Source organism: Seriola aureovittata, chromosome 5 (genome assembly GCF_021018895.1).
Source record: "Seriola aureovittata isolate HTS-2021-v1 ecotype China chromosome 5, ASM2101889v1, whole genome shotgun sequence".
In the NCBI taxonomy this organism is placed as follows: Eukaryota; Metazoa; Chordata; class Actinopteri; order Carangiformes; family Carangidae; genus Seriola; species Seriola aureovittata.
Window position 1 is genome coordinate 5,381,336 of NC_079368.1, and position 121,896 is coordinate 5,503,231.

General features: G+C 41.8%; 7 protein-coding genes across 7 annotated transcripts; 3 read left to right on the plus strand and 4 right to left on the minus strand.

The window, feature by feature from the left end:
• The first annotated feature begins 12,918 nt into the window (after positions 1-12,918).
• znf703 (zinc finger protein 703) lies at positions 12,919-16,502 on the plus strand. Its single transcript, XM_056375283.1, has 2 exons — positions 12,919-13,568; positions 14,181-16,502. The coding sequence occupies exons 1-2, from the start codon at positions 13,302-13,304 to the stop codon at positions 15,687-15,689; spliced, it is 1,776 nt and encodes a 591-aa protein (XP_056231258.1). The 5' UTR covers positions 12,919-13,301; the 3' UTR covers positions 15,690-16,502.
• An 18,339-nt stretch (positions 16,503-34,841) lies between these two features.
• Positions 34,842-50,464, plus strand: erlin2 (ER lipid raft associated 2). Its single transcript, XM_056376933.1, has 12 exons — positions 34,842-34,951; positions 36,236-36,343; positions 36,923-37,004; positions 38,416-38,462; positions 38,687-38,748; positions 38,940-39,065; positions 41,952-42,025; positions 43,058-43,116; positions 47,068-47,159; positions 47,250-47,339; positions 49,515-49,594; positions 49,691-50,464. The coding sequence occupies exons 2-12, from the start codon at positions 36,237-36,239 to the stop codon at positions 49,868-49,870; spliced, it is 999 nt and encodes a 332-aa protein (XP_056232908.1). The 5' UTR covers positions 34,842-34,951; position 36,236; the 3' UTR covers positions 49,871-50,464.
• A 3,439-nt stretch (positions 50,465-53,903) lies between these two features.
• On the plus strand, positions 53,904-58,332 carry ch25hl3 (cholesterol 25-hydroxylase like 3). The gene is made up of 2 exons (XM_056377379.1): positions 53,904-54,662; positions 56,424-58,332. The coding sequence occupies exons 1-2, from the start codon at positions 54,220-54,222 to the stop codon at positions 56,773-56,775; spliced, it is 795 nt and encodes a 264-aa protein (XP_056233354.1). The 5' UTR covers positions 53,904-54,219; the 3' UTR covers positions 56,776-58,332.
• Positions 58,333-61,003: 2,671 nt separating this feature from the next.
• bmp10 (bone morphogenetic protein 10) lies at positions 61,004-67,203 on the minus strand. The gene is made up of 2 exons (XM_056377377.1): positions 64,211-67,203; positions 61,004-63,797 (listed from the first exon to the last, which is right to left on the minus strand). Exons 1-2 carry the CDS (start codon positions 64,608-64,610, stop codon positions 62,728-62,730), a joined length of 1,470 nt encoding a protein of 489 aa, XP_056233352.1. The 5' UTR covers positions 64,611-67,203; the 3' UTR covers positions 61,004-62,727.
• Positions 67,204-67,339: 136 nt separating this feature from the next.
• On the minus strand, positions 67,340-79,759 carry arhgap25 (Rho GTPase activating protein 25). Its single transcript, XM_056377376.1, has 11 exons — positions 79,130-79,759; positions 76,356-76,558; positions 74,811-74,898; positions 74,368-74,481; positions 72,808-73,012; positions 71,522-71,654; positions 71,272-71,345; positions 70,924-71,045; positions 70,271-70,425; positions 68,652-69,193; positions 67,340-68,084 (listed from the first exon to the last, which is right to left on the minus strand). The coding sequence occupies exons 1-11, from the start codon at positions 79,191-79,193 to the stop codon at positions 67,883-67,885; spliced, it is 1,902 nt and encodes a 633-aa protein (XP_056233351.1). The 5' UTR covers positions 79,194-79,759; the 3' UTR covers positions 67,340-67,882.
• An 87-nt stretch (positions 79,760-79,846) lies between these two features.
• cds2 (CDP-diacylglycerol synthase (phosphatidate cytidylyltransferase) 2) lies at positions 79,847-100,025 on the minus strand. Its single transcript, XM_056377378.1, has 13 exons — positions 99,812-100,025; positions 93,901-94,043; positions 92,666-92,762; positions 92,069-92,166; positions 90,989-91,128; positions 89,169-89,227; positions 88,414-88,496; positions 88,044-88,131; positions 87,752-87,820; positions 86,805-86,957; positions 85,263-85,382; positions 84,851-84,954; positions 79,847-83,798 (listed from the first exon to the last, which is right to left on the minus strand). Exons 1-13 carry the CDS (start codon positions 99,881-99,883, stop codon positions 83,663-83,665), a joined length of 1,362 nt encoding a protein of 453 aa, XP_056233353.1. The 5' UTR covers positions 99,884-100,025; the 3' UTR covers positions 79,847-83,662.
• An 8,782-nt stretch (positions 100,026-108,807) lies between these two features.
• On the minus strand, positions 108,808-115,916 carry zgc:65851 (uncharacterized protein LOC321113 homolog). The gene is made up of 4 exons (XM_056377506.1): positions 114,808-115,916; positions 112,449-112,766; positions 111,836-111,960; positions 108,808-110,941 (listed from the first exon to the last, which is right to left on the minus strand). Exons 1-4 carry the CDS (start codon positions 115,714-115,716, stop codon positions 110,572-110,574), a joined length of 1,722 nt encoding a protein of 573 aa, XP_056233481.1. The 5' UTR covers positions 115,717-115,916; the 3' UTR covers positions 108,808-110,571.
• Between the last annotated feature and the right edge of the window lie 5,980 nt (positions 115,917-121,896).

Here is a 121,896-nt window from a genome sequence, read left to right on the forward strand (position 1 = left end):
CACTCCTTCTCTTCCTCTTCTCCATCCTTTTCCATCATCTTTCCATTCCTGTCATTCCTTTTTTCCTCAAAATCCGTTTTGATAGCAAATCACCACGGGCCCGCCAAATGACAGATAATCCTTCACAGTTTTATCACTAAACCCTCTTCTTCTTATTTTGTCTCACAGCATGTACAGTACGTACAGCTGCCGTGTTTGCTGATACAATCTGCCAGCCATCGCCAGCCGTGGCAGATCACACAGAAGAGTGGAGGAAGCTCGCCTCCACAGCCACAGATAAATCATACTAATATTCCTTATTTTTATTCAAAAGAGAAGAGGCATTTACATGAGTTTAAGACCCGGTGTTCGCTTCAGGCTTCCAGTTTTCTTCATTTATCCCTCCTCCCACCTCATCTATCCTCACTCCCACTTAAATAGGTACATAAATAGATTGATACATATAAGAGAGGGCATGGTACGTTTACATGAATAAAGGTTATATAATGTATGTGATGGCGTAATTCACTCCTGCACTACACAAAATAGTTTCAATTTCCCTCATATTCTGTCAGAAAATCTCACATATAGGCCTGTTAAATAAAAGCCAATGTAGATGTGTTGTTACAAGTTCAAACTGAACTGAATTTTGAATCCTGCTCACTTTTTGTTTTAACTTTTCTGGGCTAACTTTAGCTAATTTAAGCGTTCTCTCTTTTCTGGGTCCAGTTGAGGACAAATGACAACAGTCACAGCTACAGGGAGTCGCATAACCTCAGCATTTGTTAACGCTTCCATGTGACCATGATTCGAATCACAACACAGAGTCATGTCAGGGTAAGATGCTCAACTCACAGATGGGAGTAAGTATACTTACATTATAATGGCCACAGGCCAACTGTGCCTGCTCACGTGTACACCTGATTTCCAGTATATATAGAAACGTGTGCATGTCCACAAACTAGTCCGCAAGAAAAGTAAGATTAATACATGTTTAAATAAAACAATTTGTGACTCGTTAAAAGAGGATGTCAAAATGACTAACTAATAACAAAAACACAACAAGCTGCTGTGAAACAACCTCAAACAGGCAACAACAGCTATGACAGCACGTTTAACTGCCCCTGTAATTTACCTGTGAGGAGTCAATTATCTGTATTAAAAATGTGGAACATGTTTTGCACCATATCTACATAATAACTGATCATAAGCAAACTGTAATTTATTGTTGTCAGTCTCACGACAAGTCGGCCTGGCTGCCTCATCAAAGGGAGCAACGCCTCAAAGCGACGTTGATGACAAATACGGGCGGTGAGAAAAGTAAGGCGAGGAATTAAGCAGATGATTTACACCGGAAAGCTCTGCCTCCAATAATGGGTCGGCCTGAGGGATGACTCAGATCCAGCGGAGAGAAGGAAAGAATGAGAATAAAGACAGTAGAGAGCCTCGATTCCTCTTCATTGTTTCGAACATTTACCCTCCAATGTTAAATTCCTCATCTGATGAAGAGGTAAATCCTGCCAGTCTTTTATTCAGAGCTCCATACAAAGGAGGGTGAGCCTGAGAAGTCATTCATACACCTGCACAGGGCGTAATGCCTCCATCCTTCTCCCTCAGGGTCAAACAGGCAGTAAATCTCTTTGCAGAATAACTTCCTTTCAGCGGCCTCATAGCAGATGCGCTTCTATAATTCTTATACGGATACAGATGATGTCCTCGGAGACGGGGGGAATGTCAAAGAGCACAAAACAATAGAGGAGGAGGAAGAGAGGCGAAGAGGAAGCGCAGAGAGGATCAGTGTGGAGAAACGTAAAGGCAGAGGAGGTTGGAAGCAAAGTTGAGAACAGGATTTTAGATGTGGTTTGATGTTGATATTACTGGGAGCAAAGTGAAAGGTTGTGTAATATGTAACGTGATGAAAAGGAAGAAAAATGAGTTAAACAATTATAACACACTGAATTCTCACCACATCATAGAGGTATTAAATAATGAGCTTAAGGTGTGTGTGTGTGTGTGTGTGTGTGTGTGTGTGTCACAAACACACATAGAGGGATATTTGTTTGATCTATGTGGCTGTGAGAGTGTAAGTACAGTATGCTCCCCAGTGTGTGTGCTCATGCCGGTGTGTATAAGAGAGAGAGAGAGAGAAAGTGAGTGTTGTATTGGATTTGCAGGGAAACATGATTTATGTTGTGGAACTTTGATCTTCTAAAAGGCTTTGGGATTTTACACAACAATAATTCTCCTTGGCCTGAGCTTAAATAAACGATGTGCCTGTGGCAAGTGTCCAGAATAGGTTTTAATAGACTTATCGGTGTTGGACACAGACACAGAGGTGGGGGAGAGAAGGGCTGTGGCTACACTTGACATTTCTGCAGGTTTTTTTGGAGACCTCATTTCAAAGGTGGGATGTTATGAGATCACGTTACTTTATGTCAAAACAGGGCCTATGAATGGAAGGTGTTGGTCTTCTGAGGCTCCATTTATTTGGAGGTCATGATGCATTTTTAGATAAACACGTCTGTCTTGCTCCTGTCTATAAGGACAAACTGATACAGTGCTCATGATGGCTGTTAAGTTTAGATTTAACATTCATGGCAGCAGCGACACAGATGATCACGCAGCACCAAACATGGACACAAGAGGATCTCTGTCTGCACAACCTTATCCGACCTGCCCGACTTCTTTACGCTGAAGCCTGTATGCACTGAAGCAATCAATGCAGAAAATCAAAGTTAAACTAAAAGAACAATTGGGTGTTCACTAAGTCCCACCCCTTAGTTACTGTTGCTATGCCACTCGAACTTTCTGTTCTTACATACGAAACCATTTTAGAAACAATGTGTCTGTGATTTCACACAGAGGCCGACAAAAGCGGCTTGTACCTTATATCCCACAACCATCAACTTGGCTGTTAGCATATATCATATCATATCAATCATATCGATGCTGCACATTATGTCACACACATGTATTTTTTCGTCAGTGGCTCTATGAGTTGGTTGAAAACTCCATGTCGAGCTGAAGCTCTAAAAAGTTCTTACATTTCATGGCTACATGCTACATTTGAGGCTAAAGTTACATCCACACTAATACTTTTTAGTTTTAAAATATATCACTTCTGCTACATTTATGCCAAGCGGCAACCTCTGAGGCTGAAAAATGAAGTCAACACTGAAGTACCAAAAACTGCGGTTCTGCGATTGGCCACTAGAGTCTGGCTCCAAAAGCGAGTCAATCCCCATAGACTCTCATGTTAAAATGTCCAACTTTACAACAGAAATAAAACTGTTTACAGCCTGGTGCTAAAACCAGTTTTGGTCTCTAAGGCTAATTTCCCCCTTCATGACAAAGTCCTGCATAATTGAGGGCATGCCATTTTGAGTGACAGGCCGGTGAGTGTATGCCTGCTTCGAGCCAGCATGCATCGAAGTACTGGCTCCACACATGCCCCACCTCTTTGCCTGTTTTTGGAGCTGCCCAGAGTTCAGCGGAGTCAGGTACTTCCAAGATGGCGACGACGGAACAACCCACTTTGAGCTTCAAAACCTGTGGGTGACGTCATGTAACGCTATCTCCATCTTTATTTACAGTCTATGGTTTATGCTAACCTTTACTGCTAACCTTGTTTTAGTTTGAAACTCGATGACACAGACACACATTCACTCCCTGATTGGGTTTTATTGGTCATGACTACCAGTGGTGAATACAACATGGATAACAACATACAAGCATTACTGACCTTGTTGTCTTTCCTAGCAGCTGTTGTTCAGTTAAATTCTGAGTAGAAAATCTGCTTCCTGTGTACACTGGCACATGCTCAGTGTACATGAATGGTCATTTAATATCCGTTTTCAGGTGTGATGGACGGAGATCATTTCTGATACGGAGCTAAAACACTCGTCTGGATGGCTCGTTTCCATTTTAACAAGCCGTTTCAACACCAGCTGATCCATGTAGAAGAAATGGAAACAAAGACGCAGAATTGTTTTTGTACTTTTGTAGTCAGTCAGCTAGCATTGGATGATACAGTACAGTATGATAGGGGAGAATTCAAGATCGGAGGTAATTTTTTCTCTCTGACTTAACCTTGTTTGGATATTTATAGAAAACAACAGAGGTTTCCATGGTTACATTTTGTTTCCTCAGTTTTGTTCTTGTGGTTTTGGTTTTGTAAAGGCTGTAGAGACGGACGACCTCTGTATACTTTGATATTTCTACAGCACCGCACATCTTCAATGTGTAGTATAGAGAAATCATAACAAAAAGGTCAGAAAATCAGAGACAAACACACACACACATGCAGCTGGTCATGGAAGGGAAATGTGTTTTCTTTTCTATTCACTTGCCCCCAGTTCTGAGAAGGTCAGAGGTCATTTTCAGCCACAGAGCCGCAGCCCTGAAGCTGGGAGGGACTCTGTGCCTTTGCTCTAGGGCACTTCAGCAAGAGCGTATGTTTGCTGACTCCTGGGCCCTGGTCGTCCTGTTGAAGGGCAGATTCTCCGCACTCACTACAGATAAACATATACAGTACACCAGCTCACCACCACAAAACAGGAAACACAATGTGAAGCCTTGTCTCTGCTGGAAACGAATGAGTTTACAAAAAAAAGGCCTTAAATGATTTCCAGAGAAGTGGGATTTGTGTTTGTGTGTGTGAGAGAACGAGGTCTGTGTTTCTCATTATGTTTTGTGTTATAAGGAGTGATGAAATTGCTGCTGCCTGCTGACTGCTCTCCAGGTGTGTCCATGCACCACACACTCACTTTTACAGCTGTGTTATACGATGAGGTCACCTACACATGAGCACACACTCTCATAATGTACCATATAAGGTCAAGACTGCTGACAGAAATTAAAGTCACTTAAAGTCAGATTTCTTCAATGGAGACATTACATATGAGTAAAACACTGAAACGAGCACGGACACAAAAACATTGACACTGTATATTATATATAAGTAGACACACACACACACGTGAACACATCTGAGGTCTGACGTAAAATATTCTCCTCAGTAGGAGGTAGACATGTAGCTACAGGTAAGGACAGGTCTACTTAGCAAACACAATAACAACGACTTCCTCACTTTCTGTCAAACTACTGTTTGACTTCCACCTCCTGTTTCACTCAATTCGTAGGTTATCATGTAAAATTACACCACATTAGTTTCAGGAAGCATAACTATAAATCTGATGCAAGGACAGGTTGATGCATATACATGTGCACGCTTTAATTTTCTCCTGTCTATCATTTTCCCCTCTTACTGAAAGAACAGGCGGTCTGTCAGTAGAAGAATTCCTCCCTGCAGGACTTCTGAAACGAACGACCTTGGCCAGGCCATGGATTTGGTTTTAATAGTGGCTCACACAAACACTGTAAATTTACAGCTGGGAACCGCTCACTGAAAAGAACTTCAAATTTGCCAAAGCCGTAAGTCCAGTCAGCAGTCTCTTTCTCTAACCGTGTCTCCGTCCTGTTCTTTCTCATTCCTTCAATCACCCTCTCTCTCTTTTTCTCTCTGGCTTACATAAAGCATTCAATCTGCATATGGCCATCCATACAAGGCAGCGATGGCCACTTTAGCTCAGATGATCTCATTTGTTACCATGAAATCTTATACACACTCGTGGTCCCCAGAGGATGAATCATTCTGACTTTTTCATGATCCTCTCAGGATGAATTCTAACCTGATCTCTTTAGCACCTTCATCTGGTCACAGTTTGTCCAAATACCTGCAAAACTATTCCCATCAGCCTCAGCTGTACTTTCTGAGTAGTGCTAATTAGCAAATGTTGACAGACTAAACTAAGATGATGGACATGGTAGCAACAATATTACACCTGCTAAAGATCACGTTAGCTGTCAGTTAGCATTGTCCTTTTGAGCAAGTTAGCATGCTAATGTTAGCATTTAGCTCAAACTACAGCCTGACAGAGCTGCTAGCATGGCTACAGCCTTGTTACACTAAAAATGGCAGATGGTGTTTATGATCTTGTGTAACGTACAGGAATGTTTATCTTTATTGTGTCTCCTAATGAAAGTTTAAAGCAGAGCAGTTCGAGACAAACGAAAGTGATGTAAGTGGCTGCTAGTCTCTATGACAGTAGGGTTATTGCTTTTAAAGTAGCAAGAGTAACCCTTCTGTTACATCCCCATTGTAGTGGTAGCCCATGTCCATGTATTTGCAGTGTGGTCAGCCCCCACCAATCAATGCAATGACAGGACAGTGTGTTCTGTCACTAACCTTACTGACAGGTGGGATCAAAGTAATGCAGCTGTAAAATAAATCTGAGCAGCCTCAGTGAGAGTTCACAATGTTCTAATTCTGTCGACTTCTTGTTTCTTTTGTTGTGACCACCCATGGTGAATATCATATTTTGTGATGAATGACTCAAAGCCAGAATTTTTTCCATATAGAAAACACCACAAAACCCATCAACAGAACAGGCCGAATTTTGGGCTCCATGTGTTAAAGGAGTTTCTCTGTGTTTCCTCGTCGCTGGCAGCTGGAGGTACTCAGCACTGACTCTAACATAGAGCTTTGAAATAGCAATCAATGCCTTTATACTGCAGGGAGGGCTCGTAAAAGTGTCGTTGGGAGGAATATATGATGTCGTATTTCACCCTCCCCTCCCTATTTTTAAACACTGAGTTATGGCTGCAGAAATGTGTACCCATTAAAGGTGATATGATGTATTTTCTGCCTTGTTCAGAAACTCATTCATCACCATGGACCAAAGAAAACTGCACTTACTCTTTCACCCCCTCTCCTTCCTCTCCCATCTTTCCTACGCTCCTCACCCCGACATCCCCCCACTCCCCCCACCCCGTTCTTGTACGCTGTCTTGAGTAATTTACGATACACCAGTAGTGCAACCTTCTGGCAGTAGCTGCAAGAGCAGCTTGCTCTCTCTCCTGGCAACTAAATAACCTTTTATAAAAGACCAAACTTGGCCAAGTCATCTGCTGCTGCACATTAAGACAGACCAGAGCTGGACAGAGACTGCAGCAACATACAGGGAGAAGAAGAAGGGTGAAGAGGTGGCGTCCTGATGGCTAATGTGGATCCTTAATACTCTTCTTCCTCAGCATTAGGGCACAGTGGAATGGCTGAAAAATAAAGGTCATAATAACTTGACTTTTATGAAAAACTGATTAAATTTCAGCTTAAATTTCCAATTGTTTACTGCCTTTGAAATTTACAGAAAGACTGGACTTCTTTTTCTTGGATCACATGACTGTAAGACGATTGTATTCAGGCTTGTTTGATTGTCCTTGGTAGTCCAAAGGTTCAAGTTTGAATTTTCATCTTGAATTGAGTGTCTGAATTTCACACTGGCTAGTCCTTCAGCTTGATGGAAGCAAATGCAAAACTGCTTCAGTAATGTATTTTATGGAAAGTAAGCGCCAAGAAATCACTTACACTGTAAATTCAACGTGTAAGATAATGAATAAATAAATGAAACTGTACAGAAATAGTTACAGTTTTTTGTGTAGATTGAGGACAGCTGTATGTTAACATACTGATTGTGAGTCATGATATGTATGAGCATATGTCTGCAATGAGTTTAACTACCTAATATTTTGTTTCCTGAACTACATTTACAAAGGTCAACTGAAAGAGACTGTAACATGCATTAAAACTAATGTATCAATTTGACTTTTTACAGGTTGTCAACTTAAAAACATTGTTTTGATACAGTGTAAAACATCATGCAAGAGTTTATTGAAATCAACTTATCTTTCTAAGTAAATGTAAAGTTTTGTTAATTTCAAGTTAATTCAACTTAAAATGTCTTGTTTTCGTTTTCAGACCATTTCAGAACTTGAGTTCTTCTGACTGACCGGTGTCTTTTGACCAGAAATGATGAGATGAATGAATGAACTGCATTAAGTTTCAAGAGAAACATCATCAGCATATTAGTAGATTCTCCAGCCTGCAGCCAGCCTCTCCATACACCACTCTGTTGTGTAGTTTGAATAAGATTTTCCAGGTGGAAGTCGAAACAGATTGTGTAATCATTTTTAACTCTTGTGTTTATGCTTCCAGTTATTTAGTACATGATAGTCAATAACTCTTTCAAATGTAGTGGAAAAGCTTGTTCACCCTAGTTAATGTCCTTAGTTGGTTCAACATAATTTCACCAGAACTCCAGAAGCCTAATGCAAACTGTTGCGTTAACATTTGTTTTCAGTGTGTGTGTGTGTGTGTGTGTGTGTGTGTGTGTGCGCGCGCGCTGATGCAGTCTGCTCCCAGAGCCTGCCGACAGAGGATTAATCTCCCCAGCTGAGGCAGTAGCTAAGGTCAGCAAGGGAAATATTTCATAAGTGTCAGCTTGGCCCGCAGCCCTCAGCAGAGAGTTCGAAATGAGAATGCACAGTCGCATAACAAACAGCCGAGTGTGACTTTGTGAGGCTCACATGGAGCACATGGGGGGGGGGGGGGGTTGATATATCGCAGTGCTTCTCTTTCATGTATTCATCTGAGCTGGTGAATTACTGCCAGGAACAAGAACAGTGCTTTGTCACCACAAGGACCCAGTTGAGACAAATATTTTGGCCACACCAGGTCTGTGTCTGGAATGCCTTTTCCATTACTGCCTGTTCTCAAACTCCTGTTTTTTTTTTCTATTATGAGTAGAATTCATAAACGTAAATACCAACTTCTTTTACACCACGTTTAGTTCAACTCATTAAAACAGAACAGTTTTGCAAAAAATAAAAAAAATGCAGTTGGTGTGTTGTTTTCCATCGGGTCTCAAAATGGTTTTATAAATGGACTTTGTCAGATTGGCTGTATTTAATACTCTCACTGTTGCAGGTTTTTCTGCTCCTGCGGTGACCCAGGGTTGTCAAGCGTATGCAGAGAGATTAATGGCTTGGGCGGGTAGCCTCAATAACCGTTTGTTTGATGTGTCAAGCATGAAAGGCGCTGATTTACTTACACATTGATAGGCTTTTAATTGAGCGATGCCATCCCTTGTCACATCAAAGGCATGGCAGCTGACATGACTCGGCCTCACTGCGGGTTGCGGTGATTGACATGTACTGCTGAGCCCCGCCCGCCCCGCCCCTCATCATCATCCCCAGTTATGTTATGCTTGGCAGGAACTTTGCGGCTACCGCAGCCTCCAACTACTTCTGTTGTTTATCAGATCATGAACGCAGGAGTCTTTCTCTTGGATAGGCTAATGGGGCTAAGTCTGAGAAGAATTGTCCTGATGAGAAAATGTGTTGTGGTTTTGATTTAATTGGAAAACAGCATTGGTTTCAGACAGAGAAAGACAGAATCTATGTTCTCAGCCGCCACCCCCTGACAAAGGTTGGATGATGAAGACACAGACGCACTGACTCTGACCGTGAGTGGAGGAAGCAGAACTGACTTTAACAAGCGTGAGGAATGTGCCGGGGAGATTTTCTTTGCACGGCTTGTTGTTGTTCCTTCAACCAGACCTGTCATGGGTCCAGCTCGTGAATACCTTGATTGTGCTTCTATCAAAATGACCCCCCTCCGTTTTCAGACCAGTGGAAAATAAAACATCTTTTGATGTCATCTGAAATTTCACACAACAATGCAGGATGATCTGATTTGAGTCAGACGCTGTCTGGCAGTGCGGGCCAGTTCTTCCCTCCTCTCCTCCTCCTCTCCCCGTGCTCTCGATAACTTCTCCGTGTGGAGGACAATGGCAGCTTTTGTTTCCCCGTGAGGAGAGGACTTCGGGTTGCACGGGTGTGGGCGGTGTGCATCCTACGTGCCTGTCTGTGAATGCGTTTCAGGTGTAGCGAGTACGACAAGGCGGAACCCTACATGCTGTAGGATTCGGAAATAAAAGTGCCAATCTGCGAACACAGAGGGAAGCCTATTATCCCGGTGTGATTATAATGCAGACAGATAGACGACAGGTAGGCAGAGTGGATAAGAGCGCTAGCTTGCGAGACGCGATGAGCTGACAAGAGAGACAATCTCCCTCCTAAACTGGAGAGATAAGGTTGTCAGCCGCAGCTCTGACTCTGACAAACACACACACACACGCACACACGCACGCACACACACACACACACACAGATATAGTATGTAGGCAGTCAGATAGATGATACTGCATGAGAACTACAAGAACACACACTTTCTAAGAGAGTAGATAGTATCATGCACAGGATGGCCTGGCTGTTTGTGTTTGTGTGCACAGGCTACATTTTCATGTGTTAGTGCGCGCACATTCAGCTGTGAAAGGATTAGTATGTGTATGTCAAAGACAGAGGGAGAAGCAACCACAGAAAGATAAACGAGGAAGTGTGAATACATTAAGTACACTGTGTAGATATTGTTTGTGGACCTTTCAGCTCAAGGAAATCCTTGTTTCAACATTATGTCCTGGCTGGAATGTTGCCTGCGAGGCTCTTTTTAAGTGTTTGGTCTAAATGCCATGTCTGCTACACCCCATGAAACTGTCTTAATCCACTTTTTTCCCTTGGTTTTATTACTGCTGGAGAACACACTAGGGGTAGAGCAGAGCCCCAGCCTCAGGCCTCTATTGCCATTCCACACACCCCATAAGTCAGTCACAGATAATTAAATAGGAGTTATTTACACTCGTTTTCCCTCCTCTGCCTCTCTGGCGCTTTTATCATTTCTCTCTCCTTCTCTTTGTACAGTACTGCACACAGCCAGACCTTGTCAAAGACTGGCTGACACCAGTGAAGGCCTGTAAAAGTATAATAACTTGAAAAGAAAAAGAAAAGAAGAAAAAAAAACGAGACTCTTATGAGCTCACATGAATGTCAGCCCCTCATTAAACAATCACACGGAGCATCTACACAACACTAATCCCAGTGTGCACCGCAAAATGCCTCAGCACTTCCAAACATGGAGCAAAAGACAAACGAGCAGATGAGGATTTGCTTGAGCCAGGTTTGAAAAAGTCAGCTGCCTAATGTCAGCGTTATATATTTACTCTGGAGTCAGGCAAACAGCAGCTTTTCAACACGGGGATGAATTAGGCCCCGCCACAGAGCTATGGCGTCTATTACAGGCCTCAGCGGCTCTATAAATCACAGGATCACAGGGGCATGTGGGGTCTGCTCCTCCTCACTCCTCCTCAGCCCCTATCAGCCCCATCCTGGGGGTTTTGTTTGGCTGCTGTTCCAGCCAAACCCACTGCTTTGATACAGCCATGGAAAGGCATGGAAATGCCCCGAGGGCCAGCGGGACCTGGACATGCTGAGAAGCCTCTTTAACGGGAAAGCTGTCCCCTTAAAATATCCACAACAGGAAACAGCCATCAGTCATCGACACGCCAAAACAGCTGTTACCAGCCTACATCAAGGGGACACATGAAAGGAGCTGCTCCCTGTTGTTTGAGCCCTCCCTTGTTTCATTCTCTCGCTGCCTTTGTCTGGCTTTTCCCAGTGCCCTCCTCTTTGGTCTTCTTTTAAACGCCCCCCTTCCTTATGCAACCCCACCCACACTGCAGCGACTTACCCACTCACCCTTTTAACAAGTGGATGACTGTGTGATAAACAAGAGCACAATCGGAAACCTCAAATCTTAACTGGCAGTCTGCGCTGTAAAAAAAAAAAAAAAATGTTTGAGATTCCCTTTAAGCTCTCAGCGCTACCTTTAAATCTCACGGCGAGAAAGCAGTTGTTATGCGTCACCTGTTTATGTGTCTCGGCCCGAGGTGGCGACAGACAGTTTTAAACAAACAGACAAGGATTCAAAAGAAGATTGTGCTGCACTTAGCACAGCGGCGTGCACATTTGCGTTCACATATTCTTGGATCTCTGCAGGTCACTGGAGCGTGAGTGGCAGTGCGTGGGTGATGAGTGACGGCTAAGCCTAATGATGACAGGTCAAACAGTGACTCTGTTGAGTGAGGCTGAAGTGACTTCATCCTCATCACGCCGCCTTTCCTCTCAGCTGCAGATAAACGCTGGCAGCCATTACAATCAAGGAACAGGCTGATGGCGGTACAGTCTGATAAGAGCCGCCTGTGTTGTGAAATGTCAAACAAGTTTACCTATTAAACCTCAGAAGGAAAAAAAAAAAAGCCTTGTCTGGTTTTCTTAAGCTCCTGATCAATGATCTGTGACACCAATTTAAACAGGCTTCTTAGAAAAGTGTTGAATTATGGATCAGGTAGTTCAAGGCAAGCGATCAGATTACATGGAGAGGCGGAAATCCCCATGAAACACAGCCTGTTGTTGTTTTGGAGAATGAAATAAAGTTATGAATGTGGCAACCAAGGAGGAAGTACTGTACACTCTGAGAGAAAACTTTTAAAGTCGTATGGATGCAAATGTAAAGATAAAACATAATGTTGATGTTGTTTTTGGAGTGTGTGACTTTAAATGCAAAAACTAAAGATGTCATTTACTGTTACAGCACAAATACATAAAAACTGAATCATGTGAATTTGCTTTATGCTGGAAAAATTGAATTAAGTCCAGTAGCAGTGGCAGTTTGCTGCTGATATAATACAATAAAGCCATTAACATACCAGAAATGTCCAAAGACAGCAGGTTATTATTTAGAATTAAATGCAGCTGTTTACAAGAAACATTTCTTAGAAAACTGTACACTCATTTAGCTCCCAGGTTGATCCTCACCAGGAATATTGTGTTTTATCTCTCAGTGAATAAAATGATGTCCCTGTTTAAACCGCTGTCAAACCTGTTACAAAATTGAAATCTTTTACGTGTAGTTTGTGTGTGACTTATGGGGGTCACTGACACAGATTTCCTCACATACATTATAACCTGGGTATGAGTATGAGGGGTGAGGCCAGGAGACAAGCCGCGCCTCCTACCATTGTCCCGCCCCTGCTTATGAATGCGGGCACTTGTGATTGGACGGCGGCTCATCGCTTTGAAATCCCTCCCCTCACGTCGCTAGTAGCCTATGTGGAAGAAGTGAGGTACTGTGAGGCTGCTGCAGAGGGAGAGATACGCACACCAGAGGACTGACTCACACACACACCATCCTCTGCGGGGATATTCCTTCACTTGCCCCGTATTTCGATGAGCAGTGACTACTTCTGGTGCTTTGTTTTTTTGCTCTTTTTCAACACTGGATGAAGGAATATTTAGGAATAATTAGAGGGTGATATTGAAGGGCCCGATAAAGGATGACATTTCGGCGATTTGTTCGTCTTTAGAGACAGTTTGGGTCGGACACGGAGGACGCGCACTGCGCACATGCCCCTTTTGGATTACCGCACTCTCTTCGATTGAATCTATCATCATGAAACGTGCTGGTGAATGAATTTCAGACCCGCGTCCACTCGTTACATGCCGTCGTCCCTCCTCTACCCCCGATCCAGATGAGAGATCCCCCCGGTGGACCTGAACCGCTTTTACGCAGCCAGTCCCCGGAGCGCAGCGCCGCCGACGCCAGCGGCTTCCCATACCGGACAGGAGCGGAGAGACCGTCCGTTTCCACACCCACGTCGTCTTCTTCTCCCTCGGATCCCTCGCGTCAGGCCAAAAGGCTTCCCATCCGGATCGTAAAGATGTTGACGGCGCACAGCGGCCACTTGCTGCACCCGGAGTATCTCCAGCCTCTAACATCCGCGCCAGTCAGTATTGAAGTAAGTGGAAAAAAACAAAAATGACATTTTCTCCAAGTCCAGTCCGTATCGTGTGATGTAACATTTTACCTTCCTCTGTTAATCAGATAATATTAAACACATGGCGTCGGTTGCTATGGGAGTTATTCTGACCAAAATGTCAGGATATGCGCCATTTTACGCACAGCGATTTATTGGCAACTTTGCAAGATACCAGACTTTAGATATGAAAAATTACTGTGGTTATTGTACTGTTTTTAATTCTACTTATATAATAGGATTTTATAGATGTGACATAATTAAATGTTCCCTTCATAAAATTTTATGTGGGTTTTTTTATTTCTTCCGTCTTTCTTTCTTTCTTTCTTTCTTCCTTAAACTTGGCTTCAGCTTTGCATCTTCTCACGTCCTTTATTCATGTCAGATATAAATACACAAAGAAGGTCTGATGTGGACTTCACTGATGTTTCTACTATAGATTTGGACATTGTTTGAACAGGAAAAAATACTGTCAGAAAATCACTTTCATTATTGAGTGTTATAGTGATATCTGCAATAGTGTCAATAAAAATTGAATGAACTTTAAAAAACAAACAGTTTGTTCACCTTCTTGCTCTCGTTTTTCCTCCTCAGCTGGATGCCAAGAAGAGTCCTTTGGCTCTGCTGGCCCAGACCTGCTCTCAAATTGGCAAACCAGACCCCCCCTCTTCTTCCAAGTTGGCCTCTCTCTCCTCCGGCAGCCTGGGAGACAAGGAGTCCTCCAGCCGGTCATCCAAGCCTGGAGAGCAGCACCAGTCCCTGGAGGACAAATCCAGCTTCAAGCCTTACTCCAAGTCATCAGGCGACTGTCGTAAAGACGTTCTAGTGACAAAGGGGCCTTCAGATAAAGCTGCTTTCAGGGTGCCAAATGGGAGCTCCGGTGGTGGCAGTGCTTCGTGTCCGTCCTTTCCTCCCCATTCCCAGTCACCCAGGTCCAGCTCTCCTCCACTGCACACTCAGAGCCAGCCCCACAGACAAAGCCATTCCCCCTCCATACAGCCCCCGCCACACTCCCAGGCCCCGCACATGGACAACAAACCTGGGAGCTCAGAGCAGGCCAGCTCGGACGCTAACAACAACAGTGCTGGCAAAAAGGACTCCGATGGAGCTAAATCAGGGATGGATGGGGCTCAGTTAGCCAACTCCAGTCACGTACGGGCCAGCGCCAACTCCAGCAATGCCAGCTCTGCCAGTAGCCCGCGGCCGGAGAGCAAGGCTGACCCACAGGCCCCTTCACAGCCTGGCCTGGGCTCCGGGCACATTGCCCCTGTCTCCCCTTTCAAGCCAGGACATTCTGTCTTCCCCTTGCCTCCTGCTACCATGGGCTACCACGGCTCTATTGTGGGGGCCTATGCTGGCTACCCCTCCCAGTTTGTTCATGGTTTGGATCCTACCAAGTCTAGTTTGGGGATAGGACTTCCGGGGAAGCACCCCAGCTCCAGCCCACTCACTGGGGCCTCACCTCCGTCTCTGATGCAGGGCTTATGTCGGGACCCGTACTGTCTGACTTACCCCAATGCCCCCCACCTGGGTGGCAGTAACTGCTCCACCTGTGTCCATGACCCCTCAGCCCTCAAGTCTGGTTTCCCCCTGGTTTACCCTTCACATCATCTCCACTCCTTGCACTCCAGCTCCTTGTCCTCCAGCACCACCCCCTCCCTCTCCCACCCCCTCTACACCTACGGCTTCATGCTCCCCAATGAACCGCTGCCCCACGCCTGTAACTGGGTATCTGTCGGAGGTCCCTGTGACAAGCGTTTTGCCACATCAGAGGAGCTTCTAGCCCACTTGCGCACCCACACAGCCCTGCCTGGGATGGTGGACAGTAAGCTGTTGTCAGCCTACCCTTCATCGGTTTCATCGACAGCCTCCTGCCACCTCCACCTGCCCCCACACAGCAGCCCAGGTACTCTGCCCAGCTCCTTCTCCCTCCGAGGCTCCCCTGGTTTGGGCCTGGCCCGGTATCACCCCTACAGCAAATCCCACCTGTCCGGAGCCCCAGGACTTCCCATGCCATCCCTCCCCTCCTCCTCAGCCTATTACTCCCCCTATGCCCTTTACAGTCAGAGACTGGGCTCAGCCTCAGCCCTTGGATACCAGTGATATCTGAAATAGTGTTGACGCCCACAGATCGCAGGCACCAGCTTGGACACTCCAGAGCAGCCCTGAAGATGGATTCTTGAGATTGGGGTCATCATCAGTGCAGGGCATCACGCCTGCCAGGACTAGCACCTGTTAGCCTCAGTATTGTGACTGGCGCTCCAAAGGCAAAACAGCCTGTGATGGATTGCCTCCATCACAGAACAGACTTTAGTGATTAAAGATGGCGGGAAGCAGAGCTTGAAATGATGAAAATTGTGGGATTATTTCAACAGTTTTGATTTTGTTTTGTTTTGTTGTTTTTCTTCATATCTGTCTCCTGGAACTGAAAGTCTGTATTTATTTTTTACTCAAGCGCTTGGTATTCAACTCTGGGGGGAAAATTTTGCTGTCCAAATAAATTGTTCTTAAGTATTCTAACTGAAAAAGAATGATTTAAGTATAGTACCATTATGCCTATCATACACTCTAAAAATAAAAATCTTGCACCACGATGAAGATGGACTGGGGACCTCTTTTTATCTCTTTTCCTCTCTGCTTTTGTTTTTTTTTCCTTCATATTCCACTGTGCGTTTAGATTCTGGAGAATTGCATGTCCATGAGAATTATCTTGAACAATGCCATTATTTTTATTTGTAAATATGGAAAGATGTAATATTTTTTCAAGCTTACTTGGGGTCAGCAGGTTGGGGTCACTGATACAAATGGTACAACGATAAGATAAGATGACATAAATAAAAACAACTGATGATGGCTGTGCTATCCAACCAACAGGAAAAGGTCTTATTTTGTTAAATAAATGATACATGATTTTGACTTGTTTTTTCCTCGTTACTATATATAGAAACATCCTGTGTCACAAACGATGGAGTAAATCCTGCCAGACCGCTGCACTGCACTTATCTAGGCCTATCTATCATTATGGCTGTTACAGCCACGCTATATGTGGCTATGTGTAATATTTCATGGCTCATATCAGTTGACAGGGCTGTCCCTAGGAGGGCAGGCTGGGTCACATTAGCCCTGTTAGCTAGTCTCTGAGGACTTTCATTCCTCCTCCTCTCTCCATCACCCTCATTGCTTTTGTTGTTGCGAGTGTAGCTTTTAATTGCTGATCCTTGTTTGTGAGACCTGAAAACAGCCTCCTCAGCAGAGTGGATGGCTGTGTGGAGTGGCCGCTGGGTCACTGGGACTTCAATAATGACCTGAGGGAGATGTCGACCCAGGATCTCCTCACGGTCTGATGGATTGGGCTGCAACACAAAGGCCAGAGCTGACAATGGGAGGCGGTTAATAGAGAAATATTCATCAAAGTCCTGACACCTCCCCTGAGGAGAGCGGGCTCTCTTACAGGAACCACAAACATGGAGGCCTCCGTCCTGATGTGAAGAGCCATTTTCTCTCTGCTGCCCTGTGGTTTACTGAAGTCAGCGTTCTCGACTGTTAGATACTAATTCGAAAGGAAGGAGTCGGTCTATCTTAAAGCAGCACCAGTGCCATTAGAGTGTTTCGGCCCTGATAATGTGTCTGTGTCTCCACTCTATTTGGCTGACAGGGTGTAGGTGGCACAGAGCAAAGAGGCTGTAGTCTCCGAGGCGGCTATTGACCCCGACTCCCAGACTCCTCTACTCTTGCGGTTCATTAGCACTCCAGACAGGGGAAAGGCGAGCACAGGTGTCACTTGACAGGACCATTAACAAAATGGATGACCCTCCCAAACCACATCCAGCCCCTGCCACACCAGCAAGGTCACGGTGCCCTGATCACCGCTCTGGGTAGCTCTTTGGGACACAGCACTTATTTTTCTTCTTTAGAAACTGGAGCTATGCGCGCACTTCTCTGAGCGAGGACAGAATTACTTTCTTGTTGCTGCTTTTTTGATGATGGAGTTTAAAAAGTAGTTGAGACAAATTGGGTCAAGGATATTCCGGTTTTAACGCTGCATTGCACATATGTATTTCTTGCAATATATTTCTTTGCAACTTGCAGAGTTGTGCCACAAGGGATACACTGGATTGTGTTGCCCCCTAAAGTTGTGTTGGTGAAGTACAAGTGAAATCTGTAGCAGGTCAGGTACGTCTCTCTCACTAGAACGGCACAGCTTCAGTGTTATCTTGCTTTTGATATGCAGAAATGTGGATGTTGGGATGCTGTTTGACAAACTGTAGGTAGAGATTTGGGTACGTTGGCTTGAATCTAGAGGTCACGCAGAGGGGAGAACTTTCAATCTTGTCGGGGAGGTGGAATTAATTCCACTGCTGCCAGTTTACACTCGTTCATCAAATGCCTCACTATTCTCCCCATCCCCGGGCTCATCAATCTCCTCCATCTATCTTCTCACCCCCCCCACCCCCACACACACACACACTCTCGCAGCTGAGTCAACACCCACACACTCCATTTATGTCGCCTGCGTGAGGCTGTGTGTGTGTGTGTGTGTGTGTGTGCGTGTGTGTGTGTGTGTAAGCATGTGTATTCAGGCCCAATCCTTTGTCCATGGTGGGTGACACATGAGGCTGAAATCTGCAGGTCTGTGGGGACACAAATGTTATTTTGCCTAAAAAATGCTGATGTTATTGTAGAATGGGGTGCAAAAGCTTCCAGTTTTAACATTTAACTTTAGTCACACAAAAAAAAAAAAAATTCAAAATCAGAATAAAAAACACTAAAGTTATCATCAGTTTATGAAGAAGGATTTAACTTTAGCATTTCTTCACATTTTAAGCCACATTTTGACTCTAGTTTGGATAGTGATGCTCCACTGCAAAAATACCAAGTATCCCCAAGTAACTTATCATTATAGTATATTATTATTATATTATATAATTTATAAATAATTAGAAAGATATTTCAGTATTGTTTTCCAGTGTTGTTTTGCCTTTTTCAAGGGTTTTATTGAAATAAATAATATCTAGAAAAAAAGCAGAAAGCGGCATTTTCCTTTAAACTATTAAACTATTTATTTTTTCCTTCCTTAAGGGAGCAAAGTACAAAAACTTAATTTGCCACATTATTGATTTAAAGGAATAGTTTGACATTTTGGCAAATATATATAATATATATTATAATTTCTTGTCAAAAGTTAGATGAGATGATAGATACCTCCTCTCATATCTTTCTGTTAAATATGAAGCTACAGCCTGTTAGCTTAGCATAGCATAAAGGCTAAACAGCTAACCTGCCTTAACAAAATCCACCTAGCAGCACCACTTGAAATTACAAATTTACACGTTATATCTCATTTAGTTTAACTCGTGCAAAAAAACAAAATGTACAAAAGAAAGCGATCAAACTATTTGCCATAAAGTTTTAAGGAAGCAGTAACTGCATAAACACAGATAGCGGCGGTCTTGAGGAAGTCTGTCGCAGTAATGCTCGCAGCAGTAATAGAACGATAGCAGAAATCAGAGTAGTAGTATCAGTGGAGGTGGAGATGGAGGGGACTAATATTTTCCCCTCTGTGCGTCAGTGCAGAGACGGTGCAAAGTGCCACTGTGAGGTCCTGAGCAGCGGCTGACAGGCCTGGTGATTAATGACGACAGGGTGTGGAGCTGCTCTTCAATTAGACGCCAGCTCTACCCCGGCTCACCATCGCTGCTGACAGCTAGGACAGGGGGGGAGAGAGAAAGAGAGAGAGAGAGAGGGAGAGAGATCATCAGTCTCTCTCTCTCTCTCTGTCTCTAGAACAAAACATTAACCTCAACTCCATGACTACCACCTCTGTGTTTAACATCAGGACACAATACAGAGCCTTCGGCATCCAACAGTGACCGCAGTGTTAAAGCAACCCAGATGGCGTGAACACATCCCTCATCAGGGCCTGTCATACAATCTCTGCTTTATTTCTCCACATAAACCCTGTGACTAACTCTTTTACATGCCTGTTTCAACTCCCCTCTCATTCACGTCTGCAGTCAGGCACGCTGTAACGCTCGCTGTGAAAACAATAACAGCTACATTAAAGTCTTCCAGGTTGTTGAGCAGGTTGCGTGCTGGTTGGAGCAACTTCCTCCCACAATTCCAAGTACATTAATGTTTGCTTGGTCATGAAAACCTTACTCCCTTGTTAAGGTCCCTGTCAAACTTGTTCTATTTGTTTTTTTGACACTTGCAAATGTCACAACAAACGGTTGCTTCCTGCTGACTGTGGATAACAATACCCTTGGCCAGAAGGATGAAATCATTAATGGATCAGTGTCTGAATAAAGCAAAGATTCAGGGGGATACAGATATTTATATATGTCCAGGTTCATATAGATAACAGGTTGTGCTTTTCTTGTAAAGATTATGTTAACACCTTATTAAAAAAAAACAAAGACACTAGAGTGGATTTCTAAATGGGTAACTCTGCATCATAATGGTTTATTATTTAGTTGGTTTCTGGATTTTTTTTTTACCTAGACAATAGCATAAATAGCAGTTAGATGCTAACAATTATTTTCATTTATTCATCATAGTTAGCATGTTCTTCAAAACTAATTACTGTGGTTATTTTAGTGCTTGTTCAAACCAACGACAAAACACTGACTGATTTCTTCTCTGTGGTTGAAGCTGAGCTGTGGCACAGATCTTAAATACCTGTGGTGAGCAGCAGCACTGACCAGCAAGTGCTCCAACCTGAACAACCATACAGGTCATTTGTCCTTACCCTGTGATACGACCCATAAGAGCGCCTCTGGAAATAGTACCGGACTTCCATCATCATGGTTACAATAATAAACAAGTGCATTGTACTGGTGGTGGCATACCAGACCTTTATCGTCATGGTAAAAATAATAATTAAGCTTATGGAAAGGTAATGGTTTGGTTAAGTTTAGGCACAAAAGCAGGAAATGAACAGAGGTCTCCCGTGTCAAATCTGTGTCCCAATTCAGGGGCCGCATCCTACGGACACTGCATTTGAAAACTGATTGGCTGTTGCATTTGGAAGGCTTCTTCAAATGCGGGTAGAAAATGCGGCCTTCTTTTCCTGGGCAAAGAAGTCTGCAACGGATGGATCCTTATGGCTGAACCTATCCCAAGATTCATTGCGCACCAGTAATGAAATTAACATGGCGGCAAACACTGAGAGAGCCTGAAGATTACACTTTAATATGTAAGTGCTGGGTTTAGGCTCAATTCAACAGCTAATGGTACAACTCTTAAAAAAACAAAAAGTTGTCAAGGTTGCTAGGTGACAGGAGTGGCACTTTGTGACACAACGGCAAGGCCAGGCACAGCTGGCGAAACAAAGCGGAAACACTACGTCCGCCGAATAGGTGGTTTATCGTTGATTTAGGTTTGACCTTCACAGTCAACGAAGACGTAGTCCATAAACCTACCTTCCACATTTCAGTCTGACATGCGCATCGAAATATTCAGAACACTTGTTTGAGTTGTCGGTTGGAAAATATGCACACTGTAATGCAACTAAAAATGTACCTAAAATCTGGTCGTATATAATTCCTGTTTTGGGTTGATTAATTTATAGATCAGTAACAGAGGGGCTGTCAGCTCAGCTGAGTTCACAGAGAGAAATAGTGCTTTTAATTTAATTTTCAGCCAGCCCTGACCTTGGCAAACCTCACTTGGCCTCCACATGGAAAGCTGCCCAGAGCTGCTGCGGTCTCTCCAAAGTTCCAGTGGTGTGAGTGAGCACCGTTAATAGACATACCCTCCCTAACCACCAGTGGAGAAATGAACATTTCAATTACAGTACGGTGCGCTGCTAATAGCACTTGGACCACGTGTCCAGCTGGATTCCATTTGTTGCTGTGCTGGGAGATCGTGGCGAAGATGTCACGAGCGCTCTGAAATGAACGTGCCTTGGCGAGGAACAAGCGACGGTGCTGACGAACGTGATTCATGCTCTGATTGACAACTTGTTTTTCCTCCACTTTTGGACAGCCTGTGGTCATAATGTACTCACTTTAAGTATCATAGGCCTCACGTCTGTTTTATGTCTCCTCTGGATGTTCCTCCAGACTCAGAGGCTGCCATTATGATGATTGCGCTCATCTCATCCGCTGCACTACAGGCCAGGATACACAGTTCAAACCCAATTTATATTAGCTGCTTAACTTTTCTTGCAAGATTATTGCAGCCACATTAATGGCAGATTGCCCCTCTCTTAGAATAAATGTATAGGCATATACATGATAATAAACAATGAAGAGAAATAGGAATGATGATTGACAGGGAGGATGAAATGCAACAAAGGCCCTAATTAGGAATGTGCATGCAGAAACAAGGGTGAACATGCTGATTAGATGAACTGGAATAAATTACCCTTAAACTGCTGTAAATGTGAACGTGATGTAATGTAAATTTAAGTCCTTCAGCCAAGCATTCAAAAAAAATTCACATTATCTCTCCTCAGTCTCTTAACACACACAAGATGTTTGGCAGCTAACAGACAGTTGAGTGTGACTTCAGCTGCCAGGAGCAAACAGTGTTCAGTGTGTGTGTGTGTGTGTGTGTGTGTGTGTGTGTGTGTGTGTGTGTGTGTGTGTGTGTGTGTGTGTGTGTGTGTGTGTGTGTGTGTGTGTTCAGACATAAGTGTTCAAACAGATACGTTATTGTCATTGCATTGTAAGAGAGTGGCCCATACACACACTTGATATATACATTAAACATCTGTATACATTACACATTGACTCAGTTCTGCATGTGTGGTGTGTTCTCAGTGTAATGGAGCATTAAAGCTGAATAAATGGGTGTATTGGATGCAAGTTTACAACAGTGGTTATTTTCACTTGGGCTGAACAATGATTTGTCATTTTAAGAAAACAAAACAATGTTTTGTACCAATGATCAGCTTGTTATCTTTCATTTCCAGTTTGAAAAACAAAAACAAAAACAGCACTCAGATCATTATTATCATTAAAATTCTCAAATAAAACCCACAGAAGTAATAAACAATAAATCCAGTGAAAATGTAGCTCATAGACATTTTGACCTGTCAGGAAAAGCACAGATGCAACCAGTAAAATAAATACCAGGACCATGAAACTGGCTGACATCTGGAACATTAATGTTATTAATCATTAACGGCTTCCTTTAATGATTACATGTGTTTTTCCTGCTATTGCATGTCATCATGTCTTCCATGATGAGAGTGTATGTCCTTGCAAATGAGTTTGAAATCTCTTCAGAAAGGCGCATTAGTGTAAATTCTGTGATTTAGTGCTGTAGTTGCATGAAGTTGGAGAAACTGACAAGAGACAGATTAAAAATGATCGTCCAAAATCATCTCGACTTTAGTCCCTAGTATGGATCAAGCGCAACAAAACGCTGGGTCCTACACCCCCCCCCCATAACGATAACACCTTCATGTTAGACTTGTTAGACAAATGCCCATACAAGCCTAAGTAGAGATCACCCTGATGACATCATCAGTTATTTTCTCAGACTTGACTGAGCTCCTCCACAGAAAACTTTATGCAACTGCTTTAACAGGCTGAGTCGTACTCCACAGGGAGAGTAGTGCCTATATAATAACCTAGGTGTGTAAAATCAGTGCAGTGTCACTTTAACCATTTCCAATTCATAACCAGTTTAATATTGATCAGTTCAACAGTGAATAGACTGTGATTACTCATAAATAATTAACCATATTGATACACATGCACGAACTTGACAATATCTTATTCTAACACGGCTGTAATCAGGTTAACGTTCACAGTGATGAGCCTGCAGAGGATTATCAGCTGCCTCTGCAGTTCAGTTCCCTTCCCCTCCACTCAGCTTTTTTTTTTTTAGCATGTTTCAGCTCATTGTTTTGGTTTAACAGCCCACAACTTTACTGTTTTGGTTCAGTCTTACCACTCACATAACATTGTTTTCATTGCAGCAGGCAGCACCGATATGTCCTGCGCCAACTGGCTGACAAGCAAAGTTAGCAACTAGCTGGTGAACATAGTGCAGCATTTAGCAGCTAAAGAGGCAGATACTTCCCTCAGGACTGGTTGGAGACCAGAAACAGAACTGAGCTTTCATTTGCCAGGTGACCAGACACACAACTCCAAATAGATGCTAATGCTGCTTCTTATCTGTGGGAAGTGTCAACAACTGGCAAATGTTTGCTAACAAGTTCACATCTTGTTTCCGCGGCCTCCCAAAAAAAATCTGTGACTGCAGGTTTAAATAGAGGACAAATACATCAATTGTTTTCTAATCCTTCCCATTTTCTCTTCTGTAAATTAAAGAAGAGGCTGTTTCAACTGAGGAGATTTTCTATACCTCTCTCCCTCTCTCTTTCAGCTCTACTTCCCTTGTCTCCCTGAGGTGCTGCACTGACAGCTCCAGAGTCGTTGGACAGTTGGTCCGGAGCGACACAGTGGCCTGATTCCTTCACAGTGAACATAAAAGCTGTTCTGTCCTGCAGATGGAAAGAGACAGATAGGAAATTAGACAGGAGTCATTTTACCCACCATGTTAAAAGCACGTTATGATTTTGACTGCCTCCTTCAACAAGCATTTCATTCGACCTTAAATTGGATTTCAGCTCTCAGTTGTTAAAACCTATCAGTAAGGTACAGGTTTTGTAACGTCTTTGCATATAAAGTGGGGTCTGCTGATTGCAAATAGTCAAATCCACTATTATTCTCACATCACAAGCTCAGTTTATGTTTCAGGTTCCTGACAACCTTTACACATTAAGGCATTTATGGTTCATATTAGTGGGTCGCCACCATCCATGAGTCCTCTGTGTTTGATTTAGCAGGACCGTGTCAGTGTGAGTGTGTGCTCACATATACAAGTTTATATTAGCGGAGGCCTTGCGGTTTCTGGAGTGAGGGTGAAAAAAAAAGTTTTTTTCCACAGGCAGCATGATTATTTTTACTTTTTTCAGGGAACCGTTTTAGATGTTGAGAAACCCCTCCCTCACCTCTACCTCTCCTCCCCTACTAGTGAGTTACCCGCATGCCTATGATGGTGCTTGGGGCAAAAAAAAGGAAAAAAAAGGGGTAGGGGAGAGGAGGGAGAGCCACGGAGAGCCAGGGAGAGGGCGGGAAGGGAAACAGAGCTGATTATCCAAATACAGTCATTAAAGGGGAAATGTGTTTTTCAAGCTGTCAAGATGATTAATGGGCGAGAGCAAATCCTCACAAATGCTCTTGTTTAGTCTAACTGGCAGACACGATCCTGCCCATTGATTTATGGCAGGCCTGCTGTGTGAGACCATAGTGAGGTTAGAGGGTGTGTGTGTGTGTGTGTGTGTGTGTGTGTGTGTGTAAAGTTAGGTTGTGTGTGTTCATGTTAAACTGTGGGTTTTTGCGCACACGTATGCATGCATGTGAAAGCAGTGTGTCGGTCCACATGAGGGTTGAGGAGGGATCAGAGCACAGGGGAGAGCAGTGAATAAAATCTCCTCATCAGCCTTCACCCTCTGCGCCGACAAACCAGCTACACAAACCAGAGGTTAGCTGAGCCCTTTTTGATTTCACGGCTCCATGATTGAACACCAACAACAGGATCGATGTGACATCCAGAATGGATCAAACAGCTGTCCAGACGTACTTAGGTTTTCATCTGTCACTTGCCAATATCCCTCCTCACAGATGAGATTGGAACAAAATGAACAATATTTCTCTCATTGCTCAACTGTAACTGATGTTTATCTGGCCTGTGTTGTAGATAACATCACCTAACAATGCTGCTTTGTAGGGCAAGGCATTACGCAGTTAGAAGTTAATAAACAGCACAGCGTCATGACATGTTTTTAATACAATATTCTTAAGTAATAGTTTAGTACACTTTTAGTAAATACGTGGGTTCGCTTTCTTGTCAAAAGGTAGATGAAAAGATTGATACCACTCTCATATTATATCTTTGAGGCAAATATGAAGCTAGAGCCAGCAACCAAGCTTAGCTAAGCATAAAGATTCACATGAAAAAAGGCAGCTAACAGGTTTGCGCAAATGAAGGAGCTTTTGTTAAAATTAGACTGAATGTTGTAGTTGTCATTAAAGGGGTTATTGGTGCGTTTTCCCTGCCACCAAATGTGGTTTTCCGGGAACAGGTTCAGCTATCTTTGGTTATAAGCGCTACTTCTTCAGGGCAGATTGGAGCTGATGCTGAACTCACAGCGGTTCTTGGTTAAGTAAACAGCTCTTAATGCTAACGTTAGCTAAGTAGCAATGGCAAAACCTGTTTCTTTCAAGGTTGGTAAGTTATCTGCAATTCAAATGAATAGCTCAACATTTTCAGAAATTAGCTTATTTTCTTTCTTTGCTGAATTATAATAAGGATCTCTCATGTTTGTGCTGTAAATATGGAGCTACTGCCAGAAGACGATTAGCTTAGCTTAAAGCGAAGACTGGAAACAGTGGGGTTACTCCCTGGCTCAATCCTCAGTAAAATCAACCTATCAGCACCTCTAAAGCATCATATTTAGTATATAGAAATTAGATTTTCTCATCTAACTCTCAGAAGGAGAGCAAATAAGTGTATTTACAAAAATGTCAAAGAATTCCTTAAAATTGCAAATAACTTTCTCCATGTACAGCTTTGAGGACCTTATTTCTGTTGTGCCTAGTCGTTTCTGTTGTTACTAAATCAGACAGGAGGTACATAATATAAAATATAACATATACTCTGTGTTTCGGGGTAAATACATAGTATTCCTGGACAGTTTCTACTCAATTTAGACGAAGCTACTTTCTGTAAAAGGCTCAAAGTACTAAACCAAAACATTTTGACATATAGTATGTGTTTTCACGCTCATATTACATATAAAAATCTATGACTGATTTGTTTTTAACAGCAAAATGTGTTTTGTACAACAATTATCTGACAAAGAGAACTACAGACAAAGAAACAAAGCACCAACAGCCACCTGCACTTGTTTGTCTGACAGAGAATGTCTGAAAATTAAATGAGTAACAATGAGCAACAGAGAATGCATCACTTAAAAAAAAAAGCACTGTGGATCCTGGATGCTGAGAGGAGCTGTTATTACTTTTTACTAAATAATAATCATTTGTGCAGAAATTGTGTGGCATGCATTATAAAGAAATTGTGAAAAAACATTACATCAAACATGATACTTAGATAAAGATGATAGTTGCAGTCTGTATCCTCTCACTAGTTGCTACTGCAGAAATCCAGATTTTCCAGTCATAACTGAAGTTTAATTTTATTGTATCTGAATAAACTGAGCCTTCCAGGGATTTTAAAACAAACTCCATGAATTTATTGCAAATACTTACTGACCCTGCTCTGACGGAAAGTCCCAGTGCAGTCGTCCCCTGAAGGTGAATACGTCACTGCGGGGCGGTCCACTCCAACTTCTCCAGGCTGGTCCAGATGGATGGCTAGCAGCTGTTGGCCCTACAACCTCTTCCCTCAGCACAACCATTAGGCCTATCTGTCTGCAATTTCCTCATTCTTCCTCAGCTCCCTCTGAAGTCCGCTATGATCGCTTTCCCACACCCCCACAGCTCAGCGTAGCACCACACTGTATGTACACTGCAGTCTCGTTTGGCCTGAGCAGACCTGAGCACATTCACAGGACCAATTAGCCTGTCCACCCACATATCCATACACACACAGGCATACATGCACATAGTCACACGGACACATGTCCTCTGATAAATTTCACCAAAGCAAAAGCAGACACCCATGAGGAAGATGTTAAAGGGAGATTTCTGCAACCGGGGGAAGATTAATGTAGCACCACAGAGAAAGGCCAGTTGTGTAACTGTGTGCTTGGACCTCCTCTGGGACTCCGCAGCACTGTGAAGAGCAGGACGTCCTAAACCTTCAAATATTAATGGTAACAGATGATAGTGAGAAAAAAAGAAAAGAGGAGAGGAAGATGAGAGTGGACGTCCAAACTTTTAAAGGTAAATTGTGACTTATTGGTGTCATGACATTCATGTTAGGCTCCGGATAGAACCACCATGTTGGATAAAACAGACTGGATGTATTCCTCACTTTAAGGCTGCCATAATCAGTACTTCTTTAATAACAATAAATCAAAATATATTATGTGTAATATAAAGGGGATGCTTGTTGTGAAAACCTACAGAGAATTATAGTCTGTATAGTTCCCCTCTGTTCTGAGGAGTTTTAAAGTCTTTTTAAACTCATTGTTTTTGTTTTCTGGACCACAACTGAACAGTTTTGGTTCAGTTTCACTGCTCTCATTAGTCTAATTTAGGCTGAAGTAGGCAGCTGTTCTAAAAACCCCCTACCTGCCCAGAACCAAACAGCAGACAAATAGCCTCAGGAGTTGCTGGAGACAAAAACAGAAGAGTGAGTATTGAACTTACATTTGTCAGGTGGCCAAAAACACGACTCCAAATTAATGCTAATGTTGGTCTGTGTCTGCTGGATGTGTAAATAGCCAGCTATTTGTTAACACACTCACTGTTTTAGCTTAAAAGGTGATGCCATGTCAATGTTTCCTCTCTCTGCTGCCTTCAAGTGCCCAAAATTAAACATATTGGTTTATCCATGCTTTTGGGAAGGACTCACAAGATCATTTACCCTCCAGCTCTTTTTGGGGCATATATACAGTATATATATACATATATATAGTTTTTAAGACATTTTGAAGACCTACCAATCGGTGGCTACATCCACAGTAATACATTTCTTTATATGTTTTACAATGCATCACTTTGCTATGTCTGGCGTCCACGCTGCTTCAGAACTTTCAGGCCCTTAATATGGAGACTTTCAGCTGCTGGCTCCATTTTGGTTTGAAAACTCCAGGGGTTGCGTTGCAATCTCCCTTTGCCTCCTGACTGGGCCTTATCAGCCACGACAGAGGTGAATGTAACATGGATAGCGAATTACACGCTTTACTGGTCTTGTTGTCTTTGATAGCAGCTGTTGCGGAGGTAAACGCTGCATTTTATAATGCTACAACTGCCTTTAGTGTTCAATGTTCATAGTATTTTCTGCAACTAACCAACCGCAAAGTAGACAAACTGCTCCTTGTTTAAAGAGGCACACAAATGCCAGGTGTTTGTGAATGGTCATGTGATGTGTGTTTTCAGGTGTGTTAATATGGACGGTGATCATTTCCGATACAAAGCTCCTCATTTTTGTTTTAGAAGGCTGCTTGTGGTGTATTAGTGTAGCTGTAGAGAGGGCTGTCAGAGTCACTAGAGTCACTATTTACCCAGTCCTGCTTTCAATAAATGTTAGCTAAAATTTTGAGCCAAGCTTTACATAGCACTTAGCCAGCTCAAAACCAAGTGAAACCAAAAATTGCTTACACTAATTAAAGTCCTAATAACTGTCACCGACATTTCTGCAGTAAAGCCTGTGTAGAGCAATTAAGCGCAAAATCCAACCTGAGCTGACCCTGAGTCTGTTACATCAGCTGACTCCTGTTGGGTTTGCGTACAAATATGAAGCTCTGAAATGTAAGAGTGTGGGAGCTTGGAGGGGGAGTCAAACAAAATGTGAGGCATGTAGCCCAGCTGTAAGGTCATTCTCTGTGTATACATACATATATATATACATATATGCGCTCAGATTCACTTACCATCTGTATGCATGTTTAGTTCATTCCAGCTGCAAACTCTGCACCAGTATCCCTCTCCAAGCCGCACAGCTACATCTGTGTGTGGTGAAATATATGGGCATGTGTGTCCATGTGTCAGCGTCTAATGATTAATGACCCACGGCCCTGCTTTCTTCTACTTCCTTCCCCTCCAGTCGTGTCACACACATCATCATGCGTCACCGTAATGGACGCCGGCAGACGGCTGTAGCAGCTCCTGCTTGGCTTCATGGAGACAAACAGACCATAACTTCCTCCACATGCAAATACACTCATACATTTAAAGCTGCACAGGGAGACATGCCAGTAGCTCCATAATGTGACATCAGTAAACTATGTCCTCCTCTCACCTCAAGTGGAGGTCAGCTTTATGCAGGTTTTTCCTGAGTGACTGGCTGCTCTTTTAACCTTGTTAATGTAAGTGCTCAGGTGTTAAGTGAAAGTGAAGCTAGACCAGCGTCTTAAAGGGGTTATTTGTAAGTTTTCTCTGCCGCCGAACGTGCTTTCTTGCCGGGAGCAGGTGGTGGTGATTGTCGCTTGACAAGATTACATCATTGCATTTACAAGACAAGAGGTTATAATACGCCCTCTGACCAGCGCTACATCTACAGGGCAGATTGGAGGCTACAATGAGTCGCTATTGGAAACTGACGTGACAGGCCGGGGCGAGCCGGTTAGCACAAATAATGAAAATGTTCCTCAGGTCTTAGGTCCTGTCTCATCTGTCAGACAACAGCAACAACACCATGGGAGCTGAAGATGGGCTTTTATGGAGCTTTAGTAGGTCAATGTTAGAGAGAACATGTCGCTCATTAATATTTCCCATTTGCTATCTTACACTTGTTTTGCTGAGAACATCAGTACTACTCTGAGGTTCATCTCATAGTTTAGTTTAACAACCTGGGACTTTACTGTGGTGGTTCACCGATAACGTAATTCCTGACCACAGCAGGCAGCTGTTTTCTGAGATACAGGTCTAAAAACCCACTGTACCTGTACCTGTACATTGCCTGCCCAGCAACAAACAACAGACTGATACAGGTAGCTGGTGAACATAGCAAAGCAATTATCAACAAAAGAGTTTGTAGACACCAAAAATAGACCTAAAGAGAGAGAATATTGGACTTACATTCACCAGAAACACAACTCCAAATGATAATGTTGCTCTGTAACTGCTGGTAGGAAACAGTTAGCCTGGCTCTGTCTAAAGCTCTGAAGCTCTAATGAACGTTATATCATTTTTTTTTCTAGTCTGTACAAAAACCAAAGTTTAAAAATGGAAAGTTATGGTTAACAATTGTTTTGTGTTGATATTTGTGGGGGGAGGGGCTAGGGGCAAGCTTCTAGTATTTATGCTAAGCTAAGCTAAGCTAATTGCCTGCTGACTTGCTACATATTTGCCAATATGAGAGTGGTACTGATTTCCTCATCTTACTCTTGGCAAGAGAGCCAATAATCTTATTTCCTAAAATGTGAAATATTTTTTTAAACAAAAGAACAAGAGTAATTTCTGTCAATTTTAAATTTGAACTGATTGTAAAATCAGCCCAGCTTTAACAATAATAAGTATTTCATCAGGCTCTTACCCACTGATAATTAAACAATAGCGTACAATTAAATTCCTAAATTACAACCAAGTGATATCACACAGCTATGATGAGACCTCCTAGACCGACTAGACATATATCATATGATACATTACACTATGAGAAAAGAGCACACATGCACACACAGAGCCAGTGAACACATCTCATCCATCAAAAAATCACAGACTTTTCCAAACTCGTCCTGTCAAAAACACTTATGTATGGGACGCAAAAAAAAGAAGTGCCGCAAGTGTGTTCATGTGAGCACATGTGTCCTGAGCTGTCTGCTGATATGCTGCAATGTGCTGTAAGTGTGTGTGAAAGACAGATAAAAGAGAGGGAAAGAGAAAGAAAGGGAGTGGTGCTGACGAAGAAAGAGAAAGAAATAGAGAGAGAGAGAGAGAGAGAGTGGAAGATAATGAAGGAAAAAGAATGAGCAGTGGAAAAAAGAGGCAGAGACGAGAAAGAAAAGGGAACAGCAGAGAGACAGAAAGCAAGCAAGTCTTGCATGTGTGTTGGTTCCCAGCCCTGTCAGGGCCCTGTCAGACTGTGATTTATGGCACCGAGACTGGGAGCAGTCTTTGCTGCCAGCTCAGTATTGTTACAACTGACAGCTAATGAGGCCGGACGGGCTTTCAAGCACAGCACTTAACAGAGGCCTCCATCTTCACAAGTCACGAGCTCTCCTCTTTCTTTTCTCCCCTCTCTTTCTCGCTCCCATTTATTTCTTCTTCCAGGGTGGCAGCAGTGTGGCGAGCTACCACAAGATTTCTGAGGCTGCAGAGAGAAAATAAGGCAGGCAGACAGAGATATATGGGCGACACTCTGTTACTGCCGCACTTCCACTCTCCTCCTCCTGCATGTTATTAAGCCAGAGGCTCAGCTCATATAAATGAGGGAGAGAGGATGAAATACACAAAGGGAGAGATCTAATGTCTGCACGGCACTGTACTTCTCTTCTTAATACAAAAATATACTACTCTTACTACAATTACCCCGTCATGTCTTCAAAGCCTGGAGTTACATGTCTGTCCTCTCCGTCTGTGATTGTGTGAGTGTGATCTGTGTGAAGGTACCTGAACTTTATAGCCTTGGCTGTGGTGTGTTTTACCTTCAGCACCCCTGGCCCGGTCTGCCTGGACCCCGCTCTATAATCACTACCAGAGTCTCTGGCAGAGCTGCCCTCCCTCCCCTCCACCCCCTCCCTCGGCCCCTGGTCTCTTGTCAGTCGTGATTAATGGCACTAGGGCCCCGGCGCGGCTTACGCTGCCAGTTCCAGCGATGTTCCCTTGATACTTAATGAACTCTGACAAACTTCTTTTCCCTTGCTCTGTTGTTCCCTTTCCCCTCCACCACCCCGCCCATCCCTGTTTAAAATGCACGGCACAGAGCTGCCACTGCAGCACCTAGGGGTTAGCTGTGGTCCTTTGTAAATTTCTCAAGAGGCCAGTGTCTAAAAATAAAGCACACAGCCATTTTAGTGTCAAGACCCTTAGTTGTGTATCAGCCGGAGGCTTGTTGCTGATTGAGGATGATATGAATCGACTTTTTGAGTTTTGCAGTGATTGCACTTTTTAATTGGTGACTAATTTTCTGTAATGAATGTAAAACTTTCTGTTTCTTCCTTGTGCAACAGCTAAAAATATCCGCTGCAAACAACTGAATGATTAAAATAAATACCTGCTGCAAAATAACAGTGAAAGACTGTTAAATTTTAAAATGCTGAAATCATAGCAGGCTGAAGTAGTGAAGTCCTTTCAGCCTCTCAGGGAAATTCAGCAGCATGTGTAAACTGGTCTCTGGTGCCATCTGCTGTTCACGTTATGGAAGTGGGTGAAATAGCTTTGAATGCGCAATAAAATTATAATACAACAGAAGATGTCGAATAAAGAAGTGAAAATTACATAATGTATTGAAGACAAACAAACAAACAAACAAACAAACAAACAAACAAACAAACAAACAAACAAACACTGACACACACTTCAGACACACTGAACTCTAGTTCTGCATTTATAATACCTGAAGTACATTAGAGGCTGTTGATAAAATATATTTTTTGGCAGTACCTACAATGGAAATGACTATTTTAAATATATTTTACTTGTAAGGGAACATGTTTAATATTAAACATAAATGTTACTATTTGATTCTTTGTACCTGAGTTAGACTATGGGCTAATTTTCACCTGGCAGGTTACTGGTAAAACTTCCACACGGTGACAGAACAGCACTAAGGAAACTGAACACACGAGACAAAACATATAATACAAATTACTCACAGCCATTCATCACAGACACTCACCTTGTCAGCACCATGAGACAAATTAAAAGCAAGGATATTTGATATCACATTAATGCAGCTACAATGAGCAGAAGCTGAAGTGGAGGGAGCACTGAGATCCTTCACTTAAGTAAAAGTCCCAGTACATTAACCTGAAGTACTCCATTACAATTAAAAGACCTGCATTAAAATCAGAGTAAAACAATAGAAGCACTGTTAGATAAATGTACCTGAAGTATGAAAAGTAGAAGTACTTGTTTCACAGAAAATAGTATATATATATATGTATATATGATATTATTAGATTGTTTCCTCTCTTTGCTCTCAAACAGCTTCAATTCTTCGTGGCATGGATTTGAGATTCTGCTCCATGTTGACATGATTGCATCACATCATTTCTGCAGATTCACATTCATGCTGCCGATCTCCTGCTCTACCACATCCCAAAGTTATTCCACTGGCTTCAGGTCTGGAGACAGGGGAGGCCACTGAAGTTCATTGATCTGACTGTCATGACCATGAAACCTTTTGCTTTGGTGCATTAAGCTGCTGGAAGGAGCCATTAGAAGATGGTGAACTGTGGCCATAAAGTGAAGCACATGGTCAGCAAAAATACTCAGACAGGCTGTGGCATTCAAACGATTATTGATTGGTATTAATGGGCCCAAAGTGTGCCAAGAAAACATTCTCCACACCATTACACCAGCACCAGCAGCCTGGACTGTTGACACAAGACAGGTTGGGTCCATGGGTTCATGCTGTTGATGCCAAATTCTGACCCTACCATCTGCTGCCTCAGCAACTGTCCAGTGTTGGTGGGTCTGTGTCCATAACAACCTCAGGTTTCTGCTCTTAGCTGACAGGAGAGGAACCTGACGTGGTCTTCTGCTGTTGTAGCTCATCCACCTCAAGGATTGACATGTTGCCCATTCTGAGGTGCCTGTCTGCTCATAACTAAGAGTGGTTATCTGAGTTACTGTAGACTTTGTGTCTGCTCCAACAGTCTGGCCGTTCTCTTGTGTCCTCTCTCGTCAACAAGGTGTTTCCATCCACTGGATGTTTTTTGTTCTTTGCACCATTCTGATTAAAAACTCTAGAGACTGTTGTGTGCAAAAATCCCAGGAGATCAGAAGTTTCATAAATTCTCAAAGTAACTGAGATCACATTTTTTCCTCATTCAGATGTTTGAAGTGAACATTAACTGAACCTGTAATCTGCAGGATTTCATAGGCCTACATTAAACTACTGCCACATGATTGGCTGATTGGATAACTGCATGAATAAACAGGAGTGCAGGTGTTGCTAATAAAGTGCTCATTGACTGTATATAGTAAGTTGTTCTGATTCAGTTTCAGCAATAAAAAGTGTAGAATTATCTCCATTGTAATCAAGCATTTGTAAGTATTGTTTCAAATAGTGAATCATATCTCCCCCTGCCTGTTTTTTTTTTATATGAATATAGTTAAATTATACTGGAACCCATGGATGTTTTAATACTGTCCCTCATCATGCTGATAGAGGAAGACATACAGCAATCCAGCTCCAGCTGTTGCTCCGGCCCCTGGGGCCACCAGGGGCCCCAAACAAGCACATTTTGAGAAGTCTATCTTACACACTGGAGCTCCTTACATGTGAAAGACAGAAGCTGATTGTCGGTGTTATGTCGAAGTCTGTTCCCCAGTTAGAATGTGTTTCCCTCCTGTTACAACTGGATAAGGTTACAGGCATAACACACAGACGAGGGAGCAGCCTTCGACATTACACCGTCCGTCCACGTGAGGGCGCTACTGCAGCAACCTGGATGCTGACGACTCAAACGAAGAAGAGGGAGGTACCGGTTGCCGTAGGTACCTGCTTCCTATCTGTTGTTGGAGTCATCTCGCTTCAAATTACAGGTAAGAGCTGCCGAGCAACAAGAACACGAGTTACTATTTATTTAAATAAAGTATTAGCACCTCTGGTCTAGCTTAGTATGACAGCAGCACGTCAAAAGAAGATACAACGTGCTATGATTATTTTGCTAACTTGTATCTAAGGTTACTCAATATTTGGCCTTGTGCAGTGCTTCAACGCTGACACTGGAGTGAAGGTTGTGACACACAAGTAACTGATATTATATGTAAACATGTCTGCCATCGGAAGAGGCTGCTCTCTTTGAGGCAACTATAATATAGTAACTTACCTCCTGCTAATGCTGTTAGCCCGGAAGCCCTCGAAACCAAACTCCGTTCAAATGTTTGGATATTTTTACTTGACTTGCCAATAAGTCTTAAATACCTGTCATAATTGTATTACTTTAACAGTGTTAACAAATCTTTACATTCATTCCTTCCATTCGGCATACACGTGTTACCTAAGATGTGGTCTATTTTGATAGTGTTAACTTTGAACTGCTGTAAGGCTGTGGAGGAAGCGGTGTCCGCCACTTTCGAAAGCTCAAGTTGTTACTGTTTTCACTTTCTCATCTCTGTTCATTCCCACTGAGAGTTAAAAACGCTGCCAAGAAAAATGTCCAACTCATATGTAGACATAAAGCTGCAGACCAGTGACATAACACAGTCAATTAAATATTGAAGAAAGATGTATATTTAACATATTTATATTCAATGTGATTTAACATATGAAGAGAAAATGAAAAATCTTCAGTATAAACACTGTGAGTTGGAGGCAAGTCCTGTGTTGAGCCAGCAGGGTCACCAGATTGTATGTCTGCAAATCCTCTCTAACCAGAGTGGAGGCAGCTCCTCATCCTGCTCCTTCAGCTCAAACTGGCTACATTCAATATATCATAGATTCAATATATTTCTATAAAGAAATTAAAATAATGTTCAAGATTGTAGTGGCACATTTGTTATATGTATGACAAGGGAAGTTACAATGATTTCGCACTTGATCGTAAATCCTCTTTAAGTGTGACAAGGTCACTGAGTCTCAGCTGATGCCTGACTAAGCCTGAGCTGAGAGGAGATAAACGGTGAGCAAGACGGCAACTCCAAAGTGTTACTACAGCACTACGCAAGCTGCTGAGGGAGTGCAGGTCATGTTGACTGTCCTTCCCTTGAATTTGGGGGAGTATCTGAACATTTGGTTGTAATTAAGACAGGATATTGTGAAAACCCCCAAAAGGGAAACTCTGTTCCCATCTGTTGTTCTTCACATGCTGTTTCTTGTCTTTCCAGAATGGCACAGTGGGGTGCCATATTCTCAATAATTGCTGCTCTCGGAGGAGCAGCACTTTTAGCCTCTGTACACAAGATAGACGAGGGACACACTGGAGTTTACTACAGGTGAGACCGCATCACACATGTTGTTTTTATTTTGTGCATGAGACATAGTGGTAAACTGCTCTGCTGTAAAAGTGGGACAATAAAGAAATGAGCACCTGCGTCAGACATGTTTACCTCACACAACTTAACTGTTAAACAGTGGGTTAAATACCTGGGTGTTAAGATTGTCAAAACTGCCAGCTTTGATTCTGTGCCTTTTTACCCTCTTGGATGCAGGGTAATTTAAGTCTTATCACTTGAGCCGACACGCAGTAAATATGACTAAGTTTATGGTCTCTTATGACTCATGCTAGTGTGGTCTGAGAGCAAAGTTTAATCCTTCATCACAAAGGATTTTCCTAGATGAATTTCTTATCAGCAGCAGAATAAAGGACAATGCAACTGTCTGACTTCTTGTCTTGAATGAGGACTACGTCAAGTCTCGTCATTTGGACTTTGACTCACATCTTTAGTTGCTCTTACCACAAGTAATCAGAATGGTTTTTTTCCCATTGCAAGCTAAAATCCCATCAAGACGTAGTTTTACCGTTCTGACCCTAACATTTAATGATCAACACTGTCTGTGTGTGTGTAACACAGGGGAGGGGCTCTCCTGACCACCACCAGCGGCCCTGGTTTCCACCTTATGCTTCCATTCATCACCACCTACAAGTCTGTTCAGGTGAGTCAAGTCAGTTTTATTTACACAAAGTCACAAATCTCTCATATTTTGTACATTATACAAATACACATACATTACACTCTCTGGCCATAGGTCCTCAGCTCATATATAGGCACAATCCCAGTAATAGAGATTAGATAATAACATAAAGTAATGGGCCGCATATTAAGGTCACAGTAAAAAGAGAGGAGAACAAAACATAGATACAATATCTTCCTCAAACCCTTTCTGATTGGTCTGATGCAATGATTTAATACAGGGTATGTGAGCCTGAATGTGTTCTAGCAGGTGCTAATTCAAAATTGGAAATATCCAAAAATGCATGTGTCCACATTTGTTTCAAAATCGAACGAGGGATTGTCTTCCATTGGACAAGACAATCACATAATCAGACAGTCGTGCTCTTAGCTGCTGTTGTAAACATAAATAGTATCATCTTTTCATTAATTGACATGTCGACTAATTGTGAGCATGTGATCATTTTGCAAAAAGCTGTTGTTAAAAAAGTTGCGCCTTCTTTGCATAAGAGGAGGATACCATATCATATGTATATGAGGGTCCTAGGTGGACTCCAGCCAAGGTGTAGAAACATCTCAAATATGATCAAGAGAAATGGGATGAACCTGAGCTAAATTTCAAATGTCACAGCAAAGGGTCTGAATACTTGTGTCAATGTGATATTTCAGTTTCTCCTGTTTCATAAAATGGCATACAAATTCTAAAATTCAGGGGTATTGAGTGTACGTTGATGAGGGAAAGATGTTTTTTTATTTTAGTATGAAGCTGCAATGTAAAATGTGAACAAAGTAAAGGGGTCTGAATATTTACTGAATGCACCGTTGTACTGACAACACTGATTTCACTGTGTGAAAGTTGTCAGTGGTCTCTGGTGAACAAACTATATAATGGTGACATGTAATGACAACAAACCTAATTAGCCTTTTCTGTGCTACATTTCCTTGTCACTTTTCAGCCGACAGGTTCACTCATACCAATATATATCTCTACTTGAAATGTGGAAAGCTTGTTTGTCAGTGAACGTGTGCACTCCTCTGCTGCTCCAAGAAGGAAAATGAAACCTCTTTGGTCTGGTGCACACACCCTTTGTTTAAAGGGTAGAAAACCCAAGAGGAATCAAACACAGTAACCCAGGCTTGTAATATGAACCACCTTTGTGAAATTTGTAATGTTCAGGGTGTGTTGGCACATTCTGTCATAGAGACGTTTGCCCTGTATGCACGACTGAAATGCAGCTTTCCTCAATTTAATATGTTGAATAATCTGATTTCATACTGTGCCGATGGATTTACTTCCACTGAGCATTTGGTATCTTTGCAGTGATGTCAGACAAGCACATCTGGAGTGTCAGTTAGAGATACATTAAATGTGAATCTGTATTTTTGCCTCACAGACGACGCTGCAGACCGATGAGGTGAAGAATGTACCATGCGGCACAAGGTGGGTTTGATGTTTTGACTGGTTTAAGTTGGATCAGATGTGGTCTTGATACTTATAACACTCCCACAGTACATTAAACAAACACTGTCGGAGTCAGAGGTTCACTAGTCCATGTCTAAACCACCGGCATCTCAAAATACAGTCCCTTTTATCACATACTGGTGTTTTGAATAAGAGTGTCTGCCAGATAGTAAATTGACCATTTTCTTTTTTTTTTGTTTCAGTGGAGGAGTGATGATTTACTTTGATCGCATAGAGGTGGTGAACTATCTCGTTCCATCAGCAGGTAAACTCACACTTGTTCAACAGGCCAAAAACATCAAATACTCCTGTGGTATTTCTTTTGGATCGTGCAGCTGGGTGTCACTCAGACACATCTGAAAATTACCTCTTGGCACTGACGGACACAGTAGACTTTGATCTGTTTAAGCTGGCTTCATCTTTACCAGATAGGTACATCTCTGTTCTTCTCTGCAGTGTATGACATCGTGAGGAACTTCACCGCGGACTACGATAAAGCTTTGATATTCAACAAGGTTCACCACGAGCTCAACCAGTTCTGCAGTGTCCACTCACTGCAGGAGGTCTACATCGGCTTGTTTGGTGAGTGTGGTGGGCTACAGACTGGGTGTAAACTCGCTGCTAATTTGAAACATCTTCTCTTTGTTTTGGTTAATTGCACATAAAAGGATCTACATGAACAGCTTTTAGTCAGCTGACAGCTTTGAGATCAAAATGCCTTGAATTTATGGTTTACACACAACAGCTGTGATGCATATAGATTTGGTTTTTGCTGTACCTTCATCCTTTACTGAAGTGAGCCCACTCTTTTGACTGTAACAACCTATACACCTAAACTCAGTACACAGTATGTAGACACAACCATAGTGTAACTACAAGACACAATTACACACAATTACACAATTATCCGCAGAGGTCTCCTCCTCTCCAAATCAAACGGACCCGGTGATTATAACTGGTAAAAACCCTGAATAAAGCAGTGTCACATTAAAAGTCAGTGTTTTACCGATGCTATATGACGAGACGTCAGGAAAGGGCTGGGAGCTTGTTTCGATTGTTTCTCTGACAACTGATCTAGACGTTTATGAACTTTTTACCAACAGCCGGATTTTCCCCAAGGTCCCTTCCTCTTCATAACAAACAGATCAGGAGATTAAAACACTCAAAAAAGCAGGATATCAGTCTTACTTGAACAGACCTAGTAAGATTTTTTAAACATTTTCAGCACAGCACAAAACTGAGTTAAGAGATTAAATACATACATTATTCTCTTACTCAGTTTTCATCTCTCATGCACAAAGAGAATTAAAAGAAAAAAAAAGATCACTAATAAACCACAAATGAAAGAGCCACTTTAAAGTTGCTGAGGAGGTTCTTCTCATATCAGATGTCTATAAAAATGTTAATGTTGTTTTTTCTTTTTTCGTGTTGCAGTGTTGGTCAAAAAAAGTAAAAAAAAACCCAAAAAACAAACAGCTATAGCAATAATCTGGCTGTCAGATTTCATCCTCGTCAACTGTGTGGATGAACAGCTCAATATTAAGCAAAGTACTTTTGATAGAGTATGTGAATAAGTATGACTCGATGTGAGTCCCAGTTTATCGTTTGAGGTGGATGACACAGTGTTAGAGGATTCACTGCAGAGGTCGGTGTCCTTTGCATTCAAGAACAGAAAAACATGGTCTGTGAGAGAACGGAGAACGTCTGCCTTTCTTCATGTAACTCCCTCTCAATCACAACATGCCGAATACACTCAGCAAGCACTTTATTAGGAACACTATACTGATACTGGGTGGTGAGTCCGACAGGCCTCACCAAAACCCATCTGGACACACACCATCACATACAGCCTGTGTCACACTTTACAAGAATCCTGCAGCAAACAGTAAAATGACTTTATACTAACAGGTTAGTACAGAGAGAGATTATAATTCAGACTGGCCAGTACAGCAGAAAGCAGCAGCACGCTTATTTGAATCTTAGTGACTTTTTCTTCTGTCACTGGATGTTTCTGTTCTAAAATTTAAAGAACATTTAAATTACCCGTGGATTGGATTTTTTTTTGTTTGTTTTTTTAACTTTATTCTTGTAAAACGAGTCGGCATCAGTCCACTGCTGCCTCACTGCTTAAACCATGATAAAGATACAAACACATAAAGGGTAAGCGTGTGGGCGGAGCTGTGTGACCGAACAGAGGGGTAATTAGGCGGAGAGGGAGACAGACTTGAGGGCGATGATGTACACAGAATGAGGGTGAGCCGTGGAGCCTGATCCATATCTCTCTCTCTCTCCTGTTCACTCACTCCCTCTATGTCTGTCTCTCTTTGATGATGTTTTTTTTTTTATTTTCACACTCGCACCCAATTTGTGTAGCAGCCCATGGGGGGGACAGTCAGATTTTCCCAATGGCCACTCCATCACTGGATCTCTCTTTGCTTTGAACAGTCTCAATTCTTCTGCTCCATGTTAACATGACTGCATCACATAGTGTCTGCAGGTTCGTCAGCTGCACATTCATGGTGCCAATCTCCTTTTCTACCACATCCCAGAGGTTCAGATTCAGATCTGCATTATCATTCTGGAAGTAGCTATTAGAAGATGGTAAGCTGTGGCCATAAAGTGATGCACATGGGCAACAACACTCAGACAGGCTGTGGCATTCAAACCGCGATTGATTGGTAATTAGGTAGAAAGAAAACAATCCCCACACCATTACACCACCACCAGCAGCCTGGACCGTTGAAACAGTTCTGACTGTACCATCTGCTGCCTCAGCACAAATCATGATTCATCAGATCAGGCTACGTTACAGTCTTCAACTGTCCAGTGCTGGTGAGTCTGATTCCACTGCACCCTCAGATTTCTGTTCTTGGCTGACAGGAGAGGAACCTGACCTGTGCTGCTGTTATAGCTCATCTGCCTCAGCTGCTGTTATTCATTCTGAGATGTTTTTGTTTTCCTGCTCACTACAGTTGTTAAGAGGTTTTCTGAGATACTGCAGCCTTTCTGTCTGCTCTAACCAGTCTGGGCATTCTCCTCTGACCTCTCATCAGCAGAGCATTTCCGTCCACGCAACTGCTGCTCACTGGATGTTTTATGTTGATTGCACCATTCTGATTAAACTCTGGAGACTTATGTGAGAAACTCCCAGGACATCAGCAGTTTCAGAAATACTCAAAGTCACTGAGATCACATATTTCCCCAATCTGATGTTAACTGAAAATCCTGACATGTATCTGCAGGATTTTATGCACTGCCGCAACATGATTGGCTGGAAAATTGCACAAATAAGCAGGTGTACAGGTGTTCCTAATAAAGTGCTCGGTGAGTGTACAGTGCAAGCAATGTGGCTCTTTTAGTAAAGGCACTATCATGTTTGAATGCAGCTGTGTTTACAATCAAAGAGACAGTTTCTACTGAAGTTACTCCTCATCAGCTCACTCACCCTCTTGTACTTTTCCACCACAGACCAAATTGATGAAAACCTGAAGTTGACTCTACAAGAGGATCTAACATCCATGGCACCTGGACTCATCATACAGGTACAGTGAGACCACCAGGATACTTCAAAGGGATAGTTCAGGTTATTTGACGTAGGGTGGTGTGAGGTAGTCATGCATAGTCAGTATGTTACCTGTAGTAGATTAAGATCAGCGCGCTGCTAGTTAGGACAGGCAGCAGATAACACCGCCGACTGGCAGAGCGACGTGTTGCGGTGCACGGGGTCAGCCGTGTGGCGTAGTGGTCTAAGCAGGCGCCCCATGTGTAGAGGCTACAGTCCATGTGTCGAGTCCCGCATCGGACGGCCTTTGCTGCATGTCATTCCCCCTCCCTCTGCCTCCCCATTTCCTGTCTCTCTACTATCCTGTCCAATAAAAGCACAAAAAAAAAAAAAAAAGACAGAAAACCCATTGTTGCTAGTGTGCTGGCGTTTCCTGCTGCCTCTCCTAACTGGCATCACACTGATCTGTTTCTACTCCAGCTGATACTCTGACTCTGCGTGACTACATCAGACAACCCAAACTATCCACCATCCAGTGTGTACAGATCGCTTGATAACAGAAGTCTTTCTACAGTCTGTTGCCTTAAATCAAGTTTCACAAGATCTATAAAAGTCCCCTCCTGGAGAAAGAGTGTTTTAATAGAGAATAACATTGTGACTAACTGATTTTAAAAGACCCCGGATCTGCTTACCCCTATTGAACCCCCCCCTCCCTTTTTTTTTTCCTTTTTTTTTTTTTTTTTTGTACACCCACATTTCTTTTGTTAATATGAAACACTCCACTGGGATTTCATTGTGCAGCCTCATGTCCTGTAAATCTCCAGAAACACTTGAAATAACAATTGTTCTTTTCTCTTTGTGAGAAACCGAGTATCAGTGGGTTCAGAGGGTCTTTGGACATGACTCTTTGTCTCAGGACTCCTCTCCGGTGGTCTTTTTATTTATTTATTTTTTTTTAGAAATCCCTTGGTGTTTTTTTTTTTAAATATAATTTTTATTGTTACACTCTTGCTGTCTGCATCTACCTCCTTAATAGGGTTGATCTGTCTTTGTCTGTCTCTCTGGTCAACAGGCAGTCCGTGTGACAAAACCCAACATCCCAGAGAGCATTCGCCGGAACTACGAGCTCATGTGAGTCTTTCTTGTTTTTTGTGCCCAACAAAGAATGTTCCCTGACCTCTGAAGCCTGTGTTGTGTATTTTGTTTTCCCTCCAAAATGGAGGGACCTGACATTCATCCAACTCCCCCTGCCAAGTCCGGTGCATGTCAGTCTGTGAGCGTCTACTTCTTTACTTTCACTTTACACTGTATGACTCAACAGCCTGTGCTTAGTCAACAGAGGACTTACGGTAAGCTATAGGCAGATTCAGGAAAGCAATGTGAGGCATCAGACACTGGAGAGTGGAAGTCAGACATGTAATATTACATTTTGATCTTAGTTAATGCTACATGCATGTCCCAACTGGTCGACTTTGTTCCCTACTAATGTATGTTTTCATGGTGTGATTGTAGTGGCTTTAACTCTGCATTTTAGCATAACTTCACCGCAGAGAAACAAAGCACACGCAGGGTGAGCTCAATATGCAGGGAGCTCAATATGCACACATAAAATTCTCATGAAACAAATACCCAAAATATGTTATCTCTGGAGAGTATTACAACAGAAACATAACAACCTGCATACATGCAAATGACTGTTTGCTGAGCACCATCCCCCATAGTTACAAGCTTTCTGTTGCAAAGCACAAATCTGGCAGATTTACTATTGAAATTCTGTCATTAGCTCAATGAGTTTGCTGAGCAGGAAGAAGTCTCTGGCTGAAGCTGACTTGTTTTAAAATGAGAATCATTGGGTCTTAAAGGAGCACTTTTTGACCAGATATTTGAAAAACAGAAGATAAAGCTGCATGTCTCAAGCAAAAAGTCAACCTCTCTGTCTGGGGGGGGTTTAACAAGAACCAGAAAACAAAGCTGTCCCAGGGGTTCTCTTACACAAATTTACTGTCCCACACTTCACTGTAAAAAGTGAATTTAAATGTGTACATACACACTAATCCTCTCTCATCACAGCCCCCACCCTCTCTCTGCCCTTAACCTCTACTGATGAATCAGACCAAGGTCACTGTGATGAACTGGGATAAAACACAGTCTATAAATAACTTGCATCAGCCTTGAGTTCCACTTTTCCTTTATCATCACTTCCTCCTAACATGTCACTAATCAGCTGTTTTCCTAAAATGTTGCATCATTTGGTTATTACATGTTTCTTCCTTTACCTGAAGTTATTCACTGACACATTTATGTGTTTTCATTGTCATGGTTTTAGTTATAGTTTAGGTTACCCTGACCCAAATCAAGTGTGTAATAAATGTGTAGTGCTGAATCCTCAAAGGCAAAAATTAAAAGTAGGACAGCACTCCACTTAAATTGTTTATTTGTACATTACATGGATGTTTCAGGCAGCTGTATAACAAAAAAATAATAATAATAAAAAAAATAATAATTATATATATATATATATATATATATATATATATATATATCTTATCAACCCATACATCTAAAAAAGTATTTGAACTATATTTAAATATGAAGTTAATGGACTCCTGTTTTGGAATTCAAATGAACCCTTTTGTCAATGTCCCCATCTCCCCAAATCATCTACATATGGCCAATTTGTAGTAATGTAATGTCATTTGAAAATGGATTTTATTATGAGTGTAATCAAACTCAAATGTACCTATTAAAATGGTTAGCATAATTTGCATCCCATTGATGTAGCACGACATTGCCCAAAAAATAATTCTGAAACCAAAAATTATGTTTTTTCTGAGGAACTGAGGAATGGGTTTCATTAGTGATCTGAATCCTGAAACAATAAGATGCTCATGAGGTCTGCCCAGTTTCCTTTGAATTTTTGTGAAGGAATACAGAAATAATTTCACATTAATTTCACAACTTAACCAAAGGATCAGAACTCAGTCTTGAGCTGCTGATCACTCAGTTGTGTCTCAGACCCTGTGACGTCCCTGTGACAAAACCTTACATTGTGCATCACTTACTGTAACTGCTTACTAGAGATGTCGATGACATGATCTGGTTGTCTGTACTTGGGCTTTTTCTTCTGTCTCATTGTTTCTTCCTCCTCCACACTTTTGTCAAGTGATTTTTCTTGTTCATAAATAAAATGAGTGCTGATTCACTCTGATGAGTAACTGTTTCCACATTGAGGAAACAATTTAAGTGAGTAGATGAGTCTGATTTTAATAGATTTACTGTGGGATATGCATTTACCTACCAGCTTAATTGCTGAGTTATGAGTGAGAGATCTCTGTGTTAAAGTTTTATTTTTAGCCATTTTTATCCTGCAGTATCCAACAGATTTTGCAGAGCTACACACTCAGAATTTATTGCCCTTATCAAATGTGATTTTGATAAGGGCAATTTTACTGACCACTGCATTTTATGCAGTGGTCAGTTAAACAGTTCAGAATGTGTTTAAGCTCAAATTTATTTTTACAGACTGTGACAGTCCGGCCGGAGTCCAGGGATAAGCAACATCACTCCTCAGTCACACAGGCTTTTAAAACAAATGCGAGCTTTACACATTCTGAACCACTTATTAAAAAATGAAACTAAAAGCGTCTTCATCAAAAGTCCAACTTTGATCTACTGTTTTTACTGCACTTCTTATCAAATGTAATTTTAACATGCAGTGAACAGTCAGACTTCTAATGAGCATGCTTTTACTTTCACTTTGTAATAAGTGATCCAGTATGTGTTTAGCTCACATTTGTTTTTACAGCCTATGTGACAGTCTGGGCAGTGGTGTTGCGTACCCTGGGCTCCAGTCATGTAAACAGCAGTTCCCAGCAGTTGAAATATGATTGTAACTTTTGGAAATGTGTCCAGCACTGTAAAGAAATAATCATCATTTTCCTTTAAATCAGCACTTAGATTGTTTTAATTTAGAGGGATTGTCAGAGAGATGAACAGCCCTTCGACACCCAAGTGTGGATAAGCAGACCATCCATGGGCCCTGGATGACCAAGTGTTCAGATGCTGGATGGGAATTTTGGAGCTGGAATTGTTGAGGTTTTATGTCCAACCTCAATGTTTGGCTTTATGTCCATTCCCAAACAGTTAGTCAGGGCTCACTGTCTGACTGCGTAGGGCCCTGTCATTTTATTACCATTTCTGCCATGTTTTTTGGTAAATCTGGGTTTTTCCTGGGAATTACCTACAATTCATTGCCTTGTAATATTTACGAAGGCAGAAATCACTGAAAACAAAGGAGTATGCAGTTAGCTGTGAACTCTGTGTCTAGCTCTATATTATATGAAGTCCTGACCATCGCCAAAAAAATACCTGTGAGGTTATTTAAAGTTAGTGAGTGGAGTGTTCAGGTCTTATGCTGCGTTCATTTCATATGGGAGTTACTGTAATTACCAGTCTCTGACCATATCATAAATAACCACCATTCACGTCAGTAACCAAGTCAGAATTACTCAGAAAGCTTTTCTAAAAGTTTCAATTTATCCAACTTGGTGCTTCATTTTAACAAGTTCCTGGAAAGGTAAACAAACATGGACGCCTCATGTCAGCCAAAATCCAACACTGAAGGCAATTAAATTTAAATAGTAGATTTTGGTTATACTGTCTAATTATGCCTCTGCACATGTTAAAGGGAATAATGTTGCCTAGCTCTTACATCCATGTCTGTGTGTGTGTGTGTGGGAGTGTTTTAGGATGGGTAGAATAAACAAAGGGTAACAGCAGTAACTAAAGCTGTCACATCACCAATGGGGTGCATGCAGAGAGAGGGAGTGAAGATGTTATAGGCTGGTGAACACCGGGCACTGATGAGCAGCTGAAAGTAGCTAGATGACTGAAAGCACTGCCACAGAAATAACATGTCACCAAACTCAACACACCAATAAGAATGATAAAGGTGTATGTTGTCCAACAGGAAAGTGAAGCAAATGTCAACCAAGCTGCTGTGAAGAAAGTCCTGAGGATTCTGTGAAATGCTGTGTGCGTGTGCAGAGCCTTCGATGGTAAAGTGTGTGTTAATGTTTGCAGGGAGAGCGAGAAGACGAAGCTGCTGATCTCTCAACAGACACAGAAGGTTGTGGAGAAGGAGGCAGAGACAGAGAGGATCAAAGCTGTGATAGGTGAGAAAGACAAAGGAAAATGATGGTTGTTCAGGGCAAAGTGCATAAACCACACTGCAAGCTGTTTAATTATGATTCTGTCTTTTGCAGAGGCTGAGAAAGTGGCTCAAGTGGCAGAGATCAAGTTTGGGCAGAAAGTCATGGAGAAGGAAACTGAAAAAAGGATCTCTCAAATCGAAGGTTTGTATTCTGTAGTGGAGGAAGTTCTCAGATCCTTTGCTTAAAGAAGAACTCTGCTGATTTTACATTTCAGAAGGAGCTGTGTCTGATAAATGTCCTCATGTGATGTCACTTGAGTCAGTGGGTCTGAAGTTTGAAAGTCAAAAGAATGTGGGGGTGTGTATTTGGAAAGAAGTGAGCTAACCATACCTCTATTACACACTCCTCATCCCTGCTTCAGGCAGGTGACTCAAAGAGTCACTGACCTTTTCCAACATAACACACCCAAATCTTATGTCTGAGTTATGTAGTCGCCAGGTTTTGACAAGGTAGAAGAATGTGTGAAACAAAAGTTGTACCTGATGATGATGATGATGCACACACATTCCTGCATGCGCACAGGTAAGTTGTGGCTCGTTTTTGAAGGTTATGTAACCCAAAGTGGCAAGTTTATGCACATTATTCAGCTCTAACTCATCATCAAATAATTTCATCATGTTGACAACGTTAAAATTAAGCTTTCATTTCCAGCAGCACAAGTTGTCCACGTGTAAAAACCTGGTTTTCTAATGTTTCCTCACAATTGCATCACAAATAAAGAAATGTCAGAAGAGTGAATGATGAATGAAAGGATGTTTTGCTGCCTTTTACCAGTTAATAATAGTTAGGTAGCATGTGTGTAGTACTCCTACAGTCTGAATATCAACAGGTTAAAAATAAAAAATATTGTTGCCTTTTGCAATATTAAATTGCGCATGTTCACATCTAAATGAAGATATGATAAAGATATATCATTCAGCCCTAACAGATATAGATGTAAGTTTGACTAGTAACAACATGAATTATGGCAGCACAATATTTACAGTTTTTCACTATTGCAGAAGCAGTTCCTGAAACTATGTCCCTGTTTGTCAGTGCTCCACACACAAACAGAAACCGTATACACAGAATACAAAACATCTCTTGCAAAAGCAAACACTACATCGAAAACTATATAAACTTCTACAAAATGATACTTTAACTTCCAAACTTAACACACAAACACCAAATATATACATCTTTCCACTGCCAACTGCACACCACTGTGCTAAATCTAAACATTTTTCACATTTCTACTTTTCTAATGATATATGCTGAGTATAAAAGCACTATTACTGTATGTTTCTGACACTCTTCATTTGTAGCATGCTGTAAATATGAACACAAATGCATTGGGGGAACAAAATCTCCTTATTCTCAATACTGAACTGAGGATGACATGAACATACTGTACTGTAAAATACAGTCTGCCCATACAGTATTTCAGTTACTGTCTATCCTGTCCCTGATCTCATCTGTAAGAATTGTCTGATTTCCTCTGACCTGTCCTCTCGCCACTCCCTGTCCTGTGTGTCATCTTGCTCATCTTCCTCTTTCTGGTCTGCCTCTTTCTCCTCCTGCTCTTCCTCTTCTTACTCGAACACCTCTTCCTCTAATTCTTTCTCCAAAATTGTCCTCCATTGTTGTGCACACCAAAGAGCAAACCTGACTCCTACAAAAAATATATAAATTAGAATATCATGGAAAAGTTCATTTATTTCAGTAATTCAATTCAAAAAGTGAAACTCATATATTATATAGATTCATGACACACAGAGTGAAATATTTCAAGTGTTTATTTCTTTTCAGTTTTGATGATTATGGCTTTCAGCTAATGGAAACCCTGTGATTTCTGTCTGATCTGATTGGTTACACGTGTCTACACAGGGGCATTCAGGAGAGTTCAGGCGATTGCTAATTGAGTTTGGCGTTTCAGTGGCAGTGTTTAGCAATTAACACAGACAGGCTTTCAGTTTTGAATGATGGGTCTAATGTAGAGAAGTGTGTTTGGTGTTTTGCAAAAAGCGTGCAGCCGAGGATGTGAGTATAGTGGTGCAAGTCTGGGCTGACATTTTGCTCTTTGTGTATCGAGTTTCAAAATCTGTGCATTATTTTTCATTTTTGTGTATAAGCAATCGTAAAAAACTCTAAGTGTGCTTATTCCACAGCCCTGTTTGTTTTGAGAACTGGTTTGCTGTTGGAGCCGGGAACCAGCTGTTAAAGTGGATCTTGCTTGTTTCAAAGCTCCTTCCTGCTTTCTGAGCTGTAAAGCAGAGCGAACTGTACAAACCATCTTGCTGCTGTTGACTCTTGACAGTGTTTGTTTGTGATTTATAGACGGTGCTTTCCTGGCCAGGCAGAAAGCCAGGGCAGATGCAGAGTTCTATACAGCACAGAGAACTGCAGAGGCCAACAAGGTAAAGGGATGACACAAACATACATCTCATGTTAGCCAGGACAAAGAGCTCTACACATTTTGTTTTGTAATTTGAATTCTGTCGCCCCTCTTGCAGCTGAAGTTGACACCAGAGTATCTGCAGCTCATGAAGTACAAGGCCATCGCAGCCAACAGCAAAATCTACTTTGGGAATGACATACCCCAGATGTTTGTGGACTCTGGCTCTGCAGGGAGCTCCATAAAAGCCTCTGCAGCCATGGACATTGTGGGTGAGCAGATCCTGGACCTGGATTAAATAATGGGACTCACAGGACCACCCAGGGATGGAGGACTACCTGCTGGAGGGCAGTAGCCTGGCCCACAGGCTGGCTGGCTTGCAGGTTCGCCCTCTGGCCCAGAGAAGCTCTGCTGACCAGGGCCTGTATTTCTCAAACATCTCAGAATCACTGCTAGAAATCACTTTGACAGTTTGAGTAGGAAGTCAAAATCTTCTACCTCAGATTAAAGGACCCAAATTATTTTTGAGGCTTCCCATACTTCTGTTTTTTCTGACAGAAAATGCCATCATTTGCATTCAGAACTATAAATTAGATGGAGCAAAAACTACTTTAAATAGCATCACCTGTGGGTGTATGATAAGCTCCTTTTTAAGACTGACATTTAGTAAAAACAATAATTTAAAGGAATTGTCCCTACTACTGCTCAGCTTTAACAGTCCGTGTGGAAAGTGCACCCAGTCACAACGTCACAGATCACAAATCCATTACTACTTATGTGCTTACACTGTGTTATCTCTTTATGTGAAATGTGTCCTAATTGAGCATTTGATGCACTGATATTCGCAACCATTTGTTCTGAAGAATAAAACACAAAAATATTTTCTAATCAAGTTCAGTGGCAGGGTAATTATTATTCATCTTAATCAAGCTTTTAGGTGCAATGAATTCAGTCACAGTTTTTCTTTGTTACATGAATTGACCGTTCGCTAAGTCTTATCCCTCCAAGTTACTGTTGCTTCACATTTCTTGCTAGTCATTTTGTAAACACTCCAGACAGAGGTAGACAAAAGCAGGTTTCCCATTTCAAGCCTCCGACCTGTGATTCTGAAACAGCCACTTTCACTAGCAGTATTTCTGTAGCTAATGGATTCAGCTAACATTAGCTCCATGTAACTCATAAAAATAAGTACCCAGTAAAAAGGATCTCTTAATGTGCACTTCATTGCTCCCTAAGTAATATCAAGTTAAGAGACTGAGGCTAAAGGTATACCTTCCAGTAAACAGTCAGCTGACTGTTTACTGGAAGCGTACAAGACATGGAAATATATTGCAGGGTAGAGCTTGTTAGTGTTACAGATAGCTCTTTTCTGTCGAAGTGCTTTTTGTGACGGGGAAAAAAAAAAAAAAACCAACAACTTCCCCAAGTTAGTAACCCTGCAGACTGTAAAATTCCACTAACAGAACCTGTCCAATTTGGAAAGTCTTTGGATAAGTGGTGTAACTTATCAGTCCACTCTTATCATTCATCAAGTCAATGAGTCAGTGAGTTACGGACATGAGTAATCCTGTTCTGCTGCTCAGCTGCTCATGTTTTCATAATTTGCCCTCAAAGAGATACAGCTGGATGAGGGATGAGGACCTACCAGGACTAACAGTACAAACGCAATGCTAACCTGGACACTGAGTTTAGCTCGAGTTGCAGGTATTTCACCAAATGCAAGAAAGAGCTGCTAACATTAGCCTAGACTCTGATAGCATCCAGGACCAGCTTTAACACAGAGCGGTAAATAACAAAGTAGATGTGCTCGTTGTGAATGGGCTTTTTTTTTTTTTTTTTTTTTAAATCATTACCTTTTAACCTCACAGAATAATGTATTTAGTTAATATGCTAACTCTTGACCCTGGAAGTAAAGCTAGGTTAGCCAGACAAGCTAACCAATTGCAGCCTACGTTACAGCAGGTAAACACACTGTTTGATCAGTTCTAACTCATTTTGTTCTTGTATTTTCAGTTTTCAAAAGGTGATTAAAAAAGACATCATCCCTCTGACTCTTTAAATGCAGATTATATCACTCTTTCTACATCCACCTTGCACACCACTAAAGGATAATCACTGTTTATCGGAGGAGTTTAGGGAATAGTCAGTTGCAACAACAATTCAAAGTTTTGTGAATGGAGGAGTTTCATCCCAGGATTAAAAAAACATCCAAATATAGTTTGTTATTTTTAATTACATGTTCAATATTCCCACAAGTCAAGGGCAGGGCAGATCTGAAGCGCATAAATCCTGGAGGAGAAGCTATACACAAAGACTTAACAAGATTAGATTAGAAAATTACTGAAATGTTACTTTTAAAAGACCAAATATGGGTCTCTCTGAGGAAGGTGGTCTGTGATTTCTTACTCTGAACATCTTGAAAAATACTTGCCCTGACCGGATATGTCACTGTAAACAAATTGCAGGGATGATGGATGTACTTTGTGGCTCTGAGATGTAACATCATCACTCCATTTGTTTGTTTTTATATGTTTTTGTAAAATTTCTTTTCAGCACAGAGGACATATTGAATATTGATTGAATTTGTGCAACTGCATGAAGTTGCACCACATTTTGCTATAAACATATACAGTATCTTAACCACTGTTTTTCCCACTGTAGCCTTAGTGGAGACTATATTTGTGCAACTGTTTGTTTCATTTGTTTTGCTTCAGGATTTTTATTCTAAACAGCGCCCACTTGGAGAAGATCATGTTTGGATGTGATAGCTTTTGGACTCCGACACAGGACATCAGCTACATTCTGCTGTTTTAGCTGAATGTAGTTTTTTTTAATATATATCACTAAATGAAACCATTTCATGTATGTCCTGTAAGAACCTTTATAGGATATGTACAGTTATGAGTCTTTAGCAATATGAGGAGGAAGAGGTCGTAGTTACTGCCATCTGAGTCTGTAGGAGTCAGTTATTCACTGTCAACTCCTCAGAACCCTTTTTATAAACTCTTATTACTATCTGGACCAAAAACCATTGGGCTGTGTCACAGAATGCATGGCAATGAGCGAACGATCAAATTATGTGTTTTCCAAAGAACCACTCGGTATAGTGGAGAGAACTGACTCAGTTGTCAAGGTAGTTCCAAATTTGGTGCGAGGCATTGTTTTGTCATTGATTCAGGGAGCTTGTTATGTTTTTAGGGTTTTTTTTTTTTTTTTTGCAAGTGAGAAAATGTTTTTTTTTCTGAAGCTAAATGTCATTTGTCTTTAATTCACTGTGACCCAATACAACTTCCATTTATCATGATCAAACAGTCATTCTTTTCCGTGTTTCTCACGCCTCTCTGCTGCAGTGACTCATTTTGATTATAATTACTCAGACTAATTGAGATTTACAATGACTTGAAAGGACAATGTTTTGCACTGACTTGGTCCTTGATTCCAATTTTGAATGTACAATTAAGATATTAAATGTGAAATCAAGATATTGTCATATGACAATAAAGTACTATGGGTTAATCTTTAGAAATCATTGGCCTTATTAAAATTGTTTTATTTACATTGCAAGTGCAGTGTGATATATAGGAGGAAAATAAGTAACAAAACTTACACTATGTAAATCTTCTGGTTACCGGATTATTTTGAATGTTGAAAAAAGTACACTTAAGTCATAATTATACCATGAAAACTTCTTTATAATTTGCATTTGCCATTATAAATTAATTTAACAAACTCCACTGAATCCATGGAAATGAAAAGTATTTTTTCCAGGTTCTAAAGGACAGATTTACAGTACAATTACAAAACATGGAAGAATGGAGTACTCTTATCTTTTATGTCCCTAGAGTTTCTAATATATTGTTTTTAAAAAAGAAAAAAAAGATTTGAGACTTTTCAGAGGAGAAACTCCACAATGGGATATATGAAGCCCTGAGTTATTAATAACAAAGTAACGAACAAAGAAGGAATAAAATGAAAAATAATAAAATGCTGGTTCCTGTCTAATGGATGACTTTATCAAAGATAACTAAAAGTCACTGGGGAATAGATTAGGGAATGAATCATTAGATCAGTTCATAACGGCATAATCTTCATTACATGACCTCGTCATCATCATTTTACTTGACTCATTGTTTCAGTTTTTCTCTGATTCCATCATGTAACACCTGAGGATGTCCTCAAAGATGTGACTAGTTCCTCTCCCAGAAATCCCTCATATTCCCAGCAACATGAGTAGGTGGCTGCGCACAGCTAACAGGTGACATGGAGGGGTTGTTACTCGAACAATACAGTGACGCATTTTCTGGTGAAGACATGAAAAACGAAGTATCAATTGGCTTTATTTAGATAAGATCGGTCTAAGGCTCCTCCCACCTCGGAGTGAAGAGAATATATTGTCCAACTGCAGGAAGAGGCGGGACAGTAGCCGAGGAAAAAACACCTAAATCACCTATTTCCAGGACTTTTTGGAAGAAGTTATCAAGAGAAGAACTTCTGCAACACATGCAAAGTGTAGACACATAACGCACGAGTCTATATCATCTCTGGAGGGGAACAATAACAGCTGCTGTTTTCTGAAAATTGTTATTTTTTGTGAGGAACAGCACACGTGAGAACATGTAAGGAGGTCGTGGTGAAGAGGTGACGGCTATGATGGATACACCGTCGATGGATCATGGAGTGGCGTGCGCGCCTGTCCTCCAGGGGCTGTGGGAGCACGTGAGAAACGGACAGGAGGAGATCCTGCTGTCACCTTACCTGCCTGCGTTGTGCGCCTTCCTGACGCATGTCCTGTTCTGCGCACCTTTCTTCGTGCTGGACGCGCTGGGCAGCGTCTGTCAGCAGGTCCGGTCTTGGAGGATCGCCGCGGGCTCGGGATCGCCGCCGTCTATCCTGCGGTGGTTTTACTGTTTCTGGAGGGTGCTGTTCAAATACCTGACCATCGTCCTTCCCGCCACCGCGCTGTTGCAGACCCTGCGGAGCCCCTCGTTACCGGCGCTGGCTCCGTCCTGCTGGCAGCTCTTTGTGGAAGTCTGCGCGTGCTTTCTGCTTTTTGACATGCTCTTCTTCATATGGCACTTCTCCATGCACAGGTGAGCAGCGCGCGCCTATGCTGAGTTAGAACTAACATCACCTTCACTCTGCTGTTAAAGAGTCTGCACGCAAATATCAGCTGTCGGCAACTTTGATCCAAAAGTATAACAACGAACCTGAACCCCACACAGTCTAAAGTATTAATGCTCACTCCATTGTCCCAACCAAGCAGGTCTTATTAATATTATTACATTTCTCAATTCCTGCTGCACTACAGTTAAGAGGGACATGTTTACCCCACTACATGTATCTCACAGTGATAGTTACTTCACATACTGACATTTTGAAAACCTTAGGACCTTATATAACACAGAGCACCCAGCAGTGTGTAAAATATCCAGAATCTGCTCCAGCTGCAATAATAAAATGATGTTTACATGTTAATGCATCAGTAATAATAATCCAGTAGAATAATACACAGTAATATTCTGATAGAAATGATTTTACCTGCATAGAGGGTGCTTTTACTTTTGTAATGCATGTAAAGTTTATTGAGGATAATTACACACTTTTGCTTTGGTAGATTTTAGATAGCAGGACTTTTACTTGTAATAAAGTATATTAAACTCTGTCCTGCGGTATTTCTACTTTAACGTAAGTAAGGCATCAGAGTTTGTCTTCCATCACTGGTATTTAAGAATGACGTACTGCTTCTCCACACTGAAATAATTGGTTCAATTCCATCTAAATCTCCAGTTTATGAGGAACAGATGATCTGTCTTGATGAACTGTGTGGGACAATGACAGATCTGTTCCTCCTGGCCAGGCACAGATTTGATAAATGACATTAAATGGGATTACAATGGCAAACAACAGACTGTGTTTTTATAAGGTAAGATAGCTCCACAGTTGACTTTTTATTTCACAATCACATCAATCGGGTTTATCTCTTATAGGAAAGAACTATAGGAAGAATACACATCACTATAGACAGACTGATGGAGATTCTGGTATTGTATTTGGTATATAATATGCACTTTTTAAAAAGAGTACTCCAGATTTAGTACTGTGTGTGGTGACTATCCTGACCTGATTTTAGCCACCCGGCTGGGTGCGGGAGAAGACCTTGGTTTAACGCGCTTCCAAGAATGGAGGTCGTGGCAATGTTTACTGTTAGATTAAGTTCTCCTTTATTAAAAAGTTCGGTTAACAGTATTTTTTATTGCAAAGGTGAAATTTGATGTAATGGCTGGCTTCCTGTGTCGGGCGTGTAAGCGTAAAAACCCTGCGATCTCTTCGTCACCCATGTCACATATAGACTACACCTGCCATTACCACCTACCACTACCACCCGTGATATGGCCTGACGTAACCTATAAACAACAATAAACACATAGACATAATAAATGGCTCCTACACTCTATATCCATAAAGTTGGATGAATTGTGCAGGATTGAGTACAAAAAAAGAAAAGAATTGTAAACACTAAAGCCGCAGAAGAAGCTGAGATATCCTGACTTTTAGTCCGGACTAATTAAGTCACTAACATTTTTTCTGAGATAACCTTAAAGGCGTCACTATGACATCAGGGAGGAGGAAGCTGATGTCCATGTGTAAATTTGGGGGAAGTTCCCCTTTAATCTGAACCTGTGTGTTTTGAGAGTTGCTGGTGGTAGCACTAATAGAAGTAGTAGAACTCATCTTGTAGTTAATAGACCACCACAGAGACACTGACATTACACTATTCTGGGAATGTTCTAGTGATTTTCCATTATGGTAACAGTATAAACAGAGGCAGCTGTTTTTGTATTCTTCTTCAGGGTTCCCTGGCTCTACCGTAACATCCACCAGCTGCACCACCAGCACCAAACACCCTTCGCCCTTGCATCCCAGGATGCCAGCTCTGCTGAGCTGCTGTCTCTGCTGCTGCTGGCTCTGAGCAGTGCCTGGGTGGTTGGCTGCCACCCTCTGAGTGAAGTCCTCTTTCATCTCCTCAACAGCTGGATGGCGGTGGAAGACCACTGTGGCTACAATCTGCCCTGGGCTCTGCACAGACTGCTGCCCTTTCTGGGAGGAGCCCCCTTCCACCAAGCCCACCATAGCCTGTACAACAGAAACTATGCTCCCTACTTTACCCATTGGGACCACCTCTTTGGCACATACTACGGATGAGTGCTGGATTCACATCCAGAGTGATGACACTGTTACATGCAGCAATTTGGGAGTTTACATATTCAGGCTGCATCTAACTGTCAAGATGCATTGAAGAATTTTTCTGCAGATTTTACTTACTCATGATCAGCTTTTCATATGCACACATAACAAGGGATATATCAACATTCACGTTGGACATTTCAGTAACATACAAGACATTGTACAAGACATAAAGGGGACATATTTGAGGTACGAAATATGCCCATTTCAAGCTCTACATTTTTATTCTGGGACTCCACTAGAGCAGCTTTGACTCTTTCACGGTTAACAAAAGTCTTAATTTATCTCTGTCTCTGCCTCCTATGAAGTCCAGTTGAGCCTCTCACTGAAACAGGCAGCATTACCTTGGGACTCCTTAAAAAAAAAAACCACTTCCTTTTGATTGGCAGAACTTCTGGAAGCCTGCCTGGAGTCAGCACACACAGCTGCTGAGAGCACTGCATCATCCTCTAACCAGTGTGGAGGTTCTGAGAGATACCTGTGAAACTACGTAACGTAACATAATTGATTGGAAATGAAACTTATCAAATCCATCCGTACATGTTTGAGCCTGAATCCGATCAGGAACATGGACGTGGACTGAAGCACAGCATGAACATCCTGCAGCAAAGATTACAGCAGGATGTTAGTAAACCTGCACCAACGCTTATTTACTGTACATACAAAGAGAATTTGCCCAGCAACAGGCTAAAACTAACCAAACTCTTCCCGGCCTCCGCTGTAATTAGCTCTGTTTGGGGGCCTAAAATGCACAACACAGGAACACGGGCACTTTAAGACACGTGATCACAAAATACCAAATGTAACTGACTGTATCTGAAATAAGTATACTGCATCATTCCCTAAACAGGACTATACATGTTAAAGTTCACTAAGATTCTGGATAAGTCTCATGCACCCAGCAGTGCTTGGTACCTGGTATGAATCCAGACAATGGTATTTGGAAGATCATGTCTATGGCTTGTCCTTAGCAAGTGAATGTAGCACAGGGATGAAAAACGTCCTGAACTAATGTGCAACTGACCTCATGACGTGGGTGTGTGTTTGAATGGAATTGTATGCTTTCATATTTTTGTAGGCGTGAGGCAGCTGATAGGTGACGGATTTCTTTTGGTCATTGCTGATAATGTGTGTAGTCAAGAGAAAGGCAAACTAAAAAGATTTCAAAGGCATAGATGGACATTTTGGATACTTATATACATATGAAAATGTGTTTAAAGTGAAATTATTTGTGCCCAAGCTGTTATGTAATGTTTAATTTGTACTAGCACAAGTATTTTGTAATGATCATGTTGAGTGCTATATTTGGTCATTCACACATGGTTGTAAAGTTTTTCCAAATAAAACCAACGTGGGCTTGATGAGCGTGAGAAAATATACAAAAGCAGGACACATACTGGTGCTTTGTTGTTCATCTCAGGTTCAGACTTGTGTTGCGCTGCTGTGTTTGGTGATTTGTATTTCATTGTCTCGAATGATTTGCTGCACAGGGATTTGATAAAGCAATCAAAGCCATGTAGGTTTATTTTTTTAGAAATCAGACACCTTTTAGGGGTAACCTGCTTTTTTATATAGAGGCATTGTCAACACATTTTAAATCCCATCATCCCTCAGAGTCAGCTGCGGTCATGTCAGGATCTGCATCTTGTTCAGTGCTCATGTTCTTTTCACACAAAGAACGATACTTAAGCGCATGAGATTGCTCAAGCTTCATGTACTTCATCAGAGATGAAGTACGTGTGACTCACCATGTGGGGCCTTGTAGCAATAACAAGCTTGTATTCTTACTCATTATTCATCATTATTCACTTCTTGTGTCTTTCTAAGCATGATTTTACAACACATAAACTGGACTTAACTCACAGGCAGCAGCTGATTTAATTTTGAGCATTTCTGATGAAAAGTTAAAGTCATTGAATTTAATGAAGAATGACAGTGTTTTTCTGTCCTGACTTGCCTTCAACCAGTTTTGCTGAGAAATCCTTTTGACGGTAATAACAACTTGGCCTGCATATTCACTACACCGAACATCTGCTTTTCATTACAGGCTCTTTCAATAGGCTTTTTGAAGTTTCGCAACATCGGAGTTGATCGTAAATTGTTAAAACGTGCTTCTACATTTGGAGGTACTTGCTCATATGAACATCATGTAGTGGCTGTGTAAATGCCTGGGAAATGAGGGAAGTCGAGGAACGAGAGAGAAATAAGCACTGGGTGGTGGTGGTGTTGCCAAGAGATGGAATGATAAATGTGACCCAAACCGGAAACAATCAGGCCCTATTACAGACCCCACGTCAGAGTCAGGGCGAGCCATGCAGTTCTGGATGACACACCAAAACACACGTTCACAGCGAGACACACGTCGACGTCCTGCAGCCAACATCATGCTGTCAGTCAGTGGAGCATTTTGAAGCACTGTCTGTACGTTGGGAACTGTCTCCTGAATGAATCACCAAGGTTATAGCCATAACAAACTGTGCAGCGTAACAACAGGCACACAGAATAAAACTCTGAGATGTCAAAACAAAAGAGAGAGGAAGCACAGGGCGCTCTGCAGCCAAACTTATCATCAGAGCAAATACTAAAGATTTCCCATTCATATTCCCTGAATGTTTTCCATTCAGTGACAAAGGCCAGATTCATATTTCTTCCACCATTCTGTAAATATCCAATTAGTGAGCCTGATATAGCCGAGGCTGCCTGTTGTCACAGTAACTGAGTTTCTTGCCCTCTGGTCTGTAGCCATTTTAAGACGACCTTCACTCCCATCTTACATGGGAGGTCAGTCAGTGCCCAACTTGTTTGCTTTCTGAAACATCTCGCTGCACTTGTCATTAGTAGGCTGTTGCCAAAGACTTTTCCTGAGGAAGCTTTAAGCCGCAAACATTACTGTAACAGGATTCAAGAGCTGCAACTTCGGCTACGATACACATTGTTTGGCTGCTTATAAATGTGAAATCTGTGTATGTACAGCACAGTCAACATATTAGATCATGTTGTCAAAGCTGGACACTTAGGAGGTAACACAGGCAATACATAGTCATTATTTTGTAACAGTGTGACAGGAATGACGTATTTTTGGAGGCCACCCCAGATGTTAACGTCACAGTGGTTCCTTGGAAAAAAAATACAATAGGATTCTTCCATTGGCTTTTAGATTGTTTGTAATCTCTTTTACAAACAAAAGTTCATGATACTTACATGTTTGTAAGATGATTTTTGAAGCCTAAATACACAAAAGCTAATGTTAGGCTATAAATTAACTACACCACGGTCGCATGACTTCAACGTAACCACCACTAAACTTCCAATTTGTAGTTTGATTTAGCTCTGACCTCTTCTACAAAAGCCTTTTACAAAGTTAGTAATAATTTGCAAAAGATTGGACTGGTAAGTAGATTGGTTTTGTTAGCAACTTGTTAGCAACTGGCCTTTTTAAGAGACATAAGAGTGTAAAGAAATCTGGGTATTTACTCACATATTTTATGTCGTAGAATAAAATGTGACACTGTCTTGAGCTTGTGTTAACCACAGACCTTGTTTCAGTCATTTCACCAAAAACCCATTCGAAAAACCCATAGACTTTGAGAAGAAGTGCTAAAATGCTACCTCATTTCCTGCTTTTAGGATTCTATGGCATTATTATTGTATTAGTTATAGTTGCCTGAGACATACAACTGTTACTGTTGCAAAAATCTCCGAAGGAAATGTGCTTATAGTGTTTGCTTTCTTGCCTCATATCTGTCGGTACACTCTGAAGCTACAGCTAGGAGACAGTCAGCTTAGCTTTGCACAAAGACTGGGAAACGGAAAACAGGGAAAAAAAATTAAGTTTACGTACCTCATATCTAACATACACACATGAGAGTGGTGTCAGTCTGACTGCAGGTAAGAAGGCAAATGAGCAAATATGTGGAACTGCATCCAAAGTAGATTAAGGAGTCAGTATTAACTCACTGCAGACCATGTTTTCTCTTAGATCTGTTCTACACTCACATGCTTGTCACAATCCAATCTGTACATCACTGTCTATATCTCACTGTGTGTTTTGATGTGTCTGTCTGTATCTTAATCTTTGAATTTCCTCCTTGACCTCACCTCCTGAGGTCTCACTTTTCATACAATGTGACACACATTCCTAACCACAAATAAGCAATAGAAAGTTTCACACATTTCAGAGGATGAATCTGATCTGTATCCTTTATTTACATCTTCAGTGTCCACTGATACATGGAAACAACAACACACTGCTCCTGTGATCTGGTTGAACACTCACAGAAAACGTAGTGAGAACAGAAAGAGATACGAGTCCAGATCTTTGTCTGCATCTGCTCGCCGTCAACGTGAGCAGCAGGCCATCCATTTTGTTCATTAGCGGATCCTCCACTCAAGTTTCCCATGGTTCTTTGTTTGTGTGTCATGTATGAACTGTGACCTGTAAGCTGATACTGTTGCAGCGACTGATCTGAATGTGAGCAGTGCATTATATCATTGGTCTTCTTCCTTAAAAATGGAAAAGAAAGGCCACAGACCAAGATGCTTTGATTAATTGTAAAGTGGAAAAGAGATCATGTACAAAAACAAATGAAAAACAATGTCAGTTTGTTATTTTAACTCCAAATATTTATGTTCATCTTGATATTAGTCAATCTTAACATGGTGTGTAAACTGAAAAAGTAAGAATCTGTTGTTGAGTAATAGTTAAGGCAACTTTTCATTTGAGATTCATCAATTGTTCTTTATTGTTGTAGAAACTGTTACCATTTCTCTTCCCAACAAAAATTCATTTTGTGCTGCAAATGCGTTGTCATGGTTACGAAACCTGCTCTACCCTAAGTAACTTACAAATTTACATATATATCTACTCTGTTGTAAAAATTAATAAATTAGAACAATAAATAGTCTTTTATTTGACACAAGCAGCAGAGGTATCAAAGGCTTATAACAAAAGAAAAGAACTGTATTTCCTTTAGGGATCCATAAAGGGAATGTGACAAGGTGACCCCCCTCCCCTCCCCACTCTTGGTTTTAGTTTACAGACAATTAAAAAGGCCATTTTTAACATAAAAGTGATGGATGACTCAGTTGAAGATATGTTGGCTTCATGTGGTGCTAGGTCAGTGGGTTGAGCCAGTTAAGATAGTTTGTTGCCTAGGAATGTGGTCAACCTCTGCCCCCTTGTCCTGTTCCACTCCCCTCAATCCCACCACCTCAAAAGATGCCCAGAATGGCATCCAGTTCTCCAAGCCTGAGTGGTGGCAAACATGTTTCTCAGTCGGCAACACCTTGCTATCGCTGTAGCTCGGGGGAGTGGAAAAGAGGCATGTGAAGTAGGGAAACAGGGTTGGGGAAGATAACCCTGCCACCGGGACCCCTGCACAGCACCTACGTATCAGGAGGCCGCAGGAGGCGGGAGGTGGGCCGACAGAGTTCATGTCTTGTCAGGTTGCCTCTGGGAGGTCATTTCACTGCACCAGGACACATGAAGTGCTGATTAGTGTTTGCATCGAGTGGGGAGGCCAGAGATAAGTTGAGAGGAAGACAGATGTCAGGGGGAAGTAGAGGGTGGGGGAAAGCCGGCCCACTAGTTCCCACCAGGCTGCGCACACAGTAGGATGTGCTTGGTTTGTTCCTTTGGTAAATCTTGTGCCTTTTTACTCGTGTTGGTATCACTATTGTTGACTCTAGATCTGCGGCACATTGTGTGTCCACTGTCCAAATGATGGGGACTGATATTCAACTTTGGCCGTGTAAGATGAAGTACAGTCTCTAACCCTTACACAGATTCCAACAGTCGTCCCTCTGGTGAAGACATTCTTGGCTTATCTCCTTGTCCAGCTTATTGTCTTTTCAGTGTCTTTCCTCCTACTGTAAGACTTTACGCAGAGCTCAGCTCTCTCAGAGCATGGACTATCTGCAGCCACACTCAGCCACCACCATGCCTTCAAACTTGTACTTGTAGGTGACCACGCCTGTGTCATCCAGGTACAGCAGGGAGATGGGGTCCAGCTTGGTGGGCACACAACAAGCTCGTGCTGCCTTCTGAGGACTGTTGATGTTGACCAGCGTCTGGACAATGGCATGCTTGGTGGGTGTGACGTGTTTCGTCAGTGGGAAGGAGCAAACGCCAGTGCACTCGAAGGCATCGTAACCAGTGGGTGCCAGGATCCAGCTGTCCCATCCGATGTCTTTGAACTCTACGTATAGAGATTGTTTCTTGCAGTGGTTGCCTTTGGCATTGCGACGAATGCGGGAGGCTGTGTCGTAGATCAGATTGGAGCGCATCTGGATGAGGTCCTCTTCGTCTGGCTCAGCTACTTCATCTCCCGCCTCCCTGTGCCTCCCCAGCTCACCCCACAGGCTTGTCCCCAGGTCATTCTGGAGAACCGTGTTAGAGGTTTCATGGTCAATCATCTCATTCAGCTCGCGCTTGTCGTCACGGTGATCACTGCTTTGGTCATCAGAGAAAACAATCAGCAGGGGTTTGTGTTTTTCCTCAGGGCTGGTGTCGATCTTCATGTCTCCTTCAGGTGGATCCGTGTCTTTGTTGTCTTCTGTCACACCTTGAACATCATCATTAGTCATACTGGCAATCTGCACTTCCAACCGGTGTGTGGTGCCGTGGTGAGTTTTGCGCCAGCGTTGAACAGCAGCGGTGAGATCGAAGGCCTCCCAGCTGTTATCGGTGCCGTAGACCTGGCGTGAGGCCAACTCCACCAGCTCTATCCGCTCCCCTCCCCCTCTGAATGCGTCTCCCCTCATGCTGTTCCCGTCAGTCATGTTGTCATCCAGGTCATGCGATTCCAGTTCATAGATTGTGACCTTGCGGTCGACACCGGCGTAGAGGTGGCGGTCGGTCTGAACGAGGGTGTAGAGGCGAAGCTCGGCCGCTGTGATGCGTTCATGATCGGGGACTGACACGTTGAAGAGGAGAGGATGACGCCTCACTCCTCCAACACCCACAACACTGGGAGATGAATCTGGGGAAGAGAAATAAGGAGTCCATGTCAAACCTCTGTACAGATTGTCTTTCTTAATGTCTTCAGAGTCCTGCAATATATCTTAACTCTTTCCAAACCTAAACCTAATGAATATTTGTTCTCATTTTCATCCTTAATTGGGAAACAAAAAACTTCTATTTAAACATAAAGAACCATTTTCATATGATCATTACCTTGCAAAGAGAAGTAACAAAGAACGGGGTTGTGGCTAAGGCTTGGACTCAATCAATTAAAATCTGGTTGGTATGTGCTTGAAGTCAGTCTACTTTAAAAATGTATGAAAGAAGACCTTCCCCCCAGTTTCACTATTATTTGGTCTTGCAGGCAAGAGTGTGATGAGTAAAATACAAATAATATTCGGATAAAAATAGTAGAAAATAAGTGAACTGTACCCTCATTTTTGAAGCTGCGGATGATGTTGGCAGATGGCATGGCTGTGTGGTCATTAGCGAAGCGGTTGTAAAGCTCCATCATGTACTCAGGCGGCTCTTCTCGTGCGCTCCCGGGAGGCATCGGAGGACCCGACAGGTTGAAAGTGCGCAGGAACTGTTCCTTCAGGCTCTCCAGCAGGCTCTGCATGTCCACGCTGCCGTCCTGCTCCAGCAGAGACAGATCCACCACCCCTCCGTGCCCGTCTCCCAGCCCTGGAGAGGGGCGATGCCTCTGATGGGTGCCTGAGATTGGGTTGCTCTCGCCACAGAGAGGCCCCTGAAGCAGCAGGGTGGAAAACAGCAAAACCAAAGTCTTGGAGCTGCAGTTGGTTCCCAGCTGAGAGACCCAAATGCTCGCCATGGGAAAAACAATGTGCTGTTGTCTATTTAATGCCCTCTGTGGTTGTCTCTGAATGAGCTGATGCAACAATAAGACAAAATGATTGTGATCTCTGGACCTGTTAATCCAAAGGTCAATTTAAGTAGTGTTCAGAAAGCTCTGGTTCCTGGCAGTAGTCGTTCGTGTTGTTGACCCTTGCACTGACCAGTGTGAGCCTCTCTGCAGGAGCGTGTATTCCTGCTGCTCTCCTCCAGATCTCACAGTATTTATTCTCATGCACACCTTTTGATGTCCTTTGTGACAGGGCGGCAGTTCCGGTGACAGGGTGGCCGAGGCTTGTCTTTGTCCGTCCGACTCATCTCTGTTGTGTCCTCTCCTCTGTCAGTCTCTGTCTCTGAGCTCTGCTCTGTTCTTCCCTGCTCTTTCTTTCTGTCCCTTATCTATGATATGGTGGGCTCTGCATTGCTCAGTGCTTATGGTCTCTTTGCTGGTGTGTGTGTGTGTGTGTGTGTGTGTGTGCGTGCATGCCCTCAACTTTGTGTGATGCACATGTGTTATCTCACAACTTCCTTAATGAGGATTTTGTAAACACTGTCCTGTAGCCTCTTCCTTGTGGAAGCGCTATTTTGTTTGGGTGGGTGCTCCGGGGTTGATATTCTTCATTTGTTTATTTGCTTTGTAAATGGTGGACTTCTGCGAGCAGCTGTCTAGGCTCCATTGAGCATTTCTTTTTGACAAAATACACCAAGGGTCTGTTGATCTTGTTGAATGTAACAGGATATATCTATTAGACAACACTTGTCCAAATGAAATTGAAATGCAATGGGGTGTGAGGCCTTAATGATCCAGAATGAGAGATACGGAGCTCTGGAGTCTTGAGACCATTTCAAGTAGCTCATGATGACGTAGTGGAGTAGCACAAAATAATCATTCATGTTCATTCAACAAAGCAACACTGTTATGTTACGCTAGCTGAAATGTTCTGTGTGCACTTCCTCTTCTGGTAAATGGACAGTGTCTGTGCACAAGAGGTTCCTTAAAAATGCAAGCGCACGTACGATGAGGGGTAGACAGAACTTTACAGATTAGAGCAGTGGTTCTTAAACTTTTACACATCAAGGACCCTAAACTGAAACTAATAAGATCACGGACCCCCATGTCATAAGATTTTTGCTTTTAGATGTTTTATGACAGAAAGTGTCTCAAAGCCATGACCAGAGTAGTCACACATTGTGTCATTGTGTTACTTATGGATGGAATTATAGTGAAAGTTCCTCTTTTCGCTGGGGACCTCCAGGTAGCCCCTAAAGGACCCCACCACTGGATTAAGGTGTCAGCAACAAGTGAAATGTGACGGTTACAGAAACTGGGTGACTCATGAAGACACCATCCCAGTCATCACTGCATGTATGGATATACTGTACATGGTGACACAGACTGCCACTGAGATGATGAGAATATCATTGACTCCTCTACATATTTGAATAACTGTCGATTCGTCATCTGAACCCTCGTCCCAGTACGCAACCGTCCTTCATTCCTGAGCTTCTTTGTGTGACCTGCAGATACACTCCTGATTGCGGCGCTGCACAGAGATGGGAAGGAATGAACTTTTTCCTGCCTCTGCCACTCATCTGCCAGGCTGACAGTTGACAGACGTGCTGTTATCTGTCGCTCTGTTAAACTGCTGCCACAACAGACTATCACATCTTCCTGATGTCCGTAAGAAGGCTTGATAATGGCAATGTCCTTTTTGCACACACACACACACAGACACACACACACACACACGATCAGGCCCCACCATATGGTCTCTATTATGGTGTAAGAAATGAGGATTTATGAAGAGGCCAGGGTTGCTATTTTTGAACTCAACCTTCCAACAGAGGATACTTGGTGCTGTTATGTGATATTTCCAGATTTCATGGTTTTCATCTTTGATTCATTAATGTTATGTTTTTTTGGGATAGAAGCATGTCGAAAACTAACTGCCCAATAAATTTACCATCTGTTTAGCTCCGATTTAGTCACCAGCTCCTGAGGGAAAAATCTGGCAGTTAAAAGCTCCTCTGTGTTCACTAGCTAGTTTCATTCCTTCGTCCGCTGGTTGGTGGGCAGGAAGCACACAGTTTATTTTGTTTTTTAGTTTTTTTTTTTTCCTGCTGTGTCTGGAGACGAGGTTGCTGAGAGTGAACCACAAGAGTAAAACTAAAGCAGTGAGCTGAAAGACACTGTGTACCTCATGGCTCCAAGCTGAGGCGACCTGCAGTGTCAGGTGATAACTCTCTGTGGATTTGTCATTATTACACACAGTCACTCCAGCTTTTGTTAATATGAAAAATATTGATTAGCACAGCTTTAATTAAACAGTTAAACTGCATTCACTGAGGTGAATAATAGACATATCTGCTTTTTCGCCGTTGCTCTTTAGCGTTGTTCAGTCGATCACACTCAAACATGCCAACAACTATTAGCTAGGTTCACATTATACTTGTCAAACATCAGCATGTCGTGACTAGATACAGTGTCACAGAGCCACAAGCCTGTCAATAAAGGCCTGATGTATCGGTTTAACCAACAAGCACACTGTTCACTGCGTCTCTTTCAGGCTCATTGTTTTTTCAATTGTATCCCGCTCTCTTGGCTTCTTGCCTGACTAAGGTGGTCATCAGTGAAAGGTACACTGATTAGTCTGTAGATAAAATAATGTATGTTGTGTAAAGATTATCTTATGCATCAACAAAAACCACTTCAGTTTGTGCAGTTTTATTAATTTACCAGAGAAATGACACATCAAATGATCAGCTGATTATTTACTCCATATGACACATAGTACTTTGCATTGTCCACCATTAACACCATGCAGTTCAGTTGTCAAGGAGTGCAATCTAAGCTGATGTTGTCCCGCCTCGCGTTTCCATGGCAACTCCATTCTTCCATTTTCAAGTTGCCAAAATAACATTAAAATTTTGCAAAGAAATAATCCCCCAAGTGTGGCGCTTCTTTTTCTGGGAGTCACGATCCAGGAAGTCCATATACAGTGACACCACCTCTCCAAGCTTGTTCTGTGTTTGGAGTCTTTATTGCGAATAGTGAAATTAAGACTTTCCTCACAGACACAAACAAGTGAGCCAATAATTCATCTTCAGGACCAAACAGCTCAGATGGAAACAATCCAGTGCCATCCCAGTGGAAGACGATGGTATTTTCCATAATCAGCTCCTGTGAAATTAGTTCTGTTCAGGGTCATAAATCCATATACTGGTGAGTCTGATAATGAGTGGGAATGACTGTTAGGTGGGAGCTTGTCTCTTTCCGCCGAGGAACTGCTGAATGTCTCTTTGGAGCTCCTCGTTGCGTCTCTGGGCCTCGTCTCGACTGCGCTCGGCATTTCTCAGGCAGATCTCCAGAGCAGCCACACGGCGGCGCTCTGCCTCCAGAGCAGACTGGAGCTCTGCCAGTGAGGCCTTCAGCTCCTTGTTCTCCTGCTGCAGACTGAAGGAGACAATCAGACACACAGAGAGTTCAGATACACAGTAAAACTATTAGTCTATCTGGACACAATCTATGTCCTTTTATTGGTCACTGATGAGCAAATGAGTCAAGTCCAAAAAGATTGAGTAATATTGAGTCTTTCCAAGGTAAATAAAGTTGCTTTTTTTCTATTCCTCTTTTTTATTTTTTATTTATTCAGCCAAAAATGGATGCTGAATGTGTTTCATTTCCTCAGAAGTTCCTGAATATGAACTTCAGTCTTGGTGAATTTCATGTTTGAACAGGAGGACTGAATCCTCCTCTTTGAGCTGCAGTGGCTAAAAGTTTTCACAAATTGAACTCCTTCAGGTTGTCAAGCTAAAAATTGTTCCTGAAGATCATTTAGAAGTCAAGTTTTCATCAGACAACATTGATAAAACATTGATTTTATGGTTCCGTTTTAATTCAAGTTACCTTTAAAAGTCATATCAAAGAATGAGTAGCACATTTGAAGGTTGGTGAGGGTCTGTCTGCTGTCAGTTTTAACGTAGTCACTGTGTCTCCATGTGACTCCTCAGCTGAACTCACCTGTATCCAAGCGGCTGCTTGTCTTTCTTCGGCTCAGACATGTTGTTGACCTGCTGACCTGAACCCGCCACTGTCAGGGTCTCTGCACTCTTCTGATGGGACAGCACCCGGGCAGGCTTGGACTCACTGTCTGGTTTTTGGGAGCCAGCTGTTGACGAAGCTGTGCTGTCACTTCCTCTTCGGGATATGAGCTTCTCCTCCCCTTCCTTGTTGGTCATCTGAGACCCCCCAAACAACGATCCTGAACCCCGGAGATCCAGGATCTTAAAAATGTCCTCTGAGAACGTCCCGCTCTTCTCCTCCCCGCTCTCCTGGATGCGACTCCACCGGTTGAGAGCCTCGGCCTTTGCTGCCATCCCGGTGAGGGGGCAGTTGAAGCTGGGCAGGGTCTGGGTGCGTTTGCGGGGACTTCCGAGCCAGTCGTCTATGGACTGCGACACAGGCTCTGGAGGGAGGGTCTGGCTGCAGTTTTCTCTGCCTGGACCTGGACTGTCAGCGTCCTCTTCCTCTTCTGGAGACTCGGACAGAGACGCATCACCCATCTGAGATGAACACATAACGGAAGGAATGGATGAATTACAGACATGCATACAACATAGAAGTGTTCATGTGCAGAGGTAGTTTTACAGTCAGAGAGAGAGAAATAAACTTCATTGAAGGAAAGATAAACCCAAAAAAAAAAAAAATCAACTATTTGTCATTAACTATGACTTAATAGTGACATCTTTGAGTTTGGCTTTTTCTATTAGTTGTAGGTCCCATATTCCACACTTTTTGTTGTATTTGAAGTGTTGATCCATAAGAAGATATATGTGTGGTTTAAGAACCAAAAACCATCTCAATGTAGTTTTACATCTCCTCTCTCAGGCTTCTCTCTGGAGCTCTAGTAACAACAGGTCGGTGAACCAATCAGAAGAGAGGAGGCTCTCTTCTGATTGGCTCACTGTTTTCTGAGTGATTGACTGAGATTTCAGGTAAACACTCAGAGAAACAAAATCCTGCAAGGTTTGGAGTGCGGGTCCAGATGGGCGGGTCTTCGGGCATGGCTGAGAGTGACTGTTTTATTGTGACATCACAAAGTTCCAGAAGTCCTGACGGCTGGTTTTAAGTCTCAATTTCTGAATACAGGCTGTGTGCATTTCTCTGTGGACTGAGGGCTTTGATACTTTCACAGTATTAATATAGAACCTAGAGCTGCTTTATAATCAGAGAAGAAAATAGACACTTAAGTATTAAACTGTCAGCATGAGGAAATGGGTGTTTCTGAGATGCTTCGATTGAATCCACATAATGAAGAAAAACAAAACATGAGTATCTGATGATGGTATATTCACACAAATTTGTATTTTATGTAGCACTGAGATTACCAGGTGCTACTAGTCTCCATGCTAGAGGGTACTATAGTAATACACATCAGACTGTATATGGATCCAGATGATGGAATTAGCACTTTAACATTGGTCACATGGGAACTTCCTCCCACCAACAGAAAGTCTTTTAGATATCCTGATGTTTTTTTCTTTCCACTGACCTCATCCTGTATTTTGGTTATGTAATGTCTAACACAAGAATCTGCTTTAAAAACAGGACATTAAAACCCTTCGAGAGCCTCAATGTACCTCTGCAGACTCCCAGCCCACAAAGCTTCTGGGAGTGTTCTTCTGGCTCTCGGCTTTGTTTGATGGAGGGGAGGGGAGCACGTCTTTGGAGAGAGGAAACAGAGCCTCGTGTTGTCTGATCATCACTGTCATCAGCTTCTGGATCTGAGGAGTTGCTGTGAAGAAAAACAAACACAAATGTGAAAAGATTATGATCAAAATGTCTCATCTCTAGCTTCTTATGCAAATTCTTGATTCACTTTTGAAGTTACTGGATTAGTTTTAGATTTCTATTGCACTTTTTTCTTTTGTTATTTTCCGTTATTTTTCATACTTTCATATTGAAGTTTGTGGAATTGATGAAGCAGTATATGAATGAAACACGCCTTCCTAAACTGTGTGTACTTGTTTGTCAAAGGCTGTTTTTATTTCACTAAATAAAGTGCCCAAAAAAGAGAAGGATGTAGTCATGTCGCAGTATTGCCACATTGTTGCTTAATAAAAATGTCACATATCATTTGGATTCTGTGCAGCCAGAGGAACACAAAATATCAGGAACATAATTCTAAGGTCATAAGATAACACATTTAATCATCTTCTCAGCTCCTCGCAGATACATTGTGTGGAGCAACATGTTTGTTATTTGTGTTGATCAGTGAGCGGTGTGCTCTCACCCTTCATCACAGTGATGGGGTCTTCTATCAGAGGTTTGAGCAGGTTGATCCCCATCACTGTAGCCAGGTTCTCCACATTCATCTTATTCACACTGGAGTGCTGCTGCACCTCAAACAAAAACCTGAGAACAAAAAGACATGAAACCATGTTTAAGAGACACAGCTGGGTATGTGTCAATACTAGAAACTGATCTCAGAGCAGCGTTTGCTGTGTTCTTCACCACAGGGACGCTGAAGTGTCTTGCTGAAGGACATTTATGTGAACAATTAGTGAGACATCCTCTCTAACCACAAAGGGCGTCTTCTCTGGAATTTCCCATAATGCTTTGCGCTGCAGCTTCTACTCACCGGCACACATAACTGAGGAGGTTGTAGTTAAGTCTGGGGAGAAGGGCGATTTGTTTCTCCAACTTTTCCCAACCCTGAGGAGGAGCAACAGATTAAAGGACATGTGCACTCAAAATATCACATAATGCACACACACACACACACACACACACACACACACACACACACACGCACGCACGCACGCACGCACGCACGCACACATGCATTCACGCACACATATACACATGTCTGCATTTAGATGTGGACAGACCTCTGTGTTGTTGTAGTCCAGCAGGGTGGTGCAGTCCAGGAAGTCCTGGTACTGAGTCCAGGGCACCACGGGCTCTGGCAGCTCCCGCAGGTACAGCTTGAGCAGTGACGCCACCGTGTGGACATCTGTGTCACTGCAGGCAAAGACACATCCAATCCACATCCACTTAGAGTTTAACTCACATCTAGACCTTGTGTCAGTACATGGAGCCAGTGTTGGTTGCATGAGTTATCACAGACATGTAGTTTGTTTGATTACATGCTGTATATAGCGACCTTTGAACTGGGCTTAAATCTGATACAATGTTAACTGGATTCTACACATATATACATATGTATCATACATCTGTATTACAGTTATAAATCTATTTTTATTAACTTGGGGCTAAATGTTTACTCCAAGTATCAATGAGCTCAGTGTTTTGTCAAGCGATTTTCCATTATGATAAGACCTGTGTAAATATTGTATAAAATATTTATATAGTGGTATAAACAAGGCCTGTTTAAAATGCTAATATGGTGAAGACAAAGTTCTCTAGGAATTTGCTGTTTGGGCGTGTGGGCCTAGTTTTGTATGATCAGCTGTGTCTGTTGAATTGTCTTGTTTGGATTTGACCAAAAATATAGATAGAGGTGAAGACACAAATTCTTGTATCCTCTGTTTTGTTCTTGGCCTGAGATATGACATAAAACATCTTTCAGCAGCCTTTATTTACATTAGATTAGGGACAAAAATTAAATTAAATGGATGTCTTAATCAACAGCGCTGTGTCAGAGGAGCTTGTGATGTTGCGTAAAAGAGACGTCCTCCTGTGTGACTGACAGAACAGGATGTGGTGTCGCCTTCAGCTCTGAGCTGACAGAAAATTTATCTTCATCTTTCTCATCTGTACTTGCTTTGCAGAAAGAAAAAAAAAAAAGGCTGATGCTGTTGATCGATTGAGGTTAGGGCATTTTCACCTTATATAGCAGTGACCTTCTTAAGCTCACGCCATGTACCAGCCGGGTTTAAAGAGGATTTAAAATAATTTTGGTCCTTTCAAATTTCCATGAGATGTGTGACTCTGTCAGTGTGATGAATAAACCTCTTTATAACCAATGAACTTTCAATATTTGTTGTGTATTTCAGCAATGTGAATAACTCCACTTCATATACAATACATGTCCTGTATACACAAAACCACTTCTACTGCTACTCATCGATACCTGTGTGTGTATTCATGACTATTTGTAATCAACTCATTCACATGGCTCTGGTCTGTGCAGAAGGAACCATGGGTGTGTTACCTGGGGAAGGAAGGTCTCTCTCCTGCATCAAAGGCGTCTCTGAACTGTTTGACAGCGTTGTCCTGGCCGGGCAGTCGGAAGATGCCCTCCTCATCCAGCCCATGTTCTTTAATGAACTCGACACACTTCTGCACCAAGATTGGTACCATGTGAGGCCCGAAACGCTGCTCATACGTCACAGTATCCATGAGACTTTTTGCAAACACTGCAGAGAGGCATTACATGACATCTCAGACCAGTAACTGTATCATTATAATAATCAGTATAATCAGAAAACATTTAACAAAGTTCAAATCAACACATTTTTATCACTTTTACATGGGGTTTAAGCCAAGCGGCAATGCATGAAATGAGTGCCAAAACCTGTAGTTCCTTAAATGACCACTAGAGTCTGGCTCCAAAAGAGTCAATCCCCATAGACTGCCATGTTAAAATGTCTAACTTTACAACAGAAATAAACATAATTACAGCCTGGAACAAAAAACGCTTTTAGCCTCTATAGCTAATTTCTGTACGGGGGTGAATTTATGTTTAAGGCTTAAAGTTATGCATAATTGAGGGCGTGGCCACTTTGAGCGACAGGTGGGCGCCATCACAGTCTGCTAGCTGTCTGCTCAACATCACCTCAGCTCATTTGAGCCATTGAACACGACATTTCAGTCATGGTTGTGGTGTTGGTGCCTTTTGGAGGATTTTTTCATGCAAATATCAGACAAATAATATTGCTTTTTGTGCAGTTAATTGACTGTTAGCTTAGCTCATTAACTAGCTAATTAGCCAGATACAGGAGGAATTAGCTAGTCTCCAACTATGCCGTAACTGGGAACAATAAATTCTTGGAGCCTTGTCATCACCATAAGGTTGCAAGGAAACCAGCAAAGACTCCAGGAAGTCACTGCTCCTGGCTGGGAAATAGTCCGGCACATGACCCCCTGGACACAAACAGCAGAGTTCTTGTACGTTTGTGTAATATGTTAATGAGCACGCTTGACTGGTGCTGGAAGGTGGATTTTTTGTTACCTTCGTACAGAGTTTCCCTCCTTTATGCTAAGCTGAGCTAATTGTATCATGGGCATGGTTTCATATTTAACGGATAAAAATGAGAGTGGCATCAATTTTGCCATTTGACTCTTGACCTCAAAGTGAATAAGACAGTTATCCAAAACAACACCTTTAAGGGATTTTTTGTCACACTGAGTCATTACATACATACAGCAGCTACCGCTGTGATGACTCAGCAACAGATGTACATAAAGTATTTAAACAGCACCCTTCTCATTCATCACCATGCTGTACGTATTGACATTTTTTCCTATTTGTAACCTAAAAATAAATAGTGTTTGAGAAACCTAAACTCTATTTTCACTGAACTTAATTTCTCATAAAGTTTAGTCCAGTCAAACAAGACAGTTGCATCACACATAGCCTAAGTTTATTTTATGTAAGGTTTTTATCAGTTGATTTCTGTTTTGGGGAATTGATGGAAACATTTAATGAGAGAATGAGGCGGGAAAAGTGAGAAACAAATAGTTTTTATAACATTTAAAAATTTTTCTGAACCTCCAGTTGTCGGTACTCCAATGACTCTGCGTAGAGTGCGCACCCACTCCTCCATGTCACTCTGGGAGCTCGCCATGAACACATACGGACATCGCTCTCTGTCTCCGGTTGCACCTGTGAAATGAGTGTTATTGAAAAATGACGTCTTAGTACAAGAAAACCTTGAGATAGATGCTTGTCAGCAAATGTTGTAAATCTGCTAGAAGATTTGCAGAGAAGACTGAGATTGTTATCACTTCTTGGTAGCTTCTAACTTCCTAGCATACAGATAAGTTTTGTCTCATTCAGATGGAAAAATGAACGAGACATGCAACAACTGGTAGAGGTTTAAAAACACTGACATACAGGGAATATAGCTATAACCATTTTAGGTGCTGGAATAAATTTTCCATCAAGGTCTTAAGTCAGATTTGTTCCCTACTAAAGGGCAATCATCTGCTTACGTGGTATGATCTCGAAGAGGTACTTCCCAGGGTCATCTGAGTTTGGAGGGAGTTCATTAACTTTACTGAACCGTAGCTGGATGACTCCCTGGAGAAAACAGGAACACACACATAGAAGAAATGTATTGTGGTGTAATATCAAAACCAGAAGTCCTTCATGTCAAAAACCAACCACTAATATTTGCATTAGTGTTTAAATTCATTCATAGACGACCATATGCTGCTATTAATTCTAACAGTACATGTAGTCCATGTATTGTGACTGTAGTAAAGGTTTCAGCAGGTTTTTCACTGTGAGTGAACCACAGTTTCTGTCATAGTGGCAAAACTGTGTCACACAGGCTTTTGCAGATGTACAACACACTGTGAGAAGGGCAAGAAAACGCTCCCTGCTGATCTTTAATCATTTGGTTTAGAGTCCACTCAGTTTACATTACACCATGTACAGTCAGTGCACTGCAGCCCACTTCTTCTATCCAGCATTTTCCACCTACTGTCCCACTCTCTTATGTTTTTACATCTCGGTCAAATGTAGCAATGACTCTTTGCCTTTTGGAGTGATTCCTAATAATTGGAGCTGATCCATCAGTTGGAGGATGTAGAGGACATGTGTTTGCCGTTGTTAAATTACCCTGAATGAAATTATGGTTATTTATTTTTTATGATGTATATATATATATATTTTTTTATTTAATTTAATTTTTTTTTTCATTAACACTCCTCTCCCTTCCTGTGCCCCAACCTCTCATTTCTTAACAGGAAGTACATCAGGGGTACGAGAGAAAAAAGAAGAAATGTAAGAGAAGAGGTGAACAGAAATCAAACTTTTCATATTTTATACTTAGAGAAGCTAAAGCTAACACCATGGGAACGTCATGATCATAGTCTCTAGGCTGCCTTTTTGGAGGTTTGCCCACACCTTGCACAAGATGTGAAGAAAGGACCAAGATCTTGTGTTGATCACACACAGACAGATTTGCAGAATGATAACAGAGAGTACAGGGTTCTGGCTGGATGGTTGATGAATGTTACAGCTTTGAGCGTAAACCAGTGGATTAAAAGAGGCCAACAAATAAAGACTTTCAATGCCAGGAGACCTCTGTTTTGTGGCTTCTAACATCATTCATTTTGTTTACAGGAAGTGTGCAATGTTAGCCACACAGCTAGTTAAGTGTTTGTGGTGTTGATTGGAAATGATAAATGATAAAGTTCTTATTAAACTATGAGTGATTCCATGGAAATACAAGACATTTCATATAAAAAAACATTACTTAAAAACTTGTACATATCTGATCACCACTTTATGTTAGTGGTAGACCACCAAAGTAAACCATCAACATGTAATAAAACAGAAATGATTAAGTAACTGCATGTGCCAAATTCAAAAGGTCATTGTAGCATTTTAATTTTCTAATATGTGGCATTTGTATGAATTTCTTTGAAAGAAATGTGCACTTGTTTTATGCCAGCAAAGGACAAAAAAAAAACAACAAGATAACAAATCATAATTAAAATAATTACATATTAAGGGCTAAAATGTCTGACCTGGACAGTGGTCTCCTTGTCATCTTTGTGGTAGGTCAGTGTGCTCCCTCTCAGCACAAAGTAACGCTGCTGCCAGTTCTTGACTAAAGACCTCTGTTGTTTCTTGAGCCAGCCGGCCTTCAGCGGCCTCTCCATGGACCTGGAGGAGCGCGGCGAGCCCGGGCCGGAGCCTCCCTCTCCAGGTATCACACTCTTGGATCGTGCTGCCAAACACCACAAGAGTTAAGTTGAAAAAAGAAAAGTTTCAAGAACAACAATCCCCAACGTGTTGTGTCACATTCGAAGCTATGAAACTTAATATCAGCGCTACTCATTTGCAGCGGAGCACTTCCCCTTTTTGGCATGAATATGCATCAGCCTATCGAGGTTGAGAGACCTGCTCAACATCGTCTATTTTTGTTCCCCACACATTCAGGCTGAAAGGAAACTGCTGGTCAGAGCTGACCGGTTTCCTGTTGAGGGTGCACGAATGCAGCCTTGATTCTTCAACATAAGCAGCACAACTAACAATAAGCTGGAAAGGTCAGAGATCATGTTCTGTGTAGACTTAACTTGAACTGAAACCAACACAAACAAATGCCATCCTATTATTAGTACTCTAAGAATGTCACCCTTGACTGACACTTCTCACCCTTGAGCTCTGTGACTGTGAGAGGCCATGTTGGGAGGATTAATAGTGTGATGAAAGGGCAGAGGCAGAAGTGTACGTGGCCCAGAGAAGACACAGTCAGATGGAGACAGTCTGAGCAACACGCAGGGTGGTAGGACTGCAGAGATAGCTGGAGTGAGATTGAGCCCTGTTGCTCAGTTGTTCTTAAATTCACCGTGTCTTCTTAAGCAAGATGGTAGAGGAGAAGAGAAGAAGAAGGGCTGCACTGGGGTAAACAGGAAGCTGCCACATCATTGCCGGAGGGCCGGCGACACTTTGAAGGTCTCCACCTAGCAGCATAAGAAGCCTTTGGTCTAATTTTACTAGCGTTACCCTCCCTTGATTAGAGGGAAAGTTAAAGTGCTGTTGAGGAAACCTGAGCCCACACACAGAGGTCGATGTCACACCACGCCCTCGACTGACAAACACACTGGTCCTTTAAACTGGCCTTAATTCATGACAAACCAAGTGTCGCTCACCACTTCAAAGATGTGTTCAATGCTCACCATGAAAAGGAATTTACATTATTAAGGGCAACACTTTCACATCAAGATGGGCACAGTGGAGAGTTTCCCACTGACATACAAGGCAAAGATGCTAGAACTGTGACTTAAAGTTCCTCTCCAGACATGTATTAAACGATATAAAAACACTTTTGCTCTGTTTAACATGGTTTTCCCACATGTGAAAAAAGTGAAAAGTAAAAGAAAAACTGGGGCTCTGCTCTGCTTTATTTGTTTGTGTTGTTTGCTAGTATGTAACTGGCAGTGACTAACACAGTGTCAGTGATTATAATTTCTCCTAAAATATTAACTATTAATAAAAACTATTCCTTTAATCCTGCGTGAAGCAGTGTATGAAAGCAGTTTACTGCATCATGAAGAATCTGTGTCTTGTTCGTTAAATCAACATTCATTTCTGTACATTGTGACAGGTTTGTGGTTGTCCCTCCAAAATCATATGAAAGGACAGATGCATCACAATTGTGCGCAAACATGTGTTGCACACTTGTCATATACACACCCACATGCAATATACGTAGGCACAGTTACACACAGACAGTGACAAAGTCAAAGCTCTGCAGGAACTGAGCTCTTGCATCAGTTTCCTGCGTCACTCCTGTTCATGGTCCACGAAGCATCTCAAGGTAAAAGCATCAGGTGTGAGTCACCAGCTCTCAGGAAGTAAGAAAGTGAGAACAGGATAGTAACAGCAGCTGATATTCAGTCGACATGAAGCAGATAAAATAAATGCCCTGCAGGCTGCTACTTCCTTCCACACTGCTAGTGCTGAACAGCCAGTACCACAGATTGTAAAGATGATTAGAGCTGGAGCAAACATGATGCGCACTGTGAACAATAGCTGTTCTGTGGAGAGTCCAGTCACTGCTTGTGTGCAAACCTCTTTTATCACCTGTTGTGTCATCCCAGCATGACAAGAAACAAGGCATGTTACTGCACTGATTCAACCTTATGCAAACACTGGTGAGCATAGCATTAGTAAGTCTAGACTGCTGTGCAGTCACCTTAAAATACATGACTGCACAGCAGTTTGCAGGCACACACACAAAGGTTGGCCAATGTCTTATTTCAACCACTGGGAGTGACGTTTAAGTGACTTTAAAAAAAAAAAAGGACTTAAATGTCAAACTACATCATAGCAGTATATTGTTCATTCTATATGAGAGGACAGTGATTTGTGTCCAAAAATAAAAAGGTCTGAAAATAACTCTGGTTATAATCACCAGAAGTTAAGAAACCACCATCGTGCTCAAAACCATACAGAGAAAGCACAGTGCAGAGAAGTCATTAATTATTATCTATAATTATTATTAAAGAATTTAGTGTGGTGGTGCCTCAGTTATAAACACAATGAACTTGCAAAATAAAATACAAAAACATTATATTCTTGAAGAAAAGGAGACACAAAGATTACACAAAAGTACACTGCTGTGGATGTTTCCTCTGTACCATCACTTGTGGTTTATCTAACTATTAGTGAGTTCACATCGCTTTAGGTGACAGCATCAGATAAATTACCAAAGTGTAAAGTGCCTTAAAATGTGAAGTGTGAAGGTACTGCATCCACAGTGCAGACAGTGAATGCAGCACGGTCACCGGCTTACCTATCCGAGCTGTCTCAGCCTTGAAGGTGCTGAAGTCCCAGTTGCGAGGTAGTTTGAGAGACATTGTCCTTAATTCATAACACAGGTCAGTGGTTCATTTCACACATACAGCCCACCGGAGCATGTACACACACACTCAAACACACACACAAGCACACACATTGACGCACACTCACACACACATGGAAACTGGAGATATCGCAGATCACACTTCCTACTTCCTGTGTGTTAATTTTTCTTCTTCTTTTTTTCAGCCCTTCAAAACCTGTCGCCTCATGTTGCCTTTACTTCCATGTTCATACTTGTTCTGAGAGCTGTGTAAATGCCTTCTAGGCTGATTCACTAAAAGCTCTCCAGGGCTTAATGTAGTGGGGACTTTTCAGATGACTGTTCACTGGTGTCACACAAAAAAAACGGGTGTCTTCTAAACGGAAATGGGTTTCACCTCTTGGTTTATACTCCTTCAGAGAGGATGTTGCCTCACAGCTTGAGCTGCATGAGACAGGAGGCTGCAGCAGGACAGTCAGTATTTATAACGGTGTATTTCTAAGCTCGAGGGATCATGCACTGACTCCTGGTTGTAATGTCTCTCCATCTTTTAAGAAATAAATTATCATAAAATGTGTCAGTAGGTGTAAAGATCAGCTGTGCATCTTTTTCAAAATGGGGAAGAAGACCGAGAGGGAAGAAGCCAGTCACACACAGCCAACCACATGATTTTTTTTTTTAATTTTATATATATATATCTTTAATTTTCTCTGAACCAAGGCGAAGCACATTTCAGCATCAAAGGGTACCACTTTGCTCTAGACAATTGTACAACTCAACACAAACCATTGCACAGTTTAGGAATGATATACTGAAATCATACAGGTTTTTTTTTTAAAGAGAATCTATAACAACAAAACAAATTGTCCACAGAGGGGAGCCTACACAGTATGTGGGACAGTCACAACCTGCCATACAATCCTTGTAAGAGGGTCCTGGCTGGGCAGGATTCACAACAGCAAAGTGGCACTGTGTTGATTAAGAATGGCACAGAGGGGTTTCCTGAGCGCCACGAAACAAAAAAACAAAAGCACTGATAGTTTTATATTAATCCCTCATGTGAGCAAACCTCAATTTTAGGGGCACTGGAATGTATCAAACAGCAGTTACAAAGGGTCAAACCTTTTCTGCTCAGATGCAGCATCAGTATTACACTTAATAAGCCAACCACACAAGCTCCAGCTCTCTCTAGTGGCTGCGTGTAACACCTGACAGAGAAATGGCAGTACAGAGCTGCGGGGGGACAAAAACCTCAAAGATCACACCGCTACAGAGGCGGTGAAGCATGAGAAATGTGAGATATCTTACGACTGCTGAGACACCAGTCCTCAGACTTCTCAGGAAACTTCCTGTCTATTCAAAAGGAGACGATGCAACACGGCGCTACAAGTATCCGCAGCATTGCTTCAACTTGCTTCACTGCGACACAGAAGTTGGTTCACACAACAGCTATCAAGGAATAGCCTAGAAAACACCCAAGTGCACTAAAGTCACAGCAAGAAAAGACGGAGAAAATAGTTTTCTGCTATCTTGATGTTTTTTACTATGATAATAATAATAATACTTATATACTCCTCTAACCAAGAATACTAAAGAACACTCAACATATCTCTAAACATTTTTTTAAATGTACAATATCTTAGCTTTGAAAAGGTCTGATTTGCTTACAGTAAATAAAATAAATATTGTAAGAAAGATCTAGTTAAGACTGGTTGGATATCACACTAGTTAAAAACAGAGACGAGAATGGAATCACATCAGTGAAGAAATGAATGGAATGACTTTCAGATGCAAAAAGAAAACAACATGTAAAGCCATGCTTGGTTCATAGAGTGGTTTATACCGTCTGAAAAAATAATGACGTCAACTCCTATAAACTGATTGTCATAATGGAGCAAAAGCAAATTCTGGGTTACCAAAAATGTAAGTCCTTTGCTTAAAAGTATATACTTATATTTTTAATGATTCAGATTCTGATGAGAGGAAATTTAAGGTGGCAAGTGGTTTCCAAGCTGACCCTGGTGAGTTTTTATATGATGACCATATGGAGACACATAGATCCCAACCTTCACATCCCTGCTACAAAAGAAACAGTTGTCTGGGTTACATTAACGTTTACAGTGCTTCACTCGACCTCCAGAGTTCGTTTGGCTTCACTGACAAGGAGAAATGAATTCTTTTATCTGATTGGATAGAAACAAAATGGAGAACGTGCACAAATGAGATGAGGTGATTAGAGGATGTTAGGATGATTACAGCCAAAGCTTTGTCCAATCAGAGTTGGACTCGTGTACACTGGATGTACTTTAGTGTTTGCTGCAGCGCCTAAGCCCCTGTATAGCACCCTCACCATAATTTCTCCATAGCAACCCATTAACTTGTAATTAATCACCATTTGCAGATTTACTTAAATTAACAATCTGAGCCTTTTGGAGTCTGTTGGAAACTGGAGGTGAATTTGCTCTCCAACTTTCGCTGTAATCTATCAATACTGTTTGAGTATTACTGTTTACGGTTTGAGTTCAAAGGGCTCAATCACAGTTCAAATGATATTTATATTTCCAATAACAATGATAAAAACATTTTTAACTCAGACTAAAATAACAAAGCAGACTGTGTTGGCACTTTCAAAGGAGTGTTCCAACATAAATTTGTGGACATGCAAGAGACATAGAATTGTCAAAATTGAAACAGAGGTCGAGATAACCTGATTTTTTGTGGACACTACATTTCCCATAATGCATCTCAACAATTAACTTTTTTTTTTTTTTTTTAATTTGACCCTCCTCATAAAGGCCCACACTATTTGAAATTCCACAACCCAGTTTGTATTTCCGTCTTTCAGGTAAAATTTCAAGCTCAGTCGTAATGACATCACTATGACATCATCGGGGTTATTTTCCCAGACAGTCTGAGTAGTACTGATGTTTAGGGGTAAGAATCGGTGAGGTGCTCCTTTAAAATAACTACAGACTGTGGAAGAAACTCTTCTAGAAAACTTAAAAAACAGAAATGAACCAACAGTAAAGGAACTTCAGTTTTTATATTTTACCACCAAATCAAACAGACATTTGCCAGTGTCACACACATCCCAGAATCCTCCTGGGGATGAACCCTGGTGGGGATACAGCATCTGATGGTATTGGCAAACTTAAAAATCAGATGCGTTACAAAGACAACCACCTGCTTTATAGGAAAGGTTTCACCCAAATCAGTCGAGCAGACCAGCGGTAGCCACATGTTCTGCTCTGAAGCTGTGAACATGACGAGGTTACAACAGAAGCAGATTCTGGCAGTGTAGAAACCATCACCATGCCTCATGTACACTGGTACAAACAGTCCCATCCCAACAATGTCACAAATAGAAGCCGTAATGAACAATCTCACCACCTCACTGAAAATGTATAAAACCTTTAACAGGTCATTGTTACAGATAAAAAAAGTCTGAACACAGATCACGTCAATTAATCCAAAAAATAAAACATGACTGTCTATCTTCCACGTTTGCCATGAAATAGCAACCAGGTGAAGGGAGTGTGTGTCTATATTGTGCTGGTGTTCATCGCACTGGCCTTCACTCATACTAAAAGACCATTTTGCTAAACTGCTCCTTACTGCAAAAAACCTCCAACAGCTGGGATTCATCCGCCTCAGAGACTGGATTCTGTGTCTGTCAGATTCAATCAAATACTTCAGTGTAACCTCCTCATTCACCTTATATTTCTGCATGACAACACATGATAACATGACGACAATTACTTGGCCAAGCACGAGAGGCTTTGAAATGTTGAATGGCAACAAACACAGGAAAAAAAAAAAAAAAAAAAAAAGTGACACACAAATGCACTTGGCAGATGGTAAAAGTGAATTCAGCCTGAATAAAACAGACACAGACACGACCTTAAGATATAATAGAACATAGCAAATATAAAAACCATCTATGTATAAATAGAAACAATCACAACAAAGAAAATTAAAACTTAAATTTTAGGGGAGGGGGCAGCTGGAGTAACATTACAGTGAGTAACAGGGTTGAGAGCAGTGCATTAAACAAAGAAAAAAAATGTACAGTAAAATATTAACACATTACTTGGTATATAGAAGGTGTCCTGTTTACAGGTAGAAATGTACAGCTGACCAACGTTTTGTTCAACAGTGTGAATAGATACAAGTTGTCTATAATGGAAATGTGTAACAGTAATTCACTAACTAAACCTGAAAACACTGGTGTCAGAAACATGATTCACAGACTGTGTGAACACAAACACACACCACTCTCATACCCAGATGAAATGGAATGACCCAAGGCTGTAGTTATTTGTGGTTTTCTTTGTTGTTGTTGTTGATTTGTTTTGTTTTTTCTCAGATGTGTTCTCGCTCACTCAAAGCACTTCGAGTCTCCCAGATCTCCAGGGCTGCACGGACCCCACAGGCGCTGCCCTCCTCTCTGACTCCCCCTTCAGGGCGAGGCCGGTGTGGGCGGATCTAGGCGGCGGCCTCCTCCAGCGCTGGCAGCAGGCCCTTCTCCGTCAGGTGAGCCTTCAGGGAGTTGAAGATGTGGAGCTGCTGGTCGGCACGGAGGGCCAGGAGCTGCTGGATCACCTTGCTGGGATTGGGGCCCCTGAGAGAAGGCGGACAGATAATCAATCACACATCGTTGTATTACTAAATCCCTCTTCTAGACAGTTATTGTGTGCTGTGTAAGCGATAGCTTAGCAACCGTAGCTAGGCATGGTAAGAGCATTAAGCTTGGATTTCTCAACATGTCATGCAGTATACTCAAAGAGTTACAACTTTACAATAGGACCAAACTTATAAAGCATTTATAATGGTTTATAACTAGTTTATTAATTAGCTTGTTATAAATCATTTATAAGCTGTTATAACACATTAGAATAAAAAGGTCTACAGTGACCTGTTGCTTGCCAAATAGTGAGCCCACATATCTCATTAGTTACTGAACTTTCATTGTATTCTCCATCATGAGCATTTGTATCTGCTGCTTCATCACGTTTGTTAAGTTACTAACAATTAACCACCGTCACCATATTAATGGTCAGAAAGTTTCATTTGGCAGATCAAATTATAGCAGATCAAATGATCATCATTAAATTATTGTTAAACTTATTGTGTAAAACACATCACCAGCAAGTCTCCCTCTTACCGTTTATAAATAATAGTAACTCATTAATAAATGATGTGTTTTACACTTTACAGTAAGGCTCCTTTTACCAGTTATGAATGGTAGTAACTCATTAATCAGATTAATTGGTAAGCATTAACTTCATCTTGCCTGCATCAATGTATGAATTTTGTTATAACTTGTTTATGATTGTTTATTTATGATTTATAAAGTGTTAACAGCAGAATTAATGACCTAATATATATTATAATATATTTATAAACCATTTATAAATCCTTTATAAGTGTAGTCTTGTTTAGTCTAGTGTAACAGATAGATTTAATGGTGCTAAACTGCTTTAACTTAAGCTGCAGTTGTAGCATCTGTGGCTAACTAGCTTGGCTACAGTAGTAAAAACTTTGGAAGTAAGAGTGAGGAGGAGAGAGAGTTGAAATGATTAACTGTTGATGTCCAGGACAAAATCTGACAAAAAGCAAAGATCAAATACAACAAGTTTAAGTGTCATCATTTCATACAGATGTTGTATTTACCTGATAAAGCTGGCAATGTAGACATTAACAAATGTGGCCATGAGGTACTGGCAGTCGAACCTGTCCATAATGCCACCATGACCGGGGATTGTGTTGGCAAAATCCTGGAAGGACAAAGGACAGGAAACATGCAAAAAGTCATTAACAGTAATAAAATAAGTTAATATATACATCGGGAACACATATATTGAATAATTTCTATGTGATCAAACACTATACACACTATATTCTATGACTATGTAAGACTATATAAAGGTTCAAGCAGGACAACACAGGTGAGGAGGCTTTGTCAAATCTGAACAGGAAAAGCCTCAGACAACAGCAGCGGACTGAGAGTGGAACGCCTCTGGATGTTTGATGCTTGGTGACTGAGGCTCTAAAGTCATGACAGGATGACGTCCTTCGTCTCTACCTTGATCTTGAAGGCTCTCTTGAAGCCGCTGGCGAAAAAGCCACCGAAGGGTCCCACGATGGAGGCGAAGCTGGAGAGAGCGATGCTGTGGATCTGGAACGGATAGAGGCGCACTGTGGTCTGTGGAGACGACAGGGAGGGGTTAGAATAACACAGACCAGCAGATACCAGCATGTCACAGCCAGTGTTTTAAAGTGGAACAGTCTAATAAAGGGTTCTTCTCTTTTTTCAGTTCTGCATTTCTTAACTGGATTTGTTCTTTTTATTGTGTCTGTGAGCTGAAACTAACAGTAAGGCCCTGATATAAATAACATACATACATACATACAGTTATGTTCATAATAATAGCAGTGTTTTTAAAAATGTGAGTAAATCTCAAAATTCTTCAAATAAATTGTATTTTAATGAACACAAATGCATTGGGGACACTGCACATTCTATTTCAAAGCAAGAAAATTGGAAAAAGTAATTGAATTTGATAATATTTTACAGAAAGTCAAGAAATATAATGTTCAAAAAAATAGCAATGTTGACATCTTTCTTTACAAAGTCAAAAATGTACTGTACAAACGAAGAAATGCTTGAAGATTCAACTAGAATCATAAACTAATATTTAGTTGCATAACCACGGTTTCTGATAACTGCTTCACATCTGTGGTACATGGAGTCGACCAACTTCTGGGACCGGTCAACAGGTATTGCAGCCCAGGACAATTGTACTAGGTTCCACAATTCCTCTGCATTTCTTGGTTTTGCCTCATGAACAGAATTTTTTATGTCAGCCCACAAGTTTTCTATGGGATTAAGGTCCGGGGATTGTGCTGGCCACTCCATTACTTGAATTCTGTTTGTCTGGAACCATGATTTTGTGTTTGGGGTCATTGTCTTGTTGAAACACCCATTTCAAGGGCATTTCCTCTTCAGCATACGGCAACATGACTTCTTCCAGTATTCTGATGTACTCAAACTGATGCATGATCCGTGGTATGCGATAAATAGGACCAACACCATAGTATGAGAAAGATCCCCATATCATGATGCTAGCAACACCATGCTTCACCGTCTTCACTGTGGCTTGAATTCAGTGTTTGCAGGACGTCTGACAAACTGTCTACTCTGTTTTTCCAAGGACAAATGCACAGCCAGCATTTGCAGCGTCAGTTGCCTTGATCCTTAAATAAACCTCACTAATTGAACTGAGGCACTGCTATTTTTTTGAACACGCCCCTTTCAGTAAATGATTCAGTTTCACAGAATCAGCAGCATGCACGTCATGCCTGTTGGGTCTGTTGGTTTTCTATACCTTTACTAAACCTTCTAGAAACTTACTTGCAGTGTAGAAGTTGAAAACAAAAATAGTGATTTATCTTGCTAGTGATGTGGGACTGCTATTATTTTGAACACAACTGTACATTCCTTACAACACGACTCTTACTGGCCGTAAAACTATGAATTATGAATATCTTGGTAATCCGTTTGACTAGAACACTGATCTTAAGAGATAAAGCTAGAGAGATGAGGGAGACTGCAGGTGAGTCTTACCCATCCGGTGACAGACTCCAGGACGCTGGGCAGGGCGTATTCCTGCAGCTGGAAAAGGTCAGACGGCTCACAATCCACCTGGAAACTGTTGGAGTCGTTGTTGAACTCCACTGGACACACAAAATAGCGGTAGCCGGCCATCACATAGGAGAGCTGTAGGGAGAGCAAGGCTCAGTTACTCTACATTAGGGGGTCTCAAAGTGGGGTCCTTGAGGGGGTTTCTGGGGGTCCCCAGCAAAAAGAGAAATCATTTATTTTCACTATAATTCTGTTCATAAGTAACACAATGACAGAATGTATGAATACTTTCTATAATAAAACATCAATTACACTGAATTGTTTTTTTATTTGTGTGTGCTTTTTTGTCTGAGCATTATAATGTAGATGAACCTTTGTCGCATTTTTACCGTCTAAAATTATACTATGTAAAGATAGTTGGATACTGAATCCCCCAGCCAGGCTAACATATATCTCAACCGATCATCTATGCGTGAGATCGACCGATCCACGGCCGATACCGATCATTTTTGGCTTGCATTGCAGATGGCATACGTTATGTCGGCCACACACACTTTGTAAAAGTTCCTGTCACGCGCTGGCGCAGTGAACAAGGTGGGAGGAGGGACTACACTACACTACACAGCACACAGCACTTCTCTCAGCCGCAGACACCTTAGTATTAACCACAGGTGATCGGTTTCAAGGCGATCGGTGACTAGAAGCATTTATGCCGATCTAGTATCAGTAGCAGTATCTTGCCCAAGGACACTTTGACATGCGGCCTGGAGGAGCCGGGGACCGAACCACCAACCTTCTAATTAGTGGACGACCCGCTCCACCCGCCTCTCAACATGACAACATTGCATTAATTTATATAAACACACAATCAGGTGTCATGTTTCATGAATGAGTGAATATTGAAGGACTGAACGGAAATCATATCTCACCATGATGCCAAACACAATGGTGGCGAACAACCCACCAATGAATCCCTCCCATGTCTTCTTGGGTGACAGCTGCAGAGGAAACAGTCCAGATGTTGATAGCAGGTTAAAATATTACAATGTACAAAGCAACACTTTTAATATGTCCAATCACATAAGTCAACACCCAGACCTCTAGACACTGATTATGTTTGCCACACAGCACACACTTGACCTGGCATTACAAGCGAAACTGGAGAGAGGAGAGGACTCTTTAAATATTACAGCGCTAAAAAGACTGATGCTACAAACCGACCTTGATGAGAGGGGTGCGGCCGAAGAAGAATCCAAACATGTAGGCCATAATGTCGTTACAGATCACACAGGAAATTGGCACAATGAACCTATTTACACAAAGGAGAGTTCGCATCAGTCATTGTTACGACTAGATGAAAATACTTTTTATGCAACAAGAGATCCGTGATGAGGCAATCTGAAAAAGTACTCATTCAATATCTAATGGTCGATACATGTTCAAACCAACATAAAAATGTAACATAATTTGGTTTCAGCATAATTAGATTTTACTTCCTGGGCAGATATGATCAGAGAGAAGGGGCCATGATATTCACACTGAAGTGGTTAAGCTGTACGGTATAAAAGGTGATAAAGGATTGTTTACTCACCAGATCATCCCCTCAAACAGGTTGTGAATGATAAGGTGAGACTGAGTCACCACAATCAGCAGAGTCACATGGGTCCAACCAAACTGCAGACACAAGATTAACAAGGTATGTTTACACGAGGACACGTTTACATTTGATTTCAGTTCAAAACACATTCATCTTCATTGATCTTTATTATGTCTGAGTTTTAATTCTGAATATTTCTTCAAAGACCGGACACAGAGCGACAACATTTTCTGAGACAGATGATTTCCTGCTAAGACATTTCTGTAGGAAAATGACTTTAAGTTGGTGTGAACTGCCTCCCTCCAAAGTTAACAATGAACAGTGGCTGCACAGTGAAGGGTTGTGCCAGCAACAGACAAAATGTTTCCAGATAATAGTTTTTATTACACCCTCAATGTGAGTGGAGAATGTGTTCCTGCTCGACAGTGAGAACTAGCTGTACTCCTCATGTGTTCACTTACAGACAGCAGAGGACTGTGGACAAACGCACTGTCAGGTGGGAATGTTTGTGTTTGTGTAAAACCTGCTCAGGATAAAAACTAAATAAACCACTGACAAGAGCAGAGGCAGATTTCTCTGTTTCTGGCCACCACCACTAAATGAATCAACTATGTGCCAGAGATTTCCATTAGAGCAATCTCTGGCCCACTTCTCCCCTCACTCGAGTGCCTGTGTTTTGGCCGGCTTCATCAATAACCCAGTGGCCTCGAGGCTGGTGGCCAGGAGGAGGCAGGGTGCAGGGTACTTACCATGTAGAACTGAAGGCGGTAGTGTTTCTTCACCAAACTCAGCACAAACATGCAGAAACCTGCAACAGCAGGACAGATAATGTATGAAAAACCGAATGAAAGGGGTGTGATCAGAACTCATTCATTCAGAATCCAGGTCATCTTTGGTCAAATTCTGGCTAAATGTAGCTCGACCTATTTCAGACAGAGCCCAGTGTTAATGTGCAGAGAGGAGCTCAGGGTTACTGCAGCCATTAGTTTCATGCTGTATACATGACAGGATGTAGCAGAGCAGAGTATCCGAGTGCCTAAGTTCTTTTACTGGGAGAAAAGAAATCAAACCAGACGTTCTGAGGAGTCTTTTCCAACATGTTAAAAATATGTCCTGTAGATTTGAGCATTTTCTGGCATTTGAGGGAATGACACCATTATCTTACACTGAACACAGTGCGAAAGTCAGGCCATTCAGTTTCATCATGAATCTAGTAGGCAGAGAGAGTCACGGTGCTTCCTTCCCCACCACATCCTGTTTGCCATCAGTTAGCAGCTACAGTGGCTCTGAATAACTGACAGAAAACCTGTAGCACAGGAAGTGGGACCTCTCCAGTTACCATAGTGTCTCTGAAATAACCAACTCTGAAGTATCTAATCTAATATGGTAACACCAAAGACCACAGAGTTATAAAGTCTGATGTTCTACGTTTTGACAGGGGTGGACGGTAACAAAGTACATGTACTTCAGTACTGTATTTAAGTACTTTACTTGAGTTTCATTTCCTTTGAAACGCCACTGCACTTAAAAGACAAATACTGCACTTTTGACGCCACATTTCTATGAAGTATTCGTTACTTTGAAGCAGAGCTTTTAGTCAGTTTTGAAAAATGCAATAGGCCATATGCTGTGTTCAGAAAAAATACATAAACGACAATGGCTCCTTTTTTTGATTCAATTGTGTTCTTATGACCATTTCTATCAGCTTTGTATCACATCCTACAAGCTTTTACTCCACAGATTCTACAGTCAGTTCAGTCAGTAGGTTGCTTCAGTCTTTAGGATCTGTAAACAAGTACTCCAGTAATTTAACTCGAGTAAAAGTTAGAGTGAACAACCTTCACTTGTAGTGGAGTGCTATTTGAACAGGAGTTTGTGTACTGTGACTCAAGTAATGGAGCTATGCACTTTGTCCACCTCTGAATTTTCCTTTTCAATTTCCGATGACTCTTTTCCTGAACAGAACAATTTGTAATTGGACATTTATTTATATTTCCCCTCTGGAAAGATCTAATTAATCAAACACTGAGATCAGCTGAGACGAGCCTGAAAGCTCCTGATGCAATGTGATCAACTCAAACTCTAAACAGTCAACTGAATATATGACCTCTGCTGTAGGGAACACCAGTTTAATCTAATCATTTAATAAAATGTTAATGTATTCATTTCTTTATCCCTGAGGACAGTCACTAACTACTGCGTCACCTTGTGACACCTTTGGCTCCAATAGGACACGTAGACATTACTGATTAGAAACCCTGGTGTCCTGGTGTTTTGTTGCATCATGTGACTTCTCCACTTGGCCCATACCCCTCTGCCTATGTAGTAAAATATACTATACCAGAACAAATTGTGGAACCTGACATGAGTCACTATTGAATGAATACATGCATCTCTTTGTGGTCCACTGGCAGGATATGATACATTTACAACACCAGAAGACAACTGTGAAAACTCATACATCATACACTGTGCACTGCAGGAAGTTATTCCAGTAATGTCTGTCCTTTCCTCACATCGATGAGAACAGACCTTTATTTTCAGCTCGAGTCTCCTCTAGTGTTTGTACCTGTGAGGTAGAGAGCGAAGGAGATGAAGCGGTGGTATTTGCTGAGGATACGAAGCGGCTCCTCCCTCTGCACCAGTGTGAAGAAGTAATCTGTCACGGTCTCGCCATAGAAAAAGTAGTTCACACACAACAGGAAGTACCTGCGGGGCAAAAAGGTTGGAGCAAATGTACATATGTGACGGCTTTATGACAGCAGCTAATCAGACTCTGAATTCACTATGCCTGCAGAAAAACACCAGTAATATGAAAAAAAACAGTAATATGCTGCAAAGACACGTCATATTTTTTCCAGGGCTTGATTTGAATCTAACATGTGAGTAAACTTCATGAAGGAACAAGCCCAAATATTCCACCGTTCCAAAGCACTAACTGCACATGATGCTTTGAATCTTCACCAGGTTTTTCAGGCATAGTGAACGTCAGGGCTCTTCTACCTGTCTACACCAGAGCTTTTCAAACTGTGAGGCAGGCCTCCCCCAGGTGGCGCTGAGAGAGACATGTGAGGTAAAGATAGTTTGTGCGGTGACAGGGACAGGAACATGCTGGTGTTCAACAGGAAGTTACTTTTGATTCATCCAGCTCACTAACACAGGCCGCAGCCAGAGAAGTGACAATTTGCACCTACATTTGTACTGAGTCATAACTCAGTCAAATCTGCACAAACAAACATGATACATACATTTTTAGATTCACTATTCACATTTTCTGAGGAGCATTATATTTGATGGGGGGGCACCGTGTCACACTTTGAAAACCCCTGCTCTGTACTGTACATCACTATTGCTAAAATCAAACAGCGCTGATGATTCACTGTATTTCTGCCGATTGGCTTAATCATCTTCAATCTACTCAAGATTAAAACAGGTCAGGAAACAAACCTCAGGAAATCTGCAACAAAATAAAACATGAGACAAACATGAAACAATAAGAAAGAAGCAAACCTTTTGCTGTGTTCATGACACCTTCGTAAAAAACACTCAATTGTTTGTGTGTGCACTTGTGTACTGTGTGTGTGTGTGTGTGTGTGTGTGTGTGTGTGTGTGTGTGTGTGTGTGTGTGTGTGTGTGTGTGTCTCCTCACCAGCTCAACGTCCTGAACCAGGGCAGGTGGTAGGAGTGGTAGACGCTGTAGCCGATGGTGATGATTTCTTGGAAGCACTTGATCTGAACACAGAGGACCTGCACAGAGAAACTGTGTCACCACATGCAAAGCAAATGAAGCATCAGAGCTCTGTGTGTGTTTGTGCATGTGTGCCTGTGTGTGTGTGTGTGCGTGTGTGTGTGTGTGTGTGTGTGCATGGCCTGCTGTCCTAGTGACACAAAATGGCTGGCAGGCCCATTTCAAGGGAATTCCCAGATGACAGGAGCAGCGGTCCTGCGTGTTATTAGAGAGCCAGGATCTCATTAATCCATCAGATTACATTTTTCAAATTCAGATGCACAGAACGAGCTGCAGAGAGGTTGAGCTATGAACCTCAAGAAAAAATGTACAACTCAGTGAGAAAATGAGCTGTGTCTGTACCTTAAATATAAATATATACATATATGAGACCTTGGCTTAAACGTTATTTTGAACCATGAATTTTAATAACCGTGTTTCATTCCACAAAAGCGACCAAAAAAAAAAAAAGATTTCACAACAAGCTGTTTGAGCACCATCAGTGTTGTTTGTACTCACAATCATCATAAGCACCATGGGGCCCAGGTAGATGATGAAGAAGAAGAAGGAGATCATGGCTAATGTGAGGATGCCTCGTACCCACCAGTTCTTCCATCTGGAGGAAGCACAAACAAACACTTGTTCAATGTCAACTCATTAAAAAAGGTGAACTAGAATGGCACTGAGTGGAGCGCATACCTCCGCCAAGCCCAAACACACCTACACATGTCTGTGTAGCTCTTATAACAGAAAATGTCAGTGTTATACACTTTATACAGCTGCATGAATCGTCTCACTGCTGTGTCGCAACCACTGTTGTTACTGTGTAAATTTATTCGTTGCATTTTGAATGAAATACTGATGTAAGCATTCCTACATGCTGCTGGTCTCATATGCCCTGATACTTACTATTAAGTACAACTCTGTGTGTAATGCAGATTCAGCAGATTTTCTTCAACCTGTTCCAGATATCTGAATCTGCACCAAACTCTTTACACCATAAATAAGTTTGATATTAAACATCAGGATCCAAATGTTATTTCTTGACGGACTGAAAAATGCTTTATCTCACAATATAGTAAGAAAAGTGATCAAAAAAAAAGGTTTTTCCTTGACCCGCTCGCCCCTTTAACTGGATCCACTCTGAAATTCAAAGGTTCTTTCCTGGCCTGTGCCCCATCCCTGCATCAAGTTTGGTGCAAATCGGTGCACTACTTTTTGCATAATCCTGCTGACAAATATACAAACCATCAAACAAACCAACAAACAGACACAAGTGAAAACAAAACCTCCTTGGAGTAGGTAAAAAAATAAAAAATAAATGTCTCTTTACACCAAGGAACCTCAATATGCATTATCCCCTCCATGTGTTGCGCAGAGTGCCTTGTTTGTGTCATTGTGAATATGTTTTCCATAACTTGCAGCTTTAACATCTCTACAGTGTGACTGCACTCACTGCTGCTCAAAGAAAACTGTGTGAGGAGGGATTCCTCTGTGTGAATCATAACTCCTCCACATGTGCAGCAGTGCTGAGATGAAGTCCAGGACAAACATGGGCCTTTTGTTTAGGTTAGTAGCTCTACACAGATAACAAGTGTCAAACATGTACTGTATACATTTTATTTTTGCTGGTTGTCATCTATTCAGGACAAGTTTACTTTACATGCTCAGCACTCTGCTTTATAGACATGTTGTTAAACACATTCTCAATAGACAGCTCTGGTTATTGGTTTTCTCTTTTACAGTAATGGTACCTTGAGGAGAGTCCGGACAGGGCCTTGTTTAGAACCTCAGGGGTGTCATCAGGAGGGACCGGCACCTCTGGGACCCCTGAGTCCACCTTGGCCTCAGTGTCTGAAACCCCATCTTTTTCCACCTTCAGCTCACTGTCTGAACCCTGACAGACAGACAGACAGACAGACAGACAGACAGACAGACAGACAGACAGAGGAGAAAGAAGACATTTAGTAAAGGTAAAATGTTGTAGCAAAACAACCACAGGTGCAACCACAGAATCACCAGGAACACTTTTCATTCATATACATTTATATTTGACTTTATTCCGTCCTGAATTCAGATTGAGAAGCCATGAAATATTTCAAGAATTGCTCTTACTTGTATATGACATATGATATTCAATTAATTTTACTCAAACATTTTTACTTTTTCTCTTTACTACCACATAAGGAGATTTGAGTGTATTTGTGTTGTTCCAGCAGCACAGGACTTATAGAGCTAAAGGAATGTAAGTGAAGCTCTTCATTTCACTATGTAAACCGTCAAACTAGAAGTGAATGCTATTAACATGACGACTGCCTCAAACTAAATCACAACACTGTATCTAGGTGACATGGCTCTTGGTGTTTTCGCCCGTTACAGTAAAAGATATACATACATATTTTGCACTTTGTTCCCCACTGAAAGAATAAGCTGCTGCTTTGACTGAGAAATGTCATCAATCTAAATGTTTCACTGTTTAACATAACTTCATTCAGAACAAACTGTCATCTGACTTTCTGAGCTGCACACAGAGATCGTAAAATCAGCTTCACTTTAGAGGTAGAAATAAGAATTAATGCAGAAAGACGCAAGCTAAATTATTTCTATAAACATTTAAATGTTAGAGGCTATCAGGTTATCATTATGAGATACATTAGATACTATGTGAGCAGTGGTCTTACTTCACCTTACCACTACAATCTTATGCTCTGAGCCTTTTCTCAAAGTACTTTTGTTAATATCTCCTTGATCAGACTGTAATCACCATCTTTGCATATATCTAAGTTGCGTGTTAAAAAAGAAAATGAAAAAAGAAAACATAAACAAGCAGATTATTATTTGACTTATAACACATTCCCACTGATATGACCAAATATAACAACTGTAAAACAACAAAATTAACGTTATTAAAGTTATTAAATAAAATAAATTGCAACCAAATATACCTAAAATGACAACAATTGCTATTTACATTCAATAACCCTGCCAATAGAGCTAAAGCAGAAAATCATAGTAAATTGACCTGCATTTCTTCACAAAATGGTTTTATATTCAACCAGACTGGTCAGAATCTAAAGGCTCACAGGTGTTTTCAGTTCTGCCTGATTAAATCTCTGCTCAGGTTGACGGTGGGTGAAGTGACACTGGGTTAGTTTAGGTCACCAAACTATGTTCCAAAGAGCGACAGAGGTGCAGGTTCTCTAACAGGAACAACAAATCAGCCTCCATTTGCTACTGCTCCTACAGGTGTCAAGCTTTCCGTGAGATCCCCGTCAAAGACTCTTAAATGTGCATAATTATAATCCTGATATAATGCTGAAAGACTGAGGCTAAAGATAAATGTTACAGGCATCAAGTTACCCATCCTCACCTGCTGATACAATGTGCTTGTCAAGTCAGTGAGGAGCAGCATTACATAACCCTGTTTTTTATAATACAGTATTGTTATTAAAAATGTAATCAAAATGTGATTACGGACTCACAGCACCATGTTTGAATGTTAACTAGGAGAAAACTGAGATTAGACTTATACCTTATTTTTCCTATTTTTAGACTGTGTTTCACATCACTTTGAAGTTGAGGACTGAGTTAGTGAAACATCAGGTAACATGTCCGGTTGTAATTAAAAATAAAAAGAGCAGGACAAAGCTGTTAATGCTGGCCTACACTGTACTGTCTATGCTCCCTAACATTGGATGTGTGATTGGATAGCTTGTAATACCATTTAATAATGTAGTTAGCTAATGAAAGGGCTCCTCAGCTTTGGAGAAAAATGCTAGGTCACTACAGTAGGCAGTGAGCTAGTTAGCAATGCATGCTAACGTTTGTAGCTTATGTTATAGTAAACAAACAAACTGATTTGTCCAATACTTAGTTAATGCCCCTGTGTGTTGTAAGTACTCGTACTATAGCAACAGACACACTGCTTCAGTTGTCTAAGCTATGATTGGACAATTTCTGTTATGGGGAGGGGCTTAAGGTGAACAATTAAGTGCAGTTTGTAGATACCCGCTCAGAAGGGCCAGTCTGCCAAAATAAGTAAAAACGTCTGTATGGGTGGACCAAGCCCTGTGGGTCAGAACAGTCCAGCCCATTTTCTGTATTGTACACATGTTGATACAACACTGAACACGCTGCCTCAGGTTCACGGTATCAGAGATGGACATACTGTATTAAGCAAACAGCAGCAGGACTGCCAGTGCAGGGTTGTGTGTGGGAGGTTAAACACTGCGCCAAATCATCTCCATCCATACTGTTGATTTCTCAGAACCATCTGTTCACTTGACGGAGACCTGATTAAAGCACACTCCGCTCTCTGCTTCTCCATGGTAACAATAATCAAAGGATGGAGGTCATCAGATGATGTCAGTTGAACAGAGAGGTTTCCAGAGGTCAGTCTGTCCTTTCATTTCTCTCACTTCCCACCCACTGACCTTTCTGCTGCTGGTGACCAAATTAGGCTCACAGCTCTCACTTCACAGTCACACAGCAGATGGTTGACTTGCTGTGACGCCCACTCAGTCTCACACACACATCCTTTACTGTTAGACACTGCTATATTACTGCAGCTGGAAACTTTTTATATTTTCCATTAATAACAAGCCAGATATTTTGTCTTATTTTACTGAGCTATCGTCTGTGTTTTTGTTCCTTTTTCTACACGTTTACTTTCACAATGGTGACAGCAAACATGCTGCAAAGACTGAGCCGGGGACATGTCTGTCATTATCAACCTACAGTATTTTGAACTTTACTGACCTTTTTTTAAACAGGTTAAAGGTACATTACATAATGCTGTGATAATGTAACCACCTCAAAATTATGTTCTTTATGCATGTAAATCTATGTTATAACAAATAAATAAATGAGAACCCCAACACCACATTCATAGTCAATGTCATGGTTCATTCAGGCGTCTTCAGCTGATGTAATGATACACCATTATATTTTGGACAGTGGGCACTTGTTATGATACAGTGTCATGTTATCAAATTCTTGAAAAGACCTGCATAATATACATTAACAAGAAAACCAGTCAAATTCACAATGTAAAAGCACTTTATATGTGTATTTCTGACCACATTATCAACTGAGTCCACAACATTGCTGCCAACAGTTTCTTGTTATGATAAAAAATATCTTCTTTTCCACATTCATAGCAAGGTATTTTATATATTATGTCACATTTTTTCCTGTTATTACTAGATAATAAATTTATCTGATTTAACAAGGAGGTTTTTCCTGTTATATCATAAAACGTATTATTGTGCAAAATCAATGTATTAATAATAAAAAAGTCATAAAATGAATTAATGTTCTTATAATGTGAAAGGAAGTTTATTATAATAAACTGATTAGTTTGCTGTGTGGATTCAGTTGGCTCATTAGAAAGATATAATATGGAGGTTGTGGATCACAGTTTGTCATTTGCAACAATCACTTTGTTAGCGCTAAGCAAAAGACTGACTCCCTGACTGGCCACCACAACTCTCTGCAACAACTCAGATAAATGAAAAAAATTTACATGTACACTTCAAATTATAGGAAACAATTAACAAAATAATCTACCAGTAACTGTCAAAACCCACCAACTAAATGCAGAAGCCTAAACAGGAACACACACACACACACACACACACACACACACACACACACACACACACACACACACACACACACACACTCAATCTCCCTCTGCTGGTTTCTATGGAGACGATATCCGTCATTCAGGATGCTTGAGTTAAAAATAGGAGCTGGTTTCACATAAACACTCCTCCCCTTTCAGGCTTTCTGGAAGATGAGCGGCAACCCTGAGTGTCTTTGTTTTGTTTATGTCCAATTCACTAGGAAAGGCTAGACCTGCGAGCTGTGAGAAAACGGGCACAATTATGATCCAAGTCCCATCTTCAGTGGGATTTTACAGCTTTTAGACCAGGGCATCAAAACCCAGAGGATAGTGGGTCCTTCATAAAGCAACAAAAGGGAAAGATGAGGTTTGATGAGGTTTTTCATCCAGGTTTTCAGCTGTGTCGTGCTGAGTTCATCAGAAGCAAATATTTATAGCTGAAGACCATGTACGTATTTAAAATGAGTCTTACTGACTGAAACCAGATCTTTTAACAGAACTGTACACAGATGATGCATCAAGCTGGTATCCAGTATGTTGTTTTGTAATTTAATCAAAGTGTGACTCCGTGATTAACGTGTGAATTGATTTCACAGTACTACTATTTATGCTAACCACCATAAAAAGTACTTCACCTTTTATAAACTGATGTAATTTTCTGTAGAGCTCGCCTTGGAAAGCTCATCCAGATATAAATGTCAAGGCAGGGCCAGAACAGATTTAGTATTCACCTCTTTTTTTTTTTTTTTTTTTTTTACTTTTCCTTGGTATGATGATTATGTCACTGACAGGGACCCACCAGAACAGCCTACTGACCTAATAAACTGTATGTTGTGGATCAATCTGTCTGTGGGCCTCCCTCACCTCAAGCAGCCATGATAATTTATTGTTTCTCTGAATTTCTACATCACCTCATAGGACACTCGTTATAATGAATTTATTGCACAACTTGCTGATCCACATTAGAAGCACCAAAGCAACTTCAGTCAGTACTATCTACACTGTCCTGAAACACATAGCGACCAAGAGAAATGGAGTAAAAAGCAGCACATTCAGAGAAAGCACTAAATCAACCATTCCCCTAAAAAGACCTGTGTGGTTTGTCGTTGGGATGTAGCTGATGCTCTGATCCACTAATTTCCCATATGCTTTAAGCTGTTCTCCAGTTTTCTGTAATCTCGTCCTCATGTCCTAGATAGATCCATCAAACCATTACCACACACCTCTCCTAGGTCACACTACTCACTGGGAAACAACTTTGAAATCCATATTAACACAGATAATGCATTTATTTCCCTTCAGCTTCAGCACAACAGGAGATTAATATAATACCTAAGGCAGTATGACTTATTATTGTAGCATTCAGATTAGTCAATCTAAGGCTGTTACATTGGTCGTTTAGCAGTCCTACAGTAAACAAGCTGGTGGAAAAACAAACAGTTCACAGCAAAGACACCAGATAACAGATATGGAGAGGTGCCCATCAGGCTTTTTCAGTGCTAATGTAGTCCTGATGTGGGACAGTGTATGTGGATAGCTCACCAGGCATCAGTCAAATACTTCAGAATTTACTGTTGCTTTGCTCAGCAGCAAGTAAAGAAGACGATTCAAATACAGTCTAAGTTTTATAGTATAGAAGGAGAGCGATTCTATACATCGGCATATACCTGATAGAGAAAGCAGAGCTAAATGCAATCCAATTTTAACTTCTGCAAGTGGCTTGCCTGGTGTCTTCACGACGAAAACACACCCAGGAAGACGGTGAGTAGCATCAGCCAATCAAGTCTAAAATGTCAGTAAATTGGCGGATGATTTGTACAGCGCGCTTCAGCGGACTGTATCTGCTCTTAAATTGTAGTAAGTAAGAAAGAGAGTCCGAAGAAAACACGCGAAAACCCCGTGTTTTAATGAATTCAGACATTTCTTTTCCTCTAGCTAACGTTACACGAGCCACTAACACTAATGCATTAGGATAGCTGGCTGGCTAGCTAGCATTAGCATCACTTCAAATGGCAGGACTGATTCTTGGCTAAGGCTACCTTGTCCTCTGACGGCTGCTGCTGTAACGCTGGGTCGGTGTCTCTGGCTCCACGGTGCCTCAGCTCTGTCATCTTAGCAGATCGTAGCTTAACGACAACAGCGAAGGTCCTGTGGCTCCGACACACAAACTTGTTATAGTGACTGACAGATCTTCTGCTACGATCCTGGTAAGGTTTTGCACAGCAACACTGTTCACACGAAGAACCCAGTCAATATCACTTAACCAGGAATAAACGAAAAACAAAACTTCCGGTTTTCAAAATAAAGTCCATGTAGTAGATAGATAGATAGATCCAAAGAATCTGTCTCAAAAACACTCCCTGTCAAAAAGCTTCAACTTCTATCATGAAATACTAAATCAATAAAGTTTTTCCGAAGTTTTTTTTGTACTAACAGAGCTTCCAAGGATTCTGGTGTCCAGTTTCTTCAGTAAGTAAATGTTCAATTTCTTCATGGTTTCCAGATGTAATGCACTTTATATGCATTTTTAGTTAAGTATACAATGTGCATAATGCACCACGAAGGGTTAGCAATATTACAATATATAATATTGATATCACCGTTAATGTGAATTACAGATTCACCTTGCTAACCAAGCTTGCTAGTTAGCGCTAGCGTTAGCTGATTGACTTTTCTCTGCTAACGTTACCTTGCCCAACCGGGCTGGTAACCTGTGTTAAACACTGTTGAACCATGTGTTGCTGTAAGGGTAGCTGTTAAAAAAAAAAACTTATCTGAAGAGTTAAAGTGGAAAATTCCTTGGGAACAGACACACAATAAGGATCTCTTCCAAGGTTGGCAGGTGTCCTGACAGTAACAACAATGCAATGATTACTGTTTGCGCAATAAAACAAGAAGCATAAAACAAAGAAACTATTTGAACACCACCCTCTAGTGAGAAAAGAAATCAGAGAATTCCTTGTTAAGAATTACACAAGAGAGGCCTCTTCAGCAGATTCATGGTCAGAAATTGGTTTCTTCCACTACGTTTGCTTCACCTCCTTATTGTGAAATAAGGAACAGTTGTGGACAGTGTGCCCAGTCCAGTTATAACAGGCTGCCAGTTTAAGGAAACACCCTGGAGCTACAACAGAGAGGAGAAGTATTGTGACACTTTACATTATGCGTTTACATTACTTTTTACGACACCACCCTTTAGTTAGCAAGGAAAGAATCCAAAATAATCTGTCTGTGAAGCACCTGAGTTATAAAATGGTAAACTTAAAATATGCAGTGCAAGTTAAAGAGAATGACCCCAGAAAGGCTTTGCAATGGAAAAACTGTTTCCCACTGTGCTGCCACTATTTCATAATGAACCAGAAATACTCTTCCTACAATAAGATAAAGGAACTGTAACATGGTGTTTTGCGCTGTTGCATCATTGTGGAGCTGGAATCAACTCTCATGTGAGCCTATAAATGTTCCTGTCTCAAATAGCACCTTTTATTCAGCTCCATTCAATCAGCTACACTGCCTGTCAGAGGGCAACTACCTCCCCCTAGAGACCAACCCTGGATCGACATGTTGATGGAGAACAGGGCAGCTGAAACAAGAAGGTTGTGACCACTGATTGTCAGAAAGACCAGAGAGTTAATGTTTTAATTTATCTTAATTTGAGACTGGCCACATGAAGTTTCCAGTCACCATAACAAACTGAGAGCAATCTGTTTCTGTCCCCCTGTTACCTGTGTGTAGGAACTTTAATTCATGACCTTATACTTACCATATACCTTTGCCTCCAAAAGCACGTGCCACTAAGTGCTGTCATATATAACACTCTCACAGATGTAAAGATGACTGTATGTGAAGTCAACTGTGGCCAAAATAGAGGGAAACTGGGGATATATATATATATATATATATATATATATCAGAATTCTTCTTCTTAGTCAAATGAGGCCTTTTGAATGTTTAATTTTACTATTGTCATATATTATGTCATACACTCACATTTTCGGTATGATGACAGACTGTATTCAGTAAGTGTTTAACTTTATGATAATAATAATTTTAATAATAATAATGACCAGCTGAAATAAAAGTAAAACTTTTAAAAATCTCCAAGCAACAAAAATACCCCCTGCTCTTCATGAGTAGGTATTGTGGGTCCGTTTTTCTTTTTAAAAACTCAATAACATTTATTGGACAAGCGTATTATCAGTTCAATGGAGGTCTATGTCAGTCAGTGAAGTCTCCATGAAGACTACAAGGCGTGTGATGGTCCTGGTCGTCTGCTTCTTTTAAACTATCTGTAATTTGCACCTTTAACACCAAGTGGCAGCAAAGGCTCACTGTAATTGTGTGCGTGTGTGTGTGTGTGTTTGTGTGGGTGGGTGTGTGTGTGTGTGGGTATGGGTATGGGTATGGGTGTGCCCATGTAGTTATGATTAAGCAAGAAGTAGTTATGATTAAGGTTAGGTAAGGTTAGTGGGTCTCCAGGAATGTGTGTGTGTGTGTGTGTGTGCGCGTGCGTGCATGTGTGTGTGTGCGTGTTTGTGTCAGTCCTGTTGCCTGACAGAAGCCAGCAGTTATAAATACTTAATGGGCTACCACTGTTGCAGCAGAAGTAAAAGGAGGTGAGCATTGCAGCTCAAATATAACAGTTCAATAGGATCTGACACCGTACTGTAGTGTGTTCGCTGGCTCTGTAGTCAGTGATGAATGGTCCTAACATGGCTGTGAAACAGAAGAGGGAGCTTTAGGATCATCAGGATGATGCAGTTTATATCTTCATACATCACCCAGACAACAATCTGCAAAATCTGACAGACTAATCTTTAGGTTACATAAACTAGTTATCAAAAAATGAAACTATTGTTCCTCGTCTGAGCTGATTTACATGACTTTCTTTGATTTTTTGCAACATTTTTACAAAATGTGTTGCCACAGTTACCTGTAGTGGTCTTTGCATAAAGACCACTACAGACCACTTTGCATAAAGATAAAAGGAACCTGTGCAGGTCATGTTCAAAACATTAGAACTAAACCTGTCAACGTACTGTAGCTACTCTGCCTCTGTTCCCACTTTATTTGTGTCTTATCTTGAGGCAGGCCTGGTTTATTTTTATGCCTATTTTAGGTTAATCCTTTTAAATCCTGTTTATGTTTTTTTTATATGTTCTTAGGTTGCATTTTGTGTATTATATAAAGCACTTGGAATTGAGTTGTTGTTGAAAGGTGCTGTACAAATAAACTTGCCTTAAAGACCAAGTACATACTCAGAAAAACACTTCTTTTCTCCCAGTAAACAGACTGCAATTTCACTTCTTTTCATTATACTTCCTCTCCAGACACGGATGAACATCTTCACTTACTTCCTCTGGAAGAAATCTGGCTCAACCTTGTGCCCCGCCCACCACCTGCTTGCTCCAGGTTGACAGGTGAAAGAGCAGAGAGTATCAAGATGGTTAGAGCAGGAAACATCAGAGAGACTCAGCCACATGTTTGACACTCAGTCAGACCCAGACTCAGATGAGGAATCTGTTGAGACCAGAATCAGAGACTAATAGTCGTATCAGAACAGTTAGCGTAGTTAGCATCTTCTGTTTGTTTATGTTGTTTGTTAGCTTGTAGCTGGCACTGGCTGACACAGTGTTAGTGGTTGTGCTAATGAAAACTCTCTCTATCTGTACTGATAAGGTTTCAGGTTTATTTAGCCCCGCCCCCTCGTCCCCACAAGTTGACAGGATTGGTTCCTGAGGTTTGTGATGTATGAAACCCTGACTGTCTGAATCTGTTTTTATGAGGCTGTCATTGGTTCCCTGCAGCTCCAAGGTAGAAACACTCAGTTATGAGGTTGACTGCTTGTTTTGCCCCTGATATGTCATGTATTATATAAAAAACCCCATATGAATGTTAACAAGGTTAAAAACTTGATTTCCATCAGAGGTGATCTTTAATTGTTTAAGCTTTAGAGGCAAGTCGATAATCACACTCGCCATCACTTGACACAGTCTTTTAACTTCCAATTTTCTTATGTTGTCCTTGTTATTTGCCAGTTTTAGAACAAGAAAGAATTTTTGTCTGTTTTTCTGTCATTTTCATAAAACTAAATTGATGTTGCATGTAAGGAATATTTAATTGTTTTTTCCATGTTACTCTATAGGTGTTCTGGCTTTGCTGTATTTATGCCAAGCTTCCACAAATTTTCTTTAAATATTTTAACTTATTTGATGAAGTTACATCACCAAATTTATTATTTTTATACTTTTAATTGGAATTATTTCGATATTTGTTCCCAACAGTCATTTAAATAATTAACTACAGTTATTTGTCATGACTTACATAAGGAATAAACATGTTTTGGAATAAACAGTGATTGGTACTGTTTCTGAAGGTGTGATTATTCAATCTCCATCCTTGAAGTTTTAAGACATGTAAAGCTTTCGAAAACTTTGAACCATCACCCAGCAGTTCTTTTAAAAACAAGACTTTAAGAGCAGAAAGGAAACAGTTGAGAAAAATTAGCATGACAACAAAAATACACAACCACTCACACACCCACCCAAAGATTATGACTGCAGTGCTTTTGACTCCATTCTGTGGGGGGCACTTCATCCTTGCCGCAGTGTTGATGCCGCGGACATTGCTCAGTCATTCTGCACAGCATACGGCACATGTACACTGATACCGTGTACAGTCCTGTCATGGTTCAGCTGCCCCAACCTGTGGTGCACAGTCAGTCTGATGATTCTGCTCGCCTGCACTCTGTTTGTGTCAGGCAGCCAGGGTTTTGGCTGGGACTCCTCAGCAGCTCCTCCAAAACTGCAGGGCTCTGGGACATCTGCAATGCAGAAGTCTATATATAGCAATGGACTACAGGGAGAGAGAGGGGGAGAGAGAGACACACAGAGAGAAAAAGACATAAGGATGAGGGGAGACAGAGAGGGGAAGGACGAGACAGAGAGCAACAATGAATGAAAAGCCTGATCCTTGAACTGGAAATGAGCTGGAAACTGATACACAGCTGACACACAGCAGCTTTGTCAACTGTTCTCTGGTGTAAAATACAAACTTTTAGCACAAGCTTTGTCCATTCCTACTTTGTGCAAACTGAAAACTATTATTATATAATTATTATATTATATCATATATATATATATATATATATATATATAAGTCCAAGAAACCCTCACAACCAGTGTTCACTCAGGATGTCAGCACTTGAGATGGCAAGGTCACTGATGAGTGTGTTTGCCAGTATCTCTGTGTTTAACTCACTTAAAAGAGAAAATGTAATTATATGGTTGTGGACTCCCAGCAGCAGGAACAGGGAAGGGTGGTTATTAAATGCTGAGGTTGAGTATTTATTGCTTTATCTGGAAGGGTCTCGGGGGTGCAGTGGAGGAGGAGGACGAGGAGGAGGAGGAGAGCAGTTCAATTATGCATGCACCTCCACAACAACAGAATCTGCTGACAGCAGAGCTCGGCACGCACACAGCAGCAGCGTGGCCAAATCAAGGACGATTCCACGGTCCAGCCAGCGGCAGGCCGCGGGCCCGCAGAGCCGTGGGATTGATCGGACTCTTGAATTTTCTATAAATCTGCCCTCTGACACACTCCCTGTCTGACACCCCACCAAAGAGGTCCATGCCGAGTCATAACTCTCCTCATGTCACTGAGGAAAGACAGAGCATCAGTCATACTGAGTCCAGCATGCAGAGAGAGGAGGGTCTGAGGAGGAGCAGAGATTTGGAGTTACATGGTATGTCTTAAAATATGTTTAAGAATAACTTAACACCAGGCTGAAAAGCACTGTTTTGCTGTCTGGGCTTGGTCGGAGGTGTTGGTCTCTGTAACCAAACCCGGCAGTGATGTCCTGGAGTACACCGGTACATCACTGCAGCAAGGTGAGAAGTTAAACCAGTACCGCTCAGCAAAAAACAGGTTTTCAGGCAGTGTTAGGTTCCTCTTTAACTGTATTGATTTACAGTTATGGCCAAAGCTGTGTACACCACAGTCTTCCGTTTGAATGATTAATCATCTGAAGGAAACAAACTTGTTCTCTGTCTTACCGAGGCGTCCAGAAGTAACCAAACCTGCCCACCTGCAGCACCTGGAAAGATCGCTAAATAACTGTTTAATCAGTACGAAAAACAGTGTAAACACAACACTTAGTGGTTTTACAGGTTGCTATGAGCCAGATTATTTCTTAGCCAGTCTCCCAAACCCAACCTCACAGTGATGAGAAGAGTCCAGGCCCATAAACACCCTCACAAATCCCTTTATGGTAAAACCACAAGCTAAGCTAACAAGCTGCTGGCTGTAGCTTCATAAATATGAGAGTTGTATCGATCTTCTCATCAACAAGAAAGCGATCAAGATCATTTCCCTAAATATCAGTATATTTCCTATGACATCATACTTAATGCTATAGCTGCTGATAGTAAATACCACAACCTTTAATTTGAATGATGTGTCATATCAGTTTGTTTTAAGAAATTTAACGCTAAACTATGGCTTAGTGTTCCCTGAGTTGTACACAGCTACTCAATCATGCTATTAATGATATGATGAAAAGGAACTTAACCCTCTCTGCAGATACAGAGCAGCTGGTCAGTGTGTGTCAGACAAGAAATATACTCTTGGCTAAGTAATTCATTCATTCAATCAACCATTAATTCGCTTTACCACTTATCCTTTTAGTGTCTCAGGGGGGCTGGAGTCAATCCCAGCTGACACTGGGCAGGGCGGGGTACACCCTGATCACAGGGCTGACATATAGAGACAAACAACCCACACCCACATTCACATCTATGGGCAATTTAAAGTCACCAATTAACCTGCATGGCATTGTGGGAGGAAGTCGAAGTACCCAGAGGAAACCCACACAGGCTTGAGGACAACATGCAGGTTCAAACCCAGAACCTTCTTGCTGTGAGGTCCCAGTACTAACCACTGCACCACTATGCCACCCTGGGAGATATACTAAAAGATGTGCAGATAGTGCAAGTGGATATATCTTTATCTATACTTCAGTATTATTGATTGTCCTTAGCACATCCACAGATGATTTTGCAGCTCTTGTCTTTTACTTTGCTGTATCATGTTGCCTTTTCTTTTCCTGAAATGAAACTCACGTGTCCTTTTCATCTCCTGTTTGTTGTCAGAACCATTTGTCCTCTCTACTTTCCTCCTGCTTCTCTGACACTTTTATTGACTGTCTGTTAGTGCTATAATAATGTTTTTGCCACTGTGCTGATTCTCCCTACAAGACAGACACACACACACACACACACACACACACACACACACACACACACACGCACACACACACACAGGACAAACAGTCCGAGGCTGTGATGAAGTTCTTGCTGGTGACAGCTGTGCTGGTGGGCCAACGTTGGCAACTGCCATCCATCTTAGCCGCCTCCATCTTTCACCTCTGGGTGCAGGCAGGCAGAAGCTGAGCCAATAGTAACACCCAGCAGACATTATGCAGCTCCGCCCTTTAATGACAAGGTATCGACTGCAGCCTGAAGACTGAGAGGGCAGCCTGGCTTGTGACTGGAGGCTCACAGTTTGTATTAGTTTTGTAGAAATAAAAGTAAATAACTACACACCTCTTCCCATAACAAATGCTGTCAAGGTGCCTTTGAGCAAAGCACGTAGCTTCAACTGTTCTAGATCTGGTCTGACTGTGCCATCACTTCTTGTAGTGCCATCCCCTCGGCCCACTGTGGTGCCATTAGATCCCTTTCCAAGCAGCATTTACAGCCACACTCCCCGCAGTGGTGGCAGGCTCTAGTCCAGTTTGATGTGTCATGCTCTTACACTCAGGATGATCAGTATGAAGAGAAGATCAACACACAGTAGCTGGGATGAGCCAATATGGGAACAAGCTGTAATAACCCAAAGTTGCTGCCTTTTTGTACAATCGCGTATCTTGATGCATCGAAGTGCATCACTGAATTATCCTCTCACAACGACACACGTCAAAAACTAAACAGCTGAAGCACTTAAATGAGTTTAAGTGTCACTTCATGAGTATGTTTAGCAGGGTTTGCACGATTGAGGTTAAAAGAATGAAAGCCATTCATTTGTCAGTTGAAGGTCATATGGAAAAAAACTGACCTGTTGGTTAAAATGCTGAAATAAGCAGAGCTGCAATCAGACAAAATATAATGAAAGCAGCAGCAGCGTTATTTTGATGGTTAAGGAATGAAAGTAGAAATGTCAGATGAAGTGTGAGCACTGACGGTGAAAATGTAGCTGTCGTCAGTTGTAGTGTCAGGTGAAGTGTGTGGGATGGAAGCTTTTGAGTTGAATAGTAAGAGGATGATGTGTGAATGTTGAAAATAACTGAACTGGAAGCTTTAAATTTCCAGGATGTAAAGTTGTATCTGTCCATGGTAATGAACCCTAAGGCATGCTGGGATAGGCTCCAGGTGCTTGTGCCCTTATATATGAATAGGTGACTTAGGCTGTGGGCAGTATCAGGTATGAACATATGTTTTCTTGGGGACTTCATCATCATGTCAGTCACCTTTTTCTGTAAAGACCAACATCATATTTTATAACTTTCAGCCCTTAAAATGTATAAGTTGTTATTGTCAGCGTTTTAGTACAACAGTGTGAATACAAAGAGATTCCACTCACACACACTTTTACCCTTCATGGTTTATTTTATATACAAACTTGACATTATTACACTTGGCCTTATGTTATACACATAGCCTTACATATTTCAATTTGTTATTTATATATTATAGCATAATTATTTCTATATTTGATGATTGTATTTTATGATTATCTTTTAGCTTCATCTTTTTATCTTTACCTTTGTAATCTACTTCCTATTTTCTTTTCTTTGCTGATGGAGCAACGTTAACCTAATCTAATTCCTCCTGTATTCTGATTCTGATTCTGATTCTGATTCCTTGAAAATCAATGTATCTTTTGTGTTTTTTAATTATGTCCATTATAGCAGTGAAAGAATATTGTAATAATTATAATATTTACCAATGACATTGACGACACAGAGATACGGTGAATGTTTGGTTAATAAATGTTTTTATTTGGCTTTGAGAGGAATATCACTGCATGAGATAGCAGCACATACAGTCACAGTTGTATAGCAGAACGGTCTGGAAAGTGTTAGCACTCCTCAGCCTCCCCAGAAACAAGTGAGATGCAGGTGAAATCATGTTTTATTTTAACTTTCAGTCATGGTTAAGGCAATTTTATTTTATTTATTTTTTTAACTGAACACACAACAAGCAAAAAAATCTACCCCATCCTTTAGATATTCAAGCTCCAAGAGTCAGGCCATGCATTCATGCCTGTTGGTCGATTCATTTGTCAAGAAAAAAAATCAAACGTCTGTGAAATGATGAACGATGGCAATGCAGACAGTTCAGGGCAAAGTGATAGAAAGAGTTATGGTGAAAATAGCCCTTATATGCGACTCTGTACCATATAACCATGACCCCGGCGACATGTGCCCCACCTGCCACTTGCAGTCTGAGCTGAGGGCTGTCAGTGTCACCGCCAGCTGTACTGACACCGACAGCCACGCTCACCTCCACCTTGTTTCCTGTGTCAAGCTAAATTAAACAAAAGCACCACCATGTTTGTGGAGGAGGAGAAACAATAATAAGGGTTGTTTTTCTTTGAAAATGAAGGGAAATAAAGTTAAGAAGTGGATTTAATTATAGATACTTAATATTGACAGGTGAGAAATTCCTTGACAAATGAATCAATCAAAGGGGGGATAATTCATATTCCCAAAATATATATATTTATATATATAGCAGCAATTTAAACTCTATACTTTTCATTCCCAAAGATGCACTTCCTGGTGGAGAAGCTGCAGCACTCCTCCCTCCCAGCCACTGAAAATACCACCCACCCTCCCAACACATTTGTATATACAGTTTTTCTGAGCTCCGAGTTGCCGTTATTGCCGTGCTGTGACGCTGCAGGGAACAAAACAGAATGGGAGAGGGGCTAGAAATGGTTAGTGGTACATTTCATTTTGTCGTGGTGGGATGAGATGTAGAACTAAGTGGAGAGTAATGGAGAGGAGTTGAAGAAAAGAGGGGAGTGGAAAGCATTCGCCTGCTACTGTATGTTAAAAGGTGGGGTCCGACTTACAGTTCAAATAGAAGCTTTTTGTTCCGTTAAACATCCTGACATTTTGAGCTGGTGGAGCTTTGTTCTGCGATAAAATCTTTACTCCCCAACTTTTAAATGTAAAAATCAAATAGCACCGTAAAAGTTGGACTTGCTGTTTCACATGCTCCAAGATCTGTGCATTTATCTTAAAGTCTGTGTGCTGACGTAATTGTTACTTTCAAGGTATTATTGATTGCTCTTACTGTGAATATTGATCGTCGATGGCACATTTACTGTTGCTTGTGTGAGGAGAAATCATTATGAGACTTGGTGGCATCATGCTCAGCTTTCCGCACGTCTGTCTGCACTGATGTGATGTAAAATCATGACGTTTTGAACCCGTCTGCCTTTGTAAGACATCTACTCCCTCCTAAAGCTCCTTCTCTGTCTAATACGCTTTGAACTAATCACTTCTGAGTTACAGAGCAAACAGAGACAGAAAACACAGAAGGTGTGAGTGAGGCATCTGGAGTGTGCAGAAGAGTGTGTGTTTCTGTGTGTGTGTGTGTGTGTGTGTGTGTGTGTGTGTGTGTGTGTGTGTGTGTGTGAGACAGATTATGTGATCAGTAACCAGATCCATACGAGTGATTGGTGGGAGGTGGAATGTGTTATTGATGATGATGATGACGATGACACAAGCAGTTTAGCTCTTGCTGGTCTTGCCGTTAGGGCTCTTCTTCTCCTTCTCCTCTTTCTCCTTTGGCTTCTCCTCCTCTTCCTCCTCCTCTTCCTCCTCCTCCTCGCCCTCGTCCTGGTCATCTCCCTCCTCTCCCTCTTCTCCCTCGTCTCCCTCATCTCCCTCTTCTCCCTCATCTTCTCCCTCCTCTCCCTCCTCCTCCTCCTTCTCCTCCTCTTCTGCCTCCTCTTCCTCCTCCTCAGGCTTGGCACTGGACTTCCTGTAGGCGCCCAGGGTGTAGGTTCGGGCTGACATGTAGGAGAAGCCGGGGTAGCCCGACTGGACCATGGCTCCACCAACAGAGCTGAGGCGGCACTCCTCGCCTTCCAGCAGCTTCCTGTACAGACAGAGAGCGAGAGAGATAGAAATGGAGAGAGGGAGACAGAGAGAGAGAGAGAGAGAGAGTGAGACAGGGAACAGAGATGACGACCTTCTAGTCTGGTTTCGTTTCTATTATTATCTGAGTATGTCTCTGCTGGGGGATCTAATGTCACTGGTGTATCAGTGGCAGCACCTCTGCTGTCTGTTTCTGTATATCTGCCCAGAACATGCGGATTAGGTTATTGTCAGCTTTCAGTTACTTTGATCTGTTGCAGTGGGAAAAGGGTCGATTCCTCTGTGTAAAAGCATTTTAAACAAATGGTAGATGATTTAATTTCTTAATTTTAGAGATTTTCTTTTTTGGCATTTTGGCTTTTCACAGTTCAGATGCAGGAATTGTGTGGTGACAGGAACATGAAACAAAGGTCCGTGGCCAGAATCAAACGCTGCTGTCATACACCATGTGTCTTGAAAACTAGGCCACTGCTCTCCCAATACGAGTTTAATTTTAAAAATGCTTGAAATAAATTTCAGAGTGGAAGTGAAGCTCATTGTTATGTTGACGGCATTTTCCAAGACATGCATGAATAAAATATTAACTGAAAACTTGAAACTGAAAATCAAACTTTCAACAACTAAAAAGAAAATTAATTTCTTATCAGGAATTGTGCATTTTATGGTATTGGATCCACTGAACTTCAAAAAGATGAAGAAAAACAAAATGCACAATAAAAGAATAACCATTATTCTTTCAATATTCAACATTCATGAACTTATTCTTGTTATTCTTCATATAAATGTTTAAAATAAGCAAAATAAGGGATGATACCTGGTATTACACGATTTCAAAACTAACACAGGTGAATCTTCTAACTGATGATTGCTGTGTTGTATGTAATGCAACTCTAACCTGTAGGCAGCGATCTCAATGTCCAGCGCCATCTTGACGTTCAGTAGGTCCTGGTACTCACGCAGATGACGGGACATCTCTCCCTTGGTGCTGCGGAGAGCACCCTCCAGCTGCTGGATGGTGTCCTACACACACACACACACACACACACAAAAGATCCCGTTATGAAATATAATTATTTTGTCCAGGAGTCATGAAAAGAGATGGATTAAAAATGTGCTGATAAACATCTAAGAAAAGATTTTAATTTGTGTGCTGTCACACTGAAGAAGGGCTGCATTCATTTTTAATATGAAAGTGATTCATAAAAGATATCTTTAATTAGACATCCCAGGTTGTGTCCTTCATCAGTGTCCACCCTGCGGAGAATTCAGAGAGCTCAACTGATGAGTGTGATAACTCTGGCCTCATCCTTTGGCCTTATGAGACAAATACGGCTTGTGTTATTAACTGGTTTTAGTTTTATCTGTTGCCTGATTTTTGCAATTTTTTTCCTTCTGTATTGATCAGGTTTCCACCTTTAGTGGGATTTACCTGGTTAAATAAAGATTGAATAAATAGAATTAGAAAAAACAAACAATCAAAAACTTACTACCCCATATCATTTACATACCTGCATCTCACCAACTTCATTGTTATGGCGATCCTCCATCTCGGCAATCTGCCTCTCCAGAGCCTCGTTGTGGCCCCTGAGGGCCTCGATCTCCAAGGTGCGGGCCTGCACCTGCCTGCGGTACTCACTCAGCTCCTCCTTGGAATGCTTGATGGCGTCCTGGTTGCGGGCAGCCGCCTCGGTCACGCTGGCAAACTTGGAGCGGTACCACTCCTCTGCCTGGACCTGGTTCCTGGAGGACAGGTTCTCGTACTGAGCCCGGATGTCCTTCAGGGCGGCGGCCAGGTCCGGTTTACTCATGTCCATCTCCACTGACACCTGGACATAAGAGAAGGCAGTAGGTCTTAGTTTATAGACAGGGATTATGTCTGTAAAAAAGCAGTGAGATGTGAAACTGATTGTGTTTGAATGTGTTTTTTGTTATTTTATTCTGAGTCACTTTTTTAATATTTAACCTTTTACCCAGGTGAAAATTTTCTATCATTTGGGGTTTTATTAAAGTTTATGTAAGATAAAGGTGACCAAAGTAATGTGTAGGATTGGTCAGACAAGCATTTGGTGATCAGAACATCATCAAATTATTGGTTCAAATGGGAAAACCTGCTTCTCTGTTCTGCTTGTCCTGGACAGATTAACACGTGTCTATCTGCTAAACATCATTAAAAAGCCTCTCAAAAAACTAAACTAAACTCATAATTAAACTGCTGTCCACTGGCGAATGCTGTTTTGTTCTGTTATTAGTCGCTGCGTTCAATACACACTGTGTTTTCTGTCACACTGTGCTGCCTCTGGTGACACACACGTACGTAAAAGATGAGCAATGTGTTGATGAGCTGAGTTGCAGTCCGGTGAACGAGACTGCTGCAGGACTGATTAATCGACTGCTGACTCTGCTCCTCTATAGGAGGGAGAAAGCTGTGCTGTCAATAGCTTACATGGCAAAAATATTCCCTGCAGGGAAGAGGAGAGAAGCCCTGGAGAAATCTACCCGGCAACCATCACTCAAACGCATGACTTACTTAATGCCACTGAGCATTCAGTGAATTGATCTCTGCTCAAAGTTGCAGTGAAAGCTGCCTTCCCACCCCAGACTCTTTGTTTCTCTGTTTCTGTTTGCTCCATCTGCAACATGATGATCTTACATAACTAACAGCTCCATATAAACTCCAGCAGCTTGTGTATTTGAACAGAAGTCAGTGTTATTGATGGCATACTAAAACTTTTTTGGTTAAGCTCTGACAGTATTCCCTCTGTTATGCTGCTGTTAAAACAGTTCAGCTTGATGCTAGGTGTTCCTCACAGGGTTTGTCCCCCCTGCTCCCTCTGAGGACGACCACACCCTTGGATTATGCGCTATTTCTCCGCATTTTTCTCCCGCCCTCCACTCTCTGCACCCCTTCCTCACCTCCTCTAATAAAAACACCACCATCACACCCACAGTATTATTTGGATAAGGGCGGAGTTTGCAGTAGCTTCCCTTCTCTTACAATGACCTTGTTGCACTAAGAGTATTTTTATTTGAGGGGACCCTGTAACATGACGCCCACATACTTTAAACTAAACAGCAACGACGACATGAACTTACTGTCGAAAAAAGGGGACACACTGTTTGAGCCTGAACATGTAATGACTGAGGCAAACTCAATTTTGAAAGTTTTGCAAGCGACCGTGACTGACTGATCGCTCGGCGGGACGTTGCAGGGACTCTCGAGAACACAGATTTTCTGAGAGGGGCGGGAGAGAGGAGGGAGGGAGGGAGGGACAGCGCGCGGTGCTGAAACGGAACTGCAGTGCCATCAATTATCCAGTGCGCAGTGTTGAGTTTGATGAGGACGCAGCTGGTCGGACAAACAGAAACAGCTCAAGACTGCTTTAAGACTTTGTTAGACTATCCACGCAGTAGCCTATAGAAACAGTGGTCATGGTGGACTGTGTATTTGACCAAGTAGCTATTATTAACAGTGTATAAGGTCATCTGTAACAAGTCAGTACTTTCATCTGGTGAATATTATACTATTTGCAGTATTATAGGAAAGTTTTTGTCTACTGAAACTACTGAAAAAACACAGGGAACAGCCCACCATTAAGTTTGATTCTGTCACTGTCAGTCCACGAGCCTCAGCAACATTATGTAATATGTTGAGTATTTCGACTTGGTAAAACTGATTTAGTATGAAGATCATGAGGTTTGTGTCAGTGTGACACTGAAGACTAGTGGTTGACTATAAATCTGACAAGTGGACCAAAGCTGTTTCTACAACCTGTCAGACTACAGGTTATCAGAGCCCAGAGGGATGTGTACCTGTGTGTGAAGTGTAGGCTACCTGTATGTGGATGTGTACCTGTGTGGGGTGTGTACCTGTGTGGCCTGCAGGGACGTCTGCAGCTCCTGGAGCTCCTCCTCATGAACTTTCCTGAGGAAGGCGATCTCGTCCAGCAGTGACTCAACTTTCTTCTCCAGCTCCAGACGTGCCAGTGTGGCGTCGTCCACGTCCTTCCGGTAGCCCTTCAGGGTGTTCTCCGCCTCCTCGCGCAGCCTGGTCTCCTCATCCAGCTTCTCCCTCACGCGCTCCAGCGTCTCGTTCATCTGCACGCAGTCCAGGTGCATCTGGCTCTTCTCGTGCGTCAGTTCCTCCACGCGCGCCCGCAGCTCGCGGATCTCCTGTTCGTACAGCTCGTGCAGGCGGGATGGCTCGCTGTGGCGCTGGCGCAGCAGCGTGACCTCCGCCTCCAGGACTTTGTTCTGCTGCTCCAGGTTGTGCACTTTTTCAATGAAGGACACGAAGCGGTCGTTGAGGCCCTGCAGCTGCTCCTTCTCGTTGGTGCGGATGATCTTGAGCTCATTGGTGACCGCGGTGGACTGGGTCAGGTCCATCATGGAGTCCGGCATGGAGGAGAAGACGCGGCCGGGCGCCGCTGTTCTGCGGTAGGTGGTGGAAGACATCACGGAGGGGGAACCATAGGTGCGGTGGCTACTGCGGTATCCCGCAGAGTGCAGGCGGGACGGGCTGCTGCTGCTGCCGAGACCCACGCGGCCGGATCGGGGGGCATCTCCGAAGATCTTCCGATAGGAGCTGCTGTTGTAAATTTCGCTGGAGTAACTCATGTTTCCTTTACCTCGGCGGTGTCCGGTCCCACTGCTCTGTACGGGAGAGTGTGTGGAGTTCAGGAGTGTGTGAGGGTGAGAGTGTGTGTGAGAGAGAGAGTGAGATGCGAGTGATGTCTGGCCAGGACAGGTGCTTTTATAGTGAAGGCGCCGACGCATCATTTGACGCAGAGACAACAGAAGATGAGGGGAAACCTGCAGCTTTTGCAGAAAGCCTCCACCCTCTGGGGAGACACGAATTCACTCATGCAGCTCCTCTCTTCTGCCTTGAAGCTCAGGCATCAATACAACAACTCTATATGACCATCATGTTTGGTATTGGGGCTTTGTTGTGGCCTGTCTGACCTGGAAACTTAATAAACTTCACTTTCATTAAGTTATTAACTCATGATTTCCTTTAGTGTTCTGACTGCAAATAAAACCACATCATAATAAAATGTCATGTGACATGTCATTTCCCCAGTACAGCTGTTATCCCTCTGGACTGTCTCATGTTACCCCAGTCCATACTGTCCACTGTCATTGCAGTTTTTCTTTGCTGTCCCAGCAGAATGGCAAATGGGATCGATGTGTGGAGCTGTGCGCTAGTGAGTGTGTTTTGATGCTGCAGTCTACATCCAGCGCCCTCATCCCCGCCGACCTCCGCAATATCGGAATACAGGATGAGACTCATTACAGCGGCCTGATTGTTGCTCTCACACCCCATCACTGTCTCACCACAGTGAAACACCAGTGATGCAGTGGTATATAGTAAATGTGACCTCCTGTTGGTCGTCATCATATAATGGATCCCACACATATGAAATTAATTATATTCAGTTATGTGTTTACCAGGCAGGCTTAAAGGGTGCTATAAATAGGCTAAAACTTCCATCATGTGTATGCAGTACAGCCTGTATATAGTTCCCCACAGATGTGTCTAAACTTGATTCCACAAATAACCAATAGTAGGTATAAGTATTTCCTTTGAAGTTAATATTAATGTGGAGGGTGTATATTTTCCCCAGTGTTGGGTTTCAGTTTGGTGAAAAACAAAAAGTCATGTCTGGCCTGCGTGACGTTAAAGTGCTGCGCAGAGCTGTCGCTGGCCTTGGTCCTGATCCAGGCAGGCGCGGGACCACGCCCATGTAAAGGAGAGAGCTCCCACCCACAGGACTGCAGCCTCCCCACCACCACCACCACCACCACACACCACCACCACCACACAAGGCGCCTCCGGTACACCGGCTGTCTGGAAAACAGCCCAAACAGTGGGAATGTGCATTACACCCAACGCCAAGTCATCTTAAATCACTTTAGACCATGTCTGATGGTGCTGCTTTTACAATGAGAATGTGAATACAGTCATTTTCTTCATATCAGTCACCTTCTTTATTTAGCCTTAAGTCAGTAGGCCTAAACATTGTTATTAAGAGAAAGCATTTACTCAGAAACAACATATCCATTACAGATACACTAGATCAACCTTGAATTCTTGTCTTTAAACATGATTTTTAAAATGTTCCTTCAAGTGTGACACTGTGTTTGCAATTTCTCTTTAGTGCAGGTCAGCTTCTTTCTCTAGGTTTTTCTTTTAATCATGACGGTGATCTTTATTTTTTCAAAAATCAGAAAACTGGAGCCTTGCATTTATCTCCACCCCAATATGAAAGCAATGTCAATATATGTAAAATACATTTTGATATTTTAGTTTTACTTTTACTGTATGAAGGCTTTGATGAGATAGATAGATAGATAGATAGATAGATAGATAGATAGATAGATAGATAGATAGATAGATAGATAGATAGATAGATAGATAGATAGATAGATATGTTTCGTTACACATGTTAACCAGTAGGGGGCGCTAAGCCATCAGTGATGCTTCACATGTCCAGCAGACATGAACTGAAGCTGAGCATAACCTCAGACTTACTGTTATCATCAGTAACACTTTAATGTTAAAATTTCTTCATACTAACATCATGGCCTATATTACTGTGTACATGACTGTGAATATAACATGGGCACAGTGGTCATGAATAGAAGACTATGATGTGTTGATCAACCCTCAAGGTCACTCAACTAGTTAGTTTTCAGGGTATGGAGCTGCACACATACACCAAATGAAGACAGATAACATCAACATCAGGTCTGATGTCACATAGTTCAATTAATCAGGATTGATAAAACATGACTGAATACAAACTCATACAGGCAGACTGGAAGGTAGCTCGAGAGAGAGAGGGAGAGAGAGGGGGAGAGACTGTAGCGCTCTACCAAGGCCACCCAGCCAATTTTACTGTCTGTGGTAACAAAAGGTGGTCGACTGAGGAGAGAGGTTGTCAGTGACTCAGCAGGAAATGACAGGTAGATAGAAATGTCTGATTTCTATCATTATGTCTTTCTCTGCCTCCTCATTCGAAGTTACCACAGCCCAGTAACAGGACAGACAGCGCCTTATTTTAATGAAAGCAGAGTGATACATGCCATCAAATGCTTATTCACTTAGTCAGTGAAGTATCCCATCAGCTGTAATACAAAACCAGTGCGCTTACTGCAGTGTCATAAACCGGCTTCCATTTCTGTCTACAGGTACAATGTGCAGTGTTTCTATAATAATATAATAAACAAACAACAACATTAATTCTGACACAACAGTATAATGAGTGTAAACAAACAACACCACAGTTGGCAGCCTTGAGCACTCCCTACTTTGCTTTTTGCATGGAGACAGAGCCACTAGTTGGATATCACAGGAAGTATGCAGTCTGACTGTTTTACGACAAAAACGCAGGAAGAGGGCGCTGTTCTTCCACTACAGACGCAGAGGATGCTCTCAGGGTTTGTGCCAATGGCAAATGGTGGAACAAGTGAAAGGTTAATGGAAAAATGTCCTCTCTAAAATATATTTTGTGTTGAGCACAAAAAGGAAAAGAAAGCATAAGCGCACATGGAGCAATGCCAGATAACAGATCTTTATAATATAGATGTTTCGAGAAGCCATGGTTGGAGAAACCATGTTAATGATGGCTGCATTCAATAAAATATTAGTCATATACAAGGCCTTGTTGATATACAAGACATGTTGCCTTACTGGAGCTGTTACTGGAACCGTTACTGGAACCATGCAATCATTAATGTTGTGAGTTACACCTGTGCTTCTCCTACTATGACCTATTAAAATATCTGCCATGAAAAAGGCTTATAGTCAAGTTTCGCAGCAATGTCCCTGTGAGTGACTGATCAAAAACAAGCCATAGTAACTGAAAGCTTATCAGGAAATATCAGAAATTGATTGTGTGCGGTCAACTGCATGAAATGCAAAAGTAATGTGCTGAAAATGTTCAGTATCCTCAACCTTAGCTTATACTGCATGTTAGCTATTAGCATGTAGCAATCTAATCACAGCCCTGAATTTTAATATGGCGGTGGATAGTTTTGCACACAGTTTGGTAAGAACAAACTTCCTGTTTTTAAGGTAAGACAGATCATACTGTCACCAAATGTTAATGGAAAAGGTTTCACGTTTACAAACTGGTGTGATCCCAGTGTGCAGCTGATAAATAATACTTATTAAATCCTTTATTAACACAGTTTGTTATAGTGAACCTTTGCCTGTATACACTGCATCAATAGTAATATGAGGCTAATGTTAGTGACAGAAAATCCACAATGAGGAGGTTTCTGTGCTCTTACCACCACCTTTGTTTTTTATTTTAAATACTGAAAATGTCCATAAGCTATCATGACATTGTGGGAGTTTATTTTCTACGGTCCTGCTGTGTGAGCATCCTTGGTTTGTAAAAGGGAAGTCTGTCTATAAGGGAAGCACCAATCATTTTTCTCATACAGAATAATAGAAACCCTTTTACAAACAATGTTACAGTATATAAATGTGATGAGATAGTAGCCTTGCGTCATTCCAGTCATGGTCTCAGTGGTTCAGAGTTATCATGTGATCTGTTTGGACCTGGCAATATGAGGTGGCAGATATACAATCTCCCTCAGTCTACATGTTGTAATATGTGTTCATGTTAGTGCTGAGGGAGGGAGAGGATATTATTTGTTTACCCTGTCGCCCCACCTCCCCAGATGGGACTGCAACATTATATTACTACACTCACTTCACCAACCTCCTACTCTAACTCATCTTCTTCTGCTGTCCCAACCACTGCTGCTGCCTACACAGCCACACTCTCCTCAAAGTGGTTTCATCTAATAGACTAGTAAACACTGTAAACACTGTTCCACAGGGCTCCTACATATTTATTGGATTCAACACTGTAATGAAAACACAGTAAAGGAAACAATTGCCATCTGACTGATGGTATCATGATGGACTGAAGAGGTAACACAGGTAGTATATGTTTTAATGTCTAAGCACTGAGTGGTGATATTTTCTATACACATATAATGGCATTTGATAAGTCAGAAAATCCAGATCTCGACGGAGGCCCCAGCACAAACCGTTCTCCAGTGCTGCTTTGAAACTAATTTCTCTTCGGTGCTTTGATATGCCAGGTGTTACTCACAGGCATTAAGCGAGGGTTTCTATGAGAGGCTTTACTATGTGTCACGTAGAGGCCACTCCACTCGCTCGCTTTTGTTCTATCTTGGATGCACTGATCTTGTCTGATGTGCACTCTTCTCTCTGGTCCCTCGAGAGCCCCCTTTCCCACACGCAGACGATCTCCTCCATCTGTTTGCATATACACATAAGCATTCAAAACACACATATACACACTCACACTCACACACTCACTTCTCTATCCCTTGATCTAAGCTGTCGGCTGTGATGGAGGATGATCATGTACGGCTGTTGCCACCGAGCCGCGTCCTGCACTGACATTATGATGAGACATGGTGCCAAACTGTATGTGGCTACTGCAGGACTTCTATTCAGGTGATGAAATCCAGTGAGGCTCAGATACAATCACTGGCTTTGGGTTGCCACTGGTGACTGGATGGCCCTGCAGATGGTTGATGGCACCATCGGGGACGCACCACTCAAACGGGAATATATACCAGAAACACTAAAGGACAAAAACAATGAAAAATGCTTGCGCCCAAACAATGGTTTCCTCTCCTTGCTGCTATCAGACTTCTTCCTTAAAGACTTGATTCTCGGCCACACCTTCGGGACTGTTCATCCTCGTGTTCATCAGCGCTTCACTCATGTTCAGATTTCGTGTCCACCATTACTTGCTTCATGCTCCTCTCTGTTCTGTTACAATCAACGGGGACACCCAAACGCAAGACACAGACTCAGAGTTAGAATGAACGGTGGTTAACTACCATCCCAGTTGTCAGTGAAGGTGGATGGAGGTGGGGATTACAGTAGATGAAGGCAGAGGGCGGAGGGAGAAGGGTAGAGTAGAGGTGAAGGCAGGATTGGGAGTGTGGCTGGATGACTGATCAGTCAAGAGTCAAAGCTTCATGGTTCTAAGTGGCCTGAGAACATGAGCTACCACACTGGCTGAAACAACCTGGATGAGGATGTTTGGTTGATATACTACTGAGTTGATGAGTACATGGATTGCAGGTGTGCAGGTTGATCAGCAACCAGGAAGTCAGCAGAGAGAGAGGAGCGGCACACCCATAGCACAGACAGACAGACAGGCCGACAGACAGACAGACAGACAGGCAGACAGGCAGACAGGCAGACAGACGGACAGACAGACAGGCAGACAGGCAGACAGGGGAAAGGGAAATACAAGATAAACAATAAATAAACTGGAGGCATGGTGTGAAAATGTTTCAGCTTTCACTCGGGAGACATCATTGGAGAAGTCTGGGATCCACACTAGTTTGATTGTTCATAACTACTCTTTATGCGTCAGTAGAGGACGTATGTGTTACATAATGTAAAACTAGAGGATTGAAGATCTGTTAAATTGTCCTTCAGGCCTGTGATGCTGTTAAAAACCGTCATGTGATGATCCACAGCCATGTACACATGATAATAGACCTTTTTCAACAGTTTTGACTTACCACAGTAGCAAAAATACAGGTGTAACCATAGTGACGGTGGCTCAGTTCCATTAAATGTCCCAGTAAGCCAACTTTTATTAAACCATTAATGTTTCATCAATGTTATTTTGACACCTGTGTTGTTCCTGCTACGACATGTAAAAATATGTCACATGAAAAATGTACCATGACCTATGAACTCCAGGTGACCATGGGCCAAACTACACAATAAAACCTAGTCTTTTCAAAGTAAAACACAATTTATTCATGTAAAAAAAGAGGAACAAATGAGTTACAGTCATTACCATTGAATACCATCCCACTTCTGACTGTGCTTAATCATCATACAACAGCCATGACTGTGTGGAGAGTCACGGGGGTGGAGGGAGT

Coding starts and splice junctions, on each gene's coding strand:
- bmp10 (XM_056377377.1), bottom strand. CDS start 64,610: ATGGCGAGCATTTGGGTCTCTCAGCTGGGAACCAACTGCAGCTCCAAG. Junction 63,798..64,210: donor CCGCAGCTTCAAAAATGAGG/GTACAGTTCACT, acceptor TCTCTTCCCCAG/ATTCATCTCCCAGTGTTGTG.
- arhgap25 (XM_056377376.1), bottom strand. CDS start 79,193: ATGTCTCTCAAACTACCTCGCAACTGGGACTTCAGCACCTTCAAGGCT. Junction 73,013..74,367: donor TGGAGTACCGACAACTGGAG/GTTCAGAAAAAT, acceptor GCCTCTCTGCAG/TGTTTGCAAAAAGTCTCATG. Junction 71,346..71,521: donor TGGACTACAACAACACAGAG/GTCTGTCCACAT, acceptor GCTCCTCCTCAG/GGTTGGGAAAAGTTGGAGAA.
- erlin2 (XM_056376933.1), top strand. CDS start 36,237: ATGGCACAGTGGGGTGCCATATTCTCAATAATTGCTGCTCTCGGAGGA. Junction 37,005..38,415: donor CCACCTACAAGTCTGTTCAG/GTGAGTCAAGTC, acceptor TTTGCCTCACAG/ACGACGCTGCAGACCGATGA. Junction 38,463..38,686: donor AATGTACCATGCGGCACAAG/GTGGGTTTGATG, acceptor TTTTTGTTTCAG/TGGAGGAGTGATGATTTACT.
- zgc:65851 (XM_056377506.1), bottom strand. CDS start 115,716: ATGATGCGTCGGCGCCTTCACTATAAAAGCACCTGTCCTGGCCAGACA. Junction 111,961..112,448: donor ATGAAGTTGGTGAGATGCAG/GTATGTAAATGA, acceptor GTGTGTGTGTAG/GACACCATCCAGCAGCTGGA. Junction 110,942..111,835: donor ATTGAGATCGCTGCCTACAG/GTTAGAGTTGCA, acceptor CTGTCTGTACAG/GAAGCTGCTGGAAGGCGAGG.
- cds2 (XM_056377378.1), bottom strand. CDS start 99,883: ATGACAGAGCTGAGGCACCGTGGAGCCAGAGACACCGACCCAGCGTTA. Junction 94,044..99,811: donor AGCAGCCGTCAGAGGACAAG/GTAGCCTTAGCC, acceptor TCTGTCTGTCAG/GGTTCAGACAGTGAGCTGAA. Junction 85,383..86,804: donor TGGAGTCTGTCACCGGATGG/GTAAGACTCACC, acceptor TCGTCTCCACAG/ACCACAGTGCGCCTCTATCC.
- znf703 (XM_056375283.1), top strand. CDS start 13,302: ATGAGAGATCCCCCCGGTGGACCTGAACCGCTTTTACGCAGCCAGTCC. Junction 13,569..14,180: donor CCGCGCCAGTCAGTATTGAA/GTAAGTGGAAAA, acceptor TTTCCTCCTCAG/CTGGATGCCAAGAAGAGTCC.
- ch25hl3 (XM_056377379.1), top strand. CDS start 54,220: ATGATGGATACACCGTCGATGGATCATGGAGTGGCGTGCGCGCCTGTC. Junction 54,663..56,423: donor TGGCACTTCTCCATGCACAG/GTGAGCAGCGCG, acceptor ATTCTTCTTCAG/GGTTCCCTGGCTCTACCGTA.